General features: G+C 49.0%; 3 protein-coding genes across 5 annotated transcripts; 2 read left to right on the top strand and 1 right to left on the bottom strand.

The window, feature by feature from the left end:
* The first annotated feature begins 756 nt into the window (after window positions 1-756).
* On the top strand, window positions 757-12,445 carry LOC105496120 (R-spondin 4). Its single transcript, XM_071078903.1, has 6 exons — window positions 757-868; window positions 1,383-1,481; window positions 2,964-3,152; window positions 3,786-3,926; window positions 6,881-7,066; window positions 10,577-12,445. The coding sequence occupies exons 1-6, from the start codon at window positions 757-759 to the stop codon at window positions 10,684-10,686; spliced, it is 837 nt and encodes a 278-aa protein (XP_070935004.1). The 3' UTR covers window positions 10,687-12,445.
* A 42,483-nt stretch (window positions 12,446-54,928) lies between these two features.
* On the top strand, window positions 54,929-97,645 carry LOC105496121 (angiopoietin 4). Its single transcript, XM_011766237.3, has 9 exons — window positions 54,929-55,237; window positions 79,521-79,676; window positions 81,441-81,562; window positions 84,569-84,816; window positions 88,596-88,711; window positions 90,064-90,165; window positions 91,577-91,743; window positions 95,645-95,775; window positions 96,931-97,645. Exons 1-9 carry the CDS (start codon window positions 54,929-54,931, stop codon window positions 97,089-97,091), a joined length of 1,512 nt encoding a protein of 503 aa, XP_011764539.2. The 3' UTR covers window positions 97,092-97,645.
* A 24,540-nt stretch (window positions 97,646-122,185) lies between these two features.
* LOC105496122 (family with sequence similarity 110 member A) lies at window positions 122,186-136,295 on the bottom strand. 3 transcript variants are annotated; one of them, XM_011766239.3, is made up of 2 exons: window positions 136,053-136,295; window positions 122,186-123,736 (listed from the first exon to the last, which is right to left on the bottom strand). In XM_011766239.3, exon 2 carries the CDS (start codon window positions 123,637-123,639, stop codon window positions 122,752-122,754), a length of 888 nt encoding a protein of 295 aa, XP_011764541.1. In that variant the 5' UTR covers window positions 123,640-123,736; window positions 136,053-136,295; the 3' UTR covers window positions 122,186-122,751. The 3 variants fall into 3 exon arrangements, with proteins under 3 accessions (XP_011764541.1, XP_011764543.1, XP_011764542.3); XM_011766241.3 differs by having other exon boundaries at window positions 122,186-123,733; XM_011766240.3 differs by lacking the exon at window positions 136,053-136,295 and adding an exon at window positions 127,159-127,339.
* Window positions 136,296-142,733: the final 6,438 nt, after the last annotated feature.

Raw genomic sequence — 142,733 nt, 5'->3', positions numbered from 1 at the left:
ATTTAGAAAAGAGACATTAGGCCAGGCGTCGTGGCTCACATCTATAATCCCAACACTTTGGGACCCTGAGGCAGGAAGATCACTTGGGGCCAGATTTCAAGACCAACCTGGGAAACAGAGAGAGATCATCTGTACAAAAAATTTTTTTAATTATCTGGATGTGGTGGCACATGCCTGTAGTCCCAGCTACTTAGGAGGCTGAGGCAGGAAGATTGCTTGAGTCCAGGAGTTTGAGGCTGCAGTGAGCTAGGATCATGCCACTGCACTGGAGCCTGGGTGACACAGCGAGATCCTGTCCAAAAAAAAAAAAAATTTAACACAAAAAAGAAAAGAGACATCTTCAGATTTATTAGGTACTGCTAGATTTTTCCCCAAAGTTGACACTCTTATCTAAGGTGAAAAGGTGAAGGTTTCCTCTCATTCTTGCCAGCTCTTGGTAGTATCAGAATCTGAATCTTTTGCTGAGTAAGAAGTCTGGACTCTGCTAAATTCTCAGTGGATGTTCTTATCTCTCTGACTCTGGGAATTCCCCTTACAACATCACACTTGCTCTCTGCCCTCAGGTGCCTGCCAGGTATGCAGCTCCAGAACACAAAAATCTTTATTCTGCTTTCCTGTTGCAGTTTCTCATCCCAGGGCAAGAAAATTGAGGGCATTGCCAACTTTGGCTGGGAACAGGATCCCAGGGTACACGTTAGTACCCTGGATCAGTCAGGCTCCTGAGTTATAAGCCACAGAAATAGGGTTATCAGCAGGATGTGGGGCCTCCCCGAATCCAAGGAACGGAAGATGAGGTTTGGGGACGTAGCAGTACTCATCCGAGAGCTGGAGCAGGAAGGAAGGAACAGAGGGACTGAGGGATGGAAGGGTGAGAGAAAGGCCTCAGCCAGGGCTAGGCAGAGAGCCTGCTCTGCCTCCACCATGAACCCCATTTCTGTGTGACCCTCACTCTTGAGTCCCACTCCCAGGACTGGAGTCACCAGAATGTGTATCTGGCCAGACTTTCGCTAGCTCTTACCTGCTGCCAACTTAAAGAAGGGCCAGACCTCTTTTGGTTTCTGTTCCGGGGGAAGGTGCCAGGATGTGCTCCCCATCAGGACCTCGCACAATGGGGAATTCCTCTAAAAGGGAGATGGGGCACCAGTAGGAAGAGGGGAGCATCTGGGAGCTGGAGATCTAAGAATGTTTCCTGCTGGGTGGTCTTGGGGCTCAGATGAATCAAGGCGCTAACCGGATTATGAACCAGTCTGACCCTAATGACATATAAACATGAAACCATTTACTGTTTCCCCAATTGCCACCTCTCAAAATCTGCACTATTCTTTCCTGTCACTTAATGACACCTGGTCATTTTCTGACTCTCCCCCACCTCCTACTCCCAGTGGTCTCCCCTGATGCCTCATACTGCTGGGGCACGTCCCAGCAACCAGCCCTCTTGTGCCAGGCAGCAGGAATACCACCTAAGCCCGGCTACTCCCAAGGTGCCCCTAACCACTGAGAAACCCCTCACGCGTGCCGGGAAGGATGTGCAGCCTCTTCTACCACACTCTCCCCCTCAGCTCTGCCCTTCTGTCTCCCGGTCTCCTTTGTCTGCTCAAAGAGGAATGGGAAGGGGGCAGATTCACAGGACTATGGACATGAGTTTATGTCCAAGCAAGACACGAGATGCTGGCACCTTCTCGCTAGCACCTCTTGTCTTTGTAAGTTTCTCTGGCATCTCCTCACTTCGTTGGGAGGGTTGGGAACAGAGGAAAAGTCACAGCACCACAACTCACTTCTTTTTATTTTCTTCTTTTTTGGAAACATGGCTTCATTCTGTCTCTCAGACTCCAGTACAGTTGCACAAACACAGCTCACTGCGGCCTTCCCAGCTCAAGTGATCCTCCTACCTTAGCCTCCCAAGTAGCTAGGACTACAGGTGTGTGCCACCATACGTGGCTAATTTTTGTATTTTTCTTGTAGAGACAGGGTCTCGCCTTATTGCCCAGGCTGGTCTCAAACTCCTGGACTCAAGCAATCCTCCCACCTTGGCCTCCCAAAGTGCTGGGGTTACAAGCATGAGCCACTGTGCCTGGCCAGGCTGTCAATTCCTAACTCCCATGAGTTCCTCCCTGCAAGTGTTCAGCTTAATCAGCGTCCTGGGGTGATGGTCGGGGTAACAGAGACTCCTTATGAGCCTGGGAAAGCTCACTTAAGATTCTAGAGCACTTTCCACCTCTTTTTCCCCAGCTTTGGCTCCTGAGTACCAATTCTGGGGCAACAAAAATTTTTCTCCTTAAATACATTTATCCCATTGCTATTCCTGATGATGGTGGGAGCCCTTGCTGATGGTGACAGTGAGAAATGGAGTATTGTTGAGTATTGTTCAGGAATCCAGCAAGAGGGTGAGGGTCACGCCCCACCCCGCTCATGCATGTGCACCCACACACACTCACACTTTACTTTGGTAAAGATTAAGTTTGCTTGTGAGTAATGGAAAACTCCAAATAACAGTGATTTAAACAAGGTAGATGTTGATTTCTCTCATGTAACAGTCTACACAGGCCGGCTAGGGCTAGTACAGCAGTTCTGCCTTCCTCAGGGACCCAGGTGTTTTTTATCTGATTTTTCCACCGCCTCACAGGACACAGTTTCCACCTCATGATCTAAAATGGCTGCTTGTGCTCCAGTCATTGTTCACATTCCACCCAACAGAAAGGATGAGGGGATGACAAGGGGCACACCCCTGCCCTTTAAGGCAGCTTTCTTGAAGTGGCACATGCTACTTTACCTTACATCTGATGGGCCAGATTTTTGTCACATGACCATATTTAGTTGTAAGGGAAGCTGGGAAATGTAGTCTTTTGTTTGGGTGGCCGTGTGCCCAGTTGCTATCCCAATGAGACCATCTCAGCTGTTCATATATATGGTTTGACCATCTCTCTCTCCCTTTCTCCCTCCTTCTGTCCTGGTCTGGCGGGCAGTGGGCACTGGCCTGGGGGGCAACTGCACGGGCTGTATCATCTGCTCAGAGGAGAATGGCTGTTCCACCTGCCAGCAGAGGCTCTTCCTGTTCATCCGCCGAGAAGGCATCCGCCAGTACGGCAAGTGTCTGCACGACTGTCCCCCTGGCTACTTCGGCATCCGCGGCCAGGAAGTCAACAGGTGCAAAAGTACGTGGCTTCTCCCTTGTTCTATGCTAGTGCTGGGCTCCTAGACACGGCGGGCTTAGATCCCGCCCTCTCATCTCAACACAGACAGCAGGGAAGTAGATGCATGTTTAAGCCCAGACGCTGAGATACGTGCCTGCGTCCAGGCTGGCTCTGCAGCCTAAGGCAAGTCTGTCCCCTCTCAGCCTTAATTAGCACTAATAGAGCAGGGAACTTTCACTTCTACCCTAGTTTGTAGTGTGGCCTTAGTCATGTAACTCACCTTCTCTGGTCCTAGCCCAAATAGGAAAAGGAGTCCTAATTCCAGGCTCTAATTTTTGCTGTAACTTTGGGCAAATCATCACTATTTCTGATGTGAAAAAGAAGCAGGGAGTCCTCACTCCAGCCCTGATTTACCGGTGACTTCAAGCAAGTCACTCACTCTCTCTGAGCCTCCCCTCAAATGAGAAAGGGAGTTCTCTTCACATACAGCCCAGTTTGACCTTGGCCAAGTCTGGGCTTCAAAGGAGATACTGAGTCCTGACACAAATGCTACCAAGCCTGGTACTACCCAGAGGCCCTCCCACCTCGGACAGACCCAGTGGGCCCCATCCTTGGCAATCTCCCTCACCCAGGGTATCCCTGGCTCTGTTACAGAATGTGGGGCCACTTGTGAGAGCTGCTTCAGCCAGGACTTCTGCATCCGGTGCAAGAGGCGATTTTACTTGTACAAGGGGAAGTGTTTGCCCACCTGCCCACCAGGCACTTTGGCCCACCAGAACACACGGGAGTGCCAGGGTGAGTGACCTCCCCGCCCTGACCCTGCCCCCCACCTCCCTGGAGTGGGGGCTTGGTGAGAGGTGTTGGGGGCCTGGAAGAAATCCCAGTAGAATGCCATATGGTTAGGGGAGGCCGAGCACCACCGTGTCAGGTACACCAGATACCTACACATAGTAACTGTGTTACACTAGAGCCAATGTAACCACCATTACTATGATTACTACTGCAGCCAACACTGGCATCGTTGTTAATGCCAAGGAAATCAGCAGAGTGCAGAAGAAGAGCACTGATTTTTGTTTGTTTCTTTGTTTGTTTGTTTTGTTTGAGATAGGGTCTTGCTCTGTCGCCCAGCTGGAGTGCAGTGGCATGATCATAGCTCACTGCAGCCCCAAACTCCTAGGCTCAGGGAATCCTCCTGCCTCAGCCTCCCGAGTAACTGGGACCACAGGCATGTACCACAACAGCTGGCGATGCGTTTATGTTTTTGCAAAGACAGGCTCTTGCTATGTTGCCCAGGCTGCCCCTGGGACTCAAGCAGTCTTCCCACCTCAGTCTCCCAAAGCACTGGGAGTACAGGTATGAGCCACCACACTGGCTGAGCACTGATTTTAGAAAAGGACAGGGTCCTTTTCTAAAGGGCCTGGGGTCCAATCCTAGCTCTAAACCTTACCCTTTAGTGATCTTAAGCAAACCACCTCAGCTCTCTGTCCTTCAGTTTCTCCAAACGTTAAAAAAAAAAAAAAAAAGACAATAGAACATAGAGCCTACCTCATGGGGAGGAATTGTTATGAGAATTAAGTGAATTAGTACAATTTAAAGTGCTCAGTACAGCAGCCAGCACACAGTAGGTGCTCAGTACATGTCAGTATCAGTGTTATTACTGCTCTGATTATTTCCTGACAGCTCATTGTCATACTCCTGCCTGTGAGCCCTCTTCCATCCCTGGACTAGGCTGCTCCTTGGCATTCTCATCTAAACTGTGCATCTCTGCCCACGCATTCCCTCCGGGCTCACATTCATGGTCATTCCAGCTGCTGATGGCCCCTGACTCCGTGTCTCCAGCCTCCCTGAGCAGCAGACCCTTACCTCCACTGCCCCCTGGGTTCCTTCTTTCCACTCCCACCGCCACCGTCCACCGCCTAACGCTTCCTCTGGGTTTCCTCTGGGTTTCAATAACCAGCTCCCTGATCCCTGGGTGGCCATGCCTGAGATGCAGACATCACTGTTGACTCTTCTCTCTCCCTCACCCTCTATTCAGTCCAGTCTGTTCATGTATTCACTCCGAAAATATCTACTGGAGCATCTGCTATGGCCAGGCACTTTCCTAGGTGCTGGAGACATGTTAGAGAACAAAACAAAGCCTCTACACTCATGGACTTGGCATTTCAGTGGAGAGACAGAAGCGACACCCAAGAACAAATGCATAATATTTCGGGTGGCAGGAGGAACTTTGGGGGGAAAAAGAAGCAGCACAAAGCTCCCAAACCCACACCATCCAGCTCATCCCTTTCTCCCCACCCCAGCCCCACCCATTTGTTTCTCCCCTCTGTGCCCTGCTCTTCCCGCCTTCTCACCACCCCCTGCCTATTGCCAGGATTCTGGCCACAGCTCCTGCCCGTCTCCTGCCTCTGCTCTCAGTCCCTCCAACCCACTCTCCACTCAACAGCAGAGGGAGTATTTCAAAATGACAGTCTGCTCAATTTCTTTTCCTCCCAGGACCCTTCAGTGGCTCCCACTGCCCTCGGGCGGAGTTCACCCAGGACCTGGGCAATCTGTCCCGTCTGCCAGTCTTTCCACCCCCAACATTTTTTTCCTCCTCCATTTGAGCTTATTCTCCGGCCTGCCCAGTTCCGGGCCAAATCATCTTGGGGACTGTGGTGGGGTTGTGCCTTCACCCAGAGCACCTCCTGTCCCTCCCTGAGCCTGACTAGGCTCCCCTTCCCTGCCATCCCACCCCCACTTCAAGACCCAGTCCAGGAGTTTCCTCCCCTACAACCCAACCCATGCCGCCTCTGGGGTCCCACAGTGCCTGCGCTTCCCTCATCACGGCGGTGTCCAGATGGTGAATTCCAGGAGGCCTGCAGACCCTGGTCTGTCTTGTCTGCTGCTGCTCCCTCAGCACCCAGAATAGCGCCTAGCACACACTGGGTGCTCAGTCTTTACTTGTCAAACGTGTGCATCTAACAAGGTCTGGGCCCCACTGCGTCTTCAACTTGCTGTGTCTGCTGTGTGAGCCTCTTGCTGCATTCCCTTAGCAAATCCCTGCTCTAGGCCTCAGTGTCCAGATCTACAAAAATAGGAGTATTCACAGCTACTCGTATTCTGTGCCTACTTCTCATGGACTTTTAAAATAATCAAAGTATACACACACACACACACACATATGTGTGTGTGTGTGTGTGTGTGTATTTTAATTACCCCCTATGAAGAACTTTTATGTCCATGGCCTCCTTTTTCCTCCTTCCAAAGTTGATTAAAGACACATGATCAAGTTTAAAACCTGTGTCTGGGTCCTGAGGACTTCCCAGGTGACCTTCCAGCCTCCTCTCCTGCCCCCACTTCCTGAGACTTCACTGCCAACTCATGCTGCCCCATCTCCCAAACATGGTGGGCCGGGCTCCCACGGCTTTACATACTCGCCTGGAATGGGCTTCCTTCTTCTCACCTGATGAGCTTCCCTCTCTCCCTTTCACTCATACATCATCTCCTCCAGGAAGCCTTCCCCTTTAAAGCTAAGCAGTCGGCCACTCTGTCTTCAGGCCCATATTAGTCTGTGCATGCATTAGCTTAGCTCTCATTCCAGGCTCTTATAAATAACTTTTAAATGTCCCCCCTCTGCTCCTAGCAGGTGGAAGTGGTGTCTTCAGTCTTCAGAGAGCTGAACCCCTCAAACCCTGCCCTTATTCTGTGCCTACTGAAGGACCCTCACTGCCGGCTGACCCTGTCTGTCTGTCTCTCCTTTCACTCCACAGGGCAGTGTGAACCGGGTCCCTGGGGCAGCTGGAGCCCCTGCGCGTACAACGGAAAGACCTGCGGCTCGGCTTGGGGCCTGGAGACCCGGGTACGAGAGGCTGGCCGGGCTGGGCATGAGGAGACAACCACCTGCCAGGTGCTTTCTGAGTCAAGGAAATGTCCCATCCAGAGGCCCTGCCCAGGAGGTGAGCCCCAGGACAGGCACATGAGGCTGTGGTGGGAAAGGCCCACAGGGACAGAGTGGACTCAGGACACTGCCCCACAAATAGTACCTATGAGACTGCCTGAAAGGCCACCATTAGCCATGCCATCATGCAGAGTACACATCGTCTTCCCTGGTGTCCTTTCAAAGGAGGACCTTCCTTGCTGGGTTCAGTCCCAAATACATTAGGGAAATTGAGCTGGCCAGGAGTTCCCAACCCTCTCAAACTGAACACCCCCCTTTTAATAAGAAGGATTTGGGAATACCTTCTATACCATTCTTAATGAAGTTCATGGAGAATGTAGCCTACTTACAAAGTTAAATTTTTTTATCGGTATAGTGCCCTAACTGTAATATAGAGGAGAAAGAAAAGAAATTTCATGAAAGCGCTTGGCCCAACATACCAGCGGACACTTAGGGAAGCACAATCCCAGCGAAGACTGCAGCCGTGGTCAGCGCCCCAAGTGCGTGGCCGCATTGCCATCAGAGATGCGATTTCCCAAAAGTGACCAACCGTTAGTAAGGTCCAACCAAATTGATCTCTGATTGACACCACACTCGCAGTGCCCTAGAGTCTTCAGTGAATGCAAGTGTTCGAAATCACTTGGCAGTCATGAGTAAAACAGAATTCAGCTCCCAGCAAGCAGACTTTTCAGCTACATGAGGGTGGGGCACGGTGTGAGAGAACTGGATGGAATGGGGGACAACTCATCTTTGCGGGGGACTGTCCCACACTGCATCCCGATTGCTGTCCACTGAATGCCACAGGAACCCCCTTCACTGTGGCATCCAAGACCACTACACGTATTTCCAAAATGTCTGGGAGCTATTAAGGACCACTGATTTACATAGAAGAGAAGCCACAGGGTGTGTTTGGTAAGATGTGAATGGTGAGTAGTAATTACGCGGAATTGGCAGTGTTGACTGGGCACTGTGCCAAATTCTCTATAATCGTTAACTCATGTAATCTTCACAATGATGCTGTGCGGTAGGTGTTACTAACATTATCCCCATTTTACAGATGAGGGGACTGAGGCCCAGAGAGGTTGAGTCATTCACCTAAGGGTCACAAAGCCAGGGAGCTGTGGACCTAGAATTCAAACATAACTCGTCATGCAAACAGGAATCTAAAGTCATGATGAAGGATGAGGGACCTGGAGCCAGGCCACCCGGGGCACCCAGGTGGGATGTAGTGGAGCCAGGATTTGAACTCAGGGACACTCCTCTTTCAGAAGGATTTGTGCTGTTTGGGTTGGGAGTGCAGATAGCAGAGATGGGAGCCTTTGGGAGTCATACTGGGCAGGTGAGGACGGAGTGAGGTTGAGATGGAACCAGAGAACCAGAGCCAGGGAAGCACTCACACAGGAGGCAGACAGTTCTCCCGCACTCATTACCACATCGCACCTCTCATGGCTCCAAGAGCTGGGGGTGAATGGCTGTGGGGGGGTCATGAGGGGAAAACTCTTCCCCCAGATAATAATAATCGCAACAACAGCAAACATTCGTAAAGCACCTACTATGTGCTGGCTGTGCTCAGTGCTGTAAGACGTGACTCTAATCCTTGCAACAACCCCACTGTAGCTCCCTGCATCATCCAGGTCTCGGCTGCAGCGGCTCCTCCTCAGAGAGGCTTCCCATGAGTCCCCCTCCCAGGAGTCATTTTCCATCGTATCACATGGTAGCACTTGCACCCTTCTGAAATGAGCCTGCTCATTCTCGCGTTTGCTTTGTTCAGTGTTTGTTTTCCTTCCTAGAGTGTGATCTCCAGTGAGGGCAAGGGCTTTGTCTGCCTTATTCACAACTGTCTATCTAGTGCCTCTAACAGAGTCTGGCACATAGTCGGTGTCCAGTTAATACTTGTTGGATGAGTGGATGGATGGGTGGGTGGGAAGTTAGATGGCTGAGTGCACAGGTGGCTGAGTGGGTAGGTAGATGGGTGGATAGGAGGGTAGATGGGAGGGTAGATGGGTGGATGAGTAGGTAGGTGGATGATTAGGTGGGTGGGTAGGTAGGTCTGTAGGTGAACAGGTGGATGGATGGGTGATGGGTGGGTGCCTAGGTGGATGGATGGGTCATTGGGTATGGAGGTGGGTATGGAGGTAAGCAGATGAGTTAACAGGTGGACGGCGATTCAGTGGATGGCAATCGGGTAGGTGGGTAAATAAGTGGAGGGATGGGTGGGTGACTGTATGGGCACATGGGCAGCTGTCAGGCAGGCCTAGGGAAGGGGTAGGGACACAAAGCCACTGGCCCCCACACCCCCACATCAGAGCTGGCAGGGCCACTCAGGCAGCACCCACACCCCATCTCCAGATGCAGTCCCACCTGAGGCCTGCAGAGTCCGCTCCGCAGTGCAGAGTGGGAGCTGGCTTCAGTGCTCCCCAAGGGCTCAGAGTGGGCATAGGGAGTCCCAAAAGTGGGCAGCCTGGCCTTAGCTCCTTGACTCTGCTCTGCAGAGGAAGGAGCCAGGACTGGAGCCACAGTCCTGACTCTTGGGGAGACAGGTACACAGTTGACACCTAAGGAATAAAACTGCCCTTCCCTTGCCACTAGGCTGGGAGGGTCTCTAGCGGCCTAGCTGCACACCTTCAGAAAGTGACTTGCGGAGCCTCAGGTTCACCGTGTTCAAATGGACACACAGCTCCTTGCGGGGAACTGAAGGGGGCCCAAGCAATGTAGAAGAATGTCCTGGGTGTGGAGACACTTTGTCAAGCAGAAACTTAGCGCTGACCTCGCTCCCAACCATGCTGTGGTCTTCTCACCTGTCAATAACAATGACAAGCAACTGCTCAGAAGAACTCCCCGGGCAGCAGGCACAGCCAGAATGGAGGTGGAAAGAATAAAGGAAATAAAGAAGAAAAAGAAAGGAAAGGTAGACTGGCACAGAAAAATGATAGAAGGGTGGAGAGAAAGAGAGGACAATTGTAGAAGACGGGACTGGGTGCGGCTCAGACCCTGCCTGCCTCTCCCGGCTGTCGTGAGTTTCATATACATAAAGTGCTTGGGGCTGTGACCTGCATACGGGGAGCATTTGCTAAATGCTCAAGTATTGTTGCCACAGTGTTATGGAGAAGTTGGTGCAGGGACACAGATGAAAGGTGCCCAGTGTCCAGCACAGAGCCTGCTTGGCTATGGAAGGAGTGTGCCGGGGAAAGCCATGGGACTCCCATGAGGCCACCCTACGTGCTGACTGGGGGGCCCCAGGTGAACCTGCAGGCCTGGCCAAGCCAGATCTCCAGCACAAAAGGGCCCTGAGCAAGTTAGTGGCCCTCAGCACTCCCTGAAGAACTAGAGAGAAAGGTTCAGTTTGGGGTAACTTAGCCCGCGGTCCAAACTCTCAACAGGAGGGACTGCAAGGTCAGTGCCTAAATGTTCTTCTGAGCCTCGTTGTTGAGGAGTGAGTGGGGCACCCTTGTCTTTGAGGACTGAGGAGGCTCCCAGGACCTAACTGGCCCTGCAGCCTTGGTCACCAGGCCCTGTGCTCTCGTTGCAGAGAGGAGCTCCGGCCAGAAGAAGGGCAGGAAGGACCGGCGCCCACGCAAGGACAGGAAGCTGGACCACAGGCTGGACGTGAGGCCGCGCCAGCCCGGCCTGCAGCCCTGACCGCCGGCTCTCCCGGCTCTCTGGTCCTAGTCCTCGGCCCCTGCACACCTCCTCCTGCTCCTCCTCCTCTCCTCTTACCCTTCCTCCTCCGTCTCCTCCATTTGTCCTCTCTTTCTTTCCACCCTTCTATCATTTTTCTGTCAATCTACCTTCCCTTTCTTTTTCTTTTTTATTTACTTTATTTCTTCCACCTGCATTCTCCTCTCCTTTCTTCCTCCCTCCTTCCCTTCTTTCCTCTTCTTTCTCACTTATCTTTTATCTTTCTTTTTCTTCCTGTGTTTCTTCCTGTCCTTCACCACGTCCTTCTCTCTCTCCCTCCTCTTCTCTCCCTCTCACACACACTTTAAGAGGGACCATGAGCCTGTGCCCTCCCCTGCAGCTCTCTCTAACTACAACTTAAAGAAAGCAAACATCTTTTCCCAGGACTTTCCCTGACCCCATCTTTGCAGAGAAAGGGTTTCCAGAGGGCAAAGCTGGGGCACAGCAAGGGTGAGTCCTGAGGGCCTTGCTTCTGCTCTGGGGGAGGCTCCAGGACCCTGAGCTGTGAGCACCTGGTTCTCTGGACAGTCCCCAGAGGCCATTTCCACAGCCCTCAGCCACCAGCCACCCCGAGGAACTGGCTGGGCAAGGCTCCAGGGCTTCCAGAGGCCTGGCCTGGACACTTCCCCCAGCTGGCCATGGGGGCCATGACCTGGCCTCTGGCTGGGCTGCCAGCCCTGGGCCAGCCAGGTCATCCTCTGCACGCTGCCTGCCACCCTCATCAGCACTCCCTGACAGGCCTCCATCTCATGGGTCCCATGCCCCTTTCTCCCAAGCTGGATCAGGTGAACTGTCACTGCTGGGGGATCCACCTGCCCAGCCCAGAAGAGGCCATTGAAATGGAAAGGAAAGCTGAGATTATCCAGCAGCTCCGTTCCCCACTTCAGCGCCTCCTGCCCATATGGGGAAACTGGCCTGAGAAGGAAGGGGCTTGCCCAGGGTCACACAGGAAGCCTTCAGGCTCTGCTTCTACCTGACGGCTCTGCTCAGCACATTCACGGCTGAGAAGAGACTTTGGGGGTCCTTTGAGGGGGGAAATATAGGAAATTGTGGGTTGGGAGCAAGGCAAAATCCACGCACTCGCCCATACCCACCACCACCACCGCACTCGCCCACACCCATCACCGCACTCGCCCACATCCACCACCAGTGACTTGAGCATCTGTGCTTCGCTGTGATGCCCCTCACCCTAGTCAGGAACGACGCTGGGAGGAGTCTCCAGGTCAGACCCAGCTTGGAAGCAAGTCTGTCCTCCCTGCCTGTCCTTCTGCCATCATAACACCCTCTTCCTGCTCTGCTCCCCTGAATCTTCAGAAAGGGGATTTGTATTTGCTGTGACTGGCTGGCCTGAACACACAGGGCTCTGTGGCTGGGACAGGAATGGGCAGGAGAAGCCAGAGTCGGAGCTCCAAGGGGCCCAGGAGTGGCCTGGGGAAGGAAGGTGGTCAGCAGGCTGGGGGAGAGGCTCTAGGTGACTAAATATTACATCCCCTACCCCAAGAGAGCACCCACCCTCAGACCTGCCCTCCAGCTGGCAGCTGGAGAGCCCCTGGCTGACCCTCCCCAGGCCCACCCGCTCTGTGACTTCCCTCCTCTCACCTCCCTGAGAACAGTTAGAGCCCCTCCTTCGCCTGGCCAGGCCACGGGCTTCTCTTCTGCAACAGTTTGTGCCTCTGAAATGCTCTGTTGTTATTGTTTCAAGACCCTAACATTTTTTAAAAAATTTTTTAATAAAGGGAAAAGAAATTTGCAAATGCTTCTTGAGCATCAAGAGGGTGTTGCAAAACCATGATACTGATGAGTTTGGAGTAGCAGAATTTAAAACATGTGCAGTGGTTTTCGCAGGAATGCTTGGGGCTGAGAGGGGTCAGGGTGTATTGGGGATGGGGTGGGGTTTCAGCTTGGGGGGAGCTGACAAAAGAGGAAGGGCCCTTAGCCCCTCCAGGCCACTCTCAAGAAGCAGGTTCAGCCAGAGGCAGAAGAGGGTAACACCTCGAGCCCCAGAACCTCGCAGTCTCACGAGCCACATGTCTCAGGGACCAGGGGCACCTAGGAGGTTGACAGTCCCACAGGGCCATCTAAACACCCTGGGCTGCTAGTGAGAGTGGCCTTGGCATTGGGAGGCACAGTTGGGAGCTCCAACCTGTCACCAGCTATCTGGTAGGGTCTAGGTCAAGTCACTTCCACTGCCCGGGCCTCAGTTTCCCCATGTGTTGAAGAGGAAGCATGACTAGATTGAATCTGTTGCCAAAATCTGGAAGACCCAGCAACAGCATCCCCTGGAGAGCTTTTTGGAAATTCAGATTTTAGGGCCCTCCCCCAGATCTATTCATTGCGAACACGTTTAGGAGCAAACATTCATTCAAGGACAAGCTGAGGGGAGAAGTGGCTCTCAGATGACTTCCAGCTCAGAGAGCTGAGTCTAGATTTGTGCCTGCAATTCTGATTCTGACCTCAAGGCTCAACGATCTGATGCTATAGAGTTTAGTGTGTATGTGTGTGTGTATGTATATGTATTTTTTAATTTTTATTTTTATTTTGAGGCAGGATCTTGGTCTGTCACCCAGGTTGGAGTGCAGTGGTGCAATCACAACTCACTGTAGCCTCAAACTCCTGGCCTCAAGCAAGCCTCCTGTGTCAGCCTCCCAAGTAGCTGGGACTACAGGCATACACCACCACACCCAGCTAATTTTTAATTTTTTTGTAGAGATGGGGTCTCGATATGTTGCCCAGGCTGGTTTTGAACTCCTGGCCTCAAATGATCTTCCCACCTCAGCCTCCCAAAGTGCTGGGATTACAGGCATGAGCCACCATGTCCAGCCCATATATAAATAAATACACACACACACACACACACACACACACACACACACACACTATATAGTGTTTCCTGTTAAGATTCCAATTGTACGATGCTGAGCATTCTAATTTTCACAATTCTAAAAGACCAAGGTAAGAGTGGAAGTTTCCAGTCCTGCAATCCCCTGGCCATGTTCCTTCCCCTCGGGGGGCCTGGTCCTCTGTCCTCAGCTGGGGGCTGTGGCAGTTTTTTAATATTTTCAGATTACAAGATGAAATCTCGTCAGGGCCCAAGCCCCTCCTATAACCTTTCCATCTCAGACAGTCCCTGTCCCCCAGCTCCAATTCTTTCAAATCCCAGCCTCTCCCACGTTCTCTGGAGGATTGAGGCACCTCTCTGGGAAGGAAACCCTGCTGTCAGGTGGGCATCATCCACTCCCTTCTTACAAGCCAAGCTTGGAGAAGTTCACAGAGAAGCTCAGAAACAGGGTGGGGTCACACAGCCAAAGAAAGGCAGTCTGGGCAGAGCCCAGGGGGAGGTTCCGCTGCTATGGACCTTCCGGATGCTATGCCAGCGGGAGAGAACAACCCCTTGGCCAGAGATGAGGAATCCCTGCTGGGTTCTTCCTGTCACCGCTTCCAACTGGGCCACACTAGGGCCCTCTCTGCAGATCCCCCCACCTGCTCACTCCATCCTCATCCTTGCCTGACCCCTCACCCCAGCCCTGCATGTCATTCCCACATTCTGCCACTGGACGGCGCCAATCAATTAGGAACAGGTCGCAGCCAGGCTTGTAAAGGAGCGCATTTCTGAAACGGGGACTTGTTGCTGTTCTCTCCTAGCAGGACTGGAGCAGGTTGGAGGGCAGCGGAGGGCAGGGGACAGGCTGCCTCAGACCGAAGGACTGACTGCCTCAGGCTGAAGGACAATAGTTGCAATGAGGACTTCAGCTGAATTGCCTTCTCAGCTGTGTAGAGATTGTCAGACTCACAGGTCCCTGTCTCAGGCCTTTCCTTGCACAGAAGGGAAATCTGACTCAGAGGATGACCCAAGCCCAGCATCCCTGAGTGAGTCACTGCAACATGACCTCCTGCCCAGACATCTGGCCCAGGTGACCTGTGGGGATTACACCTCTCCATTTTCACTTGGAAGAAAATTTCTTTTTTCTGTCTTTTTTTTTTTTTTTTTTTTTTTTAAGATAGATAATAGCTCTGTTGCCCAGACGAGGTCAGTGACATGATCCCGGCTCACTGCAGCTTCGATCTCCAGGGATCAGGTGATCCTCCCACCTCAGCCTCCCGAGTAACTGGGACTACAGATGCACACCACAACACCTAGCTATTTTTAAAATTATTTGTAGAGACAGAGTCTTGCTATGTTGCTTAGACTGGTCTTGAACTCCTGGGCTCAAGTGATCCTCCTGCTTCAGCCTCCCAAAGTACGGGGATGACAGGTGTGAGCCACTGCACCCAGCCCAGAGGAATATTTCAAGCCATCCTATGTGGACCTTCTAACTCAGGAAATGTGCATTCTTATAATATAAATAATAGTAATGATGAGGATGAGGATGATGACATCATCTTATATTTATGGAGCACCTATTATGCACCAAACATTGCTAAGTATTTCAGGTGCAGTATCTACTTTCCTTTGCTTTTCTCTCCTCAGCATAAATCATGACTACCATTTTTCTACCAATTCCTCTTACTAACCTCGCATTTCCCACCTATCTCCTGCCACCTTCACAGCTCCATTGCCAGCTAACTTCTAGGAGGAAAAACAGGCTCAAGTTCAAGTCATTCGAAATCCATCAGTCTCACTCATTCATTCATTCAGTGAATATGCATAAAGTGCCTGCTGTGTGCCTGGTACTGTGCTGGGTGCTGGTGATAAAGACCCTGCCTTGTCCTCCAAGCATTCAGTCTGCAGACAGTCAATCCCAACAATGTGATAAGACCTTCCATGAGTTCAGGATCTAGCATGTTCCATCTAAGGCATACAGGGGTTAGGGAGCTCCTCCTCCAGGACCAGATAGCCGAGCTGAGAACTAAAGAGTGTGAGGTGTTAATGAGATGGGTAGGGAGGGGGAGCAAACAGCACTTGCAAAATTCTGGAGAAGCTACTGATTGGGGCGCTAGCCCTGGAATTTCTAAGCCTCCTAAACTGTCAGACTTGGAACATGTGGACTCAGCCCGGGGTCTGATGGCTCCCACTCAGCCCTCCACGACTCCCATAGCCATAGCCAACCTACCATCCCCAAGGTGGAATGGATCCTGCAGTCAGACTTGCAGCCGAAGAAGCCTTCACACAAGTGGGTCTTCTAGTCCTTGCTGTCCTACCCCCCCACTGCAGAATCCTCCCAGCCACAGAGCTCTCCCATCTAAGGCCCAGCAGAGATAAGCTGCCCACCTTATCCTGTCTGAACTCCTGATCCTCAGAACCCAGGAACATGATAAAATGGTTGTTTGTTTATGCCTCTGAGGTTGGGGAGGTTGTTTCATGCAATGGACAGCTGGAATGGGGTTTACGGTGGTACCTCTCTCCTAGAGTGGTAGGCAGGGAAGTGAGATGGGTAAGAGCGGACAGAAGATCACAAATCCCGTCGCCACCAATGACCAGCTATGAGCCTTTAGGCGAGATCCTGTATCTTTCTCTATGCCTCAGTTTTCTCATCTTTAAAGGAGGATAAGAAAAGTACCCCTCGTGGTGTCACTGTGAGGTTTAAATATATGAATACGTGAGAAAGCCTTCATAATAAGTACTCAATAAAAGTTCTTAAGATGATTATATCTCTTTCATTTCTTCATTCAACAAACATTTCCTAAGCACTAACTCTGAGCCAGGAACTGTGCCAGGCATTTCACATTAAAAACTTAAATTCATCCTCCTCAGAGCCATCTGAAGTGGGTTCTATTATTCTTTCCACTTTTTACAGAAGGGGAATCCGAGGCTCAGAAAGTAAGTAGTGCAATGGGAACTCAAAAACCTTGCCCTCCACCAGGCGACCACTCCATGAGCAGGCCTCCACAGGCACACGTGCCACTCAGCCCGAGAAGATGAGCATCAGGGGGAATCAGCGTGTCCAGAGTGGCACTGCCATGTCATCAGCTCAGCACTGTCCCCGTGTGGCAAAAATGCTTTATCCAGAAAAGGAACTCCAAACAGTCACCCTTACTCACATTAGATGACAGTAAGCCACACAGAGCTACCATTTTCCACCTATCTGATTGGCTAAGAGCCAAAAAAAAAAAAGATACAAAAGAAAGAAAAACAAAATGAAACCACAGGGCCTTGGCTGGGTGGGGATAAGCTGCCACCCTCCCCTACCTTCCTCAGGAGAGTGTGACTTGACCCAACCTCTACAGGTGAGTCGACATCTATTCAGATCACAGTGCACGTGTCCCCTGTCCCAGCAATCTACTTCTAAGGATTTATCCTCCAATTAGCCTGGCCCACGTGCAGCAGAACAGGTGTACCTGCTTACACAGCTGTTCCCTGCAGTCCTGTGCATGATCACAAAACGCTGGAAACATCCTAAATATCTAGAGGAGAGGCATTGTGACGCAATCTCACGGCACTCAGTGCAACACCGCATGGCCGAGAAGCACCATGAGGAAGGATTTGACACAATGACGGAGCATCCCTGAGATGAATTGTTAAGTGAAAAAAGTAAGTTGCAGAACAGTGTGCATAGTTAGCCCCCACGTGGGGGGAAGGGAAGGAGTGAAAATACACATGTGTGTATGATTCATGAATTCACAACACCTACAGGTGACAAAACACTCTAGAAACCAGTAACAGTGATGGCTCTGGGGTGGGGAGAGGTTAGACTGGATGGAAAGAAAGGAGACTTACCTTTCTCTTTGGTTCCTTTTGAATTTTTAGCCATGGGAATATATTACCAAGTCAAGAAAAATAAAAATGAAATACTTACGAGACATTTTGAAAACTGATCTTTAAATATTCTTAATAAGGATTTTAAATAGCTTTGACATAAATTCCAAAATGAGGCATTTTTCAGAGAGTGCCTTGGAGACACATCCTTTAGCTTAAGAAGTGAGCCTCCACCTTTAACCCCTGGGTGTGGTGCCCCAGCTGCCTGCCAAAGAGTGAGGGTCCAGCCCTGGAGTGAGCCCCTGCACACTGTCCCACAATCTGCTTCCTCCTGTCCGCACAGGTCCCACCCATCTCCACCTGCTGTGCAGGTCTAGTATTAAACTTCTGCTAAGACATGGTCCAGACAGACTCAGGGGTGGTCCGTGCCTATGCTCACTGGGGTCCCTCGGTCCACCCCAAAGTGGAGAAGATAGAGTCCCCAGGCAAGTCACACCGACCTGGATGTGTATCCAAGCTCCATGTGCAGCTGGCAGCTTGACTTTGGACAAGTCACTAGCCCACTGAGACTCCCTTTCTGCAGCTGCAAAGGAGACAGAAGCAATAACTCCCCTTCCCAGGGATGGTAGAGGATGAAATGATATGAGGCATGTAAAGCCGTGGCACACAGTAAGGCTAAGTAATGCTCAAGCTCAATATCCTAACTCCATTCATTCTTTCATTTGCTCATCAATCCCCTTGACTCCCAATCGAATCTGTCCTTCAGCCTAGACACTCGTTCTCCAGGAGGCCTTATCCACCATCTCTTCCCCGATCGGAAGTCGCTCTTCCTCCTGTGACCCCTTCTCCCTCCTGTGATCCCATCTGCCTCCTGTGATCCTATCTCCCCCATGTGACTCCCTCCCTTCCCTCCTCCAACGCTCTGTCAGATACCTTGGACCATGGCCAATCTCTATTTAGTCTAAGTCCTATCACTGTGTAGGCCACAAGAGGACAGCACTGCCCAAGAAGCAGAAAGAGCCAGGCTGGAATTCAAGGCTGGAGAGAATACACACACCGCTCACAGCTGGGCAGCCCTACTGTGCACCGGACACCTTGCTGCATGCCAGGCACCTGGCTGAGTACTCTGCATCGCTTCGCTCATTGGAGCCTTGAGGATTCACCATGAGAAAGGCACTATTATCGCCACCCTTCCATCATCCCCCATTTTATCTGCTTTATCGTATTTATTTTTTTACTTGGACTTTGGGTGCCAAGACCTGGGTTAAACATTCTCATCGATTCTGCAAACTATCTGTTGCACAATTGGATTGAATTGGATTTCGCTCTTGATGCTCTTCTGCCCTTTCCCCTCCCCCTCCCACCCAAGTGTCTGCTCCTGTGAGTCTGTTCTCTGGGCTTGAATACGTGTGAGAACGTATTCCGTAGGGATACGTGTAAGGATGTTCCGTAGTTTGTGAGGTTTTTTTCATTCATAGAAATGGGCCGGGCACGGTGGCTCATGCTTGTAATCCCAGCACTTTGAAGGGCTGAGGTGGGTGGATCACCTGAGGTCAGGAGTTAAAGATCAGCCATGCCAACATGGCGAAACCCCGTTTCTACTAAAAATACAAACGTTAGCCGGGCATGGTGGTGCATGCCTGTAATCCCAGCTACTCGGGAGGTTGAGGCAGGAGAATCGCTTGAACCCAGGAGGCAGAGGCTGCAGTGAGCCAAGATTGTGCTACTGCACTCCAGCTTGGGCGACAAAGTGAAACTCTGTCTCCAAAAAAAAAAAAAAAAAAAAAAAATTCACATAAATGATCTTGTGCTATAGATTTCCCCGTCTTCAATTTTTTTCTCCCATGCACCTGGTGTTTTTTATTTTTACTTCTTGGTTTTCTTTTTTAATCTGGTGTTTTTTATTCATTTTTTTATTTATTTTTATTTATTTATTTATTTTTAGATGGAGTCTTACTCTGTCGCCCAGGCTGGAGTGCAGTGCTGTGATCTTGGCTCACTGAAGCCTCAGTCTCCCAGATTCAGGCAGTTCTCCTGCCTCAGCCTCCCCAGTAGCTGGGATAACAGGTGCACACCACAACACCTGGCTAATTTTTGTATTTTTAGTAGAAATTGGGTTTCATCATGCTGGCCAGGTTGGTCTTGAACTCCTGACCTCAAATGATCCATTTGCCTCGGCCTCCCAAAGTGCTGGGATCATAGGCATGAGCCACTGCACCCGACCCTCATCTGATATTTTTTAGGGGCCCCTGCAGTTTGCTTTTCCAGGCATTGGCATGGATTCTCATCTACTGCTCACATCCTCAAACACCATCACAGTGACCCATGACCTCGAATGGGCTCCTTCTGGAACTGCAGGAGAAGTTCTCTGGGGTATACACCCAGGAGGAAAATGCCTGGGTCATCAGATACGCTCTTTCTTAGGCTCTTGGGTACTAAACTAGTCCAAACACTCAGCAGCAGAATATGGAATTCCCATGGCCCACATCCTCATGAATACTTGGAAGTTCCTGACTCTACTATTTGCTAAGCCAGGAAATGGAGGTAAAGGGTGCGCCTCACTACTATTTAGTTCTTGTTTCTCTGACTACTACTGAGGTTGGGCATCTATTTGCATGCTTTTTTGCCTCATTTTACAGGTGAGGCGACTGAGGCTCAGGGCCCTAGGTCATAGGAGGTGGAGCCAAGGGCACAGCCAGGTCTGTGAGAGGCTGAGACTCTGCTCCGAGCCCTCACATTGGGGCGCCTCCTCCACATCAACAGTGATGCATTCATCATCCAACAGTTCATGTATGATTGATGGCACTGTCATGATCTTAGGGGACTGTGGTTGGGGGCAATGGCTTTGAAAAAACAGAAGAAATTCCTGCCCATTAATCCAATGACAAGCAAGAGGAGCCATTTGGGAGGCTGGACTTCACTGTTGGGCGGGGCAGGGCAAGTATTGGGGCATCAAGAGGGATCTGGGGATGGCCAAGCCCACCCATCATGTTGGATGGACACAATGGAGGAAGCAGGAGCCACCAGGACCAAGGGCATAGAGGGCGTCTTGTCCCATGTCAGGGCTGGTGCAAGCTAGACTTTCCCCACTCCTTCTCTGATCTTACCTCCTGCCCTCTCCTCCTTGCCCCATCCACTGGCCTTTTTCTTTCCTTAAAAACACCAAACTCATTCTGGCCTCAGGGCCCTTGCACTTGCTATCCCCTCTGCCTGGAACGCTCTTCCCCCAGATCTCCCCATGGCTGGTTCCTTCTCTCCCTCTAAATCTCTGTTCAAATGTTACCTCTTCAGAGAGGCTTTTGCTGATAACCTTCTCTAAATATCATACCCCCTCCAAGTCATTCTCTATTTAGTGCCTTGAAAATTTTTTCTTCCTAACTTTTATCATGATCTAAAATTATTTTCTTTATCTGTTTACCTCTTTTTTTTTCTTTTGAGAGGGAGTCTCACTCTGTCACCCAGGCTGGAGTGTAGCGGCATGATCTCGGTTCACTGCAACCTCTGCCTCCCAGGTTCAAGTGGTCCTCCTGCCTCAGCCTCCCATGTAGCTGGGATTACAGGCATGCACCACCACACTCGGCTAATTTTTGTATTTTTAGTAGAGACAGTGTTTTACCATGTTAGCCAGGCTGGTCTTGAACTCCTGACCTCAAGCGATCCGCCCTCCTCAGCCTCCCAAAGTGCTGGGATTACAGGCATGAGCCACCGCGCCTGGCCAGTTTACCTCTTTATAGTTTGCCTCCCTCACCTGACTGTGCTTGTCTTCCCCCACTAGACTGTGCATGGGGACTGTATCTGCTTTGTTTACCACCATGTCCCAAGCACCCAGAAGAGCACCTGGCACTTGGCAGACAATCTATAGTTGTGGAATGAATGAAAGAAGGAAGGAAGGAGGCCAGGTGTGGTGGCTCACGCCTATAATCCCAGCACTTTGGGAGGCTAAGGCGGGTGGATCACGAGGTCAGGAGTTCAAGCCCAGCCTGGTCTAGATGGTGAAACCCTGTCTCTACTAAAAATACAAAAATTAGCCGAGTGCAGTGGCGGGCACCTGTAATCCCAGCTACTCAGGAGGCTGAGGCAGGAGAAATTGCTTGAACCTGGGAGTGGAGATTGAAATGAGCCACGATAGAACCACTGCACTCCAGCCTGGGTGACAGAGTGAGACCCTGTCTAAAAAAAAAAAAAAAAGAAGAAGAAGAAGAAAAGAAGGAATGCATTGAGGGTGCTCCCTCTATCCAAGGCACAGTTCACTCCTGAGGCAGCCCAACAGAGAAGGGAGTACTTCACAGAAGAGTCAACTGAAGCACAGGGATTCAGTCTCTTGCTTGAGGCCACACAGCTTAGGGTGGGAGGGTTTTAGGCTGCAGATAGTATCAGTTTCTCATACTTTCTGTACTGCACTAAGAGGGCCTCCTGTCTCAAATAGCTCCCTATCACCCCATATCCCTGCCCCGCTACCAGTGGGGCTCCCTTTCTTCAGACCGAGACACCATCGCATCTTGAGCCCTGTGGCTACTTGCAAAGGGCCCCTGTCCATCTTGCATGCCTTCCCTTTCTCCTCCCCCAGTGACGCAGCCTTTTGAGTCTGGCTTCTTTCATTCCACACAATGCATTTGAGATGCATCTGTATTTTGCATGTATCAATAATTCATTCCCTAATTCATTCCCTTGTATTGCTGAATAGTAGTCCATTGTTTAGCCATTCACCTGTTGGTGGACAGTTGATATGGTTCGGCTCTGTGGCCTCACTCAAATCTCATCTCAAATTGTAATCCCCATAATTCCCACATGTTGAGGGTGGTACCTGGCAGGAGGTGATTGGATTATGAAGGCAGTTCCTCCATGCTATTCTCACAGTAGTGAGCGAGTTATCACAAGATCTGATGCTTTTCCCCTTCACCTCCTTCACAGGCTCTTTCACTTGCTGCCATGTAAGACGTGCCTGCTTCCCCTGCTTCCCCCTTCCACCATGATTGTAAGCTTCCTGAGGCCTCCCCAGCCACGCAGAACTGTCAGTCAATTAAACCTCTTTTCTTTATAAATCAGCCAATCTTGAGTAGTATCTTTATAGACTAATACAACAGTTATTTCCAGTTTTTGGTGATTATGAGAAAAGCTGCTATAATATTTGCATATAGGTTTTTTTTTAAAAGCACAAATTTCTGTTTCATTACTCTTTGTACCTAAGAGTAGGACAGCTGGGTCATTTTGTAAGAAATTGCCAAACTGTTTTTCTAAGTTCCAGTTGTTAGATACCCTCTCCAGGTATTATCAGTTGTTTTTCATGTTAGCCATTCTAACAAGTATGTAGTGGTAGCCCACTGTGGTTTTAATATGTTTCCCTGATGACCAATAACATTGAGTATCTTTTCATGTGTGTATTTGCCATCAATATCTGTTTTTGGGTAAAATGTCTTTTTAAACCTTTTGCCCATTTGTTATTGGATTATTTGTTCTTATTATTGAGTTGTGAAAGGCACTGAATATATATTCTGGATATAAGTCTTATATCAGATATGACTTTTACAAATATCTTCACCTAATCTGTGGCTTGTCTTTTCATTTTCTTGATAGCATCACTTGAAGAGCAGAAGTTTTGAATTTTGATTAAGTCAAATTTATCTTATTTTCTTTTATTGTTTATGCTTTTTGTGTCATACCTAAAAAAATCCTTGCCTAACTCAAGGTCACAAAGATTTCCCTTCTATGTTGCTGTCTGGAAGTTTTACTGTTTTAGGTTTTACATTTAGATTTATGGTAGATTTCAAGTTAATTCTTGTGTATGGTAGGGAGTGGAAATTGATTTTTTTAAAAAACATATGGATGTAAAATGCAATTTCACTTCTAGAAAGTTATTCTACATATATTCTCCCACAAATATACAGAATGGGTATGTATTGTAACCTTCATTTAAAGGGCAAAATGTTGGAAACAGCCTGTGCTCATCTCTTGAAGACTGGTTAGGGGCTCTTCCCCCTTTGCTTCTTCACACACTCTCTTGCCTGCTGCCATGTAAGACCTGCCTGCTTCCCTTTCTGCCGTAACTGTAGGTTTCCTGAGGTCTCCCCACCTATGAGGAACTGTGAGTCAATTAAAACTCTTTCCTTTATAAATTACCCATCCCTGCAATTGGCCCATCTATGCAATGGTGAACTGTGAAGACACAGAACTGGCATCCAGCCGGCAGCCATAGACAACTGTAGGGGTATCCACTGCTTGGGTCCATCCCGATTAGCCAGACATCCAAAAAAAACAAAATGAAGCACTTTATGGAGTGACATAGGAATATCTCTAAAGGGTATTGTTAAGTAACAAAAGGACAGTGTGAAATAGTGTGTGTGAAGTTTGTCATCATTGGGTAAAAAATTCCTATGTATGCATACAGTATCTCTGGGCAGATTCTCAAGAAATTGGTGACAGGGATTTTGCCTCGGGGAAGAGACCCGAACAGCCCCACCAGTCTGGAGGGCAGGGTTGGGAGACAGGCTTACTTTTACCTATGACCCCTTTTGTACCTTTGAAATTTTATGCTATGGATACGTACTATACATTCAGATAGTAAATACAAAAGAAAATAAAACCAAAGAAGCCTTACTTTCCTGGGGCTTCCTGGTCCTCCTTCATGTTTCTTCTTAGCTATCATAGGACACAGCAGCTCTGCCAAGCCAGCTTGATGGACAATGCCTGTTTCTCAGATGGGGAAACTGAGGCTCTGAGCTGGGCTGACATTCCCAAGGTCACCTGGCCTGAACCCAGCTACCGCAGGTATCCCCCAGGGCCGGGGGGTTGAGAACCAGGGAAGAGGCCCTCAGCCCCGCCTCTCAGGGACTCAGAGGGAGTCATTTAAGGCACCATTCAGAGCCAAGTCCATCTGGAAGCTATGGCCACCCCAACCCTGGGCTGTGGAGGAGGGGAGGGCGGGGACCCCGGACTGTGAGTGCATCTGTTCCTCATCAAGGCTCATGCTCTGGACTGAGCGCCAGCCTTGGAAATCCCACTTGCCATCCAGGCCAGGCCACTCTCATACCAGCCACCCTCCCGACTGGGACCCGAACAACCCCACCGTGCATGCAGAGAAACAGCCCAGAGAGCTGCAGGCGGCAGTGGGTGTCTAGTTCCAGTTGGCAAGTTCCTTTACCTCTCGAAGCTCCAGGTTCCCTGAAGCTCTCTGCACACTCAGTACAGCCTCCAATGAGCAACATCTGATATCTCCCAACATCCCTCCTAGTCTCTTTATTATTATGCGGGCTGGAGGTGCCCAAATAATACCAACAGCTAATGTGCCTGGCACCCTTTCCAGCACTAAGCATATATCAACTTATCTGAACTTTACAGCAGCCATCTGAGCTACGTGCTCTTACTAGCCTGGCTTTTCTGATGACCCAGCTTTTATGCTCAGAGATATCAAGTAATTTATCCGAAGTCACACAGCCAGCAGGGAACGCAGCCAGGACTTGAACCAGGGCACAATGCTGCAAAGCCCTCACTGCAAAGCACTCCTCCATGCACCCAAACCTCTTCCTCGTCGATCGCTGATTCTTGCGGGTGCCTGTGATGATGTCCACTGACATGAGGATAAACACTGATCTCAGCCAGAGTTGACCAATTGAGAGACAAGCATCTACTGCACGACTGTGAGAGGAGTCTCGACCCTCTGGCCACCTGGAACCGATCGGAACAAGAAAACAAGAGAGGCAAGGAGGCTGGGGACTGCCAGGATGGAAGAGAGAGGGCAACAGGCATCCTCCCACATGGGGGCTGGAGTCTAGAATAGCCTGCGGGAGAGGTGGGGATTGACAGGACCCCACATGTGAGGAGCACATGCTGCCCGTCAGTCTCATGTCCAGAAACATGCCTTAGAGAAACGTGCCCTGTGCGCAAAGAGACACTGAGAAGGACTTTCCCTGAAGCCCTGTTAGAAGGAATCTGGCTGCAGCCCAGCTGTCCGTCAGAGGCAGTTGGCTGTACTGACAGTGGCCCAGCCACACAGTGGAAAACGATGCAGCAATGACAAAGCTTGATATAGGGCTCACTCATTGTGCCAACAGGGGTCCGTCCAGAGCCCACTGTGCAGCGGACAAAAGAAGCTACAGAGCAGTGTCCACAGTGCAGCCATGGGTGGGAGCGGAGCCATGAGTGAATGGACGGGACACAACCTAACTCTTTGCCTTATATCCTTCTAGAACTTTTTTCACAGAATTAATCATTGCGGTATCAAAAGAAGAAAGAGAACAGGCATGCCATGCCGTGCCCGGCACATGGTAGGGGCTCCGTGTTTTGAGTCTCTGCTGACTGTTTGGTGCTGGGTACAGCTGTGAAGAGGGATATCACGGTCCTCATTTCTGGACTGTGGCTCCCCAGGCCTGACTGAGAGCAACTTTGAGGGAAGTGGCAGGAGAGGTGCAGGGAAGCTGGGGCAAGGGAATAGTGGGAGTCTGGGGGTTGAAGTCTTACCGTGGATTCACTGAGTGTTTACGATGGCTCAGGCACCATTCTAAGTAGGATGTCTTCCAATATCAGTCCCCTTTTACAGATGGAGAAAGTGAAACCCAGAGGACTTAACTCACAAATAGTAAATAGCAAAATCGGGCTGCAACCCCAAGCCGTCTGACATCAAAGCCCACACTCCTAATCACTATTTCCATCCAGCCCTGAGGAGTGGCCAATGGACTGCCCACCTCACCTTCCACCCACAAACCTCCTGCCCAGTCAATGCTGGCCTGGGGGCCTGAAGACCGACTGGTGACCCACTTGTGCTTCTGCTCCTCCGTCACTTCCAATGTGGGATGACAGCAGCCAGCAGAGGGTGGCCACTCAGCCAAGGGGGCTGGGAGTGATTAGGGCCAACCCAAGTCTTCCGGACAGAGGCACCTTCTACATTTTCATCAACCAGAGCACAGAAAGACCAGCTCAAGTTGCTGTTCTCCAGTAGGACTGGGCTGGACTGGAGTAGAGAAAAGGGCATCCCGTCAGGAAAGGGGAGAGAAGTGGTGTGGGGACGGGGCAGGAGCTAGGATGAGATAGGGAGGCAGGAGGAATGCAGAGGGCCCCTGGGTCCTGAAGACCAGTCCTCCTGGAAGCAGCAGATAGGCCTGGGGTTTCGTCTCCTTCCTGCCTGCTTCCTCCTCTCTCCAGGCTTTCAAAAATATCTACCCTAGTAGACATGTAGGCTCAGGGACTATTTCAGGTCCTGTCTTCTCCTACTGATGGAAACTTTCTTTTTCAGGGGAGTAAAACTGGGGTCCCTGCAGAAGGGTATCTGGGTGAGGAGCACTGGAAGGCTGGAGCAGAGAGGGCCTGGGTGCATCCCATGGAGGGAGGTCCAGTCCCATTTCCCACCCCCACTCCAGGCAGAACATCGGTGAGGGAGATGAACGCTGATCCCCAACACTGACAGGGAGGTGACCAGATGGGAAGCAACCAAAGGGACCTCAGAACTGTAAACCAAAAATAAAATTCCAAGCCCCCTAACAACTTAATGGACCCCCCTCTCAGCCAAGGGGACCCAACAAACCCTGAAAATCTAGTTCAGGCCATGATGGAAAGTGGGGATCAGGCTTGCCTCATACCCTCCTCCCTTAGGAATTCAGGCACAGTTGACCAACATTAACATGAAAACAGAGAACTTGGCAGGTCGTGGTGGCTCATGCCTGGAAGGCCCAGACAGGCGGATCAGACTCACGGGCTCCTGTGAGTCTGTTCTCTGGGCTTGAATATGTGTGAATCCTTGTAAGGCACCTAGGGATGTTCCGTAGTTTGTGAGGTTTTTTCATTCATAGAAATGGGCTGGGCACGGTGGCTCACACTTTTAATCCCAGCACTTTGAGGGGCTGAGGCGGATGGATCACCTGAGGTCGGGAGTTCGAGACCAGCCTGGCCAACATGGTGAAACCCCATCTCTACTAAAAATACAAAAATTAGCCAGGTGTGGTGGCGGGTACCTGTAATCCCAGCTACTCAGGAGGCTGGGGCAGGAAAATCACTGAAACCCAGAAGGCAGAAGCTGCATAGAGCCGAGATCCACCACTGTACTCCAGCCTGGGAGACACAGCAAGACTCTGTCTCAAAAAAAAAAAAAGAGAGAGAGAGAGAGAGCTTAAGACTGACAAAGCAGACTCTTTGTAGCAATAATATACCAAATTCCTCATACAGCATCACACAACAGATAGCAGGACCTGAAAGACATTGACGTATTTTACCCCAACATATATTTCTTTGACATATTTTTGAAATGACCCTGCAAATCTGTCTCTGTGGAGAAAATCTTCATCCTGTAGAGAATCCTTTTCCCTTTCCAGGTCTTTTCCTGATGCAGGAGAGATTTAAGGAAGAGTCTGGGACCTTTACCTCTATTCTCTCTGAAGCCTGCTACCTGCAGACTTCATTTGCACAATAAGAACTTTGGTCTCCAAAACCCCTTATCTCAACGCAGACATTCCTTTCAATTGATTCCAGGTCTTTAGATAAAAACTCTTTCAACTAATTGCTGATCAGAAAATCTTTGAATTCAGCTATAACCTGGAAGCCGCCCCCTTTTCAAGTTGTCCCGCCTTTCCCAACAAAACCAATGTACACCCTACGTGGATTGACTGATGTCTGCCTGTAACTTCTGTATCCATAAAATGTATGAAATCAAGCTAGAACCCGACCACCTTGGGCACATGTTCTCAGGACCTCTTTGGGCTGTGTCACAAGTCTTGATCACTTATATTTGGCTCAGAATATACCTCTTTAAACAGGGTCTCTTTCTGTCCCCCAGGCTGTAGTGCAGTGGCGCAATCACAGCTCACTACAGCCTCAACCTCCCTGGGCTCAAGTAAGGACTACAGGTATGTGCCACCATACCTGGCTAATTTTTGTATTTTTTTGTAGAGATCAGGTTTCACTGTGTTGCCCAGGCTGGTCTTGAACCCCTGGGCGATCCTCTAACCTCTGCCTCCCAAAGTGCTGAGATGGCAGGCATGAGCCACTGCACCCAGCCACCAATCTGCATTTTGAATACTAATAGCAACACTGGCAACAGCAATAGAATGGCAAAACAACAGTAATGATGGTAATTCCCAGCAGCCACTGAGACCAGGCAGTGTGCATTTAATCCTCACCATAAGCCTGGAACTGGGCCATCCTCATTTCACGGGTGAGGAAACCGAGGTACAGGGATGCTGAATAATTTGCCTAAGGACAGACAGCTGGAACATGGTGGCACCAGACCAGCTCCCTCCTCAAACAGAGGAGGAAAGGGAAGCCCAGAGCGGAGCAATGGTCAGCTCCAGGTCACACAGCGAGTGAGAGGCCAGGCAGGGTCTGTGAGGGCGTTGACTCTCAGGGTCGGAGGTGTCCTCACAAGACTGTCTCCCCTCCTCCTTGGAATACCTTCCTTGCGCCCCCCAGAGCTGGCATCCAGATGAGTCTTTTCAGAGGATCCTCTACCCCTCCCACCATTGCCCACCAAAACTTGCCACTTGTCCCAGCCCACTCGCTCTGCAGCCTCATCCCTCCCCTCCCCGTCCTCACTCCACTCCAGCCGCACTGCTCTCCTTTCTGTTCCTGAACATTACAAGCTCCTTCCAGCCTCAGGGCCTTAGCACTTGCACTTTGCCCTTGCTGTTCCCTCTGCCAGGAACAACCTGCCCCAGATCTTCATGTGGCTCACTCGTTTGCTGCAATGCTTTCAGCTCCGTGTCAGAGAGGTTTCCTCCGACCTCGAGACGCACAGCACCACCTCCTCCCTTCACCCACCGCAGCATCCTGACCTCCTGTCTTCGTGTCACTCATCCTTCACCAAACTCCTTTTGTATATTTACTTCTCTGTGTGTTTATTGCCCATTTTCTCCTGCTAGAGTCGCAGCCCCTGGAGGTCCAGATTTCTATCTACTTTGTTCACTGCTGTGTCCTCAGCCTATGAATAATGCTGGACATATAATGGAATGAAGCTCCAAGCCCTGATGAAAGGCTGTGCTGGAAGGAAGCTGAGCTCAAGAACATGCCCTTTGGAGAATGTCCTCCGACGCGTCATGGGCCTCTGTATTCTTGTCTGTAAAATGGGACTGACATCAGTAGTGCCTTCATTGCTGGGCCATGGCAAGGATTAAATGAGATCAGGCCTAGAAAGCAACCAGTTCGCAGCTGGTGAGTGGTAAGTGCTCTTGAATATTGGCAGAGTCTCCTATTATTACTGTTGTTATTATTGTTATTAATCTCTTACCCTGCCTACAGGCTTGATGTGATCCTGATCATGGGCTGCTCTCTGGGGGTCAAGGAGGGAGGATTGAAAGACAATCTGGCTCCAACACCACAGTGTGGCTGCCGTTGGCTCTTCAGGCCTCCTCACCTCCCACCCTCTGCCTTCGCTGGTGCCCACATGGAATATCCTCCCGGGCTGGCCGTCTGCAGACTTTTACAGGTGCCCCCGAAGCAGTGCATGTGGGTAACATTAGTAAGCCCAAGAGGCACCATGCACCAAACACCAAAGAGGTTTTTTCCTTACTCACCAAAAGCCCAACATGGGTGCCCCTGGTGAGTGAGCAGCTCTAGCGCGCAATGATTTCAGGACCCAAGCTCCTAGTGTCCTGTGGCTCTGCCATCTTCCACTGTGGTGTGCATCAAGCCCACCAAAGGGGAAGGAGTGCAGTGGATTGGAACTCAGGCACGGCGCCACTCCTGACTGCAAGGGAGGCTGTGGAATATGGCCTAGCCATATGCCAGGAGGAAATGGCAGTGGGTTCACTCATGGCTGGATGGTTCCTGCTTCAGGTGGGAGCAGATTTTCTCCCTGGGATTCTGGGATTGTCAGGGAAGGGTTCACAGAGAAAGCACTCTGGGTGTTGCTGCTGGTCAAAGGGCCACCATGAGGCAGGCACTTGGTCCACTCTTTCTTGAAGACTGGGTCCTTGAAGTGGGTCCTTCCGCCCTCAGTTTTAGAGATGCAGGTGACATGGCGAGGCTGCCCACTCACTGGCATGATGGAGACGGCTTTGAACTCAGGTCTGTCTGGCTCAAGAACTCATGCAGGGAAAGTGTCTTGGGGGCACAGAATGGTACATAGAAAGGACATTGTGCACACTGGCATTTAATGCAGTTTTTATTACTTGTCCTTTATTCCCAGGAAGATCCCCTAGTTGGACAGTTCACTGAATTATCCTCCCCTCGCATTCCAAATAAAAATCCTGGAGGATAAATGAGTCAATATCTTCATGTTCCTGGAAATGATGGAAGAAACTTTAAGCCAAGAACAAGGAATTTATTGCCTCCACTGATTCAGAGGTATGGGGAGTGTAGCCACCACTTCCCAACTCTACTAACTTTTGTGCTGGAGAACAACCCTACCCACTCGAAGCCTACATAGTAAGGGTGGCCACTGGAGTGGTCAATTGGCACATCCCACCTCTGCTGGCCACCACAGTCCGTTCCAGAATAAGAGCATGACCTCATTAGAACCAATATAATACCTTCCCAGGAATTTTATGGGGACCTGAGACAGAGAGTTGTATTAGTCAGGAATGCTTTCAGCTACAAGTAACAAGGAATTTAATGCAGTGGCTTAAACATCGGATGTTTGTTTTTCTCTTAGGAAGAGGTCTGACGTTAGGAGTCCAGCAACTTAACAATGTCCGGGCTAAAAACTAGTGATGATTTTTTTTTCCTCGGCCTTTCCTCCTGGTTGCAAGATGGTCTGTGCTTCAAATATCATATCTGTGATCAAGGCAACATGGGAAGGGGCAGCCCCAGCCACAACTGCTCCTGTTGTCTGAGGAGCAAAAGCTCTCCCTCACCACACACTTCAGCTTATGCCTCATTGAGCAGAACTGTGTCCTGTGGCCACCCAGCTGTAGGAGGGTCAGAAAGGTGGACATTTTGCTGCACAGCCTTTATAGCAGGAAGAGGCTGATGGGAATGGGTGCCAGATTAGCCAACCTCAAAGGCCTGCAATGAAGCATTGTTTTTCCCTCTGGACTTGGTCTTTTGTGGGGAGGGGAGGGGAGGGGAGGCTGGCATGGCAGGCAGCCATCTTGTCACTTTGACTTGAGAGCCTCTCTAAGAATGGAGCAGTTCTAGTGATAGTGTTTGAGACCCTAGATCCAGTCATGCCTGAAGGCTGTTACTTTTTGATGTATCTGTTACATGAGAAAAAATAGTAATAACAATGATAATAATTACATATCTGTATCTTCTTTACTTGAGCTCACTTTAGCTGGACTTGTATTCTTTCTTTTGGGCAAGAGAGGCCTTATGGTAGAGGAGGTAACACACAATGTTTGGAATTAGGCCTCCCTGGTCCCAGTCTTCGTTCTGCCCTGAGTTTGCTTTTGGTCAAGTCAGCTCACCTCTCTGAGTTCCCAATGCTTAATCTGTAAAATGGGCTAGTGTGGCAGGTGTAAAACGAGCCAGAGGTGGCAGGTGCACCATCCTGTCACAGAGCAAACCCTCGACACAGCAGCCGCCTCTCTCCTTCCTTTCACTCATCCCCATGAATGCTTGCAGTAGCTGGAGGTGAATGTGTTAGGCTGTTCTTGCATTGCCAGAAAGAAATACCTGAGACTGGGTCATTTGTAAAGAAAATAGGCTTAATTGGCTAACGGTTCTGTACGCTGCACAGGAAACATGGTGGCATCAGCTTCTGGGGAGGTCTCAAGAAGTTTCCAATCCTGGTGGAAGGCAGAGGGGGACCAGGCACACCACCTGGTGAAGCAGTAGCAAAAGAAAGAGGTGGTGGGGGCCACACACTTTTAAATGACCAGCTCTCACAAGAACTCCCTCATTATCACAGGGACAGTACCAAGGAGATGGTACAAAACCATTCATTAGAAATCCTCCATGAGAAATAGGAACGCTTTTACACTGTTGGTGGGAGTGCAAATTATTTCAACCATTGTGGAAGACAGTGTGGCAATTCCTCAAGGATCTAGAACTAGAAATACCATTTGACCCAGCAATCCCATTACTGGGTATATACCCAAAGGATTATAAATCATGCTATTATAAAGACACATGCACACGTATGTTTATTGCAGCACTATTCACAATAGCAAAGACTTGGAACCAACCCAAATGTCCATCAATAATAGACTGGATAAAGAAAATGTGGCACATATACACCATGGAATACTATGCAGCCATAAAAAAGGGATGAGTTCATGTCCTTTGCAGGGACATGGATGAAGCTGGAAACCACTATTCTCAGCAAACTATCACAAGGACAGAAAACTAAACACTGCATGTTCTCACTCATAAGTGGGAGTTGAACAATGAGAACACATGGACACAGGGAGGGGAACATCACACACAGGGGCCTGTCAGGGGGTTGGGGGCTGGGGGAGGGATAGCATTAAGAGAAATACCTAATGTAAATGACAAGTTGATGGGTGCAGCAAACCAACATGCACATGTATACCTATGTAACAAATCTGCACATTCTGCACATGTATCCCAGAATTTAAAGTATAATTTTTAAAAAATCATGAAAGGATATTTAATTCTATCATATGCTTTTTCTACAACTAGTGAGAGAATTGTATGGCTTTTCCTTTTTTAGTCTGTTAATTATAGTAATTTTTTATTAAATTAATTTTGCATTCCTGATATGAAAAAAGAAATCCTCCTCCATGATCCAGTCACCTCCCACCAGGCCCTATCTCCAACACTGGGGATTACATTTCAATATATGATTTGAGCGGAGACACACCTCCAAACTACATCAGTGAATTTCCCAGCTGTGTTTGCTATGGCACTTGTTGCAATTTCTCTTTTTTCTTTAGACCAAATGGCCTTGGGGTTGAGGACTCTCACTGATGTAATTCTGTATATACAGGCCATAGCACAGGGCCTGGTGCACAGTAGGTGCTCAGAAAATGCTTGAATTAGAAAGTACAATATTTCATTCACCCATTTGACAAACATTTTTTAAGCACCTACTGTATGCCAGGTACATAGTGGGCAACAGGGATATAGAAGTGAACGGTTCAGATATAGTCCTTATCCTCACAATCCAATGGGAAAGTGCTACATTCTGAACGTTTGCGTCTTCCCAACATTTATATGTTGAAACTTAATTCCCATGTCACAGTATTATGAGGTGGGGACTTTGAGAGGGAACCACGTCATGGGAGTGGAAACCTCATGAATGGAATTCATGCCCTTATGAAAGAGGCCCCAGAACAGCCCCTTACCCAGCCCACCATATGCAGACACAGCTAAAAGGCTCCATCTGCGAGCCAGAAAGCAGGCCCTCAGTACGCATCAAACCTACCCATGCCCTGATCTTAGAATTTCCAGCCTCCAGAACAGTGAAAATAAATTTATTTTTTTTTTTTTTTTTTTTTGAGACGGAGTCTTACCCAGTTGCCCAGGCCGGAGTGCAGTGTCTCGATCTTGGCTCACTGCAACTTCCACCTCCTGAGTTCAAGCCATTCAACTGCCTCACCCTCCCAAGTAGCTGGGACCACAGGCGTGCACCACTACACCCAGCTTGTTTTTGTATTCTTGTGGAGACGGAGTTTCACCATGTTGGTCAGGCTGATCTCAAACTCATGACCTCAAGCCTTGTCCTCTCAAAGTGCTGGGATTACAGGCATGAGCCACTGTGCCCGGCCCAAATTTCTGTTGTTTATATACTACCCAGTTATGACAATTTGTTATACCAACCTTAATAGGCTAAGACAAGGAGGCAGTCAACAAACAGATAGATAAATAAATTTAGAAGATGATGCCAGAAAGTAAAAGCAGCATGAAGAAACCAAAGTAGGGAAAGGGAGAAAGAGTTTATGTGAAGGATGCATTTTTATAGGGTACCCAGGGAAGGTCTCTTGAAGGGCAACTGTCTAAGCCTGGACTAGAATGATAAGAAGAGACCCACTGGGGAAACAGTGATCCAGGCAGAGGGAGCAGCAAATACAAAGACCCTGAGGTTGGGCTTAGATGAACCAATGCATAGTAAATGCATGAACCTATATATAGCAATCCCTGGGCTACGAACATTCCTCCTGCCCCAGTGTGGAATTTTTTAAATGCCCACTTTAAGAAAATACGCAAATTTGAGAATTTCTGTCATCCATACAACTTCTTCTTGCTGCCAGCTCTCAGAAACTGATTCTGCCAAGGTCACGTTTGTGGGGAACATGTGCCTGCCCTTTAGAATTTCCAGGCCTGGCCTTGCATGATTCTACCTTCCTGAGTAGCCCACTGTGCACAGGCTCTGGGCTCAAGCTTTCCATCCACTTACCCATGGAATCCTCCCCAACCCCCTGCATGGTAGGGACCATTATTTCACCTTCCAAAGGCAAAAACTGAGCTCAAGAAGGTTAAGTGACGTTCCCGGGTTCACTCAGCTAGAAGGTGGAAGAATTAGCCCAAGATATCCGAGGCCAGAGCCCCAAGACCGGCTGTCCTCCTGCAGCCAGGGTGTGCAGCAGTGTGAACTAAACTAGGATCTCCACCCTCAGGGCTCAGAGTCTGCTCTGTTACGGTCTGAGCCTTGGTGTCACCCACATCTTTAGTGCATTGCTGGCTTTTCAGGTCCCAACTGTGGTACCTTGAACCCATCTCCTCACTTTGAGGAAACTTAGTTTTTCTCAACCACAAAATGGGTATCATCGCACCCTGTTCCTTTGGGTGTGAACTTGGAAGTGGGGACACAGTCAGTGGCCCACAGGAAGGCCGTGGCAAGTGCTCCCTGTAGCAGCAGCAACAATAATAACAATAACCACAATTGTCCTCATGGACTGAACCCTCTGAGTGCTGATGGTGATATATACTGATCTAATTTTATCTACCAGCAGCTACACAAGGCTGGTAGATACTACACTGACCCCATTTCACAGATGAGAAAACTGAGGCTCAGAGGAGCCAGATCCAATAGCTCCAGAGTCTGTTTTCTTAACCTCTTGCTCTCCCGTAGTTGATCCTATGATTGTTGTCAGTGCTGTTATTTCTTGTATCACCAACAGCGACAACATCCTCAGTGACTGGGGCAGTATGTGTTAAATGCCAGGTGCGGAACAGGAGGGAGGATGCTGTGAAGTGAGGAGTCAGAGATGGTTTCCTGGAGGGAGGGAACTTGATGGATGTCGCTACCACCTTGGGGTTGGGTGGGGGTCCTCAGCACTGCTATCCCTGACTCTGATAGCTGGAGTAGCAGTATCACAAGGAAACATGAATATGAAAAGCCAACTTAGGACAGGGCAGAATTCACCATGGCTGGAGGGAGGAAGCACTTGTATCAGGAAGCCTTTGGCTTGAAGAGGACCTGAAACAAAGGCTGGGCCCAGGACAGGTTTCTGGGGGAAAGTTTCTGATTAGTGTGGGAGCAGGATGGCCATGGTGGGCAAGGCCAGGGTCCAGGGTGAGAAGAGGGTAGGCATGCCCTGTGGCTGGGATGGTCAAATGTTTGCTGCTTCCAATCCAGGCTGGGCTTCCCACGCTGTCATCCCCACCTCCAGGTCCCACTGGTTGGGGCTTGGGCTGTGGAGAGAAGTGGCATTCCTTTGTTAAGGAAACAGAAGCATAGGAGAGCCAGCGTGACGCCATTTTAAAATCAATTTCATCTTAAAGTTAGCAAGGCACATTCCTTGCCAATCACAACCCATGGTCATAAGATGTTCACAGCTAAGGAAGCCGCTTAATAATACCTGCAAGGACACACTCCTACGACAGCAAAATGTCCAGATGTTTCCATGTCACATAACAATATGTGCTTTTAAAATAATTACAGTCATGCTTTGGTGTACTTACACATTAAAATGCCAAGGATAACTTTCTTTAAATCAACAAAGTCATGCATTTTGTCACACTGTCAGTCCAGCCACATAGACATAGCTTAGCTTTTACATAAATAAGACTCATATATAAGAACAGTTTAAAACAAAGACAATGCATTCCTCCTCTTGCTTTCTGAGAACACCCTTCTCTGTAACTGAGTAGCTTTCAATAAACTATCTCTTCTCAATGCACTTTGTGACTCACCTTGAATTCCTTCTTGTGTGAGACCTAATAACCCTTTTTTAAGGTCTGAATCATGACCCCTTTTCTGGCAACATCTTCCTAGTAACCATGAAAGAAGCATAAGATGAGACCCTATGCAAGACAAATTCAGTCTGTAGTAGCAATTGGCCACTTCTGGTAAGTGAGGTCCATCTTGGTGTACTATGTTAGGCTTAGGCAAGGCAACTTGCCTAGAAACTTGGGCTAGAGACCTGGCCCATGGGGTCAGAGGCCTGACTCATGGGGTTGGAGGCCCTGGGGTATAATACTCAGATTAGAGGTCCAAACACTCATGGGGTTAGAGCCCCTGGGGTATATTTGGAAAAATGGAAGTAACTTTGCAAGATGTTTCCTATTAACTAATCCATATTGTCCCCTTTGCCAGGTATGGGAATGCTATAATTCCCATCGTTTCCCAGCTTGTTACCTTTGCTTTCCGGCAGCCTTATGACAACTCTGTATGGCCAGCCCAGAAGTTTACTACTTTCACTTTCCATGCTTGCCTCTGATTATTTTTTCTAAAGCTCTCTTATCTATTTCTCTCTTTTCTTTTCTGCCTGCTTTAAATCTGCTGTTATTAAGCTGCTGAGATAAGGCTCACTGTTTATGTATTACTAATTCAAGGCTACTTGGAGATTTTATTTTTCTTATACAGTTCAGTCAGTTCTAGATGAAATAAATGGAAACATTATAAGTTCATTTGACACTGAAGGAAAAAAAAATTGGAAAAGACTTTTTTTTAAATTAAATTTCATTTATTTCTTTTATTTATTCTTTCTTTATTTATTTTTTGTTTTAGACAGGGCCTTGCTTTGCCACCCAGGCTGGAATGCAGTGGCACAATCACAGCTCACAGCAAACTCAACCTCCTGGGCTCAAGTGATCCTACCTCAGCCTCCCAAGTAGTCAGGACCACAGGTGCACACCACCACACCCAGCCAATTTTTTAAAATTTTTATAGAGACAGAGTCTCACTATGTTCCCCATACTGGTCTCGAATTCCTGGTCTCAAGAGAGCCACCCACCTCGGCCTCCCGAAGTGCTGGGATTACAGGCAGGAGCCGTCATGCCCAGCCAGGCTTTTTTTTTTTTTTTAATCTTTAAATCTTTTTTTAAATCTTTTTTTTTTTAACTTCCATAAAGACCACTTTGCCCAAAATTTTGGTCCACAGCTTTCCTGAGATTACTCATCAGATGTCTGGGTTATTTCCAGTTGAGAAAAGTTTATGATATGGGAAAACATGTTTCTAAAATTATAGAATGGTTTTATCTATAAAATGCTAACATCTGACAAACAGCTCAGGATTTCTTGCTTTTTCCAGTTTTGGATTCACAGACAAGTGAGTGTCCTTCCCTTTGTTGTCACTTTTCAGCCTAGCCTTCTAAGCCCCAGGAGACACAGGGACACTCATGTTCCTTTATATTCTCAGGGCCCAGGGGTTGGAGCCCCCTACTCAGAGTTGTTGGATCCTTTGGGCTATGTCTGCTAGGGAGCCTGGAGTTGTGGAATCCTTCTGATAGGCTGCCAACCTGTTGCGTGGCATTTTTTGGCCATTAGGGGCCCAGGGTTGCAGTGTCACCCTGATGGATAAACTGTTTGAGGCTCAGAGGGATATTTTCCAGCACCTACTGCTTCTTGATCCCTTTACCCCTTTTGTTGACTACATATTTGCTGTCTGTGCCTCATTAGCAACACATGTCACCCTACGCTCACATGCTTTGAAGTTTACAATTAGCATTTTCCTTCTAGTCTTGATTTTTGTTCCTTGGGTTGTTTAATTTGGCATCTCTCTGGGTGATGTTAGAGGCCAAAAGCCTCCCAAGATCTAGTGTTACTGAGAAAAAAAATAATTTTGTCTAATTCAGAAGTTATCTGAAGGTCAATTCAAATTATGAACTTGAAAATGTTTACTTATGAAACAAGGTAGAAAGGGACCAGTAGGTAGGGGAGAGAGAGAGATGTAAAGAAAGTTATAGGCTGGGCGCAGTGGCTTACACCTGTAATCCCAGCACTTTGGGAATCCGAGGCAGGTGGATCCCGAGGTCAAGAGATCGAGACCATCCTGGCTAACAGGGTGAAACCGTGTCTCTACTAAAAATACAAAAAATTAGTCGGGCATGGTGACGGGTGCCTATAGTCCCAGGTACTCGGGAGGCTGAGGCAGGAGAATGGTGTGAACCCAGGAGGTGGAGCTTGCAGTGAGCTGAGATGGCACTACTGCACTCCAGCCTGGGCAACAGAACAAGACTCCGTCTCAAAAAAAAAAAAGAAAAGAAAAGAAAATTATAAATATGAAGATGTATTTATGGTAAGGAAGGTTATAAAGAAAAGAGAATAATTTTATATGGAAAAGAGGCTTAAGTGGTAAATTTTACTTATACGGTAAATTTTTGTTCTAAAGTAAAATGACAGATTGTTTAGCAAAGAGGGAAGCTCAGGACTAGTCAGAGTCCAAGCATGTCATAGATGGTTTGTGTAAGTCATGATGGGGAATTTATGAAAGGAATTTTGTATGAGATTAAATTGGTTATAAAAAAATTATTTATAATAATCTGTCTAAAAATTGGTCCCTTACATCAAAACAAGGTTTTCTTAAGATATTGATATGAAGAAAATGTGGCACATATACACCATGGAATACTATGCAGCCATAAAAAAGGATGAGTTTGTGTCCTTTGTAGGGACACAGATGCAGCTGGAAACCATCATTCTCAGCAAACTATTGCAAGAACAGAAAACCAAACACCACATGTTCTCACTCATAGGTGGGAATTGAACAAAGAGATCACTTGGACACAGGAAGGGGAACATCACACACCAGGGCCTATTGTGGGGAGGGGGGAGGGGGGAGGAATAGCATTAGGAGATATACCTAATGTAAATGACGAATTAATGAGTGCAGCACACCAACATGGCACATGTATACATATGTAACAAACCTGCACATCGTGCACATGTACCCTACAACTTAAAGTGTAGTAAAAAAAAAAAAAAAAAAAGATATTACCAAGCTATTCATCATATAAAGCTGGTTAAATAATTTATAATAAACATCTCCACTAGGAAAAAAAAGATATTGATATGCTCCTTAAATAAATTATAGAAAATCTTACCTTTAATTTTATAACCTATTTCTTTTTAAAACTTCTCAGAATCATATCTCAGAAGTTCAACTGTTGCTGTGCTGTTGAAAAAAACAGCTTTCAGCTGTTTCTCCCTTTGAGAATGCTTGAGATGATAACTCTCTCCTTTAATTTTTGTGTCAGCTTCTGTAACTTTCTCCCCCCTCTGGTTCTAACTGTTGTTATGGCCAAATGCTAAAATGTTGCATCTTGGAGGTCTAGAAAAGCAATGTTTTCCTCTAGTATAACTGCATTCTGTACATTGGCTTTTCTTGATATGTCTAAATTTTCGATGCGATCAGAAAACTTCTCATGCTGTTTCTAGGAGTCATGTATTCCCCTGCTATATTCATAACCTTGAAAACGGTCCTCCTGTGTCTGATTAAATTCAAGCACTTTTTTCATTAAGTTTGACTTCCCAGTTATCTAAATGAGCTTTCCATAAGTAAAAGTAGTCACACTGCAGTAGGTCTTTTTTGCTTTTTTAGTAGATGGCTTAAAAAACTGAGATTTTACGTTGTTATCAAGAAAATTTCTATGCTGTCTTTATTAGGTTTTTGATTGCTAAAGAAACTGAGATTTTAAAAGGGTTAAGGTTTTTACAATCATGTAACCTTCTGTATTGCCTGTAAAGTATTTTGATGATCACTTTGGGTAAATGAGTAACTGCTATTTTACCATGATCTGTGCTTCTGTTTTGATCAAATGTTTTGAGCCTTTTAACATCTTTAATAAACATCTTCAAAATCAAAATCCTAAATTAAGTCTCTGACTTAGTCATATTGCTGGGGCTTATTAAAGCCGCAAAAATTAAGCACTGCAAGGTTGTAAGTCTTTACAGCTTCCAGTCAGACCATGAACTCCAGGATCACCACCTCCAGCCTGATAATTACATATATTGGAAGAACATCAATTAAAGGACTCACTCTTTCCCCCTTGAAAGCATCCTTATCAGGTGTTATTAACTAATCCTTGTGCTGTTAAGTTACAGGGCTCTGACTTCTGGGTCCAATATCTCATCTAAAGAAGGCACTGACTGTGAGGCACAGTGGCTCATGCCTATAATGCTAGCACTTTGGGAGGCTGAGACAGACAGATTACTTGAGATCAGGAGTTTGAGACCAGCCTGGCCAATATGGCGAAACCCTATCTCTACTAAAACTACAAAAATCAGCCAGGTGTGGTGGTACGTGCACATCTATAATCCCAGCTGCTTGGGTGGCTGAGACATGAGAATTGCTTAAAGCTGGTAGGTGAAGGTTGCAGTGAGCCGGGATCTCACCACTGCAGTACAGCCTTGGTGACAGTGAGACTCTTTTCCCCAAAAAAATAAGGCACTGACTCTTGCCAGTATCTGATACCAAGCTCAAGTTGACCAAAGTCTCATCTTTAGACCTGGACAAAAGTGACAATCAAAATAAACTGCTTTCATAAGACACAGAGGCAGTCAAAAACATTAAGACATTAAGACTCATTTAATAATTTTGCCTTTATCTGAAATAATATAATTCATTCTATGCCTTGATACTAAATAATTTAAATGCTTAGCTACCTGTGAACTTCCTTTCCTGTCACCCTCAAAATTAGGCAGGGCTTATGACCTTTAGTTTAAAATGTTAATTCCTTATGTTTTGTTTGACCTCCAAAATTTGAAACTATTCAATTCCTCCATGCCCAGGGATTATCACATGAGATTGAAAGGGCCAGTTTTGAGGAATAAAATTAATTCAGACCCTCCAAATCAAGGACAGGCACACAGATCCCTAAACAGCTAAACATAATGCTTGAGTTTGTATAGCTAATTGCCACAAGCCAAGATTATGGTAGCTCTTGCATAGAGTTTATAAATAAGCCAATTTTATAAACTTGCCTTTTGGCTTTTGATTTTTGGCTCTTATGTTGCTTAAAACAGGCTTTAAGATTAATGAGTGCCTGCTTACCTCCATTCCCATCTGTCCTAGAACATTTAATTGGCTATAAGTCTTTTGACTCTAAGTTCCTTGACCATAAGGGTTCTACCAAGGGAGGTAATGGACCAGGGCAAGTAGCACACCACCCCAGCATTGATATGGGACACAATAAAAGCTTAGCCCGCAATACTGCCTCTGGCACCTTGACAAAATGGGAGACCATAAACTAAGCTAATAAATAAATAAATAAATATACTAAGCCACCCAACAGAACAGACCTCCTCTTGGCAAAAGGAAATAATAATTTTTTTTTAATCCTGAAAAAACTGGTTCTGGCCATGATGGGAAGTGGGGCTGGGGGGTCAAACACACCTCGCTATACAATTCTCCTTTTGGAATTCAGGCACAACTGACCAGCATTAACATTAAAACAGAGATCATAAGACTGATAGAATAGACACTTTATGGCAAGAAGATATCAAATTATAAACAGGATCTAAGACCATGCCTGGCAAGGATTTTGTTAAGTATACCTTAAGGTGTTTGTTCAGTATACATGTGTCAGGACCATCTTCATAAATATTCTCTCTTGTTCAACCAGGAGACTTCATGCTATTGAAACCTTGGAAGGAGGGATCCCCTGCAGATCAGCTTTCCCCAAAATAGAAAGAACCCTACCATGTGCTTCCAGGCACTCCTGCTACACTTAAACTTAAGGGATTACACAGTTGGGTACATTTATCCCAAGTTAAACCTGTCTCTCATGAAGTCCCACAGGCATCTGGTGCAGGGATCACCATTCCAGAATACTCCTGTGAGCCAATAGTGGATCTACGGCTTCTCTTCCAGAAAAAGCCATCCAGTGGATAAGTGATGCTGTGAAAACGAGACCACTGGTTTTAATGTCGAGCTCGCTCTATTATAGAGTTGGAGAATATCTGTTTGCAAAATGGGTACAAACTTTGTCAACCCTGGGCTTACCTTGGCATATCCAATCAGCTAATTTCAGTACGGAAAATAAGTACCCTCCTTTTTCCAAAAGGACACACACCACTCTTTCTTCCCTTCCTCCACTGAAACCAAGAAATTCCTTTTTCAGTTAATCCCAAATAACTTAATATCATCCCTACCTTAGGCTATACCACACATGATGTACTCGGTTGACAGGTATCCAAATTCAGGTGTCAGGCAAAGTACCCTTATACCTTGGAAGGCATAATGGTAATGAACACTAGGCTCTGATTTCATTTTCTTGTCCAAATTCCTATCTAAGGGGTCTGGGGAGTCGTGCCCTACAAACCGTAAATTTTCCTCAGATAGGTTTTATTTAACCCTATATATCGTGACTTACTTTCCAACCTGACTCTGGCATAATGTTACGAGACAAGAAAGAAAATTAAAATATTTTACCCTAAAACATGTTTCGTTGCTATATTTTGAAATGGTCTTGCAAAGCCGTCCTTTGTGGGGAAAAATGTGCACCTGTAAAGAATCTCTATTAACATAGCTAGATCTTTTTCTTCCAGGCCCTTTCAATCCTGAAGAGGTTAGGTAAGAGTCTACCACCTTTTTAAAGGTCTAAATAGGAAACATTTGTTATCTATTGTCTCTAAGGGCAGCTACTATGAGACTTCAAAAGAACCTTGGTCTCCACAATCTTTTATCTTAACCTAAACATTTCCTTTCTATTGATCCCAGGTCTTTAGACAAACTCAATCAATTGTCAACCAGAAAATGTCTAAGTTTACCTATAGCCTAGAAGCCTCCCCTTCCCCCCCCACCGCTTTGAGTTGTCCCACCTTTCTGAACCAAATCAATGTACTTTATTGATTGATGTCTCATGCCTCCCTAAAATGTATAAAATCAAGCTGCGCCCTGACCACCTTGGGCACATGTTCTCAGGACCTCCTGAGGGCTGTGTCGCAGGCCATGGTCACTCATATTTGGCTCAGAATAAGTCTTCAAATATTTCACAGAGTTCGACTCTTTTCATCAACAGTAACCCCCCCCAAACCAACATCTATAATATCGGATGGCTGCCACCCCAACAATGATCAGACTCTCCTTTCAACTGACCAAATGTGGATGGGATGGCAAAATGAATCTCTACGGTTAGGTGACTATCCTTCCCCTTCAGGATGGTTATGGGCATGTGGGTCTCATAGTTGGCCATACTCACCTTACAATTGGACTGGATGATGCACGTGGGGTCATCCCTACCTTCTAGGATGTATCCTTACACATCTAGATTCCCTCTCCACCAATTGGGAAGTAGTCAAGGTCTGTGGTAGGCAACAGAAACGAACTTCTTGGTGGTTATATCCTGTGGCCATATTCTGTCTTTAAGCAGCATCTACAGACATTGAATCACAAGTGGGAGTGCTAGCAAAACATACTGCTGTGGCTTTCAACGACACTCATCTGGTGATCACGCTTCTGACAGAAGAAAAATCCCGAGTAAGACAAATGTCCTTGCAAAACCATATGGCTTTAGACATTTTAACAGCAGCCCTGGGGAAACCTGTGCATTGATCAAGACTGAACGCTGTGTCTATATTCCTGGTCACTCTCATAATATATCTCAGGCCATGAACTCCCTAGAGACTCATACCTCAGCAATTGACTCCCTGTCATAACAGCACAGTTTCACCAGCTCCCCAGCACTTGGAAGGTATTCCTTTGGTGTTGTCACACTTATTGCTATTGGTTATTGTGCTTTTTACTTCTGTTGCACTTATTGCATGGGATTACGGAGATAAAATAGTCCGGCAGCTTATCCGCCCCTACACTTACTAAACCAAATCGTTGGGATTTCATTCAAATGAAGAGTTTCCCTGGCTCCCTAGAAGGCTCTCTGCAAACTCTTATGAGAGAACTCTCTCCCAAAGGTCAACAACGTCCACTGTCAGCAGGAAGAAGTTACAGAAAAATGACCTTCCCCTTTCATCTCCCCTTAAAATTAAGGGTTCTCTCTTAAGTAGAGGGGGGATTATGTTTGGGAAACAGGAGCATAGGAGAGCTAGGGTGACACCACTTTAAAATCAACTCTATCTTAAAACTAGCAAGACACATTCCTTGCTAATCACAACCCACAGTCATAAGATGTTTATGGCTAAGGAAGCTGCTCAATAACGCCTGCAAGAGTAAACTCTTACGACAGCAAAATGCCCAGATATTCCAATTATCACATAACAATTTATGCTTTCAAAATAATTATTGTCATGCTCTGATATACTTACTAAAATGCCAAGGATAACTTTCTTTAAGTCAACAGTGATGGATTTTGTCACACTGTCAGTCCATCTGCACATAGACATAACTTAGCTTTTATATAGATAAGACTCCTACATTAGAAGAGTTTAAAACAAAGACAGTGCGTTCTTCCTCTTGCTTTCTGAGGACATCCTTCTCTGTAACTGAGTAGCTTTCAATAAACTATCTTTTCTCAGTGCAATCTGCGACTCGCCTTGAATTCTTTCCTGTGCAAGATCCACGAAACCCTATCTTGGGGTCTGGATGAAGACTACTTTTCTTTTACTTTTTCTTTCTTTCTTTCTTTCTTTTTTTTTTTTTTTTTTTTTGAGGTCAGGTCTTGCTGGAGTGTGGAGTGCAGTGGTGCCATCTCGGCTCACTGCAACCTCTGCCTCCCAGACTCAAGCGATTCTCATGCCTCAGCCTCCTGAGTAGCTGGGATTACAGGCATGCACCACCATGCTAGGCGAATTTTTGTATTTTTAGTAGAGACAAGGTTTCGCCCTGTTGGCCAGGCTGATCTCCAACTCCTGGTCTCATGCGATTGGCTTGCTTCAGCCTCCCAAAGTGCTGGTGTTACAGGCGTGAGCCACTGCACGCAGCCACTATGCCTAATTTCAAGAGGAAAGGCCCTGGAAGGAGGAGAGACCTGGAAGTCCTGGAGAGCACTAGGGATTTGAATTTACATTTACATGTTGGTACTCTCCAGAAAACTTGGAAGGATGAGTACATTTTTGAGAAAAAGGTAGCAGGGAGAACCAAGAAGCAATAAGAAAGGTCACAGGTCACATTTAAGACCACCATGATGTGAAAGAGGAACCCCTGGTTATGGGGTCCTCGCCATGTGATACTGACAGGTGCCATCTCATTCAATCTTCACAATGACTTTGAGGGGTGCATATTTAATCCCCCATTGTACTGAGGAGAAAACTAAGGCTCAGCAACTTGCCTAAGCTTCCCAGCCAGTAGCTTGCTGAGCAAAGGAAAATGCTGGGTGGAACTCTATCAGTCTTGCCATCTAACAGACCACCTCCAAAATTTAGTGGCTTAAAACAACATTTATTTCTCACATCTCTGCAGGCCAACCGGACTTTGCTTCTGGTCTGCACCAGTTTGGCTGGGCTAGATAGATGGTCTGGGATGGCCTCACTCACAAATCTGGTGGATGGTTTAATATCAGCTGGGATGACAGGATGACTTGGCCAAGTGTGTCATCATCCCTCAGGCTAGCCAGGACTCATTCACATGGTGGTCTCAGGGTCCCAGGTGCAGCAAGAGAGCTAGCCCCAGAGCACAAGCCCTTTTCAAGCCTCTGCTTGAAAATGTTCCATTGGCCAAAGCAAGTCACATGGCCCAAGTCAGCATTAAGGGAGTGAAGAAGTGAACTTTGCCTCTTAATAGGGAGAACTGCAGAGTCACATTGCAAAGAAGCATGCTTACAGGGGTGGGTAGCATCTGTGGTCAGTTTTGCAATCCTACCACAAAAAACAAACCCTGTTGTCCAACAATAGGGAATTCGTAAAGAAAATCCCAGCAACACCCCAATAGAGGTTTTCAGCTTATGCCACCTTGAACCATGCACATATAGAGCAATATTCTGCACAGGAAAATAGTTCCATAATATACTGTTAAGTAGGAAAAGCAGGCTGTATAATTACATGTATGATTTCACAGCCATCAGATTGGAACAAAGGTAAAGCATAACCATCTCAAGGGGTGGCAGGGGTGCGGAGCAATGGAGACCCCCTCACCCTACTGGAATTAACTCGGCAGAGAGACTTGGAGCATAATTTGGCAACTGCCTCAGGCTGGCAGCACATATATTCCATGACCCAGGAGGAGCGTGCCTCGTTTAGCTCCCCAGAGGAACCCTTGCTTATAAGCACAGGTGTTCCCATATAAGATAGTAATAGCAGTATTGTCGAGAAAACAAGATAACTGAATTAATTTAAATATCCATCTGCCAAAAACTGGATAAATAAAGAGTGTTATAATTATATAATGCAATGCTGCACAGCAGTGAAAAGAAAATGTCCTTGGTCACAAGATCTATATGTGTCATTTATATCAATCTGGAAAATATAATATAAGCAGGACACTGCATTCAGTATAATAGTATATACTTAAGTTTTGAGAACACAAAAATATTATACATTATTTATATACCTAGATGTGAACCTATAGGCAGGGAGGGACAGAAGATGAAACCAAGAAGGAGTTATAAGGAATACTGACATTACCTGTAATATTTCATTGTTTTAACAATCGAAGACAAATATGCAAAATGTTAACATGTGCCCACTTGGAGTGATGATGGTATGGGGGTGTATTATGTTATCCTGTGCACTTGTCTGATTTTTTTTTTTTTTTTTTTTTTTGAGACATAGTTTTCCTCTGTCTCCCAGGCTGGAGTCAATGGCATGATCTTGGCTCACTGCATCCTCCGCCTCCTAGGCTCAAGTGATTCTTGTGTCTCAGCCTTCCGAGTGGCTGGGATTACAGGCGTGTGCCACCAAGCCTGGCTAATTTTTGCATTTTTAATAGAGACAGGGTTGCACCATGTTGGCCAGACTGGTCTCAAACTCCTGGCCTCAACAGATCCACCTGCTTTGGCCTCCCAAAGTGCTGGGATTACAGGTGTGAGCCACCGCACCCGGCCAACATAACTTCCAACTGGAAGTCAGGAGGTTTCAATATTTTTTTTTAAGAGACAGGGTTTTGCCACGTTGGCCAGAATGGTCTCGAACTCCTGAGCTCAAGCGATCCTCCCACCTCGGGCTCCCAAGGTGCTGGGATTCCAAGCATGAGTCACCGTGCCCGGCTCTCTAAACTTTTTACCAAAAGAAAAATTCCAAATAAGTAAAAGAAAATAAAAAATCGTTGAGACAATATTCCTTTGTTGACTTTTTTTTTTTTTTTTTTTTTTTTTTTTGCTAGAAACTCTACCAAAAAAAATATGCATCTATATGCAGAGGAAAATTATTTGGGGGAAAAAACTCCAAAATGTTAGCTATGGTTTCTGCCTCTGGCTGGTGAGAGCACAGGCAACATTTATTTTCACTTTCTTGCCAATATGTATTTTCTGGCTTTTCTATGAGGGACATGTTGTGCTCGTTTGATGAAAACAAAACAAAGAGGGGCCTGTTGGTTTTCTGGGTCACAGGGTCCTCTGGACCTTTATGGGGTCCCAGGTTCCAAAATAGATCTGCCCTCTGACCTGGCAGGCTTAGTCTTCATATCCTGGAGGGAGTACCAGACGTGGGTGGGTTCAGAGGCAACCGAGCTCCCCGGGCCTGAGAAAGGACAGGCATGGCTGGTGGTCCAGACTGGGCACAGCCAAGAGAATGCATGTCCTCCGCCCTCATCCCCTCAGCCTCTGAGGCGGCAGAGCCAGGACACTGTCATGGTTCAGAGGAGAAACGGAGGCCAAGGAAGATACCCCAGGAAGAGACAGCATTACCAAGAGAAGCAGCAGCCACGTCCCAGGCCAGTCTTGGTCGGACTGGGTGTTGATGCACTGGGTGACTCGGGACTAATCCCAGTGCATTTCTGGGCCAATTTCTCCAGCAGCCCTGATGGAAATTATCCTACTTCCTCCTGCACCTTTAGCTCTCACAGGTTCTGAAGGACATTTTTATGCAAAGAGATGCTGGGTCTTTCCAATAATCGCAAAGATAATAATAAGAGCTGCCAACTATCAAGCACTTACATGCTAAACACTTAAATGGCATTTTCTCATCCGACCCTCCCATGGCCAATTGTATTTTCTGAAAATGGCCATAACAGGGTGGGCGCAGTGGCTCACACCTATAACCCCAGCACTTTGGGAGGCCGAGGCAAGTGGATCACTTGAGGTCAGGAGTTCAAGACCAGACTGGCCAACAGAGTGAAATCCTGTCTCTATTAAAAATATAAAAATTAGACAGACTTGGTGGCGTGCACCTGTAATTCCAACTGCTCGGGAGGCTGAGGCAGGGGATCACTTGAACCCAGGAGGCAAAGCTTACGATGAGCTGAGATCACGCCACTGCACTCCAGCCTGGGCAACAGAGGGAGACTCTTTCTCAAAAATAAATAAATAAATAAATAAATATTTAAAAATAAACTAAATAAATAAATAAAAATGGCCACAACACTATCCCCCATCCTACATCTTCTTCTGAAACCTTGCTCCTCCTCATCAAGAGGTAGAGTCTGTTTTTCCTCCCCTAAAACTTGAGTGGGACTTTGTGGCTGCTTCTTTGACCAGATACAGAGGACTTGGCCCTGCATGATCCATGAGGCTAGGTCATAAAGATCACCTACCTTCTGCCTAAATCTCTCTCCTGAGATGCTTGCTCTGGGAAGCAGCCACCATGCTGTGAGGAAGCCCTAGCCACATGAAGAGGCCATATGCAGTTGTCCTGGCTGAGTGCCCCAGCTGAGGTTTCAGATATATGAGTGGATGAGTTTCAGGTGCAAACCCCAGCCTGCAAGCTGCTCCAGCTGACACAGAATGGAGCACAGTTGAGCTTTTCTCAGGGAACTTGGCCACAATTGCAGATTTATGGGTAAAGTAGACATTGCCACTGCTTTAAACCACTGGATGTGGGGATACTTTGTTACACAGTACCAGTAACTGGAAGACCCCACCACCACCACCTTCCCAGTGAGGGATTATTCTTCTCATGTTATAGGTGAGGAAACTGAGTCTCATCTACTGAAGGGAAGTCAAGATTGAGCACCAGCCATGTGGGGCTCTTAACAGCTGGGCCTGGGTCACAGGGTGACCTCAAAACCCAGCCTAGGCCCCTTGTGATCCAGCAATTCTGTTGCAGCTCTGGGTTTGGGTTGGTAGAAAGTGGAGGCAGGGCAGTCAACAAACAGGCTGTTGTCTTGGGTGGAAAAGGCTCACGGGGAAGCCATGATGTTTGCTGCACAAGATTCGCCACCGGACCTTCTGAAGACACACAGACCATCCCCCAGGGTTGTCAATGGCCCCAGAGCTTCCCACCGGGCTCTTGCCATGTTGCCATCAGTAGCTCTGGGAGATGCCCAGGCAGTGTCCTCAGGGGCATGAGCAGCACAGGACCAGAGGCCTGGGGTCTGTTTAAACTGCCTCAAATGCAACCCTCAATGATCACCCAGGGTGTTGAAATGCAAGGAGTTGCCAAGGGAGGGGCTGGCAGAAGGGCTGGATTGTGGGAACAACCCAGGAGTGACCCTCTCCCCGGAGTGGGAGATTCAGACTGGGGACAATCTTCTTTTGGATCCAGATATTTGAGGAGCCCGAATTGGCAAGTGGTCCTCTGGGAATGACCCTGTTTTCCCACAATTCACTCCCAGGAGCAGGAAGTTCAGTTCTTCCAAGAAAATAGATTCCAGCATGTAACACTGGGCAAGTGGCCTCCCTCTCTGAGTATCAGTTTCCTCATGAGTGAAATGCAAGGTAAGGGTCCATGGCATCTCTGGTTACTCCAACGGTCCATTGGCTCTGAGCGGGAAGTGGGTTCACTTGGTGGGTGGTGGGGATGGAGAGTCACGGTGCAGGCAGGCAGGTGCTTTATGCCCACCAACTCCACCCACCTCCTGATCATTCTACTCCAGGTTTCCTTGACAGTCACTGTACCCCACCCTCAGTCCCTTCGGATCCAGTGAGGTTGACCTGCTCCAAGGCTCCAGGCCTGGACACAGGACCCAGCCTGCCCATCCACAGTAGCTCATCCCTCTAGCTATAATAGTTGGTTCAGGAATGGCTGTAGGGCTCAAGCTGGAACTTTTCCAAGAACTATTAGGAAAGAGGCACCCTTAAAAGAGGTTACTAAGTTGATAGACTGGAGCTGCTGTTGCCAGTAGTGGTGGTGATTATGGTGGGAACTCTTATAGAATGAACCCAAAGGAAAATAAGGAGATGAAGGAAAATAAGAGCCTAGAGCTGGAGGGGGAAAAAAAAAAAAAAAAAAAAAAAAAAACTAATATCATTTGAGCACCTGGATCCAGCCATACCTGAAGCTAGATACTCCTAAAATTTTCAGTTAAATTAGTCAATAAATTCCCTTTTTACCCAAGCTATTTGAACAAAAGCCAAAGTATCCAGGTGGATATAAGTTTATTCTCTATGCTCTACCTCCATGGCAGCAGCAGGCAATGGGAAAATCAACCTGGGTTGGTTTGTTTTTAGCATTTGGAGGCCAGACACTCAGAACAACTCAAACAGAATTTCCTGCTGCCCCTGCTGGAAAGGAAAGGGTGACTGCCTTCCTTTCTGCTTTGGGACTGCAGCTCCAGCATCTGCTCAATAGTGGAGACTATTCATTCAACATAACGCTCATGAGGACCACTGTGAGCCTAACCCTAGGACAGGCAACAAACATAAAAATGGAAAGTGTGACAGCAGCCCTGGAAAGGCGTTCAGTCTAGAGGGTGATCAAGGCCTGCAAACAAGCCTTTCTAATGCAGGGTGAGTGCTTTGGTGAGGGACAGGCAGGCAAGGGCCTTTGGGCTCCCAGAGGTGGAGGCAATACTCCCACTTAAGGGGGAGGGACAGACGCAGGAAGGCTTCCCAGAGGAGGTGATCCCTGAGATAAGACCAAAAGACAGGCAGAAGGAAGCTAGGAGAATACAGGTTGGGGGAAGTTTTTAAACAGAAGTTCCTGCTCAGGAGTGTAGACACTGAGGCCTCAGAAGGCGGAAAGCATGCGGGGGAGTAAAACCAATTCCAAATGATAAGGTACAAAGTGCCAGGGAAACAGTGATGAGAATGGAGGCCACATCCGGCAGGGGCTTGTAAACCACAGAAAGAGTTGGAGTTTAAAACCGAAAAGTTTTAAACAAAGAAGTCGGGGCTGGATTGTGTCTTAGAAAAATCACTCTGGACTGGGCATGGTGACTCACACCTGCAATCCCAGCACTTCGGGAGGCCGAGGTGAGTGGATCACCTGAGGTCAGGAGTTTGAGACCAGCCTGGGCAACATGGGAAAACACCGTCTCTACTAAAAATACAAAAATTAGTCAGGCATGGTGGCGTATGCCTGTAATCCCAGCTACTGGGGAAACTGAGGCAGGAGAATCACTTGAACCAGGGAGGTGGAGGTTGCAGTGAGCCAAGATCATGCTGCTGCACTACAGCCTGGACAATAGAGCAAGACTCTGTCTCAAGAAAGAAAGAAAGAAAGAAAGAAAGAAAGAAAGAAAGAAAGAAAGAAAGAAAGAAAGAAAGAAAGAAAGAAAGAAAGAAAGAGAAAGAGAGAGAGAAAGACAAGAAAGGAAAGAAAGAAAGAAAGAAAGAAAGAAAGAAAGAAAGAAAGAAAGAAAGAAAGAAAGAAAGAAAGAAAAAAGAAAAAGAAAGAAAAGAAAGGAAAGGAAAGAAAGAGAAAGAAAGAAAGAAAGAAAGAAGGAAAGAAAGAAAAGAAAGAGAGAAAGAAAAAGAAAGAAAAGAAAGAAAGAAAGAAAGAAAGAAAGAGAGAGAGAGAAAGAAAGAAAGAAATTACACTGGTTGCAATAGCAAAGGTCAATTAACCAGAGTTCACTTCTGAGGCTGTTGCTCTCCCTGCAAGAGAGGAAGCACCCTGGTCTAAGAGAGTGATGGTGGGGTGTCTTAGCCCATTCAGATTGCTATAACAGAAGGCACTAAGCTCGGGGGCTTGTAAACAATGGAAATTTATTTCTCACAGTTCTGGAGGCTGGGATGTCCAAGATCAAGGCGCCAGCCAATCTGGTGTCTGGTGAGAGCTTCCCACTTCATAGATGGTGCTTTCTTACTGCATCCTCACCCAGCAAAAGGGACGGCCAGCTGTCTAGGACCTCTTTGATAGGAGCGTTAATCTCATTCCCAAGGCAGAGTCCTCATTAACCATTCACTCCCAAAGGCCCTACCTTCTAATACCATCACCTTGTTGACTAAGTTTCAATAGATCAATTTGGGGGCACACAAACATTCATATTCATAGCAGGGGGTAATGATGATAGCTGTCATTGGTTGAGCATGTACTACATGAAAGGCTCCGTGTTAACCTTATTACAGGAATCAGACTTTTAGCCACTGTAACATTACTGTTTTGACGGAAGAGGAAACTGAGAGACAGGTTAGGCAACTTGGCAAAAGGCACACAAATGGGGGGTCAGGAAAGCCAGGATTCCAATCCAGCATTCTGACTAGTGAAGAGGTGACAGAGGGGGGAAATATCTAAAGGATCACATTGGAAGAACAGGTCTGATGGGATGGTAAGGTCAGGAGCAGAGTGAGGGATGAGGGAAGCCTCATGTTTCCCAGGCAGGGCCTGCTACCTAATTTGTGGAACTCAGTGAAGAATGCAAGCGCTGAGCACTTTGTTCCACATGTATTAAGGATTTCAAGACAGTGCTGGTGGAGTGTAAACCAAGCACAGGGCCCATCTAAGCTTGGGGCCTGGTGTAACCGCCTCGTTGAGATTATCAAGCAACTTAGTCAAGACAGTCATAATGACGACCACCATTCACAATGGCCTCCTCTGCACCCAGCGCTGTGATAAGCTCCCAATCCACATTACCATGCTTCCTCTCACATGGTCAGGGTGCTATGACCCCATTTACAGCTGAGGCAACTGAGGCCAAGCGGGGCACGCAGAGCTCAGAGCATGGGGAAGGCTCAGGGGAGGCTGGAGGCTGATAACCAGCTGCTTTTCCTTTGCCTGCCAAAGCCCCACACCTGGTATAATGTTCTCAGTCCCCAGATGAGACCCTAGTTCACAGCTGCCCAGAAGCAGCCTGCCCCAATTCAAAACTCTATCGGGATTTGGGAGAACAAAAAGGAAAATACTAAACAGCCAGACTGGCCCCTACTCGGAGGAAACAAGCAGGGAGTGAGGAAAAGCCCATACAGCTGGCAGAACACAAAGGCAGCCCACCCGTGAGAGGCCCCACCAACTCCTGGGCACCTCCTGCCTGGACACCATGTCCCCCAGGGACAAATCCCTGCCCTAGAGGGGTTTATGCTCCAGTGGGTTGTGGGAGGCGAGGTGCAATGGTAACTATAACATTGACAACGGAAAATATTTATTTAGTGCTCACTCTGTGCCAGCCTTGCTCTAACTCACCCAATTTTCATGCCCTGGGAAGTAGGTGGTATTGTTTTCTTCATTCAGGAGGAAATGAAGTCACAGAGAGGTTAAGTGACTTACTTAAAGTCACACAGCTGGTAGATGATAGAGCCAGGATTTGAACCGGGAAGCTGAAAACTCCATCCCATGCTGAGGACTCACACGCATTCCTCCTGCAAGAGACAAGGTTTACTCGGTTTACACATCAGGGTGTGGAGGCCCAGAGAGGCAAAGTTGGCCACCCTAGGTCTTGTGACCACCCTAGGTCTTAGCCTCCCGACACTCCAACCTCCTCTCCCCACCACCTCCTCTCCACCTCCCCACTCCAGCAGCCCCAGGGCGATCGGCCCCAGGACACGACAACTTCTCATTACTGTCACAAGCAGTAATGCCATCCTGGGGCATAGCACTTTCCCTTGGCCCTGAGGGAGAAGAGGACAGGAAGCAGCTCCCAGCTGGGTTGCTCACTTGCCCCACCTTGGAAGGATTTTCTGTGTCTCTGGAAGTAAAGTGGATTCGCTGGGCCCTCCCCAGCCTCACCCCTCTGCCTCCTCCCTTCTCTCTTCTCTCTCTGGGGGGTCACTTGTACTCCAAGCACTAACATGGAACCAGAGGGAGGAAGGTGCAGCGGGGAGAGAAGGCGATGGCAGCGGGGCTGAAACTTGAGATCTTAGCCTTGGGGGGCAGGGGATGGGGGTGGAGGGAAAGAGGGAGAATAGACAGAGACAGGAAGGGAGAGTTAAGTTGCATTTGGTTTTCCAAAGCGAGCAGCACTGGAGCTTCGTGTCTGTGTGTACATGAATGTGTGTGCACGTCGGCGTGCGTGTGAGTGTGTGCTCGTGTGTGCGTGAGTGTGTGCGCGTGTCTGCGGGCTGTTTTCTTCCCTTCCCTCCAGCAGGGAAGCCAGGCCTCACTGGATAATCAGAGGGCTCAGAGGTGAGGTAGGCAGAGCAAGGTTGGTGCACGGTTAGGGTAAGGGCAACGTGCGGTCAAGACTGAGGAAGGAGGAAGGGAAGGAGTGAAGAATAGAGGTAAGAGGGTGTCGGGTGGGGGTGGAGGGAGGCGGTGAGAGGAAGCAGAGCAGCCGTGGTATTCAGAGCAAGTATAAATAGCCGCCTGGACAGAGCTCGGCCAGACAGAGGTCTGTAGCTGCAGCTGCAGGCAAGCCTGGCCACTGTTGGCTGCAGCAGGACATCACAGGCACAGTCCCTGGGGCTCTGAGCAGACACCCCTTGCCATTGCCACGCCTCCAGATGCTCTCCCAGCTAGCCATGCTGTGGGGCAGCCTCCTCCTCTTGGTTGCCACCATGTCTGTGGCTCAACAGACAGGGCAGGAGGCAGGTAGGGGCTGCGAGACACTTGTAGTCCAGCACGGCCACTGTAGCTACACCTTCTTGCTGCCCAAGCCTGAGCCCTGTCCTCCAGGGCCTGAGGCCTCCAGGGACTCCAACACCCTCCAGAGGGAATCACTGGCTAACCCACTGCGCCTGGAGAAGTTGCCCACCCAACAGGTGAAACGGCTGGAGCAGGCACTGCAGAACAACACGCAGTGGCTGCAGAAGGTATGGGACATGGGAGGCTTGCAGGGGGCAGAGGGTGGCTTTGGGATCTGTCACAATCGGCAAGTGGAGCGTCCATCCCAGAGGCCTTCCCTGAGCACAGAGGGCTGGCTCTGAGTTGCACAGAGAGGGGCAGGGACGGGCCTGAGGCCACACAGCAAGACTGGGCAGTGTAAGCTGGCAACCTGGCTCTTTAACTGCCATCCCTTCATTCATCCAACAGAAATCCATTCAGCCCTGACCAAGGGCTGGACAGACCAAGCTATGCTGGGTGCTGGGGATACAACAGTATAGTATGTCTCTCTCTAGACTAGCGGGGGAAAGAGGCAATAAGAGACAATCTACTATGTCAGATGGTGAAGCAACATGAAGAAGGAAGAGGCCACCACCACCCAGTGGTGGCCCTGGGTGACTGCTTGAGGTCAGATCATTAGAGAGTACATCTCAGAGGTGACATTTGAACCCAGAGAACAAGGGAAGTGATACAGTAGGCCAGACAGGTATTTGAGGGAACGTTCTGAAAAGGGAGCAGCATGTATGTTGACCGTGAGGTGGGAATGTATCCGCAACGGTGAGTGCCTGGAGAACCGCGGGGCGACGGACTGTGTGGCTGGAGCAGAGGAGAGGGAGCAAGGGTGTGGGGAGGTCTGAGAGGTGAGAGAAGGGCAGGCCATGCAGCTGTGGGGGCCGCTGGAAGGACTTCAGCTTTTGTTCTGAGTGTTGTGGGAGCCACTGCAAGAGACACCGGTGATTTGATTTGAACAGCATAGACTGTAGGAGGCAGGGTAGAAGCAAGAAGCCCAAACAGATGGCCGCTGCAGCCACCAGGTGCGAGGTACCGGAGGCCTGGAGCAGAACGGGACTGGGAGGGGGTGTGGCCAGTCCAATTCTGGTGGATTCTGGAGGTAGAGCCCATCAGCTCTGCTGGTGAATTGGATGTGGAGTGCAAGGAAGCAAGGAGCTGAGGATGCCATTGTGGTTTTGGCCCAAGACCAGGACTGCTGTAGAATGCCCTGTCACGCTTTCATCTTTCAGCAAACAGTGCGAGCACCTACTGTGTACCCTCAGCGAAGCACCAACTACAGAGGTGTGCAAGGCAGGCTTGGCCCTGGCAGGGCATGAGGGCACAAGAGACATCCTGGGAGGTCTGATTTGGGACTCTTGAGAGTCCCTAAGTGAGAGCTACCAAGGAAAGGGAGAGGGACCCAGGAGACAGTCTGGGCAGTGACTGGGGAATGAAGAATGCAAACCAATTCCTGGAGTTTTAGAAGGTATTAAACAGCAGACAAGCTTGACAACCACCTCTGGCTCCCGGCAGGATGACTGTCATGGTTGCCACCCTGGCTCCCTGCTAACATTCGGCCCCCACCCCCTATTCTCCTTGCAGCAGACCAAAGAATCCCCAACAAAACCTAAGTTACATCCTCTCCCTCCTCCCAGGGCTACCATGCATCCAAATAAAAGCAAGCACCCTTACTCCCTGGAGTTCCCTCTCCCAGACCCCTACTGGGCTTACCCCAGCCTCCTATCCTCTCCAATGTCACCTCCTCAGAGGCCCTTCCTGCCCACCCCGTATAAAATAGCCACCCTCCTTCTTTCACCCTTTATCTCTTCTGCCAGTTTCTGGTTTTTTTTCTTAGCACTTATCCCTACCTAATATTCTTAAAAACATTTCTTTTGGTCTGTGGGCTCCCAGAGAGCAGGCGCCATTTCTCTTTTGCTCACTCTTGGGTTCCCAGGGCCTAGAATAGTGCCTAACATGTAGTAGGTACTCAATAAATGTCTGTAGCATGGGTGCATGCATGAATGCATAAATGTTCTTCCAACCCCTCAGGTCCCAGGTCTCCATCCTGCTCCATGATGACACAAAATTGGCATCGACGGGATCCTGAGCCCAAAACCCATGACCTTGACCTCCCACAACATCCCATCTGAGGGTCCATGGGTGTCTCAACTCCAAAGCTGTCTGAGATAACTCCCTACTCTTCTCCAAACACCCTCCTCGTGCCTGCCTCTCTCTGTTTAGGGTATGACACCACCCAGCCACAGGCTGTCTGTGCCCTGGGGGCATCCTGTGGCTCCCACCTATTCCCCAGGCAGCTGGCCCAGCCCATCCTACAGCCTAGGCTTCTCTCATGGTCCATCTTTCTGGCTCAGGCCTTGTCACCTTTCCCATGGACAATGTCATCACCTCCCACTGGGCCTCCTACCCCAAGTCTCACCTCTCACTCTCATCCATCTTTGAATCCCCTGGGTGTCGGATGCTTGGGAAACATTGGCTGAGAGCTGATGGCTTGAACTGATGGCTTGCAGGATCAGAAGGTCACCTGGTCCGATGCCTCAGCCTGAGATGGAATGTCCTCTCCAGGCATCCATTCACCTAGCCTGAAAATCCTGAGCTGGGGTCAGTCAGGTCACCATAGAGTGCCGTGGGGCCTAAGATCACTGATATGGGAGTTCAGCTGACCTGGCTGCAGGTACTTCCCTACCACATGGCTATGGATGAGCAGGTTTCAGTCTCCCTGTCTGCAAAATGGTGAAAATGTCAGTATGTCATTTGACATACAGGTGAAAGTGACAGTATGTCAGGGATGGCTGGGAAAATAAGTTAGACTGCCCACAAAGCACTCCCAGCCTGCTGCCTGGCTTTGTGTTTCACAAAGACACAGGGGAGCTCACCTGAGCAGTGTGATGGGCTTTTCTTCAATTCAGCATAATCCCTATTTTAAGCCCCTGCACCAATGAGTGGGAGAAGCTCAATCTTGGTCAAGTCAGTACAAGGGTTGCACGTGTCCTTGGATCTGGGAATGTCAACTGTCCACGCTGGTGTTCTCAAGGACTCCTCAGTCCTGCATCGTCTCTGGTGTTTGCAGTGCCATCTCCTGGGGCAGGAGCCCCTTGGGTTGAGCACTCCTTCATCCCCTTGGCAATCAAGTCACTGCCAGGTCGCCCAATGCCTGTGGAGCCTGCCACAAGATCAGACCCATCAGCCTAGATACACCAGGTCACCACATTGCCTGGGTCTATCCCGTCCTTGGGCAGCAGCAGGGCCCGAACGGTGAGAGCCCTGACTCTGGAGCCCAGCTGCTGGGATTCCAGTCTCATTTCTGCCCCTTGCTGTGTGACCTGGAGTTGCTTCATCTCTCTGAGCCTTGGTTTCCTCACCTACAAAACAAGGTGAAAATACTACCTACCTCTGAGGATTTAACAAGATGATTCCAGGAAGTCCTTGGCCTGGTATCAAGTGTATAGTAAACACTCAACACATGTTGGCTATTTCCATTGGGGGTTGTCCCTGGAAGAGGAGACATGGGTCCTGCAATTCTTAGGTCCTTCTTCACTCCAGTTGAGACACGTGACCCTTGGTTCATGTAAACAATAATTTCTCTCTCTCCCCTCTGACACTCCTGGGCCCCAGTGGGGGGTGCTTGCTGTGGCTGTGACCTTCCTCTGGTTCTTCTCTTGGTCCAGGCATATCTCAGATCTTCTGAAACTCAAAGCCCTTTTTTTTTTTGGCTTTTTCTCTAACATCCCAGAAAAGTTAAAAAAGAGTTTTGAAATACTCTCATCTAATGGCACCATCATCATCATCATCACCATCATCACCATTGCCATAAGGGATGAACAAGCTCTCAGCAAGATTCTATTCATCTAGACAGACACAGGGGAGATCCTCCCTGTTGCGAATCCCAGAGGCCAACATCTGCTCAGCCTGTGCCCCCAACTCCCCTCCTGTTTCCCCAGTATACAGGTGAGGAAACTGGCCAGAGAGGGAAAGTGACTTGCCAGAGTCAAGTAGCAGTGAAAGTCAATCTGGATTCTCACTCCAAACTGCAGGTTCTTTTGGAGGCAAGGGAAGCAAGATCTCGAGAGGATGGGGTGCTCTTGGTGCACCCTTCTACTGCAGAGTTTCCAAGTCCCCAGATACCCACTCTCTTTTCCTAGCACACAGCTTGCTGTGTCCTACTGCCAGTGCTCATCGGGCATGGGGAGAGCCCCGGCCTTGCCCCTTCTCTCTCTCTCCTCTTTCACACTCTCCTCCTCCCCTGCACTCCCCTTCCCTTTCTTCTCCCTTCTCTCCCCCTCCTTCTGCCTCCCTCCCTCTCCTCCTCCTCCCTCCTGGAAAGCCCCTGCCCCAGTGACTCCCATCTGGAGTCAGCTCCTGGGGCTGCACATCAGCTCTGGGCTCTGCTCCACCCTCTGCATCTGGATGAAAAGCTGCAGGCAGGAATATTGAGGAGGTTGGGGGACAGAGCCAGCTGCAGTGCAGGCATCTCTAGCTGGGCTGGGCAGCTCAGTGGCTAGTCACATGACCTCCTCTGTCCACCGCGTCCTCGCACTAGGACCCAATGCTGGCCCTTCCCTCTCAGTGCCTCATCTGGAGGCTGGGAGGAGAATGACAGCACCTACTCCTGACCTTCTATGTGACGTCAAGAGAAGCAGAGCAGGGAAAGCCTCTGCACACAGCAGGTGCTCAATAAGGGCTCCCGTGTGTGACTGCCATTTCCCCAGTTGCTCCAGGTGTCCCAGCCAAGAAGTGCCATCCTCTGCCTTCTCCTCATGTCCTCACAGAATGATCCATTCTACAGATGAGGAGAATGAGGAAAACCAGTGCCAGACACAAGCCCCAGGCTCCCTGGCCCACCCCCACCACCTGAGGGCAGCACATCTTCCCCAGTCTCTGAGCTCCCAGGGACAGGGCTGACTCCACCTGGAAACCAAGGGTGAGAACTACTTTCTCGCCTTTAGGGAGCAGCCAATAGCTGCTGGCCTGGAGTCCATGGTAGCCTTCTCTCTATCTATCTCTGTCTATCTTTGTCTGTCTCTGTCTCTTTCTCTCTCTCTCTCTCTCTCTCTCTCTTAAAGACAAGGTCTGGCTCTCTCAATCACTCTGGGGTGCAATGGTGCAATCACAGCTCACTGCAGCCTTGAACTCCTGAGCTCAAGCGATCCTCCCGCCTCAGTCTTCCAAGTAGCTGGGACGGCAGATGCGAGCCACCGTGGTCAGCCTGTCTCTCTCTTTCTGCGTCTCTCTGCCTCTGTGGATCTCTCTTGGGGCGCTCGCGGTGGCCCTGACTCACTGTTGCTAACTCTGTGGGTGTCTCTGTCTCTGATTCTCTCTCTTGGTTGGCTATCAAAGTGTCTCCCTGCATCCTTCCCTGTCTCTTTCTCAGCTCCTCCTTTTCTCACCCCGAGGTCATCCCTCCCACCTCTACTTCCCTGGGTGTCCACACTGAAGACCCAGGGCACATCTTCCAGAAGACCGATGCCCACCCTGCAGCTGGCAGCTCAGCCAGGGCCTCTTTCTCTTCCTCCTCTGCACCCAAAACCAAGCAGAGAGGTGTCAGGGGCTGGGCAGGGGCCTCCCAACCTGGCACTGTCCCAGCCTCTGCTGTTTGCTCCAGGTCTCTGACGTCAAACCTCAGAATAACTCGGCCCCTTGGCCTGGCAGTTGTGAGGCCCTGCCTAGCTGGGTGTGGATCAAGAGAGCACCAAGGAGAAACCCAGGGTGGGGTCCTTGCCCAGCCTGAGACCCTCCCAAACTGACCTGGTTTTGGAGCCAGGGTTCCAGTTGCCCCAGCCTTCCCAGGCTGCCCACAAATTCTTGGCATTTTCTGCCTTCAGTTATCCAAACAAGAAATGAGTCTCAGTGCCGAACAAAATATCTTGGGGTTTGATTTCCTAACCTCAACGCTGGCTCCTTTCTAAGCAGTTTGGGACTGGGGGATGGGGTGGGGGGAACAGCATCTGCTTCTTAGAGTAATGGGATTATTTTTCCAAGAAGGGGGCCTAGAAACAGCTGGCACAGATACCCTCGACCTGGGGATGACCAGCTGGCTCATGCCCGGGATGAGGTGGGGGTGCAGGGCAGGCACCAGCAGCAGCAGCCCCCCCAGCGACTTCCCCCAGAGGGATGCGTTTATTTGTTCAACTGGCTTGGCCAGCCAGCCCACAGAAGACAGAGCCACAGAGGACAGGGCCACAGAGGGCAGGACCACATGTTTCTAGTTCTCTCCTCCCCGGCCTTAGAGCTCAGCCAAGCTGGGATGTACACAGACCTTCTTCCCCTTCTCCTTGAGCAGGAAATGTTAGAAAACAGGCCCCAGGTCTGCCCCCTAAGCCTACACCTCCAGTCAGACTCGGGCCACAGTTTGTTTGCATAACCTCAGAGCCAGCTCTGAAATGTCTGGAATGAACCCTGAGAGATGGCTGTGGGGTCTGGGGAGGACCAAGTTGAGGTCAGGAGGTCACGTCCCAGGGGTACCACTCCAAGCTATGGGAGCCCAGGGAAGCCACACATGGCAGCTGGCTCCTCTCTAAAGTGGAACTCAAGATACTCGTGCCTCCCGGAGTAAGTGGAGGATGAAAAAGCAGTTATGACGTAATGAGTAAGTACTTATTTAGTGAGCATTTACTATATGCCACATACTGTCCTAGGTGCTTTATGTTACTGCATTTAATTCTCACCATGACTCAGTAAAGTAAGATTGCTTGTCCACTAACAGATGAGGAAACTGAGGCACCAAGAGATTAGGTGACTTGCCCAAGACCATACAGCCAAGAAGGGTGAAGTCAGATTCAGTCATCTGATGCCAGAACCTGTTATCTCAGCACTTAGGACGGTTTCCTGTCCAGTAAATAAGCTATGTCCATGGTGGGCGGGTCCCTGGGCAGTAGTTGGTACCTGGAAAATATAGAGGACCGTGGTCCCCAAAGGGGAGACCTGTAGCTGCTAGATTTTTCTTCCCCCAGGAGCCCTTAGGCCAAGGAGAGCTTCCCTAGGGCTTTTCTGCCAGGGATGATTCAGGCAGGGCCTCAGGCAGCTGTGGCCATTCTGAAAAGCTAAGGGGCTCCAGAAGCTCAGTCTGGGTATCCCCACAATTGCACGCCCCATTCTTGGCCCAGGGCCTGGGGGTAAATCCCACAGAAGGCCAGTGTAGGTCCTGAGTCCCAGTTGACTCAGTTTGAATCCCAGCTCCACTGCTTACTGGCTGTGCCTTCTCAGACCATTGCTTTTCCACTCTGTGTCTTGGTTTCCTTATCTGTGAAGTGAGAACAATAACAGAAGCCACTTTGCAGGTTACTGAGGTGATTAAATGAGGCAACGCACATGTGGGGCTCCGTACACGTCCTGGCAGAAAGTAAGTGCTCGGTAAACCTAAAGACTCCAGGATTCACAGTGGAAGGAATCCTGTCATACCATCCATATCTTACTGTAGTTTGCTTTTGTTCCCTCAACTTTACATCTGTGAGATTTTTAGCTGTGCAAATATGAGAAAGACCTGAGCTTCAGTTTTTCAATCTATAAAATGGAGGTGATACACACATTGCCTGGGTTTGCTGTGAGGCTCAAAAGGCTGGTCGGGGGATGTGCCTGGCACCGCTCCAGCGTGCAGAGAACCAAGAGATGCTACTATTGTTTCTTCTGTCTTCTGGGGTGAGTGCTTTGCTGTGGCGAATTCACATATGGGACTTTCCCTGGGCCAGGCACTTTGTATGTGTCTTATAAACATTGACTCATAAACCTTGTGGCATCATAAGTTGTTTAACCTCTCTGTGCCTCATCTGTAAAATGGGTTGATAACAGGTCCTACCTTGGAGGGTGGCTACAAGGACTTAATATACCTAGTGGTTAGAACAGTGCTGAGCACATAATAACTGTTCAATAGGCATGTTGCCAAGCAAAATGGGCACACCATTCCATTCTGTGACATTCAAGTGTCAGGGAGGTGAGCAATCGCAAACACCTCCCAAGATCAAGGTTGAAATATAGACCACCACCAAAGGCATAGCTGAGCCTGAGGAGGCAGGGACCCTGGCAGCCCCACCCAAGTCCAGATGGCAGAGGCAGGCCCTGCTCCCCCTCCCTCTGTAGCCCCTTCCCCTACACTCCTCATCTTCTCCTTGTGACCTTTTGCCTGGGATGGACACTGGACCTACCACCCCATCAGAGGTGAGGCTCAGGAGCCAGGGAAGTCCCAAATATTGCACAAATATGGGAAGCGCTACTGTGTGCTAGTCACTGTGCTAGGCCTCATGAATAAGACAGACAAGAATCCCAGCCCAGCTCCTGCAGAGCACAGATCCCTGTGGCCATTTCCCTATTCCTTCCAGGCCCTCTGCAAGGAGGAAACAATGAGGCCACTGAGGTTCAGAGAAGCTCATCACTGGCAGAGAAAAGAAATGGCAAAGCTATTGAGCAAGCTTGCTGACTCTCAGTGCAGTGCTCCAGGCCCAGACCACACTGGATGTTTGGAGATGCTGGGCCTGTGTCAAAGAATTGAGGGTTGAGCCAGGGTTGAGAAGCTCATCCCTCCATGAGAGCCCGTTGGTCCCTGACTCTCTCTACCCCTGGCTCCCTGTCCACTGGCTCTGCTTGCCCAGAGCCTAACCCAGAAGAAAAGCAATAGAATATCTTGCAGAGAGGAAAACAACAAGGAAGGCTTGGGCCCAGCTACTCAGAGAGGACAAGACAAACCATCTCAGTCTGCATTGAGCCACAGGGTGAGGGCCTGGTGCAGGCCTGGGGGACAGAAGCAAGGCACAGGACGAGGGCCACCCCTCACAAATCACAAGTCAGCCCATTGTCAAAATGAAGAAACTGAGGACTGGGGATGGCAGAGAAGAGAAGCAAGAGGGTTAAACCTCTATAAGCTCTGGAAAAGCAGTATATTAGTTATCTATTGCAGCATAGCAAATTACCCTAAAACATTTAGCAGCTTAAAATAATAATAAACATTTATTATCTTTCAGTTTCTGAGGGTCAGGAATTCTGAAGCAACTTAACAAGGTAGTTTTTTTTCATGTGGCTGCACTCAGATATCAGCTAGGGCTGCACTCATCTGAAGGCTTGACCGGGGCTGGGGCTCAGCCTCCTGTGTCTGGTGAGCTGCTGGCCATGGGTAGAAGGCCTCAGTTCCCCTCCAGATGGGTTCCTTCCCAGGGCTGCTTAAGGGTCCTCAGGCCATGGTGGCCTACTTCCCCTAGAGCATGGGGTCCAAGAGAGGGCAAGACAGAAGACACAATGCAATGGTTTAGCCAAGGAAGTCACCCTAACGTTTCTACAATATCTAATTAGTCATGCCAGTTAGTCCTGACTTCTTGAGAGAGGGGACTACACAAGGTCATGAGCACCAGGATCCCTGGGGTCATTCTGAAGGCTAGCTGCCACAAGCAACCCACTGAATGGCTAAGGGTGTGGTCTTTGGAGACCAGAGGCCTGTATTTAAATCCAATCTTTGCCACTTAGGCAAGATGCTCATCTTCTCAGTGCCTTCCTTTCCTCGCCTGTAAAATGGTGACAATGGGAGAACCAAGGACTAAATGAGCTGTATTTGTAGGGCTTTGGGGCCATGCCTGGGACACAGTAACCCTTTACATATCTTCCTTGGGAGACTCTGGCAGCAGTGCGGAGCCTGGCCTGTTCTGGTAGCTGCTGTCTCCCCAGCACCATGCACAGGTCTTGGCACATCTGAACGAGTTGGTTAGAGGAAGTAAATGAGCACCAAGAGTATGTCTTGCTCATTTCTAGAACATTCCTCCTACAGATACCCCAAGCTGACTCCTTCCCTCCATTCCGCCTGGGAACCCTCCTGCCTGCCCCTCCCATCTCTGTGCTGGTGTTTCTTCCCCTTTCTTTCTGCCCTGGCACCAGTTAGCTCTCTGTTCTCTAGCCTCTGTCGTCTCCACTGCCTTTGCCTCTCACAGGCTCCAGCAGTGGCTGGGCCTGGGCTCGAGGCTCCAAACTTGCTTCTAGATGCCAAACAACTATTCAATGGAAATCTGGTGCCCCTTACACAAAACTGACCCATCTGTTCTTTCAACAAATATTTATCCAGGACCTCTTATGTGCCTGGCTCTATTCTAGGCATGGAGGATGTGCTCATGAACAGGGAAGACAGATCTCTGCACTCCTGGGGCTCTTCTGGTGGGGGAATTGGACAAATGACAAATGACTGAAGTGATTTCACATGGCATGAAGTACTGTGTAGAAGCCAGAGTGGACACTGTGATAAACAGGTGGAGCAGAGTGGGGGTGGTCAGGGAATGCTTCTCAGAGGAGGTGACATTTTCAGGGAGACCTGGAAGTCAGAAGGATGCTGGTGGGAGATGCTCTGGTGCTACTGAGATTAGGGGGGTGTGGATGTGTGTTGGGAGGGGGTGCAATAAGCAACTCTGTGGCTCCTGTGGCCACCTCTGCAGACCCTAGGGCCTCTCCTCCAAAAGCGCAGAAACCACCAGGTACAACCTTTGCCAAGGGCAGTTTGTTAACAATAGTCAAAATCACAAATGTTTTGGGAGGCTGAGGTGAGATGGGAGGATCACTCAAGCTCAGGAGTTCGAGACCAGCCTGAGTCAACAAAGCGAGACCCTGGTCTCTACAAAAAATACTGAAAAATTAGCTGGGCCTGGTGGCACACGCCTATAGTCCCAGCTACTTGAGAGGCTAAGCGGGGGGGGATCGCTTGAGCCTGGGGGTTTGAGGCTGCATTGAGCCATAATCACACCATTGCACTCCAGCCTGGGTGATAGAGCAAGACTCTGTCTCAAAAAACAAAGGACCAAAAAAACATGTGATTTCACTCAGCAATTCTACTTTGAAGGATTTATTCCCCACATAGGCTTGTGGGAGTGTTAAGTGACAGGTGTACAAGGATATTTGTAGCAGCCCTGTTTGTGACGGTTAAAGCCTGGAAACATCCTACAGGTCCAGCTAGAAGGGACTAGATGAGGATACAATGGAGGCCCATAGATGGAATTGCAAGCAGTTTACAATGCTGAGGCTAGTCTACCTGGATGAATATGGAACATGCTATGAATTATGTTAAGCAAAAGGAAGCCAGGTGTGGAACAGCAAGCTGAGGTTTTTGTAGCCTGAAGGGCAGGTGGTGGGATGGAAGCATAGTTGCTGCAGATGTATGCCGAGCATTTCTCTGAAGGAAACCCAGGTACCTCCCTCAGTGGCCTGTAGGGAGGGAACTGTGTGTTGAGGCAGGGACAGAAAAATTTGTTTTTCACTTCACTCCTTTTTGTTCCTTGGAATTTTGAACAATGTGTTTATATCACACATTTGAAAAATAAAATTACAAAGATTTACATTTAAGTTGAAACACACACATAAAGCTATGAAAGCTATGAAAGCTCTGACCCCCCCAGATTTTCATACGTCTGGACCAGATCTGGCCATTAGCTTCTGTGTACAGCCTCTGGCACTTTACTTTCCTGATTGGGACCTCAGTTTCCCCATCTGTGAAATGGAGGGGATGGGAGCTGAGTGGTCCCTGAGGGCATCATTTAGGTCTCCCCCTCACTAAGTCTTTGCTCCCCAGATGTCTCCCTGCCTTGGCTCCTACCCCTGGGGCATCCCTGCTAAAGCCCTTTTCCATTTATGGTCAGGCCAGGCTCAAATCTCCACACCCTGCACCACCTCAGCCATGGGGCCTTGGTTCAGCCTAGGACCTAGAACAGGCTTCATCCCTATTCCCACACCATCCCAGTGCAACCTGGTTTGGACTCTGTTCATTGGGGGTTGTTTTGCCTGTTTCCAAAGCAAAGAATTTTATTCTCTCCTAAAGGAATCTGCAAGGAGTCCTGGTCTTCTCTTAGCCACATGGGAGCCACGGCAGGGTTTAGAGCAGAGGGAGTCATAATCTGAGAGGCTGACCAGGACCTCACTGGCTACATGTGGAGCATAGCCTGGGGGCCCAGGGAGCGAGGACAGATGCCGAGAGTATCAAGGAAGCTGTGATCCCCACTAGAGATCATTGGTGGAAGTGGCAAGGCTGGGCAGAAATGGTCAGATTCTGCATGCACCCAAGGGTAGAGACAACAGATTGGATGCAGGATGTGAGAGAAACAAAGGGAAGCAGGGTAGCTCTGAGAGGCTGAGTCTGAACAACTAGAAGGATGTAGTTTACTTAATGCACACCCCGATTCACAGAAGCCCTCATGCTTTGGGTCTGCTTCCAGAACAAGTCTGGGCAGAGACCCAGGAACTGGATCAACAGGCAGAAGCCAGCAGCAGGGTTCACCTCGTCCTCCGGGTGCACTGGCTGCAGGTCCAAAGCCTGGGTCGTACCCTGGGTGAGGGAAGCACCACTTTCACGCACTCAGCCCCGCCCTGACCCTCCTACACCCACCAGACCTGACCTCCCAGCCTTCCAAATCAGTAGACCTGGGGATGAATCTAGCATCTGCCAACTTGATGGGTGACCTCAGGGAAGTGACTCTGAGCCTGAACCTCCATTTGCCCATCTATAATTGGGGTCAACAGCAGTGCCTACAAATATCCAGACACTCTTCCAGGCCCCAGAAGGCAGGCAAAGTCCTTGCACTCTCAGAGTTGGTAGCCTACTGGGGATACCAGTGAGGAACCTTGTGTGGGATGCGTCTTCAGGGGTCTTAACCTTTCCTGTGCTTTGGGGTCCTTTGGCATCCGGAGAAGCTCTTAGACCCTCTCTCAGAAAAAAATGTTTTTTGAAATGTAAAATTAAATGCATAGATTTATAAAGGAAACAAATTGCCTTGAGATGCAAATGTCAACATAACAGAAAACAGGTTTCTGATATAGTCCTGTATTACTTCTGTATTAATGCACAAAATAACAAGACAGAGTGGTGGGTCAAGTACCTTCCATCACTTTGAGGCTGAGATGAGTATACACAGTGTGTTGTAGATGTCCATAATCACTGCAATGAGACATTAGAGTATCTGCGGTTTCTACTAGTGACAATGCCGCAGGCCCTGCTATCACCACCATAATAGCCTGTGGCATATACTCACCACCACAGGAAAAACTAATTTCAGTTAGAGATTAGTGGGAAAAGAATGTCCTTTTTTAAAATGCAAGTTTACAGGTTCCTTGAATTCTATTCACAGATCCCTGGGAGTCCAGGACATCAGTTAAGGACTCCTATATATACTAGTTGTTAAATATTCTATTAATTATGCCTGTATACCCTCTCATTCTACTTTAAAAATCCAAACAATTTCAATATAGGTAATATAAAAAGAAAATGCCATCAGCATCACCCCATTGTCACCCCCTCCCCTGAAGCAAATCACTACTGTTAATAGTTTGGTCTTCTCGGTTTTTATATAAAAATACACCATTTGGATCATTCTTGCACACAAATGGATCCACATGGTAGGTAGTGTTCTGCCTCTTGGTTTTTTTTTAACTCACAAGCATGACGGGGACATCTTTTCAGACCAGCACCTGATGCAGCTCAACCTCATTCTTTTTTGTTTGTTTGTTTGTTTGTTTTGTTTTAAGATAGGGTTTCGCTCTGTCACCCAGGCTGGAGCGCAGTGTCACGATCAGAGCTCACTGCAGCCACCTCCTGCAGTCAAGCCATCCTCCTGCCTCAGCCCCCCAAGGAGCTGGGGCTACAGGCACACACCACCACATTCAGCTAATTTTGTTCTGTTTTTAGTAGACACAAGTTTTCGCCATGTTACCCAGGCTGGTCTCTAAATCCTGAGCTTAAGCAATCCACCCACCTTAGCCTCCCAAAGTCCTGGGCTTACAGGTGTGAGCCACCGTGCCCAGCCATCAACCTCATTGTTTTTAACAGCTACATAGTGTCACGCACGTCCATGTGAAGAGACCACCAAACAGGCTTTGTGTGAACAATAAAGCTTTTAATCACCTGGGTGCAGGCAGACTGAGTCTGAAAAGGGAGTCAGCAAAGGGAAATAGGGGTGGGGCAGTTTTATAGGATTTGGGTAGGTAGTGGAAAATCACAGTTAAAGGAGGTTGTTCTCTGGCGGGCAGGGGCAGGGGTTACAAGGTGCTTGGTAGGGGAGCTTCTGAGACTCATTGTGCAGAAGGAAGGTCACAAGGTAATGTCATCAGTTAAGGCAGGAACCGGCCATTTTCACTTCTTTTGTGAAGAAGTGAAACTTCTTCAGTTGCCTCAGGCCATCTGGATGTATACGTGGTTGTAGGCTTGGGTTCAGAGGCCTGACATTCCTGTCTTCTTATATTAATAAGAAAAACAAAACAAAATAGTGGTGAAGTGTTGGGGTGGCAAAAATTTTGGGGGGTGGTATGGAGAGATAATGGGCGATGTTTCTCAGGGCTGCTTCGAGAGGGATTAGGGGCAGCATCGGAACCTAGAGTGGGAGAAATTAAACTGAAGAAAGATTTTGGGGTAAATGGTGATATTGTGGGGTTGTTAGAAGGAGCGTTTGTCATATAGAATGATTGGTGATGACCTGGATGCAGTTTTGTATGAATTGAAAAACTAAATGGAAGACACAAGGTTCAAATAAGAGAAGGAGAAAAATAGGTATTAAAGGACTAAGAATTGAGGGGACCTAGGACATCCAGTTAGAGAGTGTCCAAGGGGGTTCAGTGTAATTATTTGCTTGATTGGCAAGTTTTTGGGCTCTATCCTTGGGTTTTTTATGTTGTCATATACCAGGCCAGATTGATTTAGGTAAAAAAAAGCATTCTTCATTTAGAAATATGCAGAGTCCTCCTTTTGCCCCACCCCTATTTCCCTTTGCTGACTCCTTTTTCAGACTCAGTCTGCCTACACCCAGGTGATTAAAAGCTTTATTGTTCACACGAAACTGTTTGGTGGTCTCTTCACATGGACGTGCGTGACACTATGTAGCTGTTAAAAACAATGAGGTTGATGGCAGTGAGTAAGTTGAGGCCTATTCCTGCCTTTTTATATTAATAATAAGAAAAACAAAACAAAATAGTAGTGAAGTGTTGGTGTCATGAGGGGAACAGGAAGCTGTTTGGTCCCATTTGCCAATTGAATTTTGGGAGTAAGGAAAACTAGTGTGCATGTGCCTGTCCAATTAGCAGGTAGACACATGTAGGTAGAGGAGTCGCAGAGGAAGAAGAGACCTTGTGCAAGGCAAAACTGGAAATGCAAAGTGAAAAGATGAGAAGGAGTACTAAAAGATGTCTTGTACCCAGACTCCTAGGGATCCAGCTAGGGTGGCAGCCGTCAGAGGTTGTAATGGGGACTGATGGGGTAACTGCCCAGAGGTGGAGGTTCAGTTTTCATGGTGTATGAGAAAGTGTTGAGTATCTATGAACAACCATTCACTGTTATTTACAGGGTTGGGTATAAGCAAACAAGAAGAGGGCCTGGGAGGAGAGTCTGAAGAGCAAGGGGAAGGTAGCCAAGGATGGAGTGAAATACAGGGTAAATGTCTTAGAGGAAATGAGAGGTTTTAAGAGGCAGGCTGTTGGCTTGTAACCCACGTGGAAGAGGTTATGAAAGGACAATAGAATGGATTGAGCCTGTGAGGCTGGAAGGAGGAATTTTCCTCGGTCCAAGAACCATTTGCCTTGTGTGGGAAAAGATTGACAGGTGAAAGTTTCAGTGGAAGAACAGGTGGGAATGATGGAAAAAAAGTAAGTCATGAGAAAGGGCTTGACTAAAGTAACAGGGGCTGTCCCTGAACCCTTGCAGCAGTACAGTCCAGGTAAATTGCTGAGGCTGATGGGTGTCAGGGTCAGTCCAAGTGAAACCAAAAAGAGGCTGGGATGAAGGATGCAAAAGAATAGTAAAGAAAGCATCTTTGAGATCCAGAACAGAATAATGGGTTGTGGAGGGAGGTATTGAGCACAGGAGAGTATATGGGTTTGGCACCACGGGGTGGATAGGCAAGACAATTTGGTTGATAAGGCGAAGATCTTGGACCAGCCTGTAAGACTTGTCCAGGTTAAAATGTCTCAACCTAATAAGGGAACTGGGCAGGTGGGGATAATTAAAACGGAGTGCATAAAAGAATGTTGTCCCAGTTGGCACCAAAGTTGGGGAGTTTTAAGGAGTCTAGCAGCCTGGCTGTCAATACCCACAACAGTTATGGAGGCAAGGGAAACAGGCCCTTGAAAAGAAGGTAATGTGGAGTGGGTAGCCTCCATATTGATTAAGAAGGGGACGGACTTACCCTCCACTGTAAGAGTTACTTAAAGCATCTGTGATGATCCAGGAGGCTCCTGAGGTGATCAGGCAGCGTCAGTCTTCAGCTGCTAAGCCGAGAAGATCTGGGAAGGAGTCAGTCAGAGAGCCTTGGGCCAGAGTTCCAGGGGCTCTGGGTGTGGCTGCCGGGCAAGTTGGACAGTTCGATTTCCAGTGGGGTCCCGCACAGATGGGACACAGCTTAGGAGGAATCCCAGGCTGTGGGCATTCCTTGGCCCAGTGGCCAGATTTCCAGCACTTGAAGCAAGATCCCGCGGGAGGAGGTCCTGGAGGAACACCTGACCACTGCAGCTTAGGTGTTTTGAAGTTCTTGTGTGCTGGAGATGTGGCTGGGGTTTCTCTTACAGCAGAGGCAAGTAATAGCAACTCAGAAATATGTTGTCACTTGGCTGCCTCTTCTCTATTATTGTACACCTTGAAGCCGAGGTTAATTAAGTCCTGTTGTGGGGTTTGAGGACCAAAATCTAATTTTTGGAGCTTTTTCTAATGTTGGGAGTGGATTGGGTAATAAAATGCATATTAAGGATAAGGAGGCCTTCTGGTCCCTCTTGGTTTAGGGTTGTGAAGCGTCTACAGGTAGCTAAGTGGGCCATGAACTGGGCTGGGTTTTTATATTTGATGAAAAAGAGCCTAAACGCTAACTGATTTGGGAGAGGTTGGATAAAGAAAAAGCAGCATTAACCTTGACTATGTATCAGCTCCAGCCACCTCTCTAAGAGGAAATGGTTGGGCAGGTGGGGGAGGGCTAGTCGCTGAACGAAACTGTAAGCCAGACCAGGTGTGAGGAGGGGAGGTGAGAGAAGGATTATAGGGTGGGGGAGCGGAGGCTGAGAAAGAATTGGGACCTGGCTCGGCCTGGCGAGGAGCAGCCTGGGGGAGGAGGGGAGAGGTCAGATGAGTCCGTAGAAAAGGAGGATTCAAAGGACTCGGAGCTTGGGGTGGCAACTGAAGACAGGAGAGAAAAAAGAAAGAGTTGGGATGAGTCACATTGGGAGCAGAGACTAAGGAGAGACCAATGTGTAAAAGAATGCCTGGACGTCAGGCGCCTCAGACCATTTGCTCATTTTTTGACAAAAATCATCCAGGTCTCGTAAGATGGAGAAATCAAAAGTGCCATTTTCTGGCCACTTAGAACCATTGTCGAGTTTGTATTGGGGACTAGTGGTATTGCAGAATAAAATAAGGCATTTAGGTTTTAGGTCAGGTGTGAGTTGAAGGTTTTAAGTTCTTGAGAGTACAGGCTAAGGGAGAAGAAGGGGGAATGCAGGGTGGAAGGTTGCCCACAGTGAAGAGGTAAGTTTAAAGAGAAAGGTAGAGACACGGAGAAGGGGGTGGTGAGCAGCCCTGGGCTGTAATGTGGGTGAGCATCCAAAGCAGGCGTCCCTGCAATTGACTTGCCACAAAGGAAATGTGGGTGAATGACCAAGGCAGGAGTCCCCGCGGTGATCAGACACCAAGGGAAGACCATCTTCCCGAGTCTGTGACCGGCGCCAGAGTTTTGGGTCCACAGATAAAATGTGTCTCCTTTGTCTCAAGAACTGGAATTGGAAGGACAGGAAGATTGAAGGGTAGTGAGAGAGGATGGAGAAGAGAGTGAAAAGACTGCTTACCCGATTTGAAATTGGTGAGATGTTCCTTGGGCTGGTTGGTCTGAGGACCCAAGGTCATAGGTGGATCTCCTCACAGAGTGAAGGCGAGGACAGGGGACAGGTCTCCCAAAGGAGTCCTCCTGTCCGGGGTCTTCAGCACCAAATGTCACGCACATCCATGTGAAGAGACCATCAAACAGGCTTTGTGTGAGCAATAAAGCTTTTTAATCACCTGGGTGCAGGCGGACTGAGTCCAAAAAAGAAGTCAGCAAAGGGAAATAGGGGTGGGGCAGTTTTATAGGATTTGGGTAGGTAGTGGAAAATTACAGTTAAAGGGGATTATTCTCTGGTGGGCAGGGGCAGGGGTCACAAGGTGCTCAGTGGGGAGCTCCAGAGACTTATTGTCCAGGAGAAGGAATGTCATCAGTTAAGTCAGGAACTGGCTATTTTCACTTCTTTTGTGGTTTTTCGGTTGCTTCAGGCCATCTGGATGTATCCATGCAGGCTTCAGCTCAGAGGCCTGACATATAGTAAGCTATGGCCCAGACATACCAGAATTTGTCATGCGTTCATTATGTAACTACAACCAGAGTCATCTCAGGAATGTTCCCTACAACCCAGGGGAAGGAGCTATGATTATCTTCTTTTAGAGAAAAGGCTCAGACAGGTAGAGCCCTCAGCTTGAGGTCACACAGCCAGTAAGCTAAGAGCTGTGATTCACACGCAGGTCCATCCATACAAAGCGCTCCTCTCTCTGAGTTCATTTTTATCTGCAGTTGATAAAATGCTTTACCCAAGCAGGAACGTCATGCACCATTTTCCATGGGAGAGAGATAGATGCAGGGCATACCATTGTTACTCATCTTCATTTCGATCCTCAGATACAAGACACCGTCCCACCTCAAGGCCTTTGCACTTGCCTTTTCCTCTGTCTGGAATTCCCTCCCTCCTGACTCTCCCAGACCTGGCTTTTTCTCAGCCTCTCAGCCCAGATGGCCCTCTCTGGTGGGGCTTTCCCCATCATCCTGGCTAAACTTGCCTACAACCCCACATATTTTCTTCATAGCATTCATCGAGGTTTCAGTGCAACTGATATATTTAGTCGAAGTGCCCTGGAATCAGAAACTTTACCAATTTTGCTCATTTCTGATTATCTAGTACCTGATACAGGATGAGCACATAGTAGGTGCTCAAGAAATAATTCCTGGCCAGGTGCGGTGGCTCAAGCCTATAATCCCGGCACTTCGGGAGGCCCAGACGGGCGGATCACGAAGTCAGGAGATCGAGACCATCCTGGCTAACACGGTGAAACCCTGTCTCTACTAAAAAATACAAAAAAACTAGCCGGGTGAGGTGGCGGGTGCCTGTAGTCCCAGCTACCCAGGAGGCTGAAGCAGGAGAATGGTGTAAACCCAGGAGACGGAGCTTGCAGTGAGCTGAGGTCCGGCCACTGCACTCCAGCCTGGGCAGCAGAGCGAGACTCCATCTCAAAAAAAAAAAGAAAAAAAAAAAAGAAATAATTCCTGAATGAGCGCACGAATGAAACTCAGAGAGGGTGAGGGGGTTCACTGGAGGAAACCTATTTACTGTTACATATGTATATCTGGGGCATTTTACAGAACCTTGTGTTGGGGGCATTGTTTTTATTGAGATATGACACACCTACAGCAAAATCTACCCTTTTCACACACAGTTCCATGAGTTTTGACAGATGTATACAGTTATGTAACCACCAGCACAATCATGACATAGAACATTGCCAATATCCCAAAAATCTCCCCTGTGTCCTTTAACAATCAATCCCCACCCCCCGGACCCAGGTCCTGGCAATCACAGATTCTGACATTTTTAGAGAGTCATACAAATAGACTCCTACAGTGTGGAACCATTGGAGTTGCATATTTTTCACTCATGATCCATCCGAGGTTCATCTGTGTGTTTGCACACATCAATGTTTCTTTCCTTTTTATTGCTCAATGGAGTCCATCGCGTGGGTGGACTGCAATTTCTGCATTCACCAATTGATGTCCATTTTATATAAATAATGCAGGAGAGAAGCAGGCTTGAGCAGATCTCCTTGACCACGGAGGCCATGGATCTGCACCTGTTATCTGTCTGGATCACCCCTCCTCCTCCAGCCCCTGCCTGTGAAAATTTCTTTCCTTTCCTTCAAGACCCTTTTGAAAAGCCCTCTCCCCAGCAAGGAGCAGAGTGTGCTGACCCGTGACACAGATCTGTAAAGTGGGGCTCAGAGAAACATAGTACTCTCCAAGGGCTCACAATGAGAGTATGGCAGAGCCAGAACTCAAACCCAGGGCCAAGGGGAGGGGGCAGTAGACCAGGGACCGAAGTTCAGCCTCTTTGCCGGCTGGAAGGGTGATAAGAGGTCGGGCCTTTTTAGCCATCATAGGCCTGAGAATTCGGCAGCCTGAGAGTGATGGAGAAGGGGCAGGTCTAATCCTGGAGTTGGTGCAGGGCATAGAGAGCAGTAAATCCCATGTTGGGTCAGTTCCTCCATTGGGATCTGTCCCCTGCCCTTCCACCTGGTGCCTGAGCCGTGGGCCAGACCCGGCTCCCACCACCCAGGCCAATGTTAGCCTCCAGAGCCCAGCTCAGCCTAACTGAGCCCATCTGGCCCAGATTATCCATCCCAGGGCCTGTGCTGGTGGGCGGGTGTGGCAAATTGGGTGATGGGCTTCAGCTGTGGGTAGCCTTTGCTCTGCCCAGCCACTCGCAACTGCAGGACAAGTTGGGGACCAGTGAGGTGCTTGGGGATCTCCAATCACTCGAGAGGACACTGAGCTGCCCTGAATCACCAGCTCAGCTCTGCAACCCTCAGGCAAGGAGTCTTAGAGCCTAGCCTGCCAGATGGTGACCTTGGGCAAGACTTTTGGGTCTCAGTTTGTCCATGTTCAGGCAAATAAGAAGCTTGGGGAAGATGCCTGGGAAAGTCTCACCTCAGGCATGAATTTGCTGTTTGACCACTTGGAGCAGGTGCTCAGTACCTGGATGTCTGTTTTATAATTTAGGTTCTAGGAGGTCAATGATGTCTGAAAAAGCCTAAGACCAAACTTGGTGTAGTTGTGTTTGTCCTTATCCATGCTGGTGGACCCAGCCAGCCACACATTAGAATCTCCTGGGAGCTGACAGAGGGGTTAGAGGTAGGAGGCACAAAAAGGCAGACTCATGGGGAGGAGGGAAGCCTGGCCCAGAATAAGGAGAGTAAACAGATTTGAAATCCACACTGGGATCACAGTGGGCAGTACTTACTGGTGGGTTGAGTGTGGCCACTAAGAAAAAGAGAAGTTAAGATTGAGGTCTGGGTCTGGGGCTTCAGAACTGGGTGGGGCCATTTCCTGAGATGGGAAAGACTTGAAAGAATGGGGTAGGAGTTGCAGAGACAGGGGCAGTGGGAGCTGAGGATCAAAGAGTTTCACACTGGGCTCGAGATGCTCATTGGAAACCATGCGGAGATGGTGAGTTGGGGACATGCAGGGGAGAAGTCTGGGTGGGAGATGGTGATGGCCCCATCAACCAGGGGTATGTGGAACTCCAAAGACTGATCTCAGCACCTCGGGCAGGGCCCTGATGCATTTGGAGCCTCAGACCCCTTGGCATCTGGTCCTGGTGAAGTTTAATGATCCTTTCTCAGAAATGGATAAAATCAAAGCATAGGAACACTCAGTAATATGAAAATCATAAGCAAAATATGAAAAATAAAATCTGTGATTAGGCATAGCATTATCCAGTGGTGGGTGTGATGTCCATAATTCCAAAGTCACAGTGAGTAAAAACAGTGTTTTAAGATACTGTAAGAATGTGTTGTGATATGAAAATATTTGGGATTTCTATTGGTAATGATTCTCAGGACCTGCTAGTACAGCTGTGGTTTGTGACCTAAGCTCATAACTGAAGGAAATGCCAAATTTTAATTGCAGATTAGTGGACAAAAAAATGTGATTTTTTTTTTTTCTCACTCAAGTTCATGGAGCCTGTGGTTCTTCATTAAGAACCCCTGACCTTGGGAGTGAATGTACATAGAGACAAGGACCCAGGACTGGGCCATGGGAGCCCTGCCATGTAGGAGTCTGTAAAGGAAGAGTCAGAGAGTGGGTGATTAGGGGCTAGGAGGAAGCCAGGATTGGGGGGAAGTCATCCAGCAACAGGGAGTGGCCATCCAGGTGATCACTCCTGAGATGTCAAGCAAGATGAGGACACAAAAGTGTTCCTTGAGTGCAGTGACAAGGAGAGCTATCTATGACAAGGTGAATTAAAGAGCAAAGGGGGAACTGGGCGTCATGGTGCTCACCCATAGTGCCAGCTATTTGGGAGGTGGGAGGATTGCTTGAAGCCAGGAGTTTGAGGCTGCAGTGAGCCATGATCACATCATTGCACTCCAGCCTGGGCAACAGTGAGACCCCAGAAGGCAAAGGGGCCTCCCAGGATGGAGAGACGTGACTGGAGGTATACAGGAGAATGAACACTATGGGTTATATTTATTCTCTATACTTTTTTTTTTTTTTTGAGACACAATCTCACTCTGTTACCCAGGCTGGAGTGCAGTGGTATCATCTCAGCTCACCGCAACCTCCGCCTCCCAGGTTCCAGCAATCCTCCTGCCTCAGTCTCCCGGGTAGCTAAGACCACAGGCTTGTGCCACTATGCCTGGCTAATTTTTGTATTTTTAGTAGAGATGGAGTTTCGCCATGTTGCGCAGGCTGGTCTCAAACTCCTGGGCTCAAATGATCCACCCTCCTTAGCCTCCCAAAGTACTGGGATTACAGGTGTGAGCCACTGCACCTGGCCTCTATGCTTTTTTGTGTGTGTGAAATGTAACATCATTATATTATTAACGTTATGTTTTCTTTTAAGTGAGGATGGGTATGGAGGTGAGAAAATGAGACAACCTGTAGAAGTTTTGTGTTGAAGAGATCAGAGAAATTGGAGAAGCAGCCAGAGAGGCTGTGGAGTTAGTTTTTAGATGGGAGCTATTGGCGCATGCTTGTGTGCTGCAGGGAGCGGGTGGGCTAATGACGCAGGGAAAGTAGGAAGGGGGTCTCTCTGGTTTTCAGTCTCCGCTGCCATCTCTGCATCAAGGGCTCTCACACTTGAGCAGGCATCTGACTCAGCCAGGGGGGTTGTTAACCACAGATGTCTGGGCATCATTAAGAGTTTCCGGTTCAGGAGGTCTGGGGTGGGACCTGGAAATTCGCATTTTTAATGAGCTCTCAGAAGCACCACACTTTGAGAAACACAGCTATAACCAGTACTACTACCGCCTACAAGCACCCGCTCCAGGATTTGATAATGGAACTTGCTCCCTTTGAAACACTCCAGGGTGAGGAAGGGATGGGAGTGAACAGTCAAGATGGAAGAGGGGAGAAGAGATGAAGGAGGAAGTGGCTGGAGCCTGGCCCGAGCCAAGGTCACCACCTCTCCAGGGGAGCACCCATCTTCCAGAGACCCTGGGAGCTGTCCAGTTGGACCTTCTGAAAGACTGAGTGAGAGGGCAAGGGAAGGAGCCAGGGAAGGAGCCAGGGACGGGGGTGGGGGGCGTGGTGAGAGGCCAGCATGTGTGCTGAATGGAGAGGCAATGGTGGATGGGAGCCGGCTTTCTGCCCGCAGGCACTGAGCCCTGAGAACACACTGTTCACCTTTACAACAGGATACTGTTGTCATGCCAGAACAGCTCTCCTGCCCTTGGGAAAGAGAGCAGCCCTGTCAAAGAAATGGACATTTGCACGTGGGATCCCAGAACATCAGAGCTGGGAGAACCCTTGGAGACTGGCCAGTCCAGCCCCATTTGGCAGATGGAGGAGATCTGAAAATCGAAAGCACAGCTTGGCCAATGGACCTGCAAACTCTTTGTACAAGGGAGAGATGCATTCCCACTCCCTGCTGGCTGGCTCTCCCCGAGGAAGCTGGGGAAGGGGCATGCGATTGGGCGCTGTGCTCTGACCCTTGCTGTTTCCCCTTTTTCAACAATTCATTGAACACACATTTATGAGCACTCACTGTGCACCATGCATTGTGCTAAACACAGAAACAAGGTAGTGAGCAACACCAAGTCCCTGGCTTCATGGAATTGACATTCTAGAGAGAGAAACAGACAACAGACAGATAAAAACAGAGGTAGTGATTTTAAAAAGTCAAGTGGTGATAAGTGGTATGAAGAAAGCTGAAACAGCATGAGGGTGTGTGCCATGCAGATGGGGATCAGGGTTGGGGGAGGATTCCAGAGGGAACAGTGAGGGAACAACTTGTGGGTGCATGCCTGCTTCTTTGGAGGGATGTCATGGAGGCATTGCATCGGGATTGAAGTAAGTGATGGAGAGGGGGATAGGAGAGGAATGAGAGAGTAGTGACAGGCCCAGTCGTGGAGGAACCTGCAGCCATGGCTTTTCCTCTGTGTGAGATAGGAACCCTGGAAAGATTTTGAGCAGAGGAGGAGTGTGACTTGACAGGTTTAGCAGGATCCCTCTGGCTGCCTAGTGGGGGATGGACTGTGCAGGGGACAAGGATGGAAGCAGAGAGGCAGACAAAACAGGCATATAAATCCCTCCCAGGGAAAAACCTACTGGGATAGTCCAGGCAAGAGGTAATGGTGGCCTGACCTGGCCCGGCATGTTCTGAGCCAGGGAGGCCTCATGTGGCTGCTCAGTGCCCTCCCATGATGGCACGTGGGAGGGACAGGGGGCTTCCCCCAGCCCCTCCCCCGTGACCCCAGTCCATGGTCTCCCACAGCTAGAGAGGGCCATCAAGATGATCTTGAGGTCGAAGCTGGTGCAGGTCCAGCAGCAAATGGCCCAGAATCAGACGGCCCCCATGCTAGAGCTGGGCACCAGCCTCCTGAACCAGACCACTGCCCAGACCCGCAAGCTGACCGACATGGAGGCTCAGGTAACAGAGGGTGACTGAGTGGGCACTGAAGGCCTGTGGCTGACCAGGCTGGCTCATAGCCCCAGTCATCTTATCTTGATCTCTGACCCTGGGTAGGGTCAAGGCCTCCTCTGGGCCTGTAGCCCCCTGGGTCCCTCCTCCCTCATGACCTTCTCATAAAACAATCTCCTTCCAACCTATGAGCCCTGGGGGATGGATGCTGGGTTTGGCTTTTCTGCCTCTGTAACTTCAGTGCCCAGGTCTGTGCTGGGCACTGGGGTGAGGGGTATAGTAGCACAGCCCCCCTGCCCTCAGAGGGCTTACAATGCACCAGGGGAAGATGGATAAGAAACAATTCACTGGGTCCCTGGGGCCAAGGACTTGGAGAGAGGAGGTATCTGAGCAGCAAAGAGCAGGGAAAGAACTAGTGAATAAATGAAGGGTAGGGAAGTCAGTGGATGAAAAAGTGAGTAACAAGTAGACACAAGTTTGTGCCCATTTGTTTGTTTGATCCCCTGTGTGCCAGGCACTGCTTGAGGAGACTGGTTCTAGTATATAGCAGGAAACAAAGCAGGCACACATTCCTACTCCTGTGGAGCTTCCCCTGAAAACAAAAAGATGGGTGACATACATGGTTATGCGCTGCTTAACAGTGTTCCAGTGAACACCTTGCCACATAGACAACAGCGGTCCCATAAGAGTATCATATGCTGTTTTCATTGTACCTTGTCTATGTTTAGATACACATACAGAAATACTTCCCGCCGTGTTATAACTGCCTATAGTATTGCAGTCACATGCTGCATGGATTTGTAGCTTAGGAGCAATAGGCTGCCTCATATAGCCTAGGAGTGCAGGCAGCTATACCATCTACATTTTTGTAAGTACATGCTATGATGTTTGCAGAATGACTAAATTGCCTAATGACGACTTTCTTACATTTTTCAGTCATTAAGCAAGACATGGCTATATATGTTAGCCAGTGACAGCGCTAAGGAGAAAATAGCATGGAAGAGAGAGCAAGAGGGGGTGCACTGGGAGTGGTGGGAAGGATGAGAGCTGCAAGTTCGTACAGCAAGGCCAAGAAGGGCCACAGAGAAGGTAGGGCTGCAGCAAGGCTTACTGAAGAGAGTACTCTAGACAGGGGACGTAGCACGTGCAAAGGCCCAGAGGGAGGATGGACATGCTGGTGGGTTCAAGAACATCAGGAGAACCGTATGCTGGAGTGACCAGGAGGAGAGTGGCAGGCAAGGGGCTGGAGAAGTCATAGGGACAGATCACACCACAGGGCCTTGCAGGCCATGGTGAGGACTGGGGCATTTCTGCTGCATGAGATGGGAGCCACAGGAAGCTTTTGAACAGAGCAAACATGTTTTAAGAGGCGGTCCCAGGCTGCTAAATAGAGACTAGACTGCAGGGAGCGAGGGAGGAGTCCAGGGCCAGAGTGAGGGCCACAGAGCAAGAGAGAAGTGGTCAGGTACCACCTGGAAGGCAGGGCAGACAGGCCCTACAGATGGGTTGGATGTGGGGGACAAGGATGACAGCTCTTGGGGCCTAAGCAGCAGGGAGAATGGAGCTGCCATTGCAGTGATGGAGAAAGGCAAATTTAGGAAGCAGATCATAAGCTAAGTTAGGGCCTGTGAAGGAGTAACCACAGGAACTATGACTGGGAGAGTGGAAATGGGTAAGTTTCTAGAGTGGCAGGGCCTGTGGGCAGGTGGGTGGTTGGGCAGGGCTCCTGTAGTACTTACGTAGCCCCCTACCTGCTTCTGCTTGCTGGGGCAGCTCCTGAACCAGACATCAAGAATGGATGCCCAGATGCCGGAGACCTTCCTTTCCACCAACAAGCTGGAGAACCAGCTGCTGCTACAGAGGCAAAAGCTCCAGCAGCTTCAGGGCCAAAACAGGTGGGTGTGGCACCTGGCACCAGACTGGGACAGGGGCTGGGGCTGGAGTGCAGACAAGATAGTTTTAGGTAGACTAAATAGATAGACTATTTAGGACCTAGGGCGGGCACCAGAACCAGTGCTGGGATTGAGGCTGGAGCCAGGACCGGAAGCTGGACATGGGCTGGTGTCTGGGATGGGGCCTGCTGCCAGAGCTAGGAGCTTGGATTAGGACTGGGGCAAGGAGGTATTCTGGGAGTTAGGGCTGAAACTAGAGCTGGGAATAGCCCCTGCTGGGGAAGGACTGAAACCAGGGCTGCAGCCCAGACTGAGGCTGGAAATGAGATTGGGTATGGGGCTGGGCTACGGACCAAGCAGGCACATTGCCTGGCCCCTGCACTGGGTGGGACAGGGGATAGGCATTTTCCTGGGGCCCAGGACACCCTAATTCTCTTTCCCTTTCCTTCCTTCCTTTCCTCCTTCTTTTATTTATCTCATAAATTTTAACAGCTTTATTGAGATCTAATTCACCCACCATACTACTCACCCTGTAAATTTTATTGGTTTTACTTCTTTGCAAGTAAATAAATCTGGTGCTATCTACCTGCTTCCTTTCCCAGAAGAAACCACAGCTACCAGGTTCTTGTCTGCACTGTCAGAGTCTTTGCGTTTATAAGCAAATAGGCATCAGGGGAACACTCTTTAAATTACCGAAAAAAAATGGTCATGAGGTTTAGATAAAGCAGAAAAATCTGGCAGCTAAAGCTGATTTCATCTCCAATTCAAGTTGAGTGAAGAAAAAAACTGCCAAAGTCAGGGTTCTGGAGAAGGCAAAATCTATCCACTGAACGAGCCACAGGCCTGTGAATCAGGCCAGATGTTGTTGTTCACATGCTGGTTCAGGATAAGGCCAGAAGATCCCCCAGCTCTCTGATCTGGGTGCAATTAATGACAGTCTGCCCATCTTCTTATTCTCCCAATCCAAGGTCTCAGTGGCAAGGACTGGGACACTTTCAGTGACTCTAAATTAGCACCAGGTGTCTAGAAATCAATGAGGATGGAGGATGTCATCAGTAAACTCTTGGCCCGTGAAGGCAGAGCAGGAATTCTAGAATTTCAGTGTGCCCCAATTCTCTCTTTTCCTGCAGCATAATTGGGTGTCCAGAGGAAATTTCTTCTGCCCTAGCTGGACTCATTTTCTTAGTCTGCAGAATGAGTCGGCACAAGTGGATATACAGTAAAATGTCTCCCTCCCAGCCCTGTTCCTCAGCCACCCACCCAAGCCAGAGGTAGCCACTATTCCTAGTTTCTTGTGAACCCTTCCATTCATTCAACCAACAATTATTTTTTGAACTCTTTTCATGTGTTAGGCACTATTATAGACACTGTGGATATAGAAGTGAACAAAGAGACAAAAGCCCCTTTCCTCATGAAGCTGACATTCTATAAGCTGACATTCCAGGGTTTCTTATGAACATGCAAACACCTACATACAGAAGATTGTTAACTTACAACGGCTGGGCTTACAATTTTGTGACTTAACAATGGTACAAAAGTGATACACATGCAATAGAAACCGTACTTTGAGTACCCATACAACCATTGTGTTTTTCTCTTTCATTACAATATTCGATACCTTACATAAACTGTTCAATATTTTGTTATAAAATAGGCTTTGTGCTAGATGATTGTGCCCAACCACAGGCTAATGTAAGTGTTCTAGGCCTGTTCTAGGCTAAGCTAGGATGTTCAGCAGGTTAGGTGTATCAAATGCGTTTTTGACTTAGGACACTTTCAACTTAAGATGGCTCTATTAGGACGTAGCCCCATCATACGTTTTGAAGCATCTGTACACTCCCGTTTTTATCCTTTTTAAGCCCAAATGTAGCCTACTACTTGTTTGTACCTTGTTTTTATAAATTATTATTCAGTTACCTTAGAAAGATTCTATAACTGCATGACATGCTTGCTCATTCTTTTCTCCACCTTTACAATGCTCCACCATGTGTGGTCCCTGCTTTTATTTCTGCAGTCCCCAGTTAATGGATATTGAGGTTGTTTCCAGCTTTTACTAATCCAACCAGTGATATGATGAGTAACATTACTATATCTCATTTCACACACATGTGAGCAAATCTGGAGGATAAAATGCCCAAAAAGAAAGAGCTGAGTCAAAAGCTTTCTTTTGAAAAACTCCTCTTTGCTTCTAAATCCATTACAAAAAAAAAAAAAAAAAAGTCTCTTGATTATTATAATATATCAGACAACAGGAACCTGTACAAAATAAAAGTGAAAGCTGGGCCCTCCATCCTGCCCCCGTCTTCCTCCTCTCCATCTCCATCCACTCAAACCTGCTCTGCAGAAGTCACAGCCCTTGAGGGAATTTCTTTCATATTATCCCCAAACACAGGCACCACTGTGGTCTTTCCAGCCTTCTCCTATATGTTCACCCCATTTCTCTATATTTACATTAATACTTTCTTTCTTTCTTCTCTTGCCACACATGGGGTTAGACTTGATATGCCCCAAGTCCTGGGCATCTTTCCAATTCTGTGCAAATGCCTCCTCCTTCATGACTGCGGAACATTTCCAGGGACACCAAAACGCAACGGATTCAGCCAGTCCTGGCTGTTGGCCATCTAGGCTATATTGTTTTTTGTTTGTTTATTTTTCTATTAGAAGCAAGTCTACAGGGCCATTCTTGCCCATGCTCCCTAGAGGATATCTCCTGAGAGTAGACTGCTGGGTCAAAAAGCAAGCACATTGGGGATTTGATACTAGCTACCCAGTTGCTGGTGTCCCTCCCACACCACCTCTTTCTTCCACTAAACCTCAATCTATATTACTCCAGGGCCGGCTACCTATTTTCTCCTCTCCTCAACCTGTGCCTACAGTGGCCACAGGACGTTCCACCACACTTGAGTCTCATTGTCAGGCTGCAGGGACTCCAGGGCCCAGGGGAGGCGCGCCGGGGTGCATGCTTCGCGAGGATGCCAGGCTCATCTCTGTGCGCCCCCTACCCCGCAGCGAGCTCGAGAAGCGGTTGCAGGCCCTGGAGACCAAGCAGCAGGAGGAGCTGGCCAGCATCCTCAGCAAGAAGGCGAAGCTGCTGAACACGCTGAGCCGCCAGAGCGCCGCCCTCACCAACATCGAGCGCCGCCTGCGCGATGTCAGGCACAACTCCAGCCTCCTACAGGACCAGCAGCACAGCCTGAGCCAGCTGCTGCTGTTGTTGCGGGACCTGGTGCAAAAAAGGGTTAACGCCTCGGCTCCGGGTGAGTGAGCGGAGTGCGCCCCAGTGCGGCTAAAGACGGGTGGGAGATGGGAGGGAGACCCTGCTCACACTCCAGGGTCTCTGGGTACCTGGGGGCCATTGCGGGCCCCACCCTCCCCGACCATCTGTGAAACAGAAATAACAATAAACAGTAATAACAATGTCAGCAACAACAATCCCAATCCAGGCCCTGTCCCCTAATTCAGTGTGTCACCTTGGGCATGCCCCTGCTGCTCCCTTGGCCTCAGTTTACCCGTGGGTTTTGGAGGGGAGGATAAGGGCAACAGCAGTCCAGACTGACAAGTTTGGTCTCCAGGATTCACTCTCCAGCCGCACTTTCTTGGTCTTGTCCTACCCCTCCCTGGGCCTCAGTTTCCCTAGCTATAGAATGGGGAGGAACTGGGGGGTTGGATTCAATGCACCCCAAGGACCTCTCATCTTAATGTCCCTGTCCCTAAGCCCAAGAGGGCCAAACAGAAGTGAAGAGGCATCCCTGGCCCTGGCTTCTGGGGCAGGAAAACAATGCTAGGCCAGCCTCCCAGGGCCTCACTGACTCCTCCTAACACAGCCTACTTGGGTTATCCAAGGCATTCTTGGTCCCAGCGGCAATCACTCAGTCAACAAACATTTACTAAGCACTTACTGTGTTCCAGGCCCAGGGCTGCGTGCTGGAGATACAGCAGTGAATGCACAGTCACAGCCCCTGTCCCTTGCAAAAATGTTCGATCGCTGGTCTATGAGTCCCAGAGGGAAGGAGAAAGAAATACAGTTTTTGAGTGCCAAATATGTGCCAGATGCTCAGCTATCAGTGTTCCTGAAGTTTCTAGACCATGAAAACAGACAGGTCCAAAGGCTGTGCGAAGGAGAAGGGCTCTTAGCCTGAGGCTAGCAGGGGCATGGGAGGCTTTTGAACAGAGTGGGACTACTTTCAAGAAGCTCTGATTGGAACCATGTGTGGAGATGGCTTGATGAGAGAGAAAGATCAAAGGGGCTGCTGCTGCTCCTAGATCCATAGGGGAAGTCTGGAAAGCCTTTAAGACCCAATAGTGATGGCAGTCCAGGCGCCACCAGTGCAGACAAGGATTTGAGGGCAGAGGATCCCACCTGGCTCCATCTAAGTCTGACGGACACTGCTGAGTAGGGATTTGAGGCCTAAGGAAGCTACAGGCAGGAAAAGTAGACACCTTCTACACCGCGACATGTGGATTAACCTGAACCCATCACTGGCTTATGCATAGACCTGGCCGTGAGCTACCTGAATTCATCCCATGTGTGGGTTTCTTGTAGCTCAGCCCAAGGCACAGGGCCTGGGCCCAATGCCTCCCACTAACCCATGGCTAACCCAGTCCCCAGCTGAGGCTGAATGTCTACTCAATCGTCTGAGTAGGAGGTTGTGTTGGGCACCTCATCTTGAGCACCTTTTGCCCAAACACCCTGTCCCCTGTGCTCCACTATCACCAGGGAAGGACACTAGGCAGCTGCTTTCACCCTCTTCTGGATGGAGAAACTGAAGGACAGACTCAGTCGCCAGGTGTAGAAGAGAGGGTTGGTTGGAGATGGGGCACAGGAACCAGGCATTCTTGAAGTCTAGCAGGAAGGGAGCACTAGCTCTCTGCCTAGCTTTGTCCTAGTCAGGTGGAGGCTGGTGAAAGGAGAAAAGAGTCAAGTCTTCTGATGTTTTCAGGCAGTGGGGAGTTTGGTTCAGAAGGTTACAAGGACAAGGGCACAGGCAGAAAAGACCTAACCTGTGCACGATATAAAAGCAGCAATTGTTAATGCAGGCTGTTTGCCCAACCTTACGTATGCTCAGTGGTGGAAATCCAAGGGGAGATGTGTAGGAGGAAGGGCACTGGTTTTGCAGTCAGATGGGATAGAGTTCAAGCCCTGGCTCCTTCACTTATTGGCACTGGAACTTCATACAAGTCATTTATTTAACTTCTCAGAGCCTCAATTTTTCTTACCTGTAAAATGGGAATAATAATCTCATAGAGTTCTTGCACAGAGAATCAGATGAGTTCAGGCATACAAAAGGGTTCAGCACAGTGCCTATGGCCAAAAGCGAGGGAAACTGGTGCAAAGTACCAGCCCAGATATTCAGAGGAGGACCAGGTCAAACCATTACATGTCAATATCAGTCCATCCTATTCTAATGCCTCCCAAAAATATTTTTCCTGGTCCCAAACTACCCCTGGCATTACATGGCACCTTGGAAACACTACAATACATGGTGAATATTTCACTTTTAGTGTTGATATTATTGTTGTTATTGTTATTGACATTGTTGTAAACTAAGGAAAGTAACAGTGAGCAGAGCCTTGGAAAGGGTGGCTGGAAATCTCAGGCCAACCCTGGCTCTGTCCTTGCCTTACTGGGTGAGGTTCAGCCCATCCCTTCTCACCATGAGGCCAACAGCCTCCTCATGCTTGGCTGGACCCCATTCCCCATGGGGAGCTAGGGGGGGTGCCGACAGGTAGGGCAGTGGAGACCCCTGCCCAGGAAATGCTTGTGGGTGAACTGGGATGGATTTGGGGGTCTTTGTCACCTCATTTGTGACATGAGAGCAATAGCCTTCTCCAGACAAGTGCCCCAGATCCAGGATCTGGGATCCCTGAAGTTCAGATGTAAAGCCAAACCAGGAAGTCCCACCCTGTGGTAGCCTCCTGGTTCCTCATTGGTTTTGATGACCTATCCATCTGGAATTTTAGCCCCATCCTGTGTACCTGCCTACCCAGAGAGACTGGATTCTGGTAGAATCATAGTTCAAACCTTTAACTGATTCCACTAATTGAGACAGAGGAGATTTTAAATCTCTGCACTTTATCTGTCAAGTCACTTTTTCCAGGCCAGGCCTAGAAACCCCTGGTAAGTTTTGGTCATTAATACTATCCTGATCTCATGTAGTCCAGAGGGAAGAAACAGGGGCCCTTTAAGGCCAGCTGTCAGCTTCCAGGGAGGACAGAATGAGGGAGCCTATGCCCAGGGCAGCAGGGAGATCCAGCCAAAAGGGTGGGCTATGGAGGGGAACTCACAGCTTCCCACCCAAGGGAGCTCCAAAGAAGGAAGGTTCTGCCTTACCTGGCTGTGTGTCCTTGGGCCAGTTGCCTCACTCTTGGGCCTCAGTTTCCTGGTCTGTGAAATGGGAAGTGCCTCACTGGAGTTCAGGCCCCAGTAACTCTCTCCCAGAAAACTCTAGCAGCCTCCTCTCTGGCCTCTCAGCTTTGAGTCTCATCCTCTCCAGCCCCCACTCCACACCCTGGACAGAGTGCTCTTTCTCAGCCCAGATAATCTGGGCTCCTCAGCCTGGCATTCAAGGCTGACCTGGCCCGCCCTGCTGAAATCTCAGCTTCCTCTCTCCTTTTCCTTTCCCACCTTCTCTGTGCCAGCCTCGTTGTACCCTCTCAGTTTCATCAAACAACAAGGAGCCTCCCTGGTCTCAACTCCTCTCTCATGGTATGAGTCATTTCCTTTCCTTGGCCTCAGCCTCAGTTCCCCTCCTCATGCCCTGTCTTCACACACTAGGGCCCTTCCTACCTTGGGGCCTTTGCATATGCTGTTTCCTCTGCCTGGAACACCTTCCCCTTCCCCATTGGGCAACTCCCGCTCGTTGTACAGGTCCCAGCTTACTGTCACCTCCTCTACGAAATCTTCCCAGGTCTGACTCATCTCCCTGTCCCCAGCACCTCCCAACCCAGAACCTGGCACAAAGCAGGCGGGCATGCGCACTTGGACCCTCTCTTTCCTTGCCCATCTCCAGATGACTTTTGTGTTGTCCCTTTGCAGCCTTCATAACGGCAGGTGAGCAGGTGTTCCAGGACTGTGCAGAGATCCAGCGCTCTGGGGCCAACGCCAGTGGTGTCTACACCATCCAGGTGTCCAATGCAACGAAGCCCAGGAAGGTTAGGGGGCTCCCTGGGAACTGTGGCTGTTAGAGGGTACTGAGCCAAGGGCTTCCCAGACAGACACCCCCTGCTCCATCGGGACTTTGTCCAGTATCTGAAATACCAGAGGTGTAGGGATGGCTTTGACTTCTGAAACCCCCAGCAGTCAGGGGTCAGATTGTGGAGATAAGCAGAAGTTCCCAAAGTTGGCAGTGTATCCTTCACCAGCATCACTTTAGAGGTGCTTTCATCAGAACAGCAGGAAATAGTTCTGTGTTGGTTAAGATGATGATAGCTGATATTACAAACAACCCACAAAATTTCAGGGCCTTAGCCCAAAGATGTTTCTTTCTAGTTTACATATTGAAGGCAGGACTTGGGATTCTGCCCCATGTGGAAATTAGAAACCAGGGCTAATGGAGGTGCCACCATTTTCAATGAGTGGCTCCCAAGGTTGTCCTAAAATTTAAGGTCAAGTCATCAGATAAGGAGGGTGACAGAGAAGAGCACGGATGTCAGGAGGGAGGGTCTGAGAGCCAGGCCTAGAAGGGAAACAACTAGCAGATTCCAACTTCACAATTTCCTTTTTTTTTTTTTTTTTTTTTTTTTTTTTTTTGAGATAGGGTCTTGCTCTGGTGCCCAGGCTGGAGTGTAATGGCATGATCACAGCTCACTGCAGCCTTGACCTCCTGGGCTCGAATGATCCTCCTGCCTCAGCCTTCCAAGTAACTGGGACTACAGACACATGCCACCATGCCCTGGCTAAAATTTTTAAATATTTTGTAGGGACAAAGTCTCCCTATGTTCCTAGGCTGGTCTCAAACCCTTGGGCTCAAGTGATCCTCCCTCCTCGCGCCTAAACTGCTAGGATTACAGGTGTGAGCCACCATTGCTCTATTTCCTTTCACCCCCTCTTAATATACCAAAGAGAATGCCTCTGTTTGTCTCCAGGTTGTCTTTTACACTTCTCACACACCTGCTAAACTCTCCTTTCAACAAAAAGAGGTCAAGCTTCCATTTACCTAGTATGTGCCAGGCACTGTTCTAAACACTTTACGTGACTCATCTCATTTCATTTTCACAACCCCAGTTTGCAGATGAGAGACTGAGGCACAAAGAGGTTAAGGTATGAACCTCCATTTTACAAATGAGAAGAGGAAGGCTCTGAGAGGTCATTACTTACCCACCACTTTAGAAAAATGATGGCAATGGATGGGCAATTTGAGCCTGGATCTTTCTGATGCCCAGAACCCCCAGGCTCACCTGTTGCTCTGTGGGGGTCTGTCAGCCTAGCCACATTTGGGCCAGCACAGACCTGGCCTCTGGCTGCCTCCAAGGGCTCCCAGCTGTGCCTTGCCCACCCCCTCCAGGTGTTCTGTGACCTGCAGAGCAGTGGAGGCAGGTGGACCCTCATCCAGCGCCGTGAGAATGGCACCGTTAATTTCCAGCGGAACTGGAAGGATTATAAACAGGTAACCCTGCTGCCTTGGGGAGGGGCCGTTCAGCCCTGAAACTTGGGGCAGGGGCTGGGCTGTTGGAAGGGGACTGCTTTGCCCTCATTCCTCCCCCAGAAAAAATCAACTCATCTAAAGTTGACAGTGCACATCTGCTTTATGGTACCCCATCACCTGAATGTTCTTTTTGAAAGCTTTGACATATATTCTAAGAAAAAAAGTTTAGCTTTATTTTTGTTTTAATTTTTTTTAAAAAAATAATACATATACATTGCTAATTTTTTAAAGAATACAAAGGAGGGGACAGAATAAAAATCCCCCCCAGTCACCCCTGACTATATTACTTTAATGAAGTTTCTTGTCTTTTCATACACCTATGGTCATATCTGCAGGAGAGATTCATCAACGAGGAATTGCAGGGCCAAAGATCACATGTATTTTATCAGAAGAGAAACCCGATTGTTTTCCAATTTTTTAATTAGGTTTGAATAAAGGATTTTTTGTCAAGCTGACTTAAAATACTTAAAAACTCTTAAAGTTTTCAAAGCCAAAGAAATAGAAAAAGATTCCCACAAGGTGATACAGCAGTTCTGTTATTTGTGTCTGCTTGCTGTTTATTTAGGGAATACTTAAAAATAAATACCAAATTAAGTTATGAGTGTTTTGAACTAATTGGGTTTTAAACAATAATTAAAATGGCAAGGAGGAATAGGGTGTCCAGGTGCAGAAGTACACAAAAGAACACTGAATATTAACCATCAGGCTAATCCGCACTGCATCGTGACTAAATTGGGGAGCGGGCTTTGGGTGTGCCCCTGTCCTTGGTGCTGAATTCTTGTTCTGTCCAAGGGCATTGGGACATGACATTCCCCACACTCTCAGTTTTACATTTCTGTGTTGCTGAAATCTTGCAGTGGCTGCGCTGTCACTGAACAAAGTTTTCTCTATTTATGTAGCTGATTGAAATACTTATTTAATTTTTGTTGAGGTTTAACATACATGTGACTAAGCACACAAATAAAGTGTAAGTCTCAGTGAACCTTTACATATGTATTCAACCATGTGACCACCACTCAGAGCTAGACGTACAACACTCCCAGCACCCCAGAGGCCCACTTTGTGCCCCCTCCCAGTCAATACTCCACCAAAGGTAGTCACCAAAGATTAGTTTTCCTGTTCTTGAACTTCAGAGGAATGTGATCTCAGTAACTTTTAACAGGCTTTTTCACTTACAAAAATCTTAGTCTTTTCCCTGCAGCAGGTGGAGGGCTCCCACTCCCAGTCCTGCCTACATTGTACTTATGAACTTGATCATTAAGCACAGTGGTTTTGTATAAGCAGCCCTGGAGCCTGGCCCAGCCCAGCTCCTCAGCCAGGGACATGGCCTCCTCCTCAGCATGAGTCTCACCCCACGCTCCCCTCCCTATAGGGCTTCGGAGACCCAGCCGGGGAGCACTGGCTGGGCAATGAGGTGGTGCACCAGCTCACCAGAAGAGCAGCCTACTCTCTGCGTGTGGAGCTGCAAGACTGGGAAGGCCACGAGGCCTATGCCCAGTATGAACATTTCCACCTGGGCAGCGAGAACCAGCTATACAGGTGGGCTCAGGGCCCAGACCGGTGTGGGGGCTGGGGTCTTCAGGCTAGTGGGTGGGCTGGGGTCCCCAGGCTAGTGTCTACAGAGTCTGCTCCAAGGGTCAGTCTCTGGGCGTCTCCTGTTCCTGCCATCTGTCCCCCATTTGGGTACGCGTCATGGGATCTGGAAGCGGCTGGTTAGCACTCAGCATGTCCTAGCCACTGGGTGGAGTGGAAAGAATGTCACCGGCGCTGCCATCTGAGGAGCAAGAAGGGGTCTTCCAAGGTCAGTCACCCCAAGTCAGCCTTTTTACAGAGACCCAGAAGCAAAAGGAGGTGACTTGCCCAGCCTGTCCTATGCCCGGGGTTGGGTGGAAGGGTCCCTGGGCCGGAAGTTGAAATTCCTGCGCTCATTGTGGCCTTGCTCCAGCTTGCTTTGGGAATTTGGACAAGGCAGTCTGGCTTCTCTGAGCTTCTGCTTCTTCAATAGCAGGATGAGCTTAAACATGACGATATTGTAAGATGATCAAGGTTTCTCACCCCGTCCTCAGCCTGGTTCTTGGTATATTTGGGAAAAGGAATTAGCATTTATTGAGCACCTACTATGTTCCAGGCACCATTATTCCATTTAATCTTCCCCACAACACTTTCAGGTAGGCATTACTGTACCTACTTTAGTAATATGGAAACTGAGACACCAAGTTTAAGTATCCTGCCCAAAGTTACAAGTTAAATGAGCTGGGATTTGAACTCAGATCTCCCCGCTGCCAAAACTCATGATGTCTCCACAACATGACATTGCCTCTCAGAGAAATTTAAGGATCTTTTAGATAAGCCTGGGTCCTGGCTATCTCTGAACCAGGAAAAAATTGGATTTATACACTCACACTCACAGGGCTGCAAAAAAACCTCACATGTCATCTGGTTCTTCATAGATTCCCTCCATAGTTGCAATCATCATCCAGCTGTACTGGAATACCTCCACTGATGGGAAGGTCGCTTCCTCCCAAGGAATGTCCGAATGACTCTCTGTCCTCCTGAACTTTATGCCTGATTCCACTTCTGGGAACTTCTCAGTGATTTGTCCCCATTCTTTCCTCCAGCTGAGTCCCATTTAAGCCACTGGCCACCAAAGCAAAGGCTTTTTTGAGGCAGGGTCTCACTCTGTTGCCCAGGCTGGAGTGCAGTGGTGTGATCACAGCTTACTGCAGCCTTGACCTCCCAGACCTCCCAGGCTCCAATGACCTTCCCACCTCAGCCTCCCAAGTAGCTGGGATTATAGGCATGCACCACCATGCACAGCTAATTTTTGTATTTTTTATAGAAACAGGGTTTCCCTGTTTTTATAGAAACAGGTTGCCCAGGTTCTGACATCCCTCCTTATGGGATCCATACCAACCTGATAATGCGAGGTCCAGAGCAGAATGAAAAATTCCTTGGATGTCCCCCTACTCCTCACACCTGACCAGTGAGTAGCTACAACACCATGTTGAGTTCCATTTAAGCCACTGGCCACCAAAGCAAAGGCTTAAGTCCTGACTCCATCCCTACTTCCCTGAATGACCCTGAGCAAGTCCCTTCACCTTTTCACATGTAGAATGGGTGCCTTAGGCATACCTACCTCAAAAAGGGTGTGATGAGGCCTGAATGAGATACTGCATGTGAAGCATTAACACAGTGCCTGGCATGTAGTAAACACTCAGCAAATAAATTACAATCACTGTCCCAAGGCAGCCCTTCATACCCTTCACTGGACTGCTTTCTGGGAGCACTGCTGTTCCCATCCCCAGACATAGTAAGTGCCTAAAAGGAAGCTGAGGGAGCCTCCCAAGTCTTTTCTACACAGAGAATGATTAAGTCTCATTTCCCTGGTGACAGACACAGTCTGTGACTGGAGGTGTGGTGACCGAGCCAACCACATACCCAGGCCCTGTATTCCCTCTGAATTCCCACTGGTGAATTTCTCAGGCCCTGTTCTGGGGGTACAAGAGCTTCCTTGAGCTTCCTTGGCCACATCTGCCATCCACTTGCCTCCACCCAGCAAGACCTTTTTTATTTTATTTTCCGTTTTATTTTTCTTTTCTTTTTTTTTTTTTTTTTTTTTTTTTTAGACAGGGTCTCATTCTATTGCCCAGGCTGGAGTGCAGTGGCATGATCACAGCTCACTACAACCTTGACCTCCCAGACCTCCCAGGCTCCAGTGACCTTCTCACCTCAGCCCCCCAAGTAGCTGGGATTACAGGCATGCACCACTATGCCCAGCTAATTTTTGTATTTTTTATAGAAACAGGGTTTCCCTATGTTGCCCAGGCTGATCTCGAACTCCTGGGGTCAAGCAATCAGCCTGCCTCAGCCTCCTAAAGTGCAGGGATTACAGGCATAAGCCACCCTGCCCAGCCTCAGCAGGACCTTCTTAATTGCTCCCAAATTGGCTCCCTACTTCGGCTGCCAGTGCAGCCTCCCGCAACCCTGCTGTACAAACACCCCACATTCTCTCCAACCAGGCCCAACCATCTGCCAAGGGCCAAATAATAACAAGCACTGAATGTGTTGAGCAGTCACCCCGGGCACTGCTCTTCACACTTCACACACTGACATCACCAAATCACAATAACAAACGACAGCAGCACTGTTAATTTCACTCTTGTTACCACTGGAACAGATGAAGAAATTGAGGTTCAGTGGGGTGAGACAATCCTCCAAGGCCATGCAGCTATCAAGTGGCAGAGCTGGAATTTGAATCCAGGCTTTCTGCCCCCAGATCTCATGGTCTTCATCACCAGGCAGGGTTGGACATGCCCACCAAGGCCACAGAGCCTGGCAAAGAAATAGAAACCCTCACCCGGCTGGCCGCAGATGTCGAAGCTGCAGAGCTGGGGTGCCCTGGAGCCCAGATCCATGGGGGCTGGTGTGGTCAGGGAAAGCTTCTTAGAAGAGGTGGGTGATTGTGAGGAGGTGTGATGGGGCTGGGGTTGCCAGATCATCATCAGCTGGGGAGCAAAGTGCACATAGGCTCTCAAGTCAGGCCACACTAGGCTGGCATGTGGCTCTGACCCTCATTCATTCTGAGACTTGAGCAGGTTTCTTTGGCTCTTGGGATTTCTGTTTTCGCATGTGTAAAATGGGAATAGGGTGTTGTGAGGATTAAATGAGAATGAGTTAACCTAGGCAAAGCACTTTGAACAATGCCTGACACATAGCAGATGCAAAAAAAAAGAAAGAAAGAAAGAAAGAAAGAAAGAAAGAAAGAAAGAAAGAAAGAAAGAAAGAAAGAAAGAAAGAAAGAAAGAAAGAAAGAAAGAAAGAAAGAAAAAAAAAAGAAATGTTGCTGGGCACGGTGGCTCACATCTGTAATCCCAGTGCTTTGGGAGGCTGAGGCAGGCAGATTACTTGAGCTCACGTGTTCAAGACCAGCCTGGGCAACGAAGTGAGACCCTATCTTAACAAAAAATACAAACATTAGCTGGGCCTGGTGGCACGTGCCCATAGTCCCATTTACTCAGGAGGCTGAGGTGGGAGGATTCCTTGAGCCCAAGAAGTCAAGGTTGTAAAGAGCCGTGATCGTGCCACTGCACTCCAGCCTGGGCAACAGAGCAAGATGCTGTCTCTAAAGAAAAAAATATATATATATTAGCCATTATTATCATTATTGTGACCATTATCACTTCTCTCCAAGACTCAGGTTCAGTGAGATGGGGGAGGCCTGGCATACAGTAAGTGCTTTGTCCCTGGGAGGCAATAGGCAGGGAAGGCAATCCAGGAAGGGAAGCAGCCCAAGCCTTCCACCCAGGCTGGGGCCCTCCCTCCAAGAACACCTGGAGGGGAAGCCCAGCGTGGGACAAAGCCACTGGGGGAGTTCTTCCTTGACACAGCCCCAACCTGACTCTGGGCCCTTCTGCCACCACCACCTCTGGGTGGCTTCCAGGCTTTCTGTGGTCGGGTACAGCGGCTCAGCAGGGCGCCAGAGCAGCCTGGTCCTGCAGAACACCAGCTTCAGCACCCTTGACTCAGACAACGACCACTGTCTCTGCAAGTGTGCCGAGGTGATGTCTGGAGGTAGGTGCAGGGTAGGGTGAAGTTCCACCCACCCACGGGCTTACCCAGATTGACACTCCCATTCCCTCCCCAGGTTCTTGTGTGCCCAGGTGCTGTCAGTAGGGTGGGTGCAGGTCCAGGCCTTGCCCACCCATAGGCTCACCTGGCTGTGCCCCTTCGGTGCCTTCCCCCACTGGGTCCTTGAGGTCCCCTCCAGGCCTCACCTCCTCCTAAAGCTGGCACCACCAGTTTTCCTCAGAGACAAGGCTAAAGGAACACTGAGTGCAGGGCCCCACGGGGAGGCACCTATCAGTCCTAACCCCAGGCAAGCCGAACCAGAATCAGGAGACCAGAGGGAGGCAGAGGGGCAGCTCCCCACCAGCTCTGACTCAGGCAGTGTTCCTTGGTAGGCACAGAGGTCAGAGAATGGGAAGTGGAGTGAATGGGAGACAGAGATAAAGTAGGAAGAACAGAGACGGGGGAGAGACCTTCTGAGACACAGAGGACAGATGGAGAAAGAGAGAGACACCAAGGCTCTCGGAGTCATTGAGCAGCAGATGGAGAGCTACACCAGGGCAAAGAAGTACAGAGGGAGACGGGGGAGAAAGACTCAGCCCAACAAGAGGCTGGGAGATGAACACAGCGTGTGAAAGTTGGGGGCCCAGAGGAAGGGAGGGCCAGAGACATGAAAGGCAGAGGAGGACCAAGACCATCAGACAAAGATGAACACAATGGGACACACAGAGACAGACCCAAGCACAGAGACCATCAGAGAGAAAGAGATGAACCTGGAGAGTGAGAGACTCAGACAGAGTGACAGAGACCACTAGGAAGCAGTGGGGAGAGCGATTTGGGGAGGCTGGGGAGCTGGAAAGGCAGAGGGTCAGGGAGGGAGGAAGACAGGGACACCAAGGGCTCCGGGAGAAGGCCGGGAGGAGCGAAGGGGCTCGAGGAGTGGCCAGAGCCCCTTGCTGCCCTCTAGAGGCCCGGGCTGAGCAGAGGGTCTATTGCCCACCCCACCCCCACTCCCACCCAGCCCCATCCCCAGCCAACTGGCTTCCCAGAGGAGGTAACAGCCCCGATTAGTCTTTGTTCTCTTTGGGACACAGGGGCTGCCCTCTTGCCATTGGCTGGGCTCCCACCTCCACCAAGCACCTTTCCTCCCTCTTCCACCAGGGTGGTGGTTTGACGCCTGTGGCCTGTCAAACCTCAATGGTGTCTACTACCACGCTCCTGACAACAAGCACAAGATGGACGGCATCCGCTGGCACTACTTCAAGGGTCCCAGCTACTCGCTGCGTGCCTCTCGCATGATGATACGGCCTTTGGACATCTAACAAGCAGCTGTGCCAGAGGCCGGACCACACAGGAGAAGCTCGGACTTGGCACTCCTGGACAACCCGGACCCAGATGCAAGACACTGTGCCACCACCTTCCTTGACACCCTGGGCTTCCTGAGCCAGCCCTCCTTGCCCCAGAAGCCCAGAAGGGTCATCTGCCCCCCTGCTCCCCTCTGTCTGTTACATGGAGGGTATTCAGGGCCCATCCCTCTGATGTAGTCCTCACCCTTCTTCTCTCCCTCCCCCTTCAGGGGCTCCCTGCCTGAGGGTCCTTGAATGGGCTGAGAACAGACCAAACTAGACTCTTCAAAGGAATACATGACCAACGGTGGGGTTGCAGGCAGGTGGAAAGGTATTTGCACACCAGAAGCTGCCCAGATGGCCCAGGTTCTATCCCTTGGGTTGGCGAGAAGGCCATCTCCCATTCCAAGCTCCTGTTCCAAGCTTTCCTAGTCTTGAGATGTCCTTGAACTTTCTTTTCAAGTCTGAAGGGGCTGCATCCACCCCTTAATGGGTGGGTTAATCATCATTTCCCCTTCATACTCCACCACTTCTAGGCTCCAATGACTCTAGAGCTCAGGGTCTTTAGACTTCACCACTTCTAGGCTTTACCACTTCACCACTTCTGGGCTCCAATGTTTGGAGCTCAGGGTCTTTAGGAGACCTAAAAGGACATGCTCCTTCACCTCCAGCATGTCCTAGAGGATGTGTCACAGGGAATAACTATGGCTTGTCTCTAAAAGTACCTATGAGCAATGAGAAAAAGAAACAGCAGGTTAAGTCAAAGTGAACAGGCACTCTTAACTGCAGGACTGATCAGAGCCTTTAATATGGTCAAGTGCCTTGTGACTACCCATGAAGTGGCTAGAGTGGGCAGCTTTCTCCAAATTTACTTATTTGAAAATGGGCTCAGTTTGTCCCAGAGCATCTCACAGAGCTGTAGATGCTCTTGGACAAAGCTAGGGCTCCCCTGGTGAAAGGAGGAGCCCCACAGCCCCATCCCCACCTCAGCTATACTCACCCTTTTTGGCTACAAGGGCCACAGTGACAGCCTCAAACAACCTCTAAAAACAACTAGAAATAACCTTTCAGTTGAAACAGATACCATCCCTGAAGAAGGGTCTAGAACTTAGTCCCTGCCTGTGTTATAGGCTCATGCCTTCCAAAGCTCCTTCAAGCCCCAGGAAGCTGATCTCTACCTGGGTGGCTTCCCTCAGGACTTCCTGTAACCTCAACTCCCCCAGGCTCAATTACAGGGACTGTTGGGCAGGACATCTGTCTCCAAGTCCAGATCCTCTCTGCCTCCAAGCCGAAGCCCCTAGCCTCCCTCCCCTTCCCCATCCAGCAGTGATGCTGACTCTGTGGTGGTAGGTGGGGAGCTGCAGGGAAGGAGATCAGGCCTCTGCCTGAGCTTGGGAGACCAGGGCCCACGTAGCTTCTTTCAGAGGATGGAGTCAGAAAGGATCCACAGCCACCGTGTCACCTGCCCCCATCACTGTGTCATGCTCTCTGCCCTGTTGTCATCAGCCAACACCCAGGCCTAGCCAGGAGCCCATCTGTCCTACCGCCAGGATACACATCTGTCCTCAGAAGGTTTTCTCCTGGATGAGGCTGGCCCAATGGGAATAGGATACCTTCATCCCCCTGGCTCTGCCCCAGCCCTGAGTCCCACTCTCAGCCGATCCCTGAGCAAACCCAGCACAGACTGACTTTGATCTTATTCCTGGGAAACAGCACTTTTCCCCTTCAAGACCCAAAGGACATGGTTGCTGATGGTGGCACTTCAGGCAGGATGGGAAATCTTTAGGGGTAGGTTGCTGCCCAGAGAGCTCAAATTGCCTCAGGCAGCATTTGCCCAGCAGACTTTTATTTAGCCTCTACTGTGTGCAGTGTGGTGTGGTAGGCAGGGCTTTGGAGTCGGACAAACCTGCTCCAGCTCTGACACTTTGGTCCAGTGGCTCAGCCTCTCAAGGCACCAGTTATCTTCTCAATCGTCAAAGCCTCAGTTGTCCCATCTGTAAAATGGAGATGATAATATTCCTTCCCGGCTGGGCTGTGGCAAGGAGGAAATGAGACCATGTATGTCATCGTCTTAGTAGAGCCTGGCATGAAGCAGGTGCCTAATAATGTTTGTCCCCAAAGAGGTGAATGGGGTGAGGAAGGTATTCCCCAGCACATGCCGCTCCTTCTCCTGCACTCAGGTGAGGAAAAGGTGTTTTATTTTTGTATCCACGTCATTTATTTTTCTACTGTAGTTTCTAGGCTGATTGCAAGCTAGAGAGGAGACAGGGCAAAGCTGTGAGGCCCAGGGACAGAACTCCTCTGGGTGGCATGAAGGCCCAAGTCCCTCTCTGTACTCCCATTTTATAAGGGGGCAGGAAGCTGATTTGAGTTGCCCTCAGACACCTGTTCTTCATGTCATTTTATTTTATTTTTTTGAGACAGTCTCACTCTGTTGCCTAGGCTGGAGTACAGCAGTGGCATGATCTCGGATCACTGCAATCTCTGCCTCCCAGTTCAAGTGATTCTCCTACCTCAGTCTCCTGAGTAACTGGAATTACAGACACCTACCACCACACCTGGCAAACTTTTGTATTTTTAGTAGAGACGGGGTTTCATCATGTTGGCCAGGTTGGTCTCAAACTCCTGGCCTCATGTGATCCACCTGCCTTGGCCTCCCAAAGTGCTGGGATTACAGGCGTGAGCCACCATACCCAGCCTCAGACACCCGTTCTTAAATATTCATCCTTCTTTCTTATCTTCCTTCCTCCTCCATGCCAGGACTCAGGTACAAGGGATAGAAATTCTAGCCCTAAGAAATAAATTGACTCACAATTTATTGTCTAAGGGTAAAGGCAAGTGAGGTTAGATCCAGAGGCTCAAATGATGTCAGCTCCAACTCTCAGCCCCTCCATCTGCCCCTCCATCTGCCCCATTGACTTCATTCTCAGTCAGGATCTCTCCTCACAAGAAGGCTCTGGCAGCCCCAGGCTCGTGTCCTCCCAGCTCAGGATCCCTGACTCGGGGAGCTCCCCTGTCTCCGTGGTTCCAGTAAAGGAATGATTTTCTGCAGCCAGGACTGGTCCTGTGTCCATCCTTGCACTTATCACTCTTACTCTGCTTGACCAGACCTTGGTCACATGATCACGCCTGGCACCAGCAGTGGGGTCAGTGCCACCCAAGTCATGACTTCAGGAAGCAGGGATGCTGGGCAGGCAGGAGCAGGTGTTCACCTTCCCTCCTTCCCTGTCCCTGGCTCCCATCTTCTCTCCACCTCTGTGCCCTCTCTCAGCCTCTCCGTCCCCAGGTCGTGACCCGAGGCTCCAGTTCATCCCAGATTGCCTCAGACTATCATGGACACAGCTGTGTCCTGCCCAGGAATATTAGGTCCTGTTCTCAGTCCTGGCTCTGCCATTGGATCAGAGCCCCTGGCCCTCTCTGAACCTGTTTCCCATGGACAGAGCACCTAGCAACCTCTGGAAGCCCTTCCGACAGTGATGCTGACTCACAATGGCTGCAGACAAGACCAGCCTGAGGATCCTGGGCAGCACAAGGCACTGTAGAGGGCATGGCTGGTGTGGTCTCAAGCCTAGATTGGGTCTCCTGGGGGCCACAGCTCATAGGGACCAGCCTCTAGGATACCTGCATCTGCGGGTTCCTATGCAAAACCCTTGTCACCTCTCCCTGCACCAGGTTAGTTTTCTTACCATTTGAGTGATGAAGAAATTAGGCACTGGGCACAGTGGCTCCTAGCCTGTAATTCTAGCACTTTGGGAGGCCAAGGTGGGTGGATTGCCTGAACTCAGAAGTTCGAGACCACCCTGGGCAACATGGTGAAACCCCGTCTCTACTAAAAATACAAAAACTAGCTGGGCATGGTGACACATGCCTGTAGCCCCAGCTCCTCGGGAGGCTGAGGTGGGAGAATTGCTTGAACCGGGAGGCGGAGGTTGCACTGAGCTGAGATCTCGTCCCTGCACTCCAGCCTGGGTGATGGAACCAGACTGTCTCAAAAAAAAAAAAAAAAAAAAAAAGAGAGAGAAAGAAAAGAAAAAAGAAATTAGGGCTCAGAGAGGGAAAGGGTCTCATCCAAGGCAGCACAGCCATGCACCACCTCCAGCACATTTGCATTTGTAAGCTGCCTTCCTCTCCCAGAACACTCTGGACATCTGGGTATCTACCACCAAACTCCTATACCAAGGGCAGGAGGAACTTCCTGGAAAGGCCTCCAAGACCCCTCAGTCTCTCCCACTGGCACCTGATGGATCCTGAGGGAGCCAGATCGGCAGAACACAGCATTTCTGAGATCTCTACAAGTTCCCAGCAAAGGCAGTTTCCACACTGGGGAGAGAGTTCCCTGAGTACACCCCAGAGACATCCACGACGGGCGAGGTAGAAAGCGGCCATGTGCCGAGGGTGAGGGATGATCCTCATCAGGATGGTTTGTCTCAGTGGCTGGGGAATTTGACCCTTTTTTCTGAGTTTTCCTTCCCCTCAGTCTGTGTGGGCCTTCACCTCTCCCATTTAAAGATGCTTCAGAAAGCTGACAGCGTCACCTTGGCAACACCAGAATCAACATCCTTAAATGAGAAGATGAGGTGAAGTGACTTGCCATGATTTGTTCATTCTACTTTCCCTCCTTAATAAAGCAGCTCACAAAGCTGTAATAATTAATCCAACATGGCACAAGTATAAGGATTAGCAAATGATGATCACAAATAATCCATGCGATATATGTGTATTATTTTTTATCGATCTCGGTTAACCTTGAGAAAGAAAATAATTAACCAGACTTGCTTTCTGATGTGACACAAAGGATAAGCCCACACCAGCCCACAGGCTATAAAAACAACTGACGGATATCATAATGCACAACCACTCAATATCCGTGTGACCTTAAATAAGTTGCACAACCTCCCTGTGCCTCAGGTTCCCCTCTGTAGCAAGCTGGTAATACTGCTGCTTCATGGGGTCATTGAAGGATTGATCAATGAATTTTTCTTTGCTGTCGCATGGGCATATTTGGCATCTGGTGAAGCCATGGACCCCTCCTCAGAATGGTGTCTTCACGTGCTTAAAATAAAATTAAATGCATTGGATTATGAAGGAAACAAATTATATTAAAAACACAGTCATTGGTTGGGCACGGTGGCTCACGCCTATAATCCCAGCACTTTGGGAGGCCAAGTCGTGCAGATCACAAGGTCAGGAGATCAAGACCATCCTGGCTAACACGGTGAAACCCCATCTCTACTAAAAATACAAAAAACGTTTAGCCAGGCATGGTGGCGGGCACTTGTAGCCCCAACTACTCGGGAGGCTGAGGTAGGAGAATGGCGTGAACCCAGGAGGCAGAACTTGCAGTGAGCCAAGATTGCGCCACTGCACTCCAGCCTGTAAAAATACAGTCCTCTGTAGGCACATGTGTTATGCCAAGTTCCTGTGAGGGCCCAAAGGACACATCTGTTGTACCAAATAAGTTCCAGAGCTGAACCTCAGCACACATGTGTGCATCTGGGCACCTGTGCACAGAGCTTGTATGCACAGAGCAGGAACACATGCATGCTACAAAAGGCTCAAGAGCCAGACTCCAAACTCACTGCCCTTGTTGATGATTTCCAGCTGATGGAAGATGGAAAGGCGAAGGTAGATGTGTTTTGGAGATAAAAGGCCTTGCTTCTCTGTTTACTGTCTATGTGACCTTGAGCGAATTGATTGACCTCTCTAAGACTCAGTTTTCTAGAATATAATATGGTTCTCTTCTCTCAGAGAAAGGGTGGAGTTCAGTGAGGTAACAGAAATGTAAGCATTGCATCATTCAGAATGCTCTGGGCTGCAAGTAACAGAACACCAACTCCACTGGTTTAAATGAAAAAGAAATTGATCATCTAGAGGTAGGCTTCAGGGATGACAGGAATCAGGACCTCAATGATGTCAGTAAAGCTCCAGGCCACTTCTGACCCTCCACTCAACCACTCACTCTTCCACCTCCCTGTCAGATTGGTCCCAAATGTGGTTCTCCTGGTAGTCCATACTGGAGTAGTGTCCACGCTGTGTAGTGTCTTTTCCCCACCAGCAGAAGAGAGAACCTTTGTTTTTCTTTTCTTTCCTTTCCTTTTTTTTTTTTTTTTTTTTTTTTTGACAGAGTCTTGCTCTGTCTTCTAGGTTGGAGTACAGTGGTGCGATCTCAGCTCACTACAACCTCTGCCTCCTGTGTTCAAGCAATTCTTGTGCCTCAGTCTCCCAAGTAGCTGGGATTATGGGTGCCTGCCACCACACCTGGCTGATTTTTGTATTTTTAATCGAGACTAGGTTTCATCATGTTGACCAGGCTGGTCTCAAACACCTGACCTCAGGTGATCCACCCACCCCAGCCTCCCAAAGTGCTGAGATTACAGGCGTGAGCCACCACACCCAGCCAGCAGAAGAGGTAACAGTGTTTTCTGTCAAACTGGACAGGTAAGGGAGGGCAGTTGATAACTGGAATGGCACACCTTGGAAACCGACACAGAGCCCTTCCCTCCTGGGCCTCGGTTCCCCCATCTGGATAATGGGGGCTGGACACCCTCTGGTGACCCTTAGGTATAGCCTTTAGGAAGCTTCAAATTCTCACCATCCGAGCCCGGGTCTCAGTGATCCACATGTGCCACCTCTCCCAGGATTCCACTGCAGATCTCTCACCTTCATTACTTCTTCCTGAGACCAGCTCAAGACCAAATAATGGGACAGTAAAACTTCCAAGGTAGAAAAGAATCTAAAAATGCCTGCCCAGTTTGAGCAGGAATGAGCTTGTTGCTCCAACTTAATATATAGAGAGCTTTACAAGTAGGAAGGGATCCTCTCAGACCCACTAATGTTGACGGAAATTCAGAAAAAAGAAAGCAGCCCTGACATCCAGGGGCCGTCCTGGATAGTCATCAGCTAGGACTGGGTGTTGCTGCGAGTCAGCCCAACACGCACAGGGAACAGCTTATGTCCTGTCCAACATTAATGATTGCCCAGAACACCAACATCAGATGAGGTCCTCAGTGATTGATGAATCAAGACAAAATGTGGAACACTCTGTAACCGTGCCTGAACAAAGACAAATCATGCACATTTCCAAGCCACAAAAATGACCAAACACCCCCCAGTCCCAGCTAATCCAAGTGACCACTGCTTCTTTCCCAATGAAACCGTTAGCCTTGTTGAGTCTGCCTTCTCTATAGAAAGGACTTGTTAAGATCCCAACTGCATAATTACCCCCACTTCCTGAAGTGATTGGACTGGATGCTTCCTGAAGCATCCAATCTGAAGAAAACTCCCACATCCTCAAACCCTATTCAAGTCACCTAACAAAAGGCCAATCCTATAATAAGCCTTTTCTAACACTCTTACCAAGACATTCCAGGGTTCCCCATGGTGTGCACTTTCTTGTCCAAATGAGTAATAGACCCACTTATTTAACTACAGGTGCGTTCCTGGTGATCTTAGGCCCTTAGGAGGGCATTGACAGTAAATTACTTATTTGTGTGCATTCATAAAGTGAGCTATCAATTCCTTAGGCCTATAGTTCCCGAACAACTAAAAAGACTGAAGCAAAATTATCAATTAAATACTAATGCACTACAAAACTAATAATAATTATTATTATTTATTTGTAATTAAGTTATTAATAATCATGAATTTTTTTTTTTTTTGAGACAGTCTCACTGTCACCCAGGCTGGAGTGTAGTGATGCAGTCATAGCTCACTGTAACCTCTGCCTTCCAGGCTCAAGAGATCCTCTCACCTCAGCCTCCCAAGTAGCTGGGACTAGAGACATGTGCCACCATGCCCAGCTAACTTTTGCACTTTTTGTAGAGACAGGGTTTTTGCCAAGTTGCCCAGGCTGGTCTCAAACTCCTGGGCTCAAGTAGTCCACTGGCTTTGGCCTCCCAAAGGGCTGGGATTACAGGCATGAGCCACCACACCTGGCCAACAATGATTATTATTACTGTTTATTCACCCAAACACTGCTGTATGTACTGTCCCTGCCTCTCTGATTCAATTCTCACAACCTCCCTGAGAAATAAATTCTGCATCCATTTAAAATTAGGCTTGACTGCATGTAATAGAAAACCCAAATAAACATAGATCTACAAAACAAAGGGGTTTGTTTATCTGTTAGCTTTTGTGACATAAAAAATACCCCAAAACTTAGTAGCTTAAGTAGCTTAAGTGCACCACCCTTCCGGAGGTAGAACATAACTCCCACTCCTTAAGCATGGGCTGCATGGAGTGACTTTCTTCCAAAGACTACGGCATGGAATGGAGGAAAGAAAGAGTGGCTTTACAGTGGAGAAACATGCCAGCAATCAAGGTCAACATCCACAGTGAGAAGTCGTATTGATACTATGTCCCCCCATCTAAAGCGATGACATTGGCACTTCACCTTTGCGGTCTTCCTCCCTAAACACATCACCGCTGTCTAATCACAAGAAAATCACCAGAAAAATACAATTTGAGGAATGTGTTACAAAATACCTACCGGTTGTCCTCAGAACTATCAAGTTCATCAAAAACAAGGAAAGTCTTTGAAACCGTCACAACCAGGTGGAGCCTAAGGAGACACAACTAAATGTAATGTGGAATCCTGGATGGGATCCTGGAACAGAAAAGGGATATTAGGGAGAAACTGAGGAAATCTGAATGAAGTATGGACTTTTCAGTTAATAATAGCAGTACTGGCTCATTTGTTGTGACATATGTACCATACCCTAATATAAGATTTTTTGGTTTTAATATGTATCATACCCTAATATAAGATTTTTTTGGTTTTGGTTTTTGGGTTTTTTCACAGACAGGGTCTTGCTCTGTCACCCAGGCTGGAGTACAGTGGCGCAATCATAGCTCATTGAAGCCCCAAACTCCTGGGCTCAAGTAATCCTCCCACCTCAGCCTCCTGAGTAACTAGGACTACTGGGATGCCATGACACCCAGCTAAATTTTTTATTTTTATTTTTGTAGAAATGTCCTAAAATAAAAGTCTTACTTAAAAAAAAAAAAAAAAATCAGGGAAGAGTCAGCCCAGGGCTGCTGCAGTCTCTGTGGTATCAACAATGTTTCAGGTTCCTTCCAGCCTCATGTTGCTTCATCCTTATCATATGTCTTCATCCTCAAGGTCACTTCTTGATTCAAGATTGCTGCTGGGGCTCCTGCCATTAATGCCTGAGTTCCATGTAGGGAGAAGGAGAAAGAAGAGCAAATGGGCTTTCCTCCCAGATGTATCGGCCCCCTCTAGCGGTAGTCCTCAGAAGCCTCTCGCTGAATAACTTCCACTCACTGGCCACCAGTAGCTGTAAGAGAGGCTGGGAATAAAGTCATATTTAGCTGGATATATCACCATGAGGAATAAAATCAGGATTTGGTCAACAAAAAACAGGGAAAGAAGGGAACTTCATAGGCAACCAGCAGTCTATCAGGTGCTATTACAATTTCATTTTAAAGATGAGCAAAACTGAGGTTTAGAGAGGTTGAGTGATTTGTCCATAGTCTGAGGACTGGGCAGAGAGGAAGACACATTTGAAGTCTGAAATTATGAGTCTTAAGCCTGCAGCCCTAAGCATTATGCTATGCTGCCATATCATCAATGTAACAATATTAATTAATTAATGATATGGTTGATGTTGCTTTGCTAAACCTGAATTGCCACCAGCAGTGTGAATGTGGGACACTCAATTGCGATGCCATTTCGTTTGGGTTTGTCATGCACTTCTACCCAACTCTGCATGCTGATGATGGCTTTGTTCTCCCACCATTTGGCACCGTTTCACCCATGGTGAAATTTCTCCCCACGCTGTACTTCTGCATCACTGGCCTTCATTTAGCAGGAATTCATCTTTACGTATCAAAGCCACCTCTGCCATTTTCTCCTCTGGTTACAATGGTAAAGTGTAGTGGGCAAGATCACAGGCTCGCTGTTGACATTGCTGCAAGTTACTTAACCTCTCTGTGCCTTGACTGACTGATCTGTGAAATGGGGATGCTGGTGGTATTTATCTTACAGGGTTGTGGTGAGGATTAAATAAAATTTTAAAAAATAGATTTAAAATGCTAAGAGTAGTGCCTGGGCCATAGTGAATTCTCGACAAATGCTATTCTTTGCTGCCAGTGTGATCCCAAGTCCAAAGGCAAGCTCAGGTAGGACTTACCTGTGGCTCTGCAGATGATTCATGATGTGCTTGAGTTACATTTTTAGGATTATCATCAAAATGAAAGCAAACAGTTTAAAACTTCCTTTGGAGAACTCATTAGCCACTACCCCCAATTCACCCTCCTTATATTCAAAGCAAAAAGCACCAGTTTTTCAGACCTGGCCCAGACCCTAGTTCTGCCATGAACTTGTAGTGTGACCCTGCACAAGCCTCTGTCCCTCTCTGGGCTCAGCTTACTCAGCCCCCTCCTGGGCCATTGATGCTGTTGCCACGGCCAAATGTGACAATTGGTTGGGAAAGAAATTTGTGATCTGCCAAGTGCCTGGGGACCCTGTTCATCTGGGGTAAACAGGTCCTGGTGATAGTTAGAAACGAGCTTCCTAACCCAGGAAATTTTTCCCTCCAAGGGCTGGGATTTGCAGGGCCCAGCTCTCCTGGATCTGTCCTAAACCTGTTGTGTGGTTTTAAGTAAAGCCCTTCCTCTCTCTGATCCTTAGTGTCCCCATCTGCTTACTGAGGTGCCCCCTGGTTCCATCCCAGACAGAGAAGTTAAGTGATTTGCCCAAGGTCACACAGCAGTACATCATGAAGAACCAGACTCTGGGTCCAGTGCTCTTTCTGCCCAGAACTACTCCACAGCTGCCTGCACGTAGTAGAGGGCCACTGCTCCATTGCACAGTCTGCCCTGAACCCCCAACAATGCTGTCTCCCTAGCCAGCACATTGGCCAAGGTGAACTGGGTGGCAAACACCCAGAAACTGACTAACCAAGGAGCCCAGCAGTGGATTTATGGAAAGGCATTCCCAGGATGAGGGAAGAGCAAACCCCCAACATGAGTACTCTTGTGGGAAGAACAGGAAAAGGCATCTCTGGGGATCTCAGGGGCAGGGCCTGTGGCTTTCCTCTCTAGGGTACTGGCCAGGAATGATGCATCTCCAGCCACTCTCAGTCTGTGTGCCCCCATTCAAGTTTCAAATTTCCAATAGAGACTCTTGACTGCCCAGCCTGCAGTCAGGTATCTGTTAACACCAGTGAATCAGCTATGGTCAGAGGACTGCGTGTACAATTCAGACATGGCCAGTGGGAACATCACAGTGATAACTACCCCAGTTTGTGTCCATGACACTCATTCCCACCTCCAGGCATGTGCACAAGCCATTGCCATCCTCTAGAGGGAAACAGGAGGTAGTTCTCAGAACTGGGAACAGAAATAAATGCATATTTTCATTTTCACAAACCTGCCCATGGATTTACCACTTATAAGCACTGTGATACTCAGAGCCTGGCTTTAGGTGGTTGCACAGGCAGGGGGTTGGAGGGAAATGAACTAATTTTGCTTTCCCAGAAATGCATGCAAGCCTTGCTCAGCCTACAAATGTTTGTCTCTAAGAAAACCAAACTTCCTCACCCTGGGAGGCTCGGCCCTGTTGCCCCTTCCAGCAGGCACAACCACTAGAAATGTGACCATGATGATGATAACACATCGAGCTAACATTTTTTTGAGTCACTCTGCTAGGTGTCTGACCTGCATCTCTTCTGTAATAGAAGGTATTATTAATAGCCCCATTTTATGGGTGAGAAAACTGGGGCTCAGAGAGCTTGAGGAACATATTCAAGGTCACACAGCTAGTGAGAAGCAGAGCCAGAATCTGAATCCTAAAATAGTTAGAGCTGCAAGGGCCCCCCAAACACATCTGGAACACAAGACCATTTAGCAGATGGGGAAGCTGAGGCCCATGCAGAGGAAGAGGTTGGATACATGCATTTACAGTGCTCCTGCCAAGAGTTTCATCTTCATTAGCTCATTGACCATCAGAGGAAAGCATCCCTATTCCCATCTTATACATGCAGCTCAGCAAACAGGAGTCCCTCAACCAGGATCACATAGCTGGTGAGTGACAGAGCTGGGGTTCCAGGCCTAAGGTTGTGATTGTTCCTCTCTTCCCTGGGGTCTCAGATTCAGGCCTGGCTCCTGCACCCTTGGCCCATGCTCTGCTGCAGGGGTGAGGGCCTGGACCAGTGGGGAGCCTGCCTGAACTCACTGCTTGGGGAGCTGAGGGTAGATAGTGGGTGGCCAGGGGCTGGCTCCCTGGGAGTCCTGATGAGCAGGGGTTGGCGGAGGGGCAGGTACGGCAGCCTCCTAAGAGAGGAGAGGCTGGGACTCGTGGAAGCTCCAGAGCTGGGGCAGTTTCTGCCTGATGTCACCTCCCTGCAGGAACCAGGCTTCAAGTCCTGTGTGCTCTTTGAGCCTCAGTTTCCCCATATGTACATGAGGGGGGTGGGCTTAGTGGTTGCTAAGCAGTCTTTTAGCTCTGACATTGTAGGATTCTAGTATGCCCATATTAATCATCTATTGCTACATAACAATCACAAGCTTAGTGACTTAACACCCATTTATTTTCTTACAGTTTCTGCAGGTCAGAAGTCCTGGCATGAAATGACTGGCTTCTCTGCTTAGGGTCTCACCGGGCTGAAATCACCGTGTCAGCTGGGCTGTGATGCTTTGTGCAGCTCAGGGTCCACTCTAAGTTCCTTTGGTTGTCAGCACAGTTCAGCTTCTTGTGGTTGCCGGTCTGAGGTGCATGTTTCCTTGCCAGCAGGGAGCTGGGGGACCACTCTCAGTTCCTAGAGGTCACCTCGGGTCCCGGCCTTCCTTCATGTCCCTACTTTCCCCACATCCCACATCTAATACATCTCCTGTTGGTTTCACATTTGGGGTAAATCCAGAAAGATCCAGAATCCCACACCCCTCAGCCCCCACCGCCTCCACCCCAGTCCAACTCCTTCACCTCCTGCCAGGACTATTACAGTAGCCTATTCCCCGCAACCCTGCAGCGGGGTTCTCCACTTGGTAGCTGGAGATGGGGGAAGGTGTTAAAATGCAAGTCTGATCCTGTCCCACCTCTGCTTACCCCTCCCATGGGTTCTCAGAGGAAAAATCAATGTCCTAGGCCAGGTGCAGTGGCTCACACCTGTAATCCCAATACTTCGGGAGGCTGAGGTGGGCGGATCACCTGAAGTCAGGCATTTGAGACCAGCCTGGCCAACATGGCAAAACCCCGTCTCTACAAAAATACAAAATGGGTGTGGGGGCACGTGCCTGTAGTCCCAGCTACTTGGGAGGCTGAGGCAGGGGAATTACTTGAATCCAGGAGGCAGAGGTTGCAGTGAGCCGAGATTGTGCCACTGCACTCCAGCCTGGGTGACAGAGCGAGACTCCATGTCAAAAGAAAAAAAAAAAAAATGTCCTCATCATGACGTATGCGACCCTATATCATCCAGCCTCATTCCACACCGAGCGCACCTCCTAGTCCTCTCCCCTCATGCCCTTCACTCCCTCCTCGATGGCCTCCATGCTGTTCCTCAAACACTCCAGGCGCACACTGCTTCTGTTCCCTCAGCCTAGAACACTCTTCCCTGCAGACACCCCTTACCTCCTTCCGGCCTCTCCTGAAATACCACCTAGTCGATGAAGCCTGCTCTGACCACCCTGTTTAAAAGCATGAGATCTGCTTCTAATAAAGTTAAACATACACTTACCACCAGGTCCAGCAATTCCACTCCGTGGTAGTTACCCAAGAGAAATGAAAATACGCATCCACACAAAGAGTTGTTCACAAATGTTTACAGTAGCTTTATTTGTAATAGCCAAGAAATGGGAACAATCCATATGTCCGTCAACAAGTTGGGTGAATAAACAAAATACGGTGCATCCACACCGTGGAATCCTACTTGTCAGTAAAAAGGAACACACTACAGATACACTCAGCAACACGGGTGAATCTCAACCAAGTCCATGATGCTGAGTGAGAGAAGCCAGATTCCATTTGCATGAACTCTGGAAAAGACAAAGCTGATCTACAGTGAAAGAAAATTGATCTGTAGTTTCTTCGGGTGGGAGCGGATGGGAGTCAGGGGTTGACTGCGAGGGGGCATGAAGGAACATGGTGGGATGACACAGGAATTCTAGCACTTGTTTCTAGTGCCATACAACTGTCAAAATGCATCCAACTGTATACCTAAAATGGGCCAATTTTATTGTTTATCAATTAAACCTCAATAAAAAAAGGAAAAAAGTCTATAGTTCCCCATCCTTCCCTGCTTCGTTTTCCTCCTTAACATTTTCACTCTGGCAAGTATTGTCTGTGTCCCCTCTGGAACGTCAGCTCCTCAAGGGCAGGGATTTTTATCTGTTTTGTTTTCCGTTGCATCTTCAGTTCCTAGAAGAGCGTTTGGCCCATAGTAGGTGCTCAATGGATACTGATGAATGAAGGAATGAATTCAGTCCCTGCAGGCTGATTCATTGACAGGGATGGCTGTTTTGGAGTGTCCATACACCCACCTGGAGGTTGCAGAACAAAGGCGAGATGGGAGGGCCTGTGAGACTGTGGGCAGCAGCATCATTCCATCTGGGGCCGTGTCATCGCTCAGGCATTTGGACGACGCTATTCCCGGGGCAGTGTCATGCCCACCAACCACCTTGGCAGGTGGCCCAGCCCAGAACCTGATGTTCATTGGCTGGGATTTCCTTTGGGTGCTGTGTGTGTGGAAACCCAAATATGACCGTAGAGGGTGGAGCCACAAAACCAAGCTGGGCAGAGCCCACAATGAGGCATGAGGTTGCCCGGGGGCGGTAGCTGGCTGGGCCTGCAGGCCTGCTTGTCTGTCTCTGTTTCAGGTTTCTTGTCTACTTTCACTTTACTTTAAATGTATTTTTATTTTTTCTGCACAGATAACACATTCACATGATTCAAAATTCAAAAGGTATGTAAAGTAAATAGTGAGTCTTGCCTCATACCCTTGACCTCAACCTGCCGGTTCCCCTCCCCCGGGGCAGCCAGTGTGCAGGGTTCCCAGGATAATTCTCCAGGTTCTGTGCCAGTACAAGAGTACATGGGCATGTGTTCCTGCTTCCACCAGCAGCTGAACACTGTGGGTATCATGCCACAACTTGCTTTGTTCACTGACCTGTGTTGTGTATCTTGTGATTCCTGTTTGCAGGACATCTTTTTGAGGGCTGCCTAGGATTCCCTTGCATATCTGGGCCTGAGTTTCTTTAGCCATTTCTCAAATAATTTCCAATTATTTGCTATTGTAAACAATGGTATAATAAATAACTTTATATGCTTGATATGGGGGTAATTTTACATTTAAGTAGTTACTTGCCAACATTTAAATGGTGAGAGAATAACATGCCAAACATTTTTTGCAGCCTCACTGATCAGGAGAACCTGGCAGCTTTGGCCCCACTGAGTCTAAGATCCTGGGTGATGACAGTAGGCTGGGCAGGGCCTCTCCATTCACCTCCGTCCCATCCCTGATTCGCCAACAGGAACACTGGAGACAAGACAGGGAGTGGCACACCTACCCAGGGACACAACACATGCCACCGGGGCTTGGACCCCAGAGGGGTGAGTGCCCAGGGCCTCTGTCCTCCCTGGCTGTCACCTCAGTCACATGGCTTCCCCCTTCTGAGACTACGCTGGAGGAAATGGGAACCGTGCGCACTTCATCATGACACCCCCTCCAAGGAACGAATTGCCCTGGAGCAGCTGGCTCTGCACTGGACACACAGGTGGTGCCTGGGGCTTGGTAGGTGTTCATTAGCTGGTTTATATATACATTATTCTTCCAATGGTTTAAAAGTGTAAATATTGATAACAAACTTTTTTTTTTTTTTTTTTTTTGAGACAGAGTCTTGCTTTATTGCCCAGGCTAGAGTGCAGTGGCACAATCTCAACTCAGTGCAACCTTAGCTCCCCAGCTCAAGTGATTCTCCTGCCTCAGCCTCCTGAGTAGCTGGGATTACAAGCGCCCACTACCATGCCTGGCGAATTTTTGTGTTTTTAGTAGTGACGGGGTTTCACCATGTTGGCCAGGCTGGTCTTGAACTCCTCACCTCATGATCCACCCACCTCGGCCTCCCAAAGTGCTGGGATTACAGGTGTGAGCCACTGTGCCTGGCATACAAATTACATTTTTTAAAACCTGTGCAATGTATACAATGCTAGTCCTGATAGTGCCCCAGTGCCTGGGATTAAGGGATTTGTCCTATTAGCAGACACTGAGGTGGGGGTGGTCCAGCAATCCACCCAGTGCAGAAGTAACAAAGATGTGATTTGAACCCAGGCCACCTGGCTCCAGGTGCTCATAATCATCACACCTTATCAGAGACCCAGGGCACCGGTGGTTAAGGGAGGGCACTCTTTGATAGTGAGACCACACACACACACACACACACACACACACATGTGCAAGAGGTGACAGGACAGGGCTGGGCAAGACAGGCTTGAATCATAACTGCAATGTAACCTCAGTGAGGCAGCTGTCATCTCTGAGCCTCAGTGTCCCCACCAGTAAAGTAGCTACCGAGCAGGGGTGAAATTAGAAACAAACCAAGAAAAAGATTTGCAAGCTGCAAAGGCTGCAGGCCTCTAGAGGATTAAGGGATTTATCCTGCCGGTGGACACTGAGGGAGGAGGGACCATAGGTGGGGAGGGAGGTCTGGGACATCCAGCAGGCCCTGTTTGCCCTTAAGAACCTTCCAGGACTGCCTGGCCCAGCTGTCAGGTGGCCTTGATCCCAGCCCAGCACCAGGCTGGCAGGCTCCAGACAGAGCCCCCTGGCTCCAGCTGGGCGCCCCAGGGAGGGTAGGGGCCCAAGCTAGGGGCTAGGCTAGGCTATTTTCAAACGCCAGAAGGCCAAAGAGAAGGCCCCAGCTCCCTTCTCCCCCATAGGCCCTGCCCCCTCCACAGCCTGGAGTATTCCTTTCCTGTCCTAGAACCTCCCTAGAGACCACAAATGCCTCACAGCTCAACTGCAGAAACCAATGAACAGAAAGGATCGCCCAGCTAGAACTTGAACCCAGACTTCCTAATTCCAGGAGCTAGTTCTTTCCAGCATTCGCTCACTCATTTTCACTCATTTCTTTATTTGCAAATGTTTATGGAATGCCTATACTTCCCCTGAGGCTGAGGACACAGACTATAGCAAGGCCAAGTCCCTGCCTACCGAGCTGCACTCTAGTGAGAGATCCAGAAGGGAAAAAGACAATGTGGCCTCTGGCTAATATAAGCCAGGAGGTGATATGTGCTAGGAAGAGAAATAAACCAGGCCAGGCAAGTAGAGACTGTTGGATGCTGACTGCTTAGCTGGAGGGGCAGGGGGGCTGTGGTGGGTGGGTAGGGAAGGCCCCTCTGAAGAGGCAGAGATGGAAATGAAGTGACAGAAGGAGTGGTCAGAGTATCTGGGTAGGATCGATATTGGTAAAGGCAATGGCAAGTGCAAAGGCCCTGAGGTAGGAATGTGTCCGGGGTGTTCCTGGAACAGGAAGGAGGCAGCATGGCTGCCGCAGAGTAGGTAAAGGGGAGACTGGAGGAGTAACAGGGTCCCAGATCATGAGGGCCTTGTGGAGGAGTTAGGCCTTTGGGTTTTATTTCAGGCTGCCTGGCAAGACTGATCTTCACATTGTTCAAAGGCTCCAGCAGCCCCACACCATCTGGCCCTGGTGCTTCAGGCCCAGACCCACCCACCTTTTCTCTATTCCTGGAATTGACTCCTCCCACCACAGGGCCTTTGCACATGCCCTCTATCTAGAATCATTTTCCACTCCTATCTTTCTTCTCCTCATTGTCTCCTACCTATCCTTCACATCTCAGCTTAAATATCTTTGGCTTCTCAGATCAACCCGGCCAGGTCAGCAATCTCTCCTTCCAGAATCTACTCTCAATGGTCATAAAATTATTAAGATGATCAATTAATGTCTGTCCACAACATAGGCTGCGAGCTTCCCAAGGGCAGGTGTTTTGGTCCATTTTGTTCACTGCAATATCCTCAGGGTGAGACCAGTAATTGGTACATAGGAGGCCTCAATAAATATGTGCTGCATTTGTAAACAAATGAGTTGCACAAACACTTTATAAAGATCATCTCATTTCATTCAATTTTATCCAACTTATGGAAGCTCAGAGAACGAGGCAACTTGACTAAGGGTCAGACAGCAAGGATGGAAGAGCCAGGACTGGAGCCCATATTTTTTTTTTAGTTCCAAAACTGAGAAATTTCCCTAGTTCTTTACCTGCACACATAGGTAAGTTGTTTGAAAATCAGCTACAATAATTCCTCCCTATCTGTACTCATGCCCTGTGTAATGTGACTAAGAGATGGAGTCTATGCTGGGCGCGGTGGCTCACACCTATAATCCCAGCACTTTGGGAGGCTGAGGCAGGCAGATCACAAGGTCAAGAGATCGAGACCAGCCTGGCCAACATGGTGAAACCCTGTCTCTACCAAAAATACAAAAATTAGCTGGGCGTGGTGGCACGCACCTGCAGTCCCAGCTACTTAGGAGGCTGAGGCAGGAGAATTGCTTGAACTGGGAGGTGGAGGTTGCACTGAGCCGAGATCGTGCCACTGCACTCCAGCCTGGGCGATGGAGCCAGACGAGCCTGACTTGTTTTCGAAAAACAAAAACAAAAATGAGAGAGAGAGAGAGAGAGAGAGTCTATTTCTCCATCCTTTGAATCTGACTTGGCATGTCACTTGGGCTATTAGGACATTTATAATCTTGACACAAGTAGAGGCTCAAAATGCACTGTGCATTGGAGCTTATCTTCTCTTGCTGAATGTGGAACCCTGAGGTCACCATAAGAATGAGCCCAAGCCAGCCTCATCAAAGCAAATGGAGGCACCCCAGCAAACAGCCTGCCAACTGCTAGGCATGTGAGTGAAGCCCTCCCAGACACCCCACCCTCAGCTGACTGCAGCAAGGCAAGCGAACCCAGGTAAAACCAGAACTGCCCAGCTAAGCCCAGGCCAGAATGCCAATTCACACGGGCTAATAAGTGGTTTTAGGCTTCTGGGCTTAGAGTGGTTTGTTATGCAGCAAAACCTCACTGATCCACATACCTGGTGTACACACCCTCTGCAGACAACACATTCTCAAGAGTACACAGATGTAACTTCATAAATGGCCTCCACAGAAAGTCTGTCGCTGCCACACAGACACTCACACACCCCTTGCAGGCCACACACACACACACACACACACACACACACACACACAGCCATCACTCAACCCCAAACACCCCTTTATTTAGACAACTTTCCTGGCAGCTTGCATGTCAATGTCAATGCCTATCTGGGAATGGGTGAGTCAATACTGCCCAAGCTCTATGTCCCTGGCCCTGCCCAGCCCAGGGCTGGGCATGGAAAAGGCATCCAGTAGATCTGTGTTGAATGAATGGATGAATAAAGCAAAGGGCATGGAATGAGCCAGAGGTTAGCACCAGTGGGTAGACAGGAGAGGACCAGGTAGCTACAGGATGGGGTGGGGACAGGAGCTGTGCATCTGGATGTGAGAGACGGTGCAGTGTGTGGTTAAGAACCCAACTGCATGGGTTCGAACACTGCCTCTGCAGCTTATTAGTTGTGTGGCCCTGGCCTTGGACTCTCTTGGTCTTAGTTTCCCCATCTATGAAATTGTGATAAAAATAGGACCCCCTTCAATGGGTCTTTGGGAGGATTTGATGGGATAATACATGGAAGTTCTTCACACAGCCCTTGGAACATAACAGCTGTTTACTACCCTTACCCACCAAGACCCTCTTCCTCCAATGGTACTTCCTCTGTGAAACCCACTCCCTAGCTCCCCTTGCTCCCCTGCCATCCACAGCCTCCATCCTATCCCACAGCTCTTGTGAGCCCCTCAAGGGATGGGGAGATCATTGCTATGTACCCAGCACCCACAACACAGCCCCAGACAACATGGTTAAGGAGTGACTGCAGAATGACAAAATGCTCCTCATTTTACAAATAAGTAAATCTGGGCTCCCTGAGGTGCTGAGATTCCCAGAGGTGCTGAGGTGTTCCCAGGTTAATGCAGAGGCTGGGGGTGTGGAGCTTCAGTTTTCATCCCTCTTGGAAACCCACACGGGCAGGGATATCACCTATCTGGCTACCTTCCTACTCTGCCCAGCACAGCTCCTGGCACATAGTAGATGCTCACAAATCCTTATCTTACAGACTGTATTTGAGATTCTATTTTTAAAATGGTCTCCAATTTTTTAAAATGGACAGGGATGCTTCTTTAAAAGCACTCGAAGGGTTTCAGGATGTGTAATGTTAACTATGGGGAGATTGAGGGTGTCAAAGAATTAAGAGAATTAAGGATGGGTTAAGAGGAAACTGAGGTCAGGAGATCGAGACCATCCTGGCTAACATGGTGAAACCCCGTCTCTACTAAAAAATACAAAAAACTAGCCGGGCGAGGTGGCGGGCGTCTGTAGTCCCAGCTACTCGGGAGGCTGAGGCAGGAGAATGGCGTAAATCCGGGAGGCGGAGCTTGCAGTGAGCTGAGATCTGGCCACTGCACTCCAGCCTGGGCCACAGAGCGAGACTCCATCTCAAAAAAAAAAAGAGGAAACTGAGCAAATGAAAAAAAGCAAAGCCAGTAGTAACTCCAGAAAGAACAAAGAGTTGTATAGGAAAGGAAATGTAACCAAAATATATGACTAGGCTTCGCAGGAAACAGTATTTATATAGTTCTAATATAAGTAACACTAAAATCCACTTCACAAAAAATTGTGATAAATGCCGATTGAAATGGGGGAACCAAAAGCTAAATCTTTCTTGATAATAATCATTATGAGAAGAAAAAGCTTGACTACTCATTGGGTGATGTTCATTATTCTAAGCCTTTTACATGTTGAATCCTTACAACAATTCAATAACCTAAGCACTATTCTTATCACTTTCATTTTACAAATGAGAAAACTGAGGCCCAAGGAGGTTAAGTTACTGCCCAAGGTCATACAGCCAGAAAGAGGAAGGGCTGGGATCCAAAGCCAGGCAGCCAGGCAGTGGAGGCCACACTATGAAAACATCAGACCAGAAAGTCAGTCAATATGTGCCTAAAATTGGCTGGACACAGTGGCTCCCTCCTGTAATCCCAGCACTGTAGGAAGCCAAGGTGGGCGGATCACTTGAGGTCAGGAATTCAAGACCAGCCTGGCCAACATGGCAAAACCCCATCTGTACAAAAAATACAAAAATTAGCCAGGCATGGTGGCGTGCACCTGTAGTCCCAGCTACTTAGGTGGCTGAGGCAGGAGAATCGCTTGAAACTGGGAAGCAGAGGTTGCAGTGAGCCAAGATCACACCACTGCACTCCAGCCGGGGCAACAGAGCGAGACTCTCTCTCAATAAATAAATAAATATATATATATACACACACACACACACATATATTTGGATATATATGGATATAAAAATATGTCCATGGTAGGCAAGCAGGAATCGGCAGGAGAGCGATGCAAGGAAACTTTCTGAGGTGACAATGACGCTTGACACTCTGATAGGGGTCTGGGGTACAGTATGCATTTGTCTAAATTCAGCAAATGGTACCTTTAAGATCTGTGCATTTCATTCCATGTAAACCTTACCTCCAGAGGAACAAAACAAACAAAATATTGAATTCTAGCTAATGGCATGCATACTAAAGTACTTTAAGGGAAGTGTACTGATATTTGCAACTTTGAAAAGCTTTATTAAAAAGTAAGTTGTATTAATGGATGGAGAGATGGGTAGATTCCTGAGAGAGCAAATATAGTGGAATATTAACAAGTGTGCTTTAGTAGGCAGGTATATGAATGTTCACTGTATAATTCTTTTAACTCTATGTTTGAAATTTTTCTTAATAAAATGTTGGAAGAAATGTATGAGTGAATTATCTGAAAAATAATATTACCTTTTTAAAATTTGTATTATACTTTAAGTTCTGAGATACATGTACAGAATGTGCAGGTTTGTTGCATAGGTATATATGTGCCTTGGTGGTTTGCTGCACCCATCAACCAATATTACCTTTCTAAAAACCTGGAAGGGGTGTTCACTCCCTTTTTTTTTTTTTTTTTTTTTTGAGAGGGAGTCTTGCTTTGTCACCTAGGCTGGAGTGCAGTGGTGCGATCTTGGTTCACTGCAACCTCCACCTCCAGGGTTCAAGCGAATCTCATGCCTCAGTCTCCCAGGTAGCTGGGATTATAGGTGTCCGCTACCATGCCTGGCTAATTTTTATATTTTTAGTGGAGATGGGATTTCGCCACGTTGTCCAGGCTGGTCTCAAACTCCTGACCTCAAGTGATCCGCCCGCCTTGGCCTCCCAAAGTGCTGGGATTACAGGCGTGAGCCAGTAATCACCCAGCCAGGTGTTCAGCCCACCGGGATCAACCAGCCTGGATAGGGGACCAGCACAACTGTAAGCCCTCCTATATGCACATCTAATTGGCGGCCAGCTGCAGCCGCGCTCTCACCTATATCCCCCCGCTACCCTGGGGTCCTAGAGTCAAGGAATTCCTATAGCCAAATTCCTCATCCCTTTCCTGGTCCCCTGTACACAGGATTATCAGGTAAGATGTGGGGTCTCCTTGAATGTTTCAGTAGCAGGAACAGAACTGTTTAACCAAGGACAGGAACAGGCCTCTGCAGCTACACTCCACCCTCTGCCAAAAGGGTAAACTGAGGTCCGTGGGGGGCTGCCTTTCCCAGGGCCCATCTACCTTCATGATAGAAGTGAGCAGCCAGGTTGCCTGGTTCCCAAATCCACGTGTATATAATTAGCTGGTGGGAAATGGATCAGGGAGCAGATCTCATCTCTGCCTAATTAGGGGCTAGGCAGCTGGGGCCAGGCTGGCCTGGGGGAGCTGCTTCGGAGGCTGGGCAGCCCCAGGAGACAGGGCAGCAGCTGCAGGCCCTCCGAGGGATCACACTCCAACTGGAGGCAGAACAATAGAGGGGCTGTTTCCACAGATCCCCGAGGCTGCAGGGTTGTGGGAGGGAGGAGTGCAAAAGCCCTCCCGCCCTGCTCCCTCCACAGAGGCCTGCAGGGAAGGTGGGAGGCTCCAGAATCCTGAAACAGGGGGAGCCCTCCCAAGACCAAGCCATAACCATTGGAGAAGTCAAGACTCAATCTGGCACCTTCCCCACTTCTAAGAATCCCTCCTTGCTCTCTCCCCAACAGACCCTCCCAGTGGATTTATGGAAAGGCATTCTCTTTGCCGCTATTCCCTGGTCTAGCTCCTGGGAACAGCTCTGGTTTAGGGCAGAAGTCCCTGAGTATACCTGCTTTACACTCTATGATGATTTATGTGCTGAATGTTTAGTTGCCCATTCTCTTCTCCAGACTAGGACAGGGGCCATGTCTGTCTTATCCACTGCTGGGCACCCAGTAGATGCTCAGTAATAAAGTGACCAGAAGGCTGCCAAGATGAGAAAGAGTGGTGGGGTATGTGTTGGGAGAACCAGGAATACAGACTGCGATGTGTCTGGCAGGCAAGAGTGTGACCCCAGGCTGTCCTGCAGATCTGCTATGTGACAGTCTACAAGTCGCTATCCTTCCCTGAGCTCAGCATCCTGCTCTGACAATAATTCTAGTCCTCAGATGGCTTACCTTGAGGATTCAAGCACTGAACCCTCCTTCAGAAACAAGGTATCACCTACCAGTCCTGTGACCTGAACCTCAATTTCTTCACATGTAAAATGCAGCCAGCCCATCCACCTTCTTGCGTTACTCGGAGGCTGCCAGGTCACAGCAAGGGGCAATGACTAGCCCTGAATTCTAGCAGAGGTGTCCAGGAAATCTAGTCTTTGACACCTCAAAGGGCGCCACGTCTGCAGATCCTGCCTGGATTCTCTCTCCTGACACCATCACTCCTTCAGCATGGGGACCCTGGAGGCCCAGCTCCTGCACTGTCAAAACTGCTGGGCACCATGGGGGGTTGTGGGTAGGTCACCACCCTCCTCATGCTTGTCTCCCCACCTGTATCACAAGCTCTAGTCTCGTGAGCTGAAACACCATCCTCTTCTAGAACCCAATTTTCCCTTCTTTCACCAAACTGCCCAGGCCCATCCCAGGCCCCTGGGGGCTAGTTGTAGACAGGCAGACAGACAGAGAGATGGACAGCTGGGCTGACCTGGATGTTTGTCAACAGTCCAACGGAAATCTCCTCTTTATGCTTAAAATAAAACCTACATCAAACCTGTCACCAGGGCCCCCATTAGAGCTTCCTGTTTCTGAGTGCTGTAGCCAAGGCAGCCTGTGAAAGGAAGCGCCACCCACCCCCTCTCCACTCCCACTGTGGGGCACCAGAGAGGCCACCACCACTTTTGCCCTTTGTAAGCCCAGCCCTAGCCCTAGCTGCTCCACTAGCCAAGGTGGGGTCTCCTAGTAGGTAACTGACCTGGAGGGAGACTGGAAGAAGCTGAGGCCTCAAAGCCCAGTGCCAGCCCCTTCCTTCCCCTCTCCCCAGGTATTGGAATATAGCATGAAAGGCCCAGAATGCACCAGTGCCCCAACCCAAGGAGGACTGTGCTGCCTAACTCTCCCACTGAGGCCCAGAGGGAGACTGGCTTGTCCAAGATCACCAGGCAAGGCCACTCATTTTGTGCCGTCCACCCCAAGTCTCTCGTCCTCCAAAAACTCCCATTTCCCATCCTCACTCTATGGTCTGTGCAACCTCAAGTTCAGGGTTTACCCTCTCCAAGCTTCCTGCCCCCTTGGGAACGGGGCAGGGCTTGGATGAGGATGGAACACTCATGGCGGGGGAAGGTCTATGCACCCCATCAGCCTTTCCCCTGCAGGCTCCCTTCCTGGTGCAGGGGAAAGACCCCATTCCTACTCCCAGCTCTATTCCAGCCCACTCGTGGCTGGACCTCAGTTTCCTCCTTGATGACACAGGCCTGCCAGCCTTCCAGGAGAGTTATGAGAACCCATTGCGGGGACATGTCTCCAGCCAGGCCAGCTGCTATCATCATGCCCCACCACTAGATCTCGGGGTAAACAATTACTGCTTTGATGGCCCCACCCCAAGACTTCTCTTACCCCTTTTCTTGTGAACACAGAAGAGTCTGAAGGCCCAGCCCTCAAGAAACAAGCATTTGTGTTTATTAACCAAGGGGAGGGAAGTCAAAGCAATGCAGACTCCTAACCAGTCCCTCCTATAGTCTGCCCACCTAGGCCAGCTGCCAAGGACTAGGAAGAGCAGTGGATAGGCCCCTCCCCACTGCCCTGACCCCAGGGTGAGTTCCGCTGGGTAAGGAAGAGGAAGTCAGCAAATGACAGAGGCCAAGGAAGGAAGGAGGAAACAGAGCCGCTGGGGAGACAAGATTGAGATCCCTTGGCCCCTCACTCTCAGTGGGGAGGGCAAAGCACCCCAAATGCAGGCCCACAAGAGGAACTAAGCAGGATTACACTCATGTCAAAAACCTTGTATTGGGATGGGGGGAGGGGGTTCTCAAGTGTCCAAAGTCAAGAGCAAAACCCTCCCAGAGTCAGTCCTTGCCCAAGAATGCTGGTCCAGCCTCTAAGCCTTTGCCTCCACACCAGGTTCACACCAGGGTGGAGCCTCTGACATGGCCATCCAGAGAATGGATGCAAGAGAGGTCCAGGGACCACTTGATCTGTCCTGTGGCAAATTCCCCAGTGGCGTCTAGCCTTCAGCTGCTGGGCTCTCCCGTGCCTGCCTTAACCCATACAGCCACTTGATCACGCGGGCATTGCGCTCCACCACCGACACGCCATAGGGAACGCGCTCCCGGGCCCGCTCCTCAACAGTAACCGAGCTGCGGCGGGAGCAGCCCCCTTCAGAGCTGCCCGGCCCAGCACTGGGCCCTGCCAGGGACACGATATCCGAGCTGGCCCGTGCCAGGTGGGCCACACCCAACCCTCTTGCCTCCTCCGGGTCCAGGCCGCAGAAGTTAAAAAAGCGCTCAAGGTCAGCAGCTGCCCTAGAAAAGCGCTCGCTCAAGTCCGACTTAGAGCGTTGCAAACCCGGTGGCCGGGCTGGGCTGGAGGCGGCGGCAGGACCCGGTGATGGGCAGAGCCGGGCTGGCGAGGCAGGCAGGGGGCGGACGTCCACTCGGCGGACCGCAGAGGTACTGGGCGGCGGTCTTGGAGGGGTGGCTGGGGGAGGCTGGCCGGCTCCCTCTGCCCGTCCAGGAGTACGGCTGGCCTCGGCAGGGGACACGGGACTATCACACAAGTTGATGAGGCTGCTGAGGATGTCCAGGTCCAGCTGGGGCCGTCGGCAGGGGCCAGGCAGGGCTCGGCGGCTGGGCGTGAGCACTGTGCGGCGAGTCTCAGGGCTAAAAAGTGGCTGTTTGGACAGCAGGGGCTGCACCGGTTCCTGGCGGGTGTTGGCCACATGCAGGCTCTTGACGTACTTGGCCTTGTCGGCCTCCAGGCGCTCCACAGCACTCGGTTTCCGAACTCCACCATCTGCCGGCCTCCGTAGCAGGTAGCCAGGGACCTTGGTCCGAAGGCGGCAAGGTAGGGCGGGGGCGGCCGGGGCTCCAGGGCTCAGCGTGTCCACAGGCATGGCTGCTGCATATCCCGAGGGCTTTGGTCTGAGGAGACTGGAGAAATGAGGAGCCAGAGATCCAGGCAGAAAGTAGGTAGCTGAACACCGGCAACTGCTGCAGTGAAGGAGAGAGAGAGAGAGAGAAAAAAAAAAAAAAAAAAAAAGCCGAGAGCGCTCAGACAAAGAGGTTCAGCCACCGCTGAGAGAGGGTAAGACGCCTTCCCTATTATAAGGTAGAGACCACGCCCCTCCATAAGGAGCCAATCAGCAGGCAGAAGGCGACAGCTGCGGGGCCTCAGGCCCCACCCACACCCCCTCCCTCCTGCCCCGGGGGAACCAGGCCCAGCTGAGGCCAAGAGAAGAAAAAAGGTGCTAGAGAAGAAAGACCTGGGCAACCTGGGCAGAAAAGACAGGGCAAGGCAAGCGCTAAAGGGAGCAAGGGAGGCTCCAAGCTCTGTGCTACGCACCAGTCAACTCAACCTCGGGTCCTCTCAACAGCCCCATTTTTTGGATGGAGAAACTGAAGCCCAGAGAGGCAACCAACTTGCTTAAGTTAACCCAGCTCTGCCCCTTACCACAAAGAAGGAAGGTGCTGCCACAGGAGTGTAGGGTTAAATGACCAAGAAAAAGGGCTCCAGCCCCACACCCCATCTGGACTTCCCAAAGGGAGCCTGGTACCACCTCTACCCCTCACCCATCCAGGCAGGAAGCTTCCCTGTGCCATCCACCCGCCTAGACATGCCAGGCCCCAGGCAAAGGGCAGAGCTTATAGGGAAGGAGCAAAGAAAATCTCCACCCCCGCCCCAGTGGAGTCCATACATCCGTCAGCTTCCAGCATAGAACTGGATGGCCCACGGTGATCCACAAATGCCTGTCACGTGGAAACGTCAGCCCTGAGCTATGCTGTGCTGAGAGAAGCTGGAAATGTCCCAAATCACACAGCCCTGCATGGAGGCATCCGGCAGACCCTTGATCTGCCTGCAGCCATGGAATGGGCACTCACCTGGGAGGAGGGCATACACCTGGATGCACAAGTGTCCATGTGGTCACCCAAGTGTCAGAGCCTGATGTCCCAGGCATCAAGCCAACCCTGACCCTGTTTCCAAGGAAGGGTCAAGCCCACAGAGTCACCCCACAAGGCCCCTTGGTGATGGGGCAGAAGAAAACCCATATACCAAGTCCTAAACATTCTCATCTGTAAAACAGAGGGGGTGGGTACTTAATCTAGGTGTTCCCCAAGAGGACATGCAGTTCAAGCCATTTAGACCTGTGCTGTCCAGCTCAATAGCCACCAGCCACATATGGCTATTCAACCCTAACTTTAAATTTAAATGAAATAAAAACATAAAATTCCGTTCCTGAGCCACACTAGTGGCATTTCAAGTTCTCAGTAGCCACATGTGGCCAGTTGTTACTGTACTTGGCAGCACAGAGTAGAGCATTTCCATCCATGGTAGGAAGCTACATTGGACAGCCCCACCTGGACATCCAAAAATCCAGGAGGGAGCGAGTCTGGATCAGGGTGGGGAGGCAGGGATCCCTGCTGGGTGCCATCCTCCCTATAACCTCCCACAAGCCTGTGGGTCATTGTGCAGATGGAGAAACTGAGATTGAGAGAACTGACTTTCCCAGGTCCCAGAGTAGATAAATAAGGCACTGATTTCAATACCACATCCTGTTTCTCCCCTGCGCTCCTGACCCCCTCCCCGCACTATTCCTTTTCGCACTATTCCTTTTCTCCTTATTCCCTGCACAAGTACTCTATTTGGGTATGGGTGTTTTATTCTTTGTTGTCCCTGTCCCCCTAAAATATCAGCTCCATGAGGGCAGGGGTGTGGGGGGGGGGGCAGGTGAGGGTGGCTATTTTGTTCACTATACCCCAGTTTCAAGATATTGCCCTAGACACATACTAAGACAAAATATTCAATAAATATTTATTGAATTGAAATATTTATGGGAGCCAGATGTGAACTGGGTGATCAGAGATGAACTAGAGACATCTAGGTACCCTGCCTGCTGCAGGTATATGGGTCCAAGGTGGTAGGTGTATTGTTCCAGGAAGCTGGAAATCCAGACTTCCATAAAAACTCTAGATTCTTAAAACTGTTAGCATATTCAATAATAATGATTAAAACATTGCATGTGCAGCAAACAAAATATGTCTGCAAACATATCTGTCCCCTCCTCCATCTGGCCCCCAACCACCAGCTGGAGACCTCTGCAGCAGCGAAACGTTGGGAATAGAACCTTGGGTGCTGCTCCCAAGGCAGGAGAGATGGAGTGGATGGGAAAGGAAGCCTTGCTCCACCAGGGCCGACCCCCAGGAGACCTCAGGTGGGAAGGACCTGACAGGAAAGGAGCATAGTAGAGGCAGCCAAACTCTGCCCCACCCCCAGGCCGCCACCTCCCAAACCAGTCCAACCCGTCCACAGTGGCAGTTCCCTCGCGGGCACCATCCGGATAAAGAGGGAGAAGGAGGTCAGACGGGCGGGGCCGGGGCAGAAGCCCCATGCACGACCCCGATCGGGCCCCCAGTCCCTGCGGCCCGATCTGCTGGCCCTGGTGTCCCCTCTGGCGGGGCTGGGACAGATGCGAGAGCTAACCCCGGATTTGGCGCCGCGGGCCCGCCGGCCTTCGGTTCGCCCACCCGCTCGCTGTGCGCCTTGCGCAAGCAGCTTCGCCTCTTTACAGACTCGGTTACCTTCTCCGTGAAATGAGGTTAAAAATAGACCTTCCTGAGCCTCCAGGTCATGATAAGTATGGAGATCAAACAGGTCGAGGGCTTTCCTCAGCATCTGGCAAAAAGGCGGAGCCACGAACCAGGCCACTGGTCTTTAAGAAGATTTTGACTACCCAAGTCCACAGACTACCCCCACGGAGGGGTCTCTAAGCAAACCCCACGAGGGTCTGTCTCAGCCCACACCGCTGACAAAGCAGGCCCAAGACAGGCTGATCAGTGTGCTCACTTCAACAGCCCCATGTCACGGGTGGGCAAACGGAGGTGCAGCGGCTCCTGCCAGATGAAGCCAGGGTCCCAAGTCCCCAAGCGGGACTCAAGGTCCCCTCTGAGGCCTCCTCTCACCGCCCAATGCCCCACCCACGGATTCAAATGCCTCCCATGAATGCCCCCAACCGCCGGCCCTTCTGGTTTGCATCACCGTGGCACGCATCCCCACCTCGTCCCCTCCCCATCAGCTCCCCGGCGTCAGCCTCCAGAGGCCGCGGGGCAAGACTACGGGAAACTCAGATCCCCAGTCTGGCTTTTGCTCTCCCTCAATTCCGGGCAAGCTTGAGGAATCCCGGTGGCGGGAGATGGGGGGATGTTTAGCAGGGCGCTGTGTGACCCTCGCCACTCGCCACCCCTCTGAGTCCGAGTTGGCCTGGATCTCAAATGAGGGAGCGAGCGGCACGATCCCCGCGGTCCTCTTGAAGCCGAAAGGTAGATCCCTGCCCCGTTTCCGCCGTCCCGGGGTGGAGGGGTACTCCGGCCGCCCCCTACCTCAGGCTGGGCGCCCCCCCACGCAGGTCCGCACGTACCTGGCTGCGCCCGCGCCGCTGGCCTGCGCTCCTCCGGCCCGGCCCACCTGGGGCTCCGGCAACCTGAGTTTGCGCAACTTCCGGCGGCTGCGGGCAAGTGAACCCGCCGGTCCAGGTATTACCCGAAAAGGGTAAGGAAAGCCAGGAAGGGGCCAGAACCCGAGCCCCGGCCGCTGGCAGCTGGCCTGGCTCCGTAACCGGGTCCGACCGGCTCCAGGACCACCCAGGGAAGTTCTTCCGGGAGCCGAGACCCGCCCACCGCACACCTGGCGCGCGGAGTCCCGGTGGCTCCGGCAGGCAAGCGCACCCATCTTAGAGACGGACAAACTGAGCCCCCTTCCCTGACACTCAGAAGGACTGCCAGGTAATGTTCACTGTGCCAGGCACGGGAAAGTGTTTTTCTTGGTATCAGGTAACCCATTTTAATCTTCCCAACAATCGCTATCTGGTGAGTTCTATTGTTACCCCATTTGACTAATGGTAAACTGAGGCTGGGAGAGGCTGAGTCACTAGCCCAAAATCACTCTGGGGAGTCCAGCCTGCGCACTTTCCCTCCAGACCAAGCCTTAACGCCACCACTTTATAGCTGTGTGTCCCTGAGCAAGCTGCGGGACCCTCCTGGTTCTCCATTCCGTCACATGCAGAGCCCATCCATCTGGAACAGGCTGAGTCTGAGGATGCCTTAGCAGCCTTGTGAAAAACTGTTAACGTCGGTAACAACAGCCGTCATAGTAACAACAATAACTAGAATTTTTGGATGCTAGACACCATACTCATTTAACCCCCCAGAGCCCCCTCATTTTATCCCATGAGACTGCACCCCTGCAGGAAGGAATTCCCAGAGGGTAGTGACTGTCACCTCTTCCAGCCCAAGTCCTATAACTCACTTCAGGTAGGCACATCTGATAGGCCATTTTTTCACAGGAATCCTGAGGCGCAGAGAAGGAGCTGTCTCCCAGGCCTCAGCCTCAGCCCTCCGCCCCGCTCAGGCTGAAGAGGCTCCTGTCCCATGTCTGTGCCTGTGGCAGCTGGGCCAGCACCAGGGTGTAGGGCATGAGGCCGGCAGTGACTCACATCAGCTTTCCCTCCCCCTCAGCACTGCAGCCTCCTCCAGTCCCTGATTTTACAGGGAATGGGGCAACAATCCATCATCCTCCAAATGGCCTGCTGAGCCCTGCCTAGCCCTCCACTGAGGCAGAAATGGAGGATGGGGAGGGAAGGCTCCTTCAGGCACTAATAGTAGTAACAGCAAAGCAACAATAATTATTTTCGTAAAAGAAAAGAACAGTCCTTCCTTTCTAGCCCCAGCCCCGGACCTTACAGCTGCCAAGATGCTGATGCGTAAGAAGAACCGATTGCCATTTATGAACTCCTTTTTAAGGAGGGAGTCATGGTGGCCAAGAAGGATGTCCACATGCCTAAGCACCCGGAGCTGGCAGACAAGAATGTGCCCAACCTTCATGTCATGAAGGCCATGCAGTCTCTCAAGTCCTGAGGCTACGTGAAGGAAGAGTTTGCCTGGAGACATTTCTACTGGTACCTTACCAATGAGGGTATCCAGTATCTCCATGATTACCTTCATCTGCCCCCAGAGATTGTTCCTGCCACCCTACGCCGCAGCCGTCCAGAGACTGGCAGGCCTCGGCCTAAAGGTCTGGAGGGTGAGCGACCTGCAAGACTCACAAGAAAGGAAGCTGACAGAGACACCTACAGACAGTGTTCTGTGCCCCCTGGTGCTGACAAGACAGCCGAAGCTGGGGCTGGGTCAGCAACCAAATTCCAATTTAGAGGCGGATCTGGTCGTGGACGTGGTCAGCCACCTCAGTAAAATTGGAGAGGATTATTTTGCATTGAATAAATTTACAGCCAAAAAAGAAAAGAACAAATCTCATCTGAGCACTTTCTTTGTACTAGACACCATTTTAAGCTCTTTACAAAACGTTAACTCATTTAATCCTCAAACCTACTCTGTGAGGTCTACTATCATTATGCCAATTTTCAGATGAGAAAACTGAGGCTCCAAGAGGTAAGGCCACTTGCCCAAAATTCCACAGTTGATTAATGGTAGAGCCAGGATTGGAACCCAGGCTCACATCTGGGGAGGCGAGGTGGAAGAGACAGTGTTTCTGTGTTGGGCTTTGGCCACTTACCAGATGTGCCCCGCAAGGAACTCCTGAATAATCTACTGCCTCGTCGGCTGGACCCCAGAGGGAGAAGCCACCTTAGGAAGCACTCCCTGGTTATGGTTCTAAGTCTCGGTTTCCTCTGCTGTAAAATGGGGGCAATAATGGCAATGTTTTCCCAGCACAAATAAGGTCTCATTACTGCTGTGTTTAAACCCTCCTGTGGCTCCCTTAACAATAAAATCCAAACTCCCTGCAATGAGCTGAGATCGCACCACTACACTCCAGCCTGGGCGACAGAGCGAGACTCCGTCTCAAAAAAAAAAAAAAAAAAATCCAAGCTGCTTACTTGGCCCTCAGGCCTTCCAGGACTCAGTCCTTGTCCAAATCTCCCATATTATCTGCAACCTCTTTCCTGCTCTGGCCACAAAGCCCTCCCTGCTGTTCCTGAACACAAGGTCTTTCCTGCCTCAGGGCTTTTGCACCAGCTGTTCTCTGCCTGGACTCTCTTCCCTCACCCCCTTCAGATCTCACTTCAAATGCCATCTCCTCCAAGAGACCCCCCAAGAGGGGGTGTCAGCTTTTTCACCCATTTTATTCCCTTCCAAGCACTCATTACATCCTGTCATTTTAGATACTTTTTTATCTAGGATAGGAAATATAATTCGTTTCCTTATCTCTCCCACTGGACCATGAGCTCCATCACACCCTTCCAATTTTCTTCCTCCAGGGACCAAACAAAGAGGAAATACCATTGAACAACTAGCTGGACTGGACCCAGGCCACCTCAAAGGCCAAGGCCACTCATCAAGAGGTATACATTAAATGTATAAAGCTTTTTCTTATATCAATAAGAAACAAAGAAAGAAAAAGAAAGAAAGAAAGAAAGAAAGAAAGAAAGAAAGAAAGAAAGAAAGAAAGAAAGAAAGAAAGAAAGAAAGAGAAAGAAAGAAAGAAAGAAAGAAAGAAAGAAAGAAAGAAAGAAAGAAAGAAAGAAAGAAAGAAAGAGGAAGAAAGAAAGGAGAGAAAGTTATACATATCTATCAAGAATAACACAAAAGTGGGCCGGGCGCGGTGGCTCAAGCCTGTAATCCCAGCACTTTGGGAGGCCGAGACGGGCGGATCATGAGGTCAGGAGATCGAGACCATCCTGGCTAACACGGTGAAACCCCGTCTCTACTAAAAAATACAAAAAAAAAAAACTAGCCGGGCGAAGTGGCGGGTGCCTGTAGTCCCAGCTACTCGGGAGGCTGAGGCAGGAGAATGGCGTGAACCCGAGAGGAGGAGCTTGCAGTGAGCTGAGATCCGGCCACTGCACTCCAGCCTGGGGGACAGAGCAAGACTCCATCTCAAAAAAAAAAAAAAAAAAAAAAAGAATAACACAAAAGTGATGTTGTGTCCTTCTCAGTACATGGTGTAAGGAGGCTTCTTTTTCCTTTTTTTAAGAGATGAGGTCTCACTGTGTTGCCCAGGTTGGAGTGCACTCCATAGCTCACTGCAGCCTCAAATAGGTGGGCTCAAGCAATCCTCCCACCTCAGCCTTCTGAGTGGCTGGGACTATAGGTACATTACCACACCCACTCATAACAACAGTTTGTCTTAATCTTAGTGATCAGCCAATTCCTTGGTTAAGGCAGTATCTGCCAAATTTCTTCACTGTACAATTACTATTTTCCCTTTGTAATTAATAAAAATCTTGTGAGAAGAAAAAAAAAGGCCAGGGTCCCTAAGCACCAAGCCTCCTCTCCAAACCCTGACCCTGCTCCTGGCCTTTCCAGACCTGTCCTACTCTTCCTCCAACTTCAAGTCACCACCATTCAAGCTGGGCTCTGACCACTTCTACCCAAGTCCTGTTCTTTCTCCAAAGCCACCATATACAAACCTCTGCACACACTGGTTCTGCTGCCTGCAGTGGTCTTTGCAGGCCTGCAGGCCTCCATCCCCCTGGCCATATCTGTAAGGTATAGCATGGACTCCAGAACCCATTGAAATCCCAGCTCCACCAATGATAAGACCTCGGATAAAATACTCAATGTCTCCATATCTCAGTTTCCCTAACTGCAAAACAGGACTCACAACCGTGCCTCCCTCTCTGCATGAGGCCCATGTATGAGAAATGCCACCAAAGAGCAGGCTATGATAACTATTCAACCAACTAGATCATTCAGTGCCCGGCTCCTTCATCAGCCCAGAATGAAGGGAGGCCTTCATCAGCCCAGAATGCTGATCCACTATTCTCAGAGGTTACAAATCTAAGAGAAGCACAGGTAATAGTTAAGAATGCAGAGTCATAGCTGGGTGCGGTGGCTCACACCTGTAATCCCAGAACTTTGGGAGGCCAAGGCAGGTGGATCACGAGGTTAGGAGTTCAAGACCAGACTGGCCAAGATGGTGAAACCCCGTCTCTACTAAAAATACAAAAATTAGCCCGGCATGGTGGCGGGTGCCTGTAATCCCAGCTACTCGGGAGGCTGAAGCAGGAGAATCACTTGAACCGGGGACACAGAGGTTGCAGTGAGTTGAGATGGCACCACTGCACTCCAGCCTGGGTGACAGAGAGAAACTCTATCTCAAAAAAAAAAAGAATGCAGAGTCACTTGTCACTTGAATAGACATTTCTCCAAAGATATACAAATGGCCATTAGGCACAGGAAAAGATGCTCAACACCATTAGTCATTAGGGAAATGTAAATTAAAACCACAATGAGATACCACATCACACCCATGAAGATGGACATTACCAAAAAAAAAAACAAAACCGGAAAATAACAAGTGTTGGTGAAGATGTTGAGAAATTAGTGCTTTGTGCACTGCTGATGGACACATAAAATGGTGCAGTCACTGCGAAATGCAGTAAAGTAGTTCCTCAAAAAATTAAACAGAATTACCATAGGATCACCCAGCAATTCCATTTCTGGGTGTATACTCAAAACAATTAAAAGCAGGAACTCAAACAGATATTTGTACATCCATGCTCAAAGCAGCATTAGTCACAACAGCCAAAAGCAATCCAAGTGTCCATCAAGGGATGAATGGATAAACAGAAGGTAGCATATACATAGAATATTAGAATAGAATATTATTCAGCCTTGAAAAGGAAATTCTAACACATACAACAACATGGGTGAAACTTGAAGGCATTATGCTAAGTGAAATAAGCCAGACTCAATGAGACAAATACTGTATGATTCCATTTATAATACCTAGAGGTACCCAAAGTGGTCAAATTCACTCAAACAGAAAGTAGAACAGTGATTGCCAGGCACTAGAGGGAGAGGCAATGGGGAACTGTTTATTGAGTATTGAGTTTCAGTTTGGGAAGATGAAAACATTCTGAAGATGGATGGTGGTGACGGTTGTACAACAATGTGAATGTACTTAATGCCACCGAACTGTATACTTAAAAGTGGTGACAATGGTAAATATTATTTTATATACATTTTAATTCACTCACCGCCCCACCCCACCCCCCTAAAAAATGTAAAATTTAGAGCCAGACTCTCTGGGTTCAAATTCCACCTCTAGGTTATCTTATGCAAATTATTAAACCTCTCTTGTGCTCAGTCTCCCCTCTGCAAGATGGAAATAAGAACAGTAGTAATTACCTTACATCACAGAGTTGAGGGAATTAAATGAGTTCATACTTGTAAAGTACTTGGAACACAGTAACTGCTCAAGAGGTGTCAGTGATTTTTATTCTTTGGTGAGGGGGTGGGAGGTGTGGTTTCCAAAGGTTATAATTTTCATGACATTCTACACCCAACCCGCCCCCTTCCTTCCACCTGCTTCTTTCTTTCCCTTCAGCGGAAGGCTGGCCTAGATTTGGGGAGGCCCTTGCTTGCCCCAGAGGAGATCAGGAAGGCTCCAGGCAGTGGCAAGGGGCCAGCCAGCAGGACAGCCCCAGCTCAATTTCAGCCCAGCTGTCCAGGTCAGAGACACCCAGCTGGGCTGCCTCCAGAGCCACACCAGGCCCTGAGCTATTTCTGGAGGCCTCCCAGATGCTGGTGCCCTGGCCTGCCCAGGAGTCAGCCTTGCTCAGGGTGGCCTTGCACTAACTTTAGGAAGGGAGAAGGGAGTAGGCTGTGGAATGGGTGTGGATGTGGACATCTAGGCCCACTGATATGCTCACCTCTACCAAGTTGATCTTCTAGGTTTGCACTTGAGGTTGCAAAATGGGGACAAAGGATTTTGCAGTGGGGACGGAATGAGAGAGATAACACATGCAAGGTCTTGGGGAAGGACCTGGCACGCAGGATTAGAAAGGTGAGTGGGAGGCAGATCCATAGCCAAGCCCACTTCCTATCCTAGACCGCCCTCTGCCCAGGCCTGAGTACACCATCATGACTTCTTAGCTCAGCCCAGAGACTGAAGAAACTTAGTGTCACAGAGCAAGTCAGGGACAGGGCAGTGGTCTCATGATTTATAAACATGCATATATATATATATATATATACACACACACACACACACACACACATATATATATGTAATTTTATTTTTTATTTTTTAGACAGAGTTTTCCTGTTGTCACCCAGGCTGGAGTGCACCGGGATCACCGCAACCTCCACCTCCCAGGTTTAAGTGATTCTCCTGCCTCAGCCTCCCAAGTAGCTGGGATTATAGGCTCGTGCCACCACATCCGGCTAATTTTTGTATTTTTTAGTAAAGATGAGGTTTCACCACGTTGGCCAGGCTGGTCTGAAACTCCTGACCTCAAGTGATCCACCCGCCTTGGCCTCCCAAAGTGCTGAGATTACAGGCGTGAGCCACCGCACCTGGCCTTAATTTTTAAATTTTTAAAATAGATGACACATGCACACAACTCAAAATTCAAAAACGGTAAAGATAGTGAAGTTTAAAAAAAAAAAACAACAACAACCTCCTCCCACCCTGTCCCCATTTCTCCTCCCTGCAGGCACCATCGTGACCAGACAGTTGCTTATCCTTCCTGAGAGACTTTAGGCAGATGCAGGCAAGTATGAATATATATTCTGTCTCCATTGTTACACATATGGCGTCATGATGCTATGTGTACCATTTTCATCTTGTTCTTTTTGCTCAATAGTATGTTTTGTTCTTGGTGCCACATCAGTACATAAAGAGCATGTCCTTTTTCCCAGCTGCACAGTAGAATTTCCCATCATCCCCTACTGGTGGCCACTTAGAGTGTGTCTCATTTCTGCCTACAAACCACACTGCAGCATCACTGCATCTACATCATTTTGCTTAGAAGTGGGACAGCTGAGTCTGGGGGATGTATTTGTAATCCACAACCAAGTCTGCTTCCTATCTTAGACCGCCCTCTGCCCAGGCCTGAGTGCACCATCATGACTTCTTAGCTCAGCCCAGAGACTGAAGAAACTTACTCAATGTCACAGAGCAAGTCAGGGACAGGGCAGTGGTTTCACGATTTATAAATATGCATATATATATATATATATACACACACACACACACACACACACATATATATATAGAGAGAGAGAGAGAATGAGATGGGAGGACTGTGCTTCATGAAGGCTGTGTGAGTTAACCTCCTGCCTGCAGAACATACAAATGGTCCATGAACATTAGTTTCAGTTATCTTGATTACTGAGGTTCAGGGCATCCCTAAATTTTGCACTGGTGGTGAGGACCTCAATTGCCTCAGCGCCTGCCTTGCATCACAGTGGGAGAAGGTGATAAATTTGCTAATAAGTAAAATGTATAGGACATAAGGTGGAGTAAATGCTACTGAGAAAAACAAAACATGCAAGAACAAGAGCAAGGCTTATGAAGTCAATAATATTTGTTGAAAGAATAAAGGAAAGGCTTGTTTTCTGAGTGTTCGGAGATCCTGTCCCCAAAGCCAGGGGGAGGCTCCAGAGGAGAGGAGATATGTAACTCCCTTATGAAGAGATTCAAGACTCTCAAAATGCATGACTCTGGGTGTCAAGGATTCTAAGATTGAAGCCAGAGGGACCAGGAGCTAATAACCACTGCATTGTCTGACTGGGACTTCGACAAGAGGCTTAACTTCTTAGAACCTCAGTTTCCCCACCTACAAAAGGAGACTGACAATAGCAACCTAGGGGGCAAGGGGTGTCCCCAGGAGACAGAGCAGGATCTGGCCTAGATCAGATGCTCCTCCTGAGGGAATCCCGGCCCCACCCCCAATTCCAAAGTCTCTGGTGACTAGTGGCTTTGGTTCAGGGACTGGCTTTATTCCCTTCCCCAGACCGGGGAAGATTCCCAAGAGGCCAGCAGCGACTCTGGGGAGAATCTGCTGCCCCTATATCCAGCCCAGAAATGTCAGTGCCATCCGATGCCTAAAGAGTGGTCCTCTGAGAGGGGGAGCTCTGGAGTTCAGAGCCCCGTAGGCAGAAGGGCGCCAAATGAGCCGAGTCCAACCCCGGACTGCGGAGAAGAAAGACGCCCAAAAGGGGTATCCCGAGGACAGTGTGGGGCGCAGGGATAGGTGATCCAGCCAGGGGTCCATAGGCCGTGTCCCTGCCGATAAAATGCTGGGAAAATGACTACTAGTTGCCCGTCTGTACCTCTCAAGGCAAGTCTAGATATGACTAGACTAGGGGCTGCGAGGTAGGGCGGAAAGCCTTGAACTGGATTCTCTGCCAGAGCTCGCCGAGCCAGGACACTTGCCTCTCTGAACCTCAGAGTCCTCATCTGTGAAATGACACGCAGGTACGACGCGGGGAGAAAGCAGACAGCAGGCGCTGGGGGAACAGAGTCCCCCAGACCCCGGGTCGCACCCGGAACCACCCGCGCCCTCACCTGGAGCTCGTCCTAGGCGTGTCCCGGCTCCTTCCGCGCAGTCTTCGGAGAGGCTGACAGCTCGGACCCGGGCTGGTAGTGGCCGCTCCCAACGGCGCCCAGGAGGCCCCAGCCCCGCGTGGGCACCTTTGGGGTCCCCTTCGGAACTGCCCTCCTCAGTCGAGCTGAGCGGGTGGCCCTGACTGTCGATGGCCCCCACCGCAGGGAAAGTCCCTCGAGCGCCGAGAAAGGGGAAGTGAGCACCCCGCCCCCCTTCACTCCAGAATGGTTCGACCCGGACTTCCTGATTGGTTCCTCGCTTCCGTTCGAACGGCGCGCCGCCGGGGTTGCCAGGCGACCGCTTAGCTTCTGCAGCCCGAAGGAGCGGCGCGGCTCAGCAGCTCCGCCCCCTCCTCCCAACCGGCCCCACCTTCTTCCTGCCGCCGCTGGTTCTTTCCCTTCCTCCTCCCTCCGGCTTGCAGACCCGGCGCCTGGTTCTTTCCCTTCCTCCTCCCTCCGGCTTGCAGCTGGGACTTCCTCTAGGGCACCAGCTGGAAGAGCTCCAGTTAGAGGACCCTGGTTGATTCCTAGTCCTGACTTTGACGCTAACTGCCTATGTGACCCCGCACAGCCCCTTCCTTTCTCTGTTCTCCTAACTGCATGATGATGAGTGAGTTAATTTTAAAATGTGCACACCCAGCAGTCCCGAAATTTACAAAGGAAATGACCAAAGATATGAGCAAAGATTAATATTGCTCAGCCTTATTCATCATGACAAAATAATGGAAACAACTTAAATGCCTCTTGAAAGGGGTTGGTTATATAATTCCATCCTGTGGAAGAGCTAACTAACTTAATTGAGCGTTTTACATGCCAGGTAGCTTTACAGAACAACTCTTGTCAAGGCTTATGACATAACCCTCTAAAAGTACTTTTAATTATTAACACTTTCTTTTTTTCTTTCCTTTTTTTTTTTTTTTTTTGAGATGGAGTCACCCTGGCTGGAGTGCAGTGGTGGGATCTCAGCTTACAGCAGCCTCAGTCTCCTGGGGTCAAGCAATCTTCCCACCTCAGCCTCCCGAGTAGCTGGGACTACAGGTGTGCACTACCACACCCGGTATTTTCTGTATTTTTTGTAGAGACAGGGTTTTGCCATGTTGCCCAGACTGGTCTTAAACTCCTGGACTCAAGTAATCCTACCAACTCAGCCTTCCAAAGTTCTAGAATTACAGGCATGAGCTACGCCGACTAGCCTAATTATTCCCACTTTCTGATGAGGAATATTATGCAGCCATTAAAAATGAAGCAGCCACCAGGAGCACTGGCTCACGCCTGTAATCCCAGCACTTTGGGAGGCTGAGGCGATCAAATCACCTGAAGTCAGGAGTTCAAGACCAGCCTGGCCAACATAGTGAAACCTTGTCTCTACTAAAAATACAAAAATTACCCAGGCGTGGTGCTACAAGCCTGTAATCCCAGCTACTCGGGAGGATGAGGCAGGAGAATAGATTGAACCTGGGATGTGGGGGATGCAGTGAGCTGAGATCATGCCACTGCACCCCAACCTGGGCAACAGATCATCTCAAAAAAATAAAAATAAAAGTGAAGTAGCTAAAAGAGATTTAAAGATAGGGGGAAATGCTAAGTATTAAATATTGATTTATTTATGTTTTTTAGAGACAGGGTCTAGATCTTTTGCCCAAGGTGGAGTGCAGTGGTGCAACCACAGCTCACTGTATCCTAGGTTGAAGCAATCCTCCCACCTCAGCCTCCAGAGTAACTAGGACTACAGGCCCGCATCACCATGTCAAGCTACGGGTGTCACTATGTTGCCCCAGGCCAGTCTAGAACTCCTGGCCTCAAGTGATCCTCCTGCTTTGGCCTCCTGAGTTGCTAGGATTACAGGCATGAGCCATTACACTCCTCCCAAATTTTTTTAAAGTACAGGATGCTTCAAAACACTATGTACAGCATAAATATGTATTAAATACATATGTGTATGTGTATAATCATCTGTAATCACAGCAGTTAATTTCTTCTTTGTGTTTTTGTGAATTTTCCAAATTTCCAATACTTGAACATGCCAAAAAAGTATATTTTCAGGGAGATTAGAACGAATTAACTCTAAGGGCCTTTAAGGTGAGGAAATTTTATAGCAGTCCGTCTGAATTGCTCAATTTGGAACCAGCTTCTCTGTTTTATTCCAGCTGGTGTCTTTCATTCTTTGTCTGGATTGCCAATAATTGAGAACTTACTGCATAAACCCCTGAGTGGGCAGGGGAGGAAGCTAATAATATATCAATAGCTAATAATGATTGTACACTCTGGCATGGACAGCAACCAAATCAGAGCCAATCACTGTCATAAACAGAGAGTCTACTATATCTGTGAGGACCAGCTAAATATCAAACCTGGCCCTGTGGCCTCTGCTACATTGTGTTAGGGCTTTATACATATCATCTCATTTGACTTCATGACTATCTAAGGCAAGAGATCCTGCTGTTATTCCAATTATATAGATGAGAAAACTAAGGTCTGTCTGGATCCAGAGTGAATTCTCTGATCCACTCTGTTACATTCCCTTGTAAACATGCAAGAACTGCTTGGGAGTAACAGTGAGGAAAGGCAAGGGGATCCTGTGATCCTGTAAGATGCAAGAGAAAATTGAGCAGGTGGCTTCAGGCTTTGTACTTCCTAACTAATGCTTATACAGCCTAGGGAGACTTTTGTTTTGTTTTGTTTTGTTTTGTTTTGTTTTGTTTTGTTTTTTGGAGACAGAGTTTCACTCTTATTGCCCAGGCTGGAATGCAATGGCGCGATCTCAGTTCCCTGCAACTTCTGCCTCCCGAGTTCAAGTGATTCTCCTGTCTTAGTCTCCTGAGTAGCTGGGATTACAGGTGCCTGCCACCATACCCACTAATTTTTTGTATTTTTAGTAGAGACAGGGTTTCAGTATGTTGACCAGGCTGGTCTTGAACTCCTGACCTCAGGTGATCCTCCCACCTCGGCCTCCCAAAGTGCTGGGATTACAGGCATGAGTCACTGTGTCTGGCCCTAGGGAGACCTCTTTAAGAAAAAATTACAGATATGAAATTAAGTAATAAAGTGAAGATTTGGTTAGAAAGAGACAAGAAATCACAATAAGGTGGTTCATGCCTATAATCCCACCACTTTGGGAGGTCGAAGTGGAAGGATTGCCTGATTCCAGGGGCTTCAGACCAGCCTGGGCAACAAAACGAGACCCCCAACTGTACAAAAAATTTAAAAAAGAAATTAACTGGCCAGGCACGGTGGCTCATACCTGTAATCCTAGCACTTTGGGAGGCCGAGGCAGGTAGATCACCTGAGCTCAGGAGTTTGAGACCAATCTAGACAACATGGCAGAACCTCATCTCTACTAAAAATACAAAAAATTAGCTGGACGTGGTAGTGGGCACCTGTAATCCCAGCTACTTGGGAGGCTCAGACAGGAGAATCACTTGAATCTGGGAGGCAGAGGTTGCAGTGAGTCAAGATTGCACCACTGCACTCCAAGCTGGGCAACAGTGAGACTCTGTCTCAAAAAAAAAAAAAAAAGAAAAGGAAAAAAAGAAATTAGTCAGGCATGGTGGCACATGCCTATACTCCCAGCTACTCAGAAGGCTGAGAGGGAGGATTGCTTGAGACCAGGAGGTTGAGGCTGCAATGAGACATGATTTCACCACTGCATTCCAGCCTAGGTGTCAGAGCAAGACCCTGTCTCAAAAAATAAAATAAAATAAAATAAAACAAAATAAGACAAATTTCACAAACGTTACGAAACCCAGAAAAATAACATTCTTTTTATTAACTACCTGTCTCACAAACACATCTGTAATACTTTCCATAAACTAGCTGCTGGCTCCATGTATACATTCAAACCTCTCCTTCACATTCTTGTGGAATTGAGTGCTGTAGGACCATTCATATATCTCAAGATATAACCTCTGATCCTGAATCTTTATGTCACAACAAGTTGAGTCGGCTCAGTATGCTCGGTATGGATATTCCTGGAAGCCATTTCTATACCAGGTCAGTTAGTAATAATTTTTTACAGAAGTGACTGGAAATAATATGAATATATCCCACTAAACCCAAAGTAAATGTTAAGTTCCTTTTAGCAAGATGCCCAAACTGCTCACACCAACCCCAACATCATGTGATGCAAAGGGAAGTTGGAAGGAAAGGAGATAGTGGTTTTAACAGAGTGAGGTTAAGATGCCTTACGTTGGTAAATTTTACAGAAGCACATGGGCATGTGAACACATCACTAGGGTGCTTCCCAGACCTCAACTTCCCTGTTATTAACCGGGAATGACAACAATGGTGTTGACCAAATTCTTCTCTGAGATATGTAACTTTAATCAGGGGTTGGGAGATATTTGAGATGCCTGGATAAAGGTCCTGCTCACTAACCCTTGCATCTTCAAGTTTGCCTCTGCCATGCACACCCCAGAGCTTAAAATAAGACAAAACAAAAACCGGGAGGCCCCTTTCTAGGTTGACAAAGTGAGGCAGAGGGCAGAAGGAACTTTGTCAGGATCCCAAATTAGGCAACGTAAAGAGAGATCATCTGGGCACACTCAGATTCTAGAATTGTGGGCATCTTTACATGCCAACAGCATATTGGTCCTCTATTTTCAAGAATATATTAAGCACCTGGTGCCAACTCAGAGTATTCAAGGCCTCCCAGTCCTTCCCCTCCCCCACCATGGGAAGTGTTGAGAAAGAAGATAAAGGTGGATAAACTGTCATTAACTGCACCCAGATCAGAGAGAACTGGGCCGTCCGTATGGCCTTATCCTGACCCAGGACGTGAGCAATGATAACATCTCGCTGTGTTGACTGGCCTACGGCTGGTTCCGTGTGTGGGTTTTGCCTCCTTCAGAACATTGACCTTAGCAATGTTTTTGCCACTCAGCTCGAAACCAAGATGAAATCAGCCTTAGATGTCAGCTCTCTGTCTCCTGTGCACCTGTGGCTCTGTTTTCTTTAGTTTCATTTAATTTAAAGGGTGTTCTCTGTGTGTTTACTTACACCTGAACTTTTCTGGATTCACCTGCCAGAAACTGGTCCCAGTGGGGGCTACTTGTGATGACTGAGGGGAAAGGGGTGGAGTAAAGACTTTTATAAAATATTTTTGGCCGGGCGTTGTGGCTCATGCCTGTAATCCCAGCACTTTGGGAGGCCAAGGCGGGTGGATCACCTGAAGTCAGGAGGTCAAAACCAGCCTGGCCAACATGGCGAAACCCCATCTCTACTAATGATACAAAAATTAGCAGGGTGTGGTGGTGGGTGCCTGTAATCCCAGCTCCTCGGGAGGCTGAGGCAGGAGAATCACCTAAACCCGGGAGGCGGAGGTTTCAGCAAGCCAAGATCGCACCATTTTACTCCAGCCTGGGCAACAAGAGCAAAACTCGGTCTCCAAAAATATATATATATATATTTTTATACTCTTTGGATTTTGCACCTTGTAAAGGTATTATCTGTTCTTTTTTTTAAGTAACATTTTAAATACATTCTATGAGATAACAAAATAAGGTAGTGAAGTAAAAGAAAACTCATCCCAAAATATGTCCTTCCAAACACTGTGCATGAGAAGGTAAATTGAGATGTTGCTACTGAAGGAGAATATAGTTACATTTATTTATTTTATTTTTTAAATTTTTTTGAAACAAGGTCTCACTCTGTTGCCCAGGCTGGAGTGCAGTGGTGCAAACACAGCTCACTACAGCCTCGACTTCCCAGGCTCAGGTGATCCTCCCACCTCAGCCTCCCAGGTAACTGGGACTATAGGTGTCTGCCCCCACGCCCAGCTAATTTTTCTGTAGAGACAGGGTTTTGCCATGTTTCCCAGGCTGGTCTGAAACTCCTTGACTCAAGCAATCTGACGATCTCGCCTCCTAAAGTGCTGGGATTACAGGCATGAGCCACCACAGCCAGCCAGTTATAGACACAATTCTTTTTTTTTTTTTCTTTTTGAGATGGAGTTTCACTCTTGTTGCCCAGGCTGGAGTGCAATGGCACCCTCTTGGCTCACCACAACCTCCGCCTCCCGGGTTCAAGTGATTCTCCTGCCTCAGCCTCCTGTGTAGCTGGGATTACAGGCAAGCACCACCATGCACGGCTAATTTTGTATTTTTAGTAGAGACAGGGTTTCTCCATGTTGGTCAGGCTGGTCTCCAACTCCCAACCTCAGGTGATCCGCCCGCCTTGGCCTCCCAGTGTGCTGGGATTACAGGTGTGAACCACTGTGCCCGGCCTAGTCACAATTCTTTGAAAAAATTAAATGCTGTGTCAATGAACTTGACTGATCCAACAATGAAATGCTGATCCAGCAACTGTGCATTTAGAAATTGGCCCTAAGCAAATAATTAAGCTGATTCAGAAGGGCTTAATTAGAGGAATATTTACTATGGCATTGCTACTGTTTTTTTTTGTTTTTTTTTTTTTTTTTGAGATAGTCTCACTCTGTTGCCCAGGCTGGAGTGCAGTGGAACAAACATGGCTCACTGAAGCCTCAACCTCCCGGGATCAAGTGATTCTCCCGCCTCAGCCTCCCAAGTAGCTGGGATCACAGGCACACACCACCACGCCTGGCTAATTTTTGTATTTTTACTAGAGACAGGGTTTCACCATGTTGGCCAGGCTGGTCTCGAACTCCTGACCTCAGGTGATCCACCC

Source organism: Macaca nemestrina, chromosome 15 (assembly GCF_043159975.1).
Source record: "Macaca nemestrina isolate mMacNem1 chromosome 15, mMacNem.hap1, whole genome shotgun sequence".
Lineage (NCBI taxonomy): Eukaryota > Metazoa > Chordata > Mammalia > Primates > Cercopithecidae > Macaca > Macaca nemestrina.
The sequence above is the reverse complement of the archived record's forward strand: the minus strand, read 5'-3'. Positions and strand labels throughout refer to the sequence as shown.

Bases quoted from the DNA above. Each gene is read 5' to 3' on its own strand.
- LOC105496120 (XM_071078903.1), top strand. From the start codon at position 757: ATGTGGGGCCTCCCCGAATCCAAGGAACGGAAGATGAGGTTTGGGGAC. The intron at 1,482-2,963 runs GTGCCCCTAACC...TCTGGCGGGCAG, and splicing joins TAAGCCCGGCTACTCCCAAG to TGGGCACTGGCCTGGGGGGC. The intron at 3,153-3,785 runs GTACGTGGCTTC...GCTCTGTTACAG, and splicing joins GGAAGTCAACAGGTGCAAAA to AATGTGGGGCCACTTGTGAG.
- LOC105496121 (XM_011766237.3), top strand. From the start codon at position 54,929: ATGCTCTCCCAGCTAGCCATGCTGTGGGGCAGCCTCCTCCTCTTGGTT. The intron at 55,238-79,520 runs GTATGGGACATG...GGTCTCCCACAG, and splicing joins ACACGCAGTGGCTGCAGAAG to CTAGAGAGGGCCATCAAGAT. The intron at 79,677-81,440 runs GTAACAGAGGGT...TTGCTGGGGCAG, and splicing joins TGACCGACATGGAGGCTCAG to CTCCTGAACCAGACATCAAG.
- LOC105496122 (XM_011766239.3), bottom strand. From the start codon at position 123,639: ATGCCTGTGGACACGCTGAGCCCTGGAGCCCCGGCCGCCCCCGCCCTA.